The following is a 122,622-nucleotide window of genomic DNA, read 5'->3' as shown; positions in this document are numbered from 1 at the left end:
ATGCTCCCAGGCCCAGGAACCTACTCCTATCTAGAGTGATTGAAACTCCCTTGTTCAACCCGTTATGTGAAAATATCATTAGAGAATGCTATGGCCCACCCTGCTCCCCTTTGCCTTATGGTTTCAGTCCTTTAAATATGCTGTACAAATCCCTTCAGGGTCATGGTTCAGCTCCTGAGTCTGTTCTGCAGCTCTGATTGATCAGTAGTAGCTTGATTACAATAATTTTTTTTTTTTTGTCACCGGTATTGATCTGGTTCTTGAGTTATGTTGGATTCAAGTGGACCCCACAACATCTGTAGTACCCAGGACCAGCAGCCCAGGGATGGTAACACCCACAATGACCTAGGCCCTCTTACTTTAATCACTCATCAAGAAAATGCCCTACAGGCTTGCCTACAGCCTGATTTTAGGGAGGCATTTTCTTGAGGCTCCCTCCTTTCAGATGATGTTAGCTTGCGGTGAGCTGGCATAAAACTTTGCAGCACACCCTGCAAACGATGACCAGGTTTGGAGACCATGTCTCTAAGGAGGTCAGTAGGGCTGGATGGGTGCACCCTCACCCACAGGACTGACTAATGTACCCATAAGAAAAGATGAACACACAAGATGCTTGTATGCAGGAGTGACTGTGAGGATACAGGAACTAGGCAGCCATCTGCACACCAAGAAGAGAAACCACAGGAGACGCCTCCCTGTCATCACCTTGGACGTCCTGGCAGCTGACCTGGGAAGTGTCATGGAAACCCACAGACTACAGGGTCCAGGATAAAAGTTGTGTCCACTTAAAGAATCAGAAGTGGATGCTGCAGCAAAAGGAATCGGCTGGCCCATCTGGCCAAGCAGCGGCTGAACACCCAGGAGCTGACGTACATCCAGTAACAGGCCAGGGTGAGGAAAAACAGGAAGCTTAGAACCCCTGCTGAGGAAAAGCATCCTGCTTGCAGGGACAAGGGCAGGGATTTGAGCAGTGGCAACAATTCTACCTGCAGGAGCACACACAAAGGCTCCACCATGCTTCGTTTCAAACTGTGAATGCCTGTCTTCACCAGTACGACTGTGCCTTCTTGTGACCATCATGAACGTCAACATTCCATCCTAGAAGGAGGGGGCAGAGAAGGTGGAGGGACCTTGCTTGAGATTCCAGCCACTCCTCCCCAGCCATTTGTTTGCAATTCTGCCCCACTGCATGTGGCCTGGGATCTCAGGGTGTATACTGCTAAGGTGTGTAGGTCAGGAGACGCTCCATCTACAAAAACCATTATCCATGGGGAAGACTTTCCAGCTCTGGGGATCACTCATGCTCCAGCCAATAGCCCCCCCCCCATGGCCTTAAGGACACCCAGTAAACTCACTGGTCCCCTCAGATGAACTTTGGTGGAATCATTCTTTGGTTTGTCAATAGGATCTTGTGAGAAGGAGACGCCACTGAGCGTGGTGCTGAGAGGAAGCCGAAGCTTAAAAAAGCCATGGCGCTCTCATCAAGGCTCTGTACCTGAAATGTTTTTGTGCTTAAAAAGCAATAAAACCTTCTCAATCAGATCAGTTTGTCCCCATGTATGTTCAATGCCACATGTGCCCATAAGGGCGTGCATCAACTGCTGTGTTAAATACTAACTGCAATAATAATTACAGGAATAATTACAGGAGACTGAAGATTTCTTCAGGTTTTTCTCTAATTTTTTTTTTTTCAGTTACTAACATCATAAACTTTTCGATTTAAACAAAAATAGTGCTTTGGTAATCACACAAGAACTGGCCTGTGGCTTGGTTTTAGGGAAGCTCAGGTGGGTTCTGTGTCTGGGTCGGGGGGATGAAGCTAAGGGCTAGGCAGGCATACCTCAGGCCTGAGAAGACACAGAGGGACAGATGACCCAGAGGGCAGGCTGCATTCTTCCAGTTGCGGGATGGGCTTCTGTACATCAGCCCTGCCTTCCCTCTCTTGGTCGGTAGCCCTCCTTATTGTATTTAATTAGACTCAGGAGCCACCAAGTGGCTACATACCATGGAAGTTTTCAGCAGCCCTCGGGGACAGCCAGTTAGAAACACTCCCTCAGTACCTCCCTGCACAGAGAAGGGAGCTCACAGCTGCTGGAACCCTTTCTTGCTCCCCCGCAGTGATTCCGTTTTACAACATCCTGCCAGCCACTGCCAAGACAGATCCTCTTACTCATCCTTCTGCCTCTGGGTCTTTGTATCAGATGGCAAGAGAGGGAGGCGACGTAGTCAAAAACCGAAACTAAATCCCATGCATCAAACAGAAGACAGAGCCACGGTCCCAAGATGTGAGCTGTCGGTGTCAAGAGTCACTTGAACGCTCTTTAAGAGTCCTCAGGGCCCCACTTGACACTTGCTGACCTTCACATTCAAGGCAGGAGGAGCCACTGCCCCAGCTGCTGGGCTGAGGGCCAGCTGACCGTGAGCACTCACAGTTCATGCAGATCCAAAGGAGAGGGGCAATGTAAAGGGCGTTTAGACCTCCGCACCAGGACTGCCAGACAGGGCAACGTGGGACGCCCAGGCACAGCTGAACTTCTTCACATAAACTTCACATAAAATTTTAGTGTAAGTGTGCCCTGTGTGATATTATGAACATACTTACATTGCAAAGTCTTTTTCATGAGTTTCTAAAATTCACACATGATTGGGCATCCTGTATCGTATCAGACAGCTGCTGTGGGAATGCCTTTCATGTAAACAAATATCTACTCTTCCTTGTAGGGCACCAACCACGGTCCAAAATACGATTCCACCCAAGTCCAACTTGGGAAACCAATGAGTTTATTGGGCACGGGGGAGGGGCTGCTTACTGAAGCGGGGGTGGCTCCAGAGCAGCTGTTATTACTGGAAAGTCTCACCCAGCATGAATGGTGACTTTCCCATAGCTGCATATACGCGGTCCCAGATCAGTTAACTGCCCAGTCTGTAAGCACTGGCACCTCCCAAGACCAAGAGACCATATGCAATTAGGGCAGAATTACATACAAATGACCAGCTGGTGTAAGAGGGAGTGCCTGGAATCTCAAGTGAGGGTCCAATGACCATCCCCACACCCCTCCTTCCACGATAGCAGTCGACAATCATGGGAGATAGCAGACTCCAATTATGGGAGTCTCTTGTGAATGTCACAGCATCTCCAATAAAGATGACAGCTGTTGTATTGGAGGAAAATGCTCCACAATAGCAAAATAACTGAGCAGCAACAACATTTAGGATAAATGATAAAGCACCTCATTTGGTCCTTGGCCCCAAAGGTGGGTACAAAGAGCCTATACTGTAGCAAAGCCAGGCAGAGACCATGGGCAGAAACAGGGACAGGCATACAGCCCCAGCCCAGGCAGGGCATGGCAAACACTGCTCTGTGCTGAACACTATATCCAGCTTGACAGCTGCAGTCATTTCCGTACCTTGAAGTTAAAACCAGCACACCCAGGGTGTCTCTGAGGTCTAATCCCTGACACACACACAGAGGCCTCCTGTGCATCCCACCGTGACACAGAGGGACCTACTGGGGCCAGAGACTGGCGCTGGCAACAGGATAGAGTCTGTCCTCTGTACTCACTGAGTTGTTGTTTTGATGCTAAAGATTAGAAAATCCCATCTGGAACCAGATGCAAATAGGAGGCTACCTCCAACAGAGTGGACAGTGAGGGGTCTTCTGCGTACACTGTCAACATGGGTATTCGGACCAGAGAAAAGCCCGGCCATTCCCACGGGTCTGAGGCATTGGTGTCCTTAACATGGTCGCGCTCATGTCAACAATATATTCAGGCAGGATTTCTCCCACAGTCCCCCTAGGCTTCGTTTCCTCCCAGGTGCCCAGGATGGTGGCCCAGCCTCCCAGCCAGGGCTAACAGCAGGTGCTGTTTGGGAAGCACTGTGCGCTGGCAACTCTGCTTCTCTTGGCATACATGAGTTTATAATCTCATGTCGTGAAGCACCCCAGGCCTCCTCACCGAAGTCCTGGTTTGCTGTGATTTCCACTGGGTTTTGACTCATCCCCGAGAAGCTGAGGCCATTCTAATTGCTGCTGCTGCAGAAGAATACAGGACTTCCTGCTGCTTTAGCCTGTCCTCAAGTTACCCCATTGGAGCCAAGTGGCTGAGGGAGGCAGGCTCTGTGAAGCACCCGGAAGACACAGTCACAAGAGGGCTAGAGAGATGGCTCAACCAACCAGTGAAGTGCCTGCCTTGCAGTTGTGAGGACCTGAGTTTGATTCCCCAGAGCCCACATGGAGACCCAACCCCCACAAGTTGTGTCCCAACTTCTACACGCATACCATGGCATGTGCGCTTATACACACTAAAATGATTTAAAATCCAGATGTGGTGCTGTGCATTTAGAATTGCAGCACTAACAGAGACAGGGGCATCACGGGGCTTCCTGGCCAGCAGGCCTAGACTATTTGGTGAATTCCAGGCCTGAAAGAGATTCTCCCTTGGAGATGGAATTTAGGGGTGGCCTCAGCTGTGGTGCAAGGGAGAGGGGTGACGGTCTGGGGTGGGGCACCCAACTACTTCCAGCCCACCAGGTCCCCAGCGTGGCATATAAAGATGACAGGTAGGGTTTCCCTCTGGCCTCCCTGTGCACACATGTCCACACACATATGTATGAGGTATACATATACACTGGAGGACACCTGTGTCTCCATGCACACGTGTGCACCTGCACACGCAAAGAATCATCAAGATGTCAGAGCTACCTTGGCAACCTCAGTCTAGTGTCTGGCTCAGCCCTGCCATGCTGGGCTCTGACTTGGTCTGGTGCTCCAAAACCTGGCCAATGAAACCTGAGCCTCTTCTGTGGCCATGAGCATTCGGTGGAACAAAAGTCCAGCGGCTAAGAGCTCTGTCCGGGGGGGCTGGAGAGTGGCCTCTGCAGGGACATTCCCACCTGCTGGAGAGACTAACCCTGTGGAGGTGGAGGTGATGGTAGAGCCAGGCAAGGAAGAAATGTTAGCCATTGGTCCTTCTAAGGCTTGTGCCCCATTCCTGGTCCATGTCTACCAGCTGTGTGATGTTAGTCAGCTTGTTAAGTATCTCTAAGGTTTTGGTGAGATGGCAATTGAGAGGGCCACAAAAAAAAAAAGGGGGTGGCTGTTGGGAACTGATACATCCCAGGGCTCAGTACTGGTCCCTTTCAACAGCAGCCACCTGCCAAAACACTAAGTAGAACCTGGATGCATTTCTTAGCTTGCCAAAAACCACCTGCAGAGAGAGGAGCCTTGGGACCTGTCCTGCCAGCTGGAGCCTGTTAGGATGAGACAGAACTGGGTGAGGAGCCGAGGGAAGTGAAAGTGTCTACAAAAACACCGTCGTCGTTTAAATCCCAACCCGCTTGCTTCTCAAGCAGCATTTTCCTCCCAGCTGAAATATTCTCTCCTAGAGCAAATGGGAGTCCATGAGAGTGCAGAGGTAAAGCCAATGCCACACATCTGGGAAAGCTGAGACTTGACAAGATCCTCCCTTGAGGACCCTCCCTGCTGTTCATATTCCTGAGGAACAAAATCAAACAAAACAGAACTACACAAACAAAAGCAACTTGGGAAGGTTCATTTCATCTTCCCGCTTGTCCATCACCCAGAAAGGTTGGGGCAGGAACCTGGAGGCAAGACTGAAGCAGAGACCATGGAGGAACACTGCTTACTGGCTTGCTCCCCATCGCTTGTCCAGCTTGCCTTCTCTTACCACCCAGGACCACCTACCCAAGGGTGGCACCTGCCAGTGGCACCGCCCACAGTGGGCTGGGTCCTCATACATCCATACATCAACCGTCAATCAAGAAAATGTCCCCAGCCTTGCTCACAGCTGATCTGGTGGAGGCATTTTCTGAACTGAAGTTCCCTCTTCCCAAGTAACTCTGGCTTGTGTCAAGTCGACAAGGAGCCAGCCAGCATGTGGCATCTGAAGAAGGCAGCATCTGGGGGCGGAGACTCCAAGAAGCCCAGCGGCTTGGAGGAGGCAGAGTTGCCCACAGAATTCTCAGACCTGGCCAGCGGCCTGCAAGTTGTGCAGAGCTCCAGGCTTGCAGCTTTCATGTGCCATCAGGTGAGCTGTGATGGGCTTTTCGGAGACACGGCTGCTCTTGAGTCATCCCTGTTTCTGTAACCCCTATAATCTGTGTTAGCAACCCCATTTAAAAAAATAAAAACTCATTTGTTCATTGAGGTCAGCCATGCCTCCGCAGTTAAAAACACTGGCTGCTCTTGCAGAGTGCCCAGGTTCAATCCCAGGGCTGGCACGGCAGCACACAATCACCCGTGTCTCCCGTTCCAAGTGATCTGGTGTCTTCTTCTGGCTCCCCAGCCTCTGCATTCACGTGGTGCATACATACATGCAAACAAAACAGCTGTACTCACGTAACAACAAATTTAAATACGCAAAACAAAAGCTCATTAGTTCACCAGGTCAGGCTGTGGTGTGATCGACATCTGCCTCTGTGGGATGAGTAAAAGTGTGTGCCGCATCTCGTCCCGGGAACAGACCAGCACTGCTACACAGAGCAATCGCTTCCGGTGCCCGACACAGACAGCAGAGGAGCCCTGACAGCAACAGCCAGAGGCCCTGTGTCTCCTTCTCTAGGAAACCCTGACAGCCAGTTCCAAGCTCCCAACACCCACAAGAGACTGACCTTCTGACCCGCTCTCTATCATCTTGAAGGGCCTACTCTCTTCTGCATGAACTTTGCTGGTAACCTTCTTGCCATCACCACCCGGCCCTGAAGTCCAGGACCAGGGATTGAAGGTGCTGGTCTCACCATGAAAGGACATTCACCTTTACTTTCTACTTTGCTCCAGAGGGCATGAGGTCGTGTGTGGTATTGGTACAGGAGGGCCCAACCTCCCGTGGGCCACGTCATTCCCTGGGCTGTATAAGAAAGCTATGAATGAGCCTGAGTGAGCCAGCATTGTTCCTCCATGGTTCCTGCCCTGATTTCCACCAATGATGGGTTGTAAATTGGAAGTGTAAGCCAAGTAAACACCCTCCTCCCCAACTTGCTTTTGGCCCAAGTGTTTTATCACAGCAACAGGAGGAAGCCAACAGGACCCCACTGGGGGGGGGGGCGGCTGATGCAGCTCCCCTCTCCTGCCCCAGGCCTGGGATGTTCCTGCTGGCACCCTGGTTCTCAGGTCCCTGGACACGGACCGAATGGCAACTCAGCAGAGCTTCTCAGCCACACCAAGCTTGCAGACCCCAACGCTGCCTTTTGCATATGTGGAAATCTGCTCCTGCTGGAGAACCCTGACATCACTTCTGCTCATTAAAGAGTGCTCAGGTGAAAAGACAGAACTGTGGACTCTCACTCTCCTGGCCTCACGTAGTATTTGGGCATCAGTGAAGATCTTCTCAGAACACAGCACAAAATGTGGATTTGTATACTTCTGCAAGTCTACTGCATCCAAAGCGAATGAGATCTCCATAAGCAAAATTTCTCAGAATATCTTAGAGGGGCTGGAGAGGTGGCTCAGGAGCTAAGAGCATGAGCTGCTCTTGCACAGGACCCAAGTTCAATTCCTAGCACCCACCTGTCGGCTAGTTCCAGAGACTCTATTTCTCTGTCTCTCCACCCCTCCAACACATACACACACAGAGGAGGAAGAGGAGTGACCCGAGATCACAAGAGGTTGTCCAGTGTTAGCTGACCATGCTAACGCACTGTCTGGCAAAATCATGTGCTACATGAAGGTAGCAAAGGGACGCCCCACCGCTGGTCTTCCTGAAGCCTCTGATTTCTCTTGTTCCTAAATCAGAGCCTACTCCCCCTTTTCTCCAGCCCAGAATCCAAAACATGGAAGACAGCCTGAAAATGGAAAATTAGCGTGCCCACACTCGTGTTTCACACTCGCTCCGCACTTTTATTGTTCGCTTTTTTTTCACATGGCAGATACAGAGCCGTCTTCAGCATGACCTTAGAACCATGCTGGAAGACCTCCACTGACCAGGAAACACCAATCTTGACACAAGTTTCTCTTCGCTTTCCTGACAATTTGGAAAGTGTTGAAGGGTGACCCAGCACAATTTGCACATGCAGAGAGAGGAGAGAGAGAGAGAGAGAGAGAGAGAGAGAGAGAGAGAGAGAGAATCCCCCAAGAGCCCAGCAACATTTTTCAGAGTTTGCCAAACTTCGGCTGAAAGCAGCTTGCCAAGGCTTCGGGTTCGTGAGCTTTCCTGGCTGCTGGGAGGGCCTGGGGTACAGTGACCAGCTGTGGGGTGCACTGTGTCAGTGGGGTTAGCAAGAGCCGCAAGTCCATGCTGCTTGGAAGAATTAACTGCAGGGTGTACAGAAGGAAAAATTCCAGTTGAAGAAATAAAAAATAAAAATAAAAAATAAAGGACACCAGAGTTTAGCTGGGCAGATGAAGAAGAAAACTGTGACACTGGACAATGCTGGGTGCTTTTCTGCCCATGTGAGGGTTTACAGGGACATTTTCTCCTGGATCCGTTAGTCCCCTTACTGCAGCCAGTCGACTGATCAATTAAATAACACACGTTATAAAACTTTAAAAACGGGGCATTTACAGTTGGGGCCATAAATACGTGCTTTTAAAAGTGTCTACATACATATTTACAGAGTCGCAAGATCAACCATAGTAGCCCTGAAAAAGAAAGCCCCTCTCTTGTATGACCACTCTCCCAAGTCCTGTCCCCCTGCTCTGACATGTTGGGTCCAAAACGAAGCTGAGGAAACAGCACCAAAATCCTCTCAGGCACCCTCTGCCCCAAAGGCACAAACCCCAAGAACCTCAGTGATCCAGGTCCAAACTCTAAGCTCAGCCCTATGTTTCTCCCAGACTCCAACTGTCCGCCCCAGAGCAGGGGGCCTGCCAGCCCTGCCCTTCCCAGAAGGTGAACTTTACAGCTTCTGGAAACCATGCATTCAAAAACTCCTGGAATTTTGTTGTTGTTTGTTTGTTTTAACCCATCCCTATACTTACTATTCTTTTCCTTTGCTTCCCTCTGCAGCTAACTTTCAAAGTTCAGATGCTAACAGTGTAGGAGGTCCCACCAAAGGAGACAAAGAAGGGCACAGGAGAGGCACACCTAACCAAGGCTCCTTCTAAATGAGAGAGACCAGAGTCTGTATCCTGGGCACGCGGTCTCTAGGGTTCCCGGCAAGAGACTTCAGAGCACTGGATTCTAGAACCTCAAAGGAGGAAATGACTCAAAAGCTGGCAGCTCTGCTTACTTAGGGAGAAAAGGGGTTTCTTAGTGCTTGGGCCAAGGCTCAGGCTCAGCCCTGATGGAGCTATATGTTATGTGCTACTGATTCCCAGAGACAGTGTGAGGAAAAGGTCAGTGAGGGTGGGGGTGGCATGAAGGGGAGCTTGGCCGCTGAAAGGTCATCCTTAGACAGGACCTCTCTCCAACACTCAGGGCCAGATCAAAGTCCCAGCGATGGCAAACGGCAGCTCAAGAAGCACAAAGCAGGGTCAAGGAACTCTTTTAAAAAATTGCATAGAAGGAGATGCCCCTCCCGGGCAGGATGGCTGCACCACAGAGCACGGTTCTGGGCCACGTCCAAGGATCATCCAGAGGAGGCCGTGAAGGCTTCTGCCTTCCTGCTCCAGAGGCTGGGACCTTGGCTTGAAGATCACATGCATGCACCAGCACACACACACATGCACACATGCTCATTCTCTCACTCCCCCTCTCTCTCACTCTCCCTCTCTCTCGATCTTTCGCTCTCACTCTCTTGCTCTCATGACTGGGAGAGGTCAGTACTCTCTGCAGGGCAGAATGCTGGTCCCTTTGGCTTCACTGAGTCCAGGTCACTTCAGGTGCTGAGGAGAAACAAAAAGAAAATGACAATGGTAGCCACGTAGTCACTGCCTCTGTGGCAGTTTACGTTTCCCTGTTTAGTTGTTACATTAAGCAGTTTACTAAAGTGTAACAGACATACAGAGAAAAGTCCCAGTTGATAAACTTTTCACAGCATACATCCAGCATGAGATAAAAACATGACCCCACTGCACCCCGAGCCATCCCCTTAAGGACACCTCTCTGCGAACAGCCATTACCCAGGGTTTTTAGATGCCCTTGCATATCTTCCAGGTGTCGTTCCTGGCTTCCTTCCCTCTTTCCTTCTTCCCATGGTGCTGAGAATTGAACTCAGGACCTCCCACATTCTAGGCTCTATAACTTTTATCACTGAACTACATCCTCAATCCCCTCTTTATTTTGAGACAGTTTCACAATGTGGCCCAAGGAGGCTTTAAACTCAAAAATCCTCCTGCAACGGCTTCCCAAGTGTCTGGTATTAATTATAGGCTTGCACTACCAAGCCTAGCTCAGTTTGGTTGGTTGGTTTTTTGTTTTGTTTTGTTTTTGTTTTTAAACTTAAACACACTGAACTGACGAGCATCTATGCTACCGAGCTTCAGTTTAGCATATCTGTGAAGTTCTAGGTGTGCAGTTATAGCTCTGTCTGTCTGAGCATGCTCTATTTCTGTCCGTCTCACCATGTGGCTGTCGCTCTGTCCATCTGCTGCTTTACAATATGTGTGACATCTGTCCCTCTGGACCACTGCTGATGCACAAGTCAGGGGTTTACAAAGGGGACAGGGGTGCACCTGGAGTAACACCACTGGGAAGTCCTCATGTGTCTGAGAAGCCAGGATGAAGCACTTGGGAACACGTTTCTGCCAAGGTGACCCTGACAGAGGAGTTGCTGGTCCCAGAGGACCACGAGGTCAGTTCTGGTGAACACTAATGGTTGGTCCTCCCATGGTCCAGTGTTGCCCCTTCTTCTCTCAAAGGCTCGAACAGCCCAGGAGGCAGAGAGCAGACTTTCACGTGACACGAAGGAAACAGGCTGAGAGAACTGACTTTCCATGAGGGAGCGTGGGACCTCTTCTCTTTCTTGTGGGCAGTAATCCCTCATTGGGCGCGTCTCCTATGGTTCACCTCCATCTGAGGACCAGTGTTCCAATACACCTTCTACCCCTCAGTCTCCCTCTTGCAGCAGGAGGGAGCTGACCCACAGGCATCCTCCTGAGCTGAGATTCTGTGTGATGCACGGACTTGACAAGCCTTTCTGTACCTGTGTCTGGCCGTGCTCTACAGTGAACGCTGTCTCCCGAGCCCCTCAGGGTGATGGATCAGGACCTTTTGGAGATAATTAGGGCCCCAGCACGTGAGGACATGGTAAGAAAATACTGTCTCCGATCTAGAAGGAAGATCCTCACTAGAACCGACCCCAGCAACCCTCAAGGTTGCTCTCTGGCCTCCGTACCCACACACATGTCCAATGCTGGCTGGCCTGGTGTGGGCAATCATATTTGCCCTGATCTATGGCTGGAGCAGCCACGTTACACAATTTTGAAATGAGTATCTTAATGCCCGAGTCTGTTCGGGATGGCGCCGCAAACTAGCACCGGTGGGCAGCTTCAACACAGAATGGTTTGCCCCTCACCATTCTGGAGGTTGCCAGTCCCCATTCACACATGTGGAGACTCGGAGAAAGTCACGTGTGGTCCTACAGCCAGTAGGACCCTGGTGGTCCAGAACCTACACGCTAAGCCACAAAACACTTCCCTGCAGAGGGCCCCATGTTAGGAGCCATGCTAGGTCATTGATACATCATCCCTCCCACTCACTCACCCAAGACACACCTCAGACCCCACCCCTCAGAATAACGAGCCACTGAGACGGTGGCAGGGTGCCTCTGCCTCCTACCTGTTATGAAGCAGACAAAGCGCCTACTCTTTGAAGAAGGGTCCCTGGAACTGATTTGCTGCTGCGGCCTTGACCTTTCTGCACTGTCTGGTGATGTAAGGGGCTGTCGATGAGGCGCATCGGGATGCCAGGCGGAGACTGTAGCTGCATGGAAAGGAACAGCACAGGTCATCATTGGAACGAGTTTGGGCCTCTGGCATCACTGAAGGGGCAGGAATGTCTTTGATGCCCATATCTCCCAGGCCCAAGCAAGATGGCACTTCCCGTACTTTTAGGCCAGGTACCTGGAGGGGTGGTGGGACTTCCTCATGGAAATGTAAGCCTTTGGACCCTTTGTGTTTCATGGTAGCCTAAATGGGATTCTTTTTTTTTTTTTTTTTCAAGAAAGCTTTATAAAAAGTGTTTGAAAGAGAGATGATCTCCAATCATCAAGCAACTTCTTCTTACACCTTGTACAGCTGGCTTGTACTCAGCTGGGTTCCCACCTCCTCTGGAAAACCTGCTCTCTCTGCCTCTGTGTGTCCACCCTATGCCTCATCCTCGCTTTTCCTCCCCACTGCAGCACCCACCACACTGACCTGCTATTGTGGAACATGGGAGCTGCCTTCCTCCTGGGCACTAACAGCTCTGGGTCACATCTGTTGGCTCAGCACAACAAAAGGAAGAGTGGCTATATGTGCCTGTGGGTCCAGCAGCCCAGGAGGCTGAGGCAGGAGGATAGTGAGATTGGAGCTGGCCTGAATTATACTTTATAGTGAGGCTCTGTCTCAAAGTGAGTAAATGGCTATCAGGTGCCTACACCATGCCCGGACGGTGCTGGGTATTTCATACAGAGCAGCTCCCCTCCTCTTCATATGAGCTACTCAGCTGGGCCCTTGTTACCCTGAATTGGCAGAAGGGGAAAAAAAAAAAACAGAAGCTGAGAGAGCCTGTGGACCAACTGTCTCTCTGGGCACAGAACAAGGGGTAAGCAGGGCTTGGGTGACAGTAGGCTAGTGAGGTGCACAAGGCAGAAGTGGACAGGGCAAGCATTTTCCTGGTTCACCTGCTCGAAGTTAGCAGTATGTAGGGGAGCAGGAGATGGAAACAGGGTCCTCCCTGGAGCTGGCCAACAGAAAGGTGGGAGGCAGTCCTGTTTAACCAAGGCATGTGTTTGGCAATGTCTGGAGGTATTTGGGTTGTCACAAATGTGTGTGTGTGTGTGTGTGTGTGTATGCTGCATATGGTATGCTCAGGAGGTTCTGAAATAGCCCACGGGCAGCAAAGAGCCATGCAGCCAAAGTGTAATACAATAGCGCCCCTTAGCCACAGAGGATCTGCTGCAGGAGTCCCATCCCCAGTGGGAGCCGGGAACTATAGACTATACTGAACCCAATATACGCTGTGTTTACTCCTACATACACGAGTAAAGTCTGACTTAGAAATCAAATGAATCTAACGTGGTGAATCACGCTTGTAACCCCAGCACATGAGAGCTGAGGCAGGGGGATCACATGAGTTTGGGGTCAGCCCGGGCTGGAATAAGAACTCTGAATGTTCCCTTTCCCTTCATATCTCCCTGCACGTTCAGCTTCCCTCTGAGGAGCCTCAACAGCTACCCTCTGACATATCTGTTACCTCCCTTCCTGTGAATCTCTCAAACATTCCAAATCTGCCTCAAGTCTTAAGGAGGGGCGGGGGTGGGGTGGGGCATCCCTCTCTCTGTATCCCTTCCTCCCAAAATGGCAGCAAGCACAGACACTTCCACAAGAGGGCGCACTTTCTCCCCAGCCCAGGTCACTCTCAGAGAGCAGACCAGAAAAGACTGTCATCACCTTTGGCTCAAAGGGAAGACAACTTCAGCCACGCTCACACACATTCCTTCCTGTGTATCCCACATTCCTTCTCTCTAAATCCTCCATTCCAGGAGTCAGGAAAAGCAAATGAATCTGTTTTCACAGATGAGAAATGGAGACATGACTCAAGGACAGGGTCCTGTTCATGGAGTGGCCCAGGCCTTGCATGCCCTGACTGTGGTGAACACTGGGTCACTACCTCCGTGTCTCCCATGAGGGCTGGAGTAAGGCTCCTCTGCAGGGCAGACTCCACCCTGGCCCTGGGAGGCTGAGTGCCTGTGGCACTCTGGAATGAGTCAGTCCTCTAGCTATGGATCATATGAGTTTCTGAGCCCAGCTGCAGGAAATTACGGACCTCATGATACCAGGAATAAGCTGGGAAGCTGAGGTCAGAAACTCTCTCTGACCCCAAGCCTGTGAGCTGATCAGGCTCCATTTCCATGTAGAGGGGACATCACCTGGGCTTTGGAGAACCCCTTCAATTCAGATCCTCATCTCCACCTCTGGCACACACCTTGTCTCTTTTTCTTGGTCACTGACGCTCTTGACATCCTGAAAGCCAGACCAGTGGGAGTCTTGCTGCCCCCTCCTCTGCTGCTGTCGGGGGGTGGGGGGGTGGGGGCAGCTAACTGCTGTACCTTCCTCCCTCAGTTCCTCCCATGAAGCACATCTCCCCAGGTATCCTGCAAGGCTCCGTCCTCACAGGGTTTTCATGGCCACATTGTCTCCCCTCCAGTTGGTTCTGCGGAACTGGGATCTTTTTTCCACGGGGCACACTAGATCAGGGCACCCCTGCACTGAGCTAGCCCCTCCCATCATGCTCAGGGCAAGCCCACCTTTTCCATACGCAGGACACGCAGGGTCCAGCCCCACTGACCTCCCAGTCCACCAGAAACAGAGCCATGTTCCTAAGACTTCCATTCAAGTGGCTGACTTTCCTGAAAAGAAAGCTTTTTTTGGGGGGGAGGAGGGAGGGTTACTGTGCTTCACACTCACTGGCTCTGCTCAGAGGGGTGTATCACCTGTGGCATGCACAAGGTGCCTTCCAGAAGCTGTACTTCAGGAAACAAAGTCCAGGGGACCTTATACACCATGCAGCCTACTCCAGTCTCAACGGACAGACAGATGGTGCAGACACCACTAACAAGGTGTCTCCTTCCCCACACCTGGCACTTGGACAAGGTCTGGAAAAGTCAACCCACTCGGGGCAAGCAGGACGCATGCATCCTCTTGGGCTGCACCCTCTGCCAGGGCAATCTTCCCCCACCCAAGATAGTCACATGACTCCTCTTTCTTTCTCTAGGGCTTTGCTTGGGTGTTAATAACTTCCGACCCCTCCTGGAAGATATATGTGGGTAGCAGTTACACAGACATTTTACTCAGTGGTGTGGCCACTGGTGACTATGGTCCTTAGCAATACTCTAAGCAATACTCAATACAAAACCCTTAGCAACACTCCTGTAAGCAACTCTAATGACACCCATGAATAAATCTCAGAGAGACAGACAGACAGAACAGAGACTAGTTGGGAAGAGAAAGGAGACCAACAGGAGTCAAAGGGGAAGAAGATAACGGGGAGGTGTGAATATGATCAAATTATACTATATCCATGTATTAAAATGTTATAATGAACTTCATTATTATACAATTATGTATAACTAATACATGCAAATAACCTCCCCACATCCAGGCTTCTGCCCTGTGGCCTGTAGAGGAACCTCTACAAAGGAGCTGGGTGCTAGAGCTCAGGCCTCAGACTCCCAAAGGACCATGTTCCTTTTCAGCCCCCAGGAATCTGTGTGAAAGAAATCCAGATAGATTAAGATGCTATGTACAACAGAAATGGGAGTGGGGTCAGAGGTGAGGAAATGATGGGGGAGGTGACCCAAGGGCACAGAGGAGCAGGCCAGGAGCTAAGGCCAAGTCTCAGGCTGTCAGCAACACGTGGGCCCCGGGGGAATGCTTGTTTGTCCTGGTTGCCTCCTGGGAGGCGACAGAGCCCTCGGCGTTGCCCTACCGATCAAGCATCACCAAGCCCCGGGGAACTAGGAAGGAGGTAAGGTCACAGCACCTGAGCTTCTCCTCTCCGGTTCTTTCTTGAGGACAGGGAAAAGCTGAGACCACAGCAAAACAGCAAAGCCACAACAAAAACTACAGGGGGGGGGGAAAAACAAAAAACCTCAAAAGGGGTTGGGGTGTGGCCCAGTTGGTAGAGTGCTGTCGCACCAGCCCTCTGCGGGGGAGGCAAGACGATCAGAAGGCCAAGGTCATCCTGAGCTACAGCAGGAGTTCGAGGCCATGAGACCCTCTCCCAAAATAAGTCGAAGACAGGTCATTCTACCAATAAATCATTTTTAAAAGAAGTAACTTAAAGTGGGAAAAAGACATCAAATCACTGAACAAATTTAAAATATAAACACTGCTAGGTAGTGTAGCAAGACAGCAGCACATGTCACCACCTTCACTAGCTAGACTGAGGTGGCCTTGCAGGTGAGGAGACATGGCAAGGCCCAGAACAATCCCTAGCTAACACCACAAGGTTCCTCCCACAACTCCTGCAACCTGCCCATTGTGCCCCTCTTGAAGCCATATTCGCAGACCTGATGCACACACAGACCACTGCCAAGCACAGCAGGAGGACCAGAAGCACAGCAGCGGGCCTAGGGTGTCAAAGCCTGGCTCCCTGGGCTCACAGGAAGTATACAGTCACAAGGCAAACAAGCATGAAAGACTCCTCAGACCACAGTGGTCAAGTGATCACTATAGACAGCAATGAAGGCAAGGCAGGAGCCCCAGAGTGTGCAAAGAGCAGGTGAGGGCTGCAGAGTCTTCAAGGGAAGGCTTCAGGTGTGAGCTGCCAAATGCAGTTCTCCATAGCACTTGGTTCTTACAGGTGGGAGCAGCATGTGCGGAAGCCCTGAGGTGAGGCATATCTAAAATCACCAGAGAGGTAAAGATGAGCAGAAGGATCTTGTAGGCCCTGAGGGAACTGAGAACTTGCTTGTCCCTGAGGTAACAACTGTGGGTTTCCAGGGCCAGAACTGAGAAGACCAGCTTGGAGGCACCGGATGCCATCCAGGAAGAAGTGATGGGGACCTGATCTTTGCAGACTGCTGGAGGCTGAGCTATGAAGAGCTGCAGATTTGGCCACATTGGGGTCACGGCAGATGGAGGGCAGGCAATGACAGAGTAGGACATAGGGGTGTAAAGAGGGCATGTAGTTTAGCTTAGCTCCTGCTGCTGTGGGGACCGGGCTCCAGGGAGAGCCAGCCAGAGGGAGGGGATTCAGCTTGAAATACTGACTAGGCACCCAAGGGGAATGCCAGGTACATGGCTGGCCCAAGAACCAGATGAGAATATGCCATCTGGGACTTGTCAGCATCCAGAGATGAAGGTAAATGGAAGGGGTTCAGCAGCCAAGAGCAACGGAATGTGGGAAGAGTGGAAATAATCTGGGTCAAGGTATAAAGTATCTTGGGGAGAAGACAGGTTAACAGTGACCACCATTACAGTGACACAACACCAGGCCCCAGACCCATCACATGCTCAGTTTCCCAGAGGCCAGTGCTAACCTTGGGTGGAGTGGTTTCACAGCTGGCAGCGATAAATGCTGGGCACTGATGTCAAGAGAGGGCTGAGGGGAAGCACACGGAGGTCCATGGGAGCAGGGAGAGGACCTGGGCGGGAGCAGCTGACTTCAGGGGACAGGTGCTCTCCAAGGCATGAGGGAGCCTGAGGACCTCGGCCTGGCCTTCTCCTGGCGCACCGCTCTCTCAAGCAGTCTACGTTGTGCCTCACATCAGATGGCTTACCGACTCCATACATCAGCGGCACAGTTTCCTGGGAAGCAGTACTGGGTATTCTGTGTTATGCCAGTGGTGGAGGGGAAGGGCAAAGGGTTGGAAGCTGGAGTGAAGGGGTAGAAAGCCTGAGGCTATGCTTCTGCCTTGCTGGGGGGCCTCCAAAATGCCGCCAGAGACTCACCTGCAAAATGAGTATCTCAAGAAGGGGTGGTGGTGTCGCACAGCTAAACACCGGGGGTGGGGAAGGTGGTGTTTTGGGTCCCTTGCAGGAGTTCCTTCCATGCCCTGCTCTGCAAGTCAGGGCTGCCAAGACCTTGTTTTATTGTGAGAAAGAAGTTCACAGGCGTGAAGGCACCAGCAGTCAAAGTTTACAAGGAAGCAGTCAAGATCTGAATCCAGCCCTGACATAGGCCCACCCCCACAGTGGTGGTGATGAAGGGCTCTTCAGTGTGGGGTTCTTGTGCCCTAGAACAGCTAGACAGAGCCTCAAGGAGCAAGCTGGTTCTGCTCTGAGGCTGGCCTTGTCCAGGCTCAGAGGAAGTTGGGAACAAAGGTTCTCTAACTCAGATGCTCAAAGGGACCCCCGGGATGCCTAAAATACTCAAGATAGGGTCTCCCAGAGCTCAGCGCCAGGATGTTGAGAACACGCTCTGAGAGCTGGTGAGCTCCATACTTCTGCTCAAAGTGAAGTCCACAGACTGACAGCGCAGTAACCATGAGGTGGGTGGAACCCACAGATGCTCAATAGCAACAGTCTGGGACTAGAGGCTTAAAAGGAGACCCCATGGGGAACACGCTGAAGCCACGGGAACCTGCAGCTAAGGACAGGCAGGTGGAGCCTGACGGGTGGGGCTTCCTGTTCTGGATTGGGGCTGGTGCCAAGGAACTGTCTGTGAATAAAGCCCCCTCTGCGCAGGAGTGTGTGGAGGAATGTGCACACGTTGACAGCGACATAAGGGAGTGCACACCCGCTCAGCAGGGCTAAATGGCTCAGCAGGTAAAAATGCTCATGGTGGAAGGTTGAGTAGCTGAGTCTGGTTCCTGAAAACTACATAAAAAAAGCCAGAGGCAGGGGTGAGGGTCTGTCGCCCTGGCACTCCTCCAGGGAGATGAGAGAGACAGGGACAAGAGACTTACCTGGTGTACAAGTCAACCTCACAGCATGGCGGAAACAAGGGAGATGGTCTCAAGAGGAGGGGGGAGGGGAACCAGCTCTCCAAAGTTACCTTCTCTGACCCACACACGCACCATAGAATGAGGACATCTGTACACACACACACACACACACACATTTTTTAAAAAAAGAAGAAAGAAATTGCTCGGCTTGGAGGGTTGGGATTCTTTCTGGTTGAGACATCCAAAGTCTCTATGGTCCTATGACACTGGGACAAGCTGCAACTGACATGGGAAGTTGACATGGGGAGTTGGCAAGCACAAGGCTCCTACCTTATGGGTCTCCTCAATACCATAAGATGGTCATTCCTTTTCTATGGCTGAGGAGACAGTGGTAAAGGGGTTGTGACCACCTCTCCACTGACAATCTCCTCTTGTTTCCAACAGGCCCGTTAAAGCCCTGGCCTCTTATTCATCCAAAAGGTCCATCTATTGAGCTCGACCTGGTTGGGGCTTCTAGGTCAAATCTGTTTTGTCTGAACTTGAAATCGGCAGTATGTGGCAAGCTCCTAATACTTGACCCAGATAACAGGAAGGCTGGCAGGCCAGCCAAGTCTGAGGATCTCAGCCAAGGAGGCTGCCAGTGGGGAAACCCCTATGTGGATGCCTCCCTCCACCCACAACAGGAAGAGACCAGCCTAGTTCATGGTCAGACGAGGAAGCTGAGCCAGAGGGTGCAAGGGACTTGCTAAATGCAGCGCTGTGGGATACTCTTGGTAAGGGGGCTAGCACTGGCTTCTGACTCACAGGGCAAGAGCAGCCCTAGAACACAGAAGAAACCCTGGGAGTCAGGTAATGGCCCTGACTGGACAGACTATCCTTTCCCTTCCAGCTCAGCCCAAACACCAGTTGCAAAGAAGTCAAAGGGCAGCTTGTATCTGCTCATTTCCAACCCACGGAGCAATCACTGCCCTGGGCATAAAGGGGCACTCAGAAAGTGCACCCCGAAACGGTAAGGAACAAATCTACATCCAGGCTCTCTAAGCAGCTACACCTCCAACCTGCAGAAGGACAGTCGCCTAAGAGTCAAATTCTCCAAGCACCAGCTTTCCAGGTTTCATTCACTGCTACAGTCCTGCCCAGAACATGGGACAAGGTGCCTACTTTTACAACTCTGTGAACACATCTGCAGCTTCAGACCTCCTCCCTCCCCACCTCCCACCCCCCACCCCCCATCCCCAGTGCTGCCCTTTAGTTTCAGGGGCAGCAACTCTGCAGGAACCCAGCCACTACCTGTGGCATGTCCATTCAGGTAAGGAAGCCTGAGCCAGCATATAAGAATGATCCCGCCCTCCCCCACTACAAACTTCCTCCTCTCTACATCTCTCTCCTGCAAATTTCCAGTCTCTCCTTTCCCTCCAGTTGAGTCAAAATACACCATTTGCAGGAAGCTGAGAAGAAAATGAACACATATGCCAGGAATGCTGAGTGCCAGAAAATTAGACTCCCAGTATGGGACACCTAGAGAAGGACAGTCTCCAGGACATCATATGGAAATGCTCCTTCTAGTGACAAAATCCTTTGGAAATGCTGAGACATCATTATGACCTGTCCAGTGGCACATATCTGTAATCCAGAACTCAGGAAGGCAGAGGCAGGTAGATCTGTGAGTTTGAGGCCAGCCTGGTCCAAAAGCAAATCCAGGACAGAGAAATGCTGCCTTAAAACAACAAATAATAAATAAATAAATAAATAAATAAATAAAAATAAATGAATGAATAGAGATGAACCTAACCAAAGATGTTAAAAGATGAAGTGAGCACCAGGGCAAAGCAAGGTTTGACCTTAATGGAGTTTGCTGTTGTTGGCACAGAGGTTCTCACAAGCTTTGTGTGTTTATCAGCTCTGCCTACAGGACTCCAGATCTTGGCATAAGATGCCAGTGGTGAACATGGTTTATCACAAGAACAAGACCAAGGCTGATCTTACAGGGGTGAGCGGCTCACACAGGCCTTTCTGGCCTCACCTCCGTGGAGAAGCCTGGCGTTCCTGGCTGGCAGTGTCTCAGACACAGGGCTGGCACTGTCACTGGAAAGGCACGCTTAGCATGTGATTGCATGGACATTAGTCAATGGGAATGGAGCTGCCAAAAGAGCAGACATCACGGGATGGGGCCAGGTCCCGCCTTTGGCTTGTGTGCTTTCCCCCAAAGCCCTCACCCTGTCTGGCGCCAACCTCAACAGTTTAACCTGCTCCGCACACTGGAGATGGTGCAGCCTCAGGTCATCTGTCCCACCCTGTGCTGCTCCTCCAGCTCACTGGGTGGAGGCCTTCCAGAAAGGCTCCTCCTGGCTGGGGACAGGCCTGTCCCAGCTAGATGCTACTACTTGGGAAACCCACAGGCTTGAGCTAGGTGCAGACAGGTATAGAATGAAACCCTCCCCTCATACTTCCTCCCCCTTACCTGCCCTTGCTCATGGCATGCTGGGGGACTTGTTCCCTGAAACTTACTCACCAAGAACGAAGATAGGTATGCCGGCATTTCAGAGAGGGTAACCAGCTTGCCTATGCAGACACCTGGCCTAAAGAACCCGGACTGAAATTCCAGCAGTACAGACCGCAAGGGTAGGAGGCAGCTCAGTACTGACTCAACTTGTTTCCCCAATTTATCTGCTAACTCACTGGCACTACGGGAGGTGGCCATGAGCCACGCTCAAACACTGCACACTTATGATGTTCCCCAAGGGGAGGGATCTGCTCAGGGCCTATGCTAAACCTTAAGAGGAAGAACAAATACAGTTTAATTTCATGTGCTCACGTGCATGTGAAAGATGGAGAAAGACCTGGTGTTGATCCCTTGGTGCTGCACTGCCCAGCTTATTTTTTTTAAGACAGGATCTCTTGTTGGCCTGGAAGTCACCAAGGAGTCTGAGCTATCTGGCCAGGGAGCTCTCAGGATTCCATTTCTGCCTCCCCAGGGCTGGGACACACTGGGCGGTCACACTGGGCTTGCTCTCACGAACAATGCTACTTTCGTTACTGACACCTGGGAAGCAAGCAGTGGGGCTCAAGATTTAGAGGCGTCGGGCTGTAACCGTTTGGGCTGTAACCATTGCCTACAGTATGCTGGGGCAGATGAGCTCAACCGTTGTCATTCGGTCCACAGCTGGTGTCATGGCAGAGGGTTAGTGTTTCTGGGACCTCCCCACCCTCCCACCTCCTGTGCTTCAATTCCTTGAGCAACAGTGAACACTACTACTCAGCAACTGGGAAGACCTGTTTTCTTCATCTGCAGCATCACCCTTTGATGCCGTCAGCCGCTTTACTACGGCAGCTCTCACAGGTGTGATGGAGAAACCACCAAGGTGAGTGATACGAGGCTGTGGAACGAGGTTTTGAAAACATGTTCAAACATAGCCCAGCCGAGCGGGTACAGCACTGTGCAATCAGGCAACAAAGAAATCAACAAGAAGGGGCTTCCGTATTCTGGGTGAAAATGACAACACACAAGAGGAGGTGTCCGCAATGTATCCTGGGTGGCTGCGCTGGAACGGGAGACCCATAGATGCCAAGTGTCAGGACTGAAGTAGATGTTCCTATTTTCAGGCCCCAAATTTGGAAGAGCATAATTCTGCAAGCCCATATTGAAAGCTCAACTCCCTACACTCAGGAGGCTTACAGGCCAAACTCACCTGTTAGTTCTGTCTGTGCTGTGCTCCGGTGTGCAATGTGAAGGAAGAAGCCAGCTTTCCCACAGCCTCTGAATGTAAAGACTGCTGCTACCCTGTTTTGCCGTTTGATCGGCTGTCATGTTTATGTATGTACATGTGAGTACACATGTGGGTGCAGGTGAAGGCCAGAAGACAAACTTGAGTGCCACTCTCGGAAATGCTGCCCATGTCCTTTGAAACAGGTTAATGCTCAATGGCTTGGAGCTTGCCAGTTAGGACAGGCTGAGTGGTCACAGAGCCCTAGGGAATCCACCTGTCTCTGTCTCCAAGTGGGTTCTGGGGACTGAACTCGGCATTGTGCTTACAAGGCAAGTTCTTCCCCAACTGCGCGGTCTCCCCAGCTCACACCATGCACCCTGCCCCTTGAGGACTGCATCCCAAGGCACTGATCTTCCGCCGGGCTTCTCACCGTCTGGCTCTACAAGGTAGCCCCTTGCCTCTCACTAGATTTTAATTGATCATTTCAACAGCTCCAAGAGTCACATTCTCTCCCAAAACTTGAGTTTCATCGGGAGGTCATTGAAGTGGAATAGCTCATGCTATGTAACCGGCCCTAAAATTTTCATTTCTTTTCACTATCCCACAAGCACTGTGTGTAGGGGCTGGGGCTGGGGCAGGTGCTGGGGCACCACAGGGTGGGAAGCTGCTGCATCAAGCTGGCCCAGGTAATGATTCAAGTTCCTATTTCCTCCTTAGGAAAATACAAAGGACAGACAAGCCACAGAATCTTCACTTCTACCTCAGCTGACGTCAGGAGTCCTAGGCTTTGAAGCTATCCCTGATTTACCTGTCACTAAAGGATTATAAAGATGAAACACAAAACAAAACAATTGAAAGAGCCTGACAACTGAACAATACTGTATACCAAGGAGAGATGGTAAAAGCAGGAGGAATGTGGAATGAAAACCGGAAGGAAACTACATGAAGAACAATATGTATCTTTTAAGAGGGATACTCTGGTGAGGACTCACTTATAGGAAACTAATTTCATTGTCTCAGGGGTAATGGTTGTATATCTGAAACTTTCCATAAACTTCCCAGGGCTTTGGCACAGTCACAAAACGGCAGTTTAAGGTGAAATTAGCACGACCGTTCATACTCGGCAAAATACTCCCCTCCCCTAAGCAGGTCACACAAAGCTTGGAATATCACCACAGTGCAACAGTGGCTGGCAGTGCCTCTAACGGGCTCCATCTCTAAAAGCTTTAAAGGATGTAAGTGCTCCACTGACCACAGCAACAGCAGTTCTGCACAGAAGTTACTTTAATCCCCATGCCACCATGGGCTCAGTTCTTCCACCAGAGACAAGCAGCATGAGGGGCTTCTTCAGCAGGCCCCTCCCTCCAAAAGCCCCTCAGTGATCATCACCTTGAGACTGCTCAAGCATGTGCTGCCCACTTGACATGGGGCCAGTTCCTGAACGTCACCTGGCAGTTCCTCAATGACACTTTCCCAGGTTATGTTACTTTGGTACCTGACACTGAGTGGGTGTTAACAGTACGACCAGGCCTTCCCAGGAGCCTGTGTCAACTGCATGAACACTCAGAGCCACCAGGCGTGGAGGCCTCGCTCTGTAAAGCGGGAAGCCCAGGCTTGGCCAGCAGCGCTGACAGAACCAGAGGAGTCCTAGTAGTTCAGCTGGTTCTTCCAACTCCAATCCACTACAACAAAACCGAGTTCTGGACAGCCACACAGGTGTAAAGCTGCATCAGGGACAGTTAGATAAACGAGGTGACTTTAAAACAACTAGGTGGCTCCAAGCTGTAGCTCAGCACAGCAGCTTGTAGTTCAGACTGCTGGGAGTGGGGTCCCCTTTACACTGGTGTGGGACAGGACTCAAGTACTGTCATCTCTCCCTCTGGATTACCTGTCATGAGCATTCTACCTCTCCAGGTCCCAGGAAAGCTCAGCGCGAGGTCCCACTATGTACCCAGAAGAGATGTGATGTAAGGGAATGGTGGCTCTTTTGCTCCTCACAGGTCTGGTATTATCCTAGGTGTCACCTCTAAGCCCAGGGACTCAGGAAGGCTCTCTGGCTCCAGAGCAAGACGCAGTATACAACCCAACACCTGATTGTCCACACTGATGTCTCGGACTAGTGGGAGCTAGGGGCAGGACTCAACACATCCAGCCATCAAATGGAAATAGAAGCCATCTAAAAATGTTCCTGCATCCTAGCTGAGTTGGCAATGGCTGGACCTGATTATAAAACCAAGTGAGAAGAGGATGCTACCAAAACAAAACTAAATCCCAGTAAGGAATACTGAAATGCATCTCAGCAAAATACTTGCCTGCTTTAAATGGAAACTGTTCTTAAAACAATGCTGTGACTACATCCAAAGGCTGACACACATTCTTGTTGCTAACTTACGCGCGCCAGAAATTCTAAGTCTCTATGAAGTGAGTCCTGTTTAAAATTTATGTTTAGATGAACTCTACAGATTATTAAAGTAGAACTCCAGTATATACCGTAAATGTCTGTCTAAATACTGATAGATTTCCTGCTCAGAACATAAGCCTGCACTTTGCAGTCCCAGCCTCCAGGGCTCCCTAAATAACATTACAGTATCCCTCTGGCCAACGCCACAGGACCCCCAAAGAAGCAGCTTCTTTCAAGACCGCTTTCTGTCCTGGCTTGTTGGCTGGACACTAATGTCTTCCCTAAGATGTTTACATTTCTTGTGATATCTGCCTGGATTTCCTATCACTTTCTATCAGGGGCTTGAAAGGGACATCAAGCCAGCAAAAGCCAGCAGGAAGAAATCACAAGTATTTCCAAGACTCTCATGGCTCAAAACTGGATCTGATTTTTGAATTGCATTAAGTAACTTAATGCAGTCATGTGAGATTAATGCCATCCCCATCTCTAGCTCCCACACTTAGTCGGAGAGTAAACGAAGCTTACAGACACTCTTACACGACAGCTCATGGCCATTCGAAGCACTCTACACTTCTTACACTCTACACGACAGCTCATGGCCATTCGAAGCACACCAGGCAGGCATGAACTGCACATACAAAAATACAGGCAAAACTCTTCCACACAAGACAAACTTTAAGTAATCAAACTTCAAGTAAACAAAAGCAGGTCTGAGTCTGTATGTAAGGCAGTTTGCTGAGGTTGGAGGAGCTTAGACCGGCCTTCCTTTGGGGTTAACACACAGTCAAACGGCAGTGGTCAAATGGCAGTCCCTAGCTGACGTAAGAACCACTGTCAAAAGCAAAGGGTGTGATGCTAACCAACTTGATTTTATACGAGTGAACTCGGTTTCTACTGCAGCCCACTGTTGCTGAAGCGACGGTTTCCTCTGAGAAAGACTGTGATGATAGACCGTCTACTCCAAATAAGGACAGAAGGATGAGGGAGATGGGGGCAGAACTGCCTCCCAGGGCAGTCCCTTAGCCACAGAATACTGTTTACTAAAGTCCAAGTCTTTAATAGAGAAAGTATCAGGACCTATACTCTGCCTTTAAAAGAAATGAAACTGAGATCTATAAAGATGATCCAATGTGATGGCTCTCAAGATCAACTCTATTACTACCTGGAGAGGAAAAGAGCACTGGGAAGGGAGCTAAAACAAAACAGGTAATAACAGGCAGCAGCTGTGAGGCAGTGTCCCAAAGGCACCAAAGGCTGCAAACAGTTTACAGCAGTTCATGCCTTCCCTAATCACACCCACTCACAAACACCAAGCTTTAACCATTTTTGTTTTTTTTTTTTTTCCATGTAACACTGGATGCTTTTTATCTGGGATCTATTACACAGATGTCGTCTTCACACTCAGTCTGGATCTATTATTTGGTATTCCACAGCACTGTTCACTTAAGGTCCTAGTGTGAAACAGAGGTCTGTGGCAGGAAAGCTCAAGGTATATAAAGCAAGTGGATTCAAAGGGCCCTGCCTACATCTAGGGTCTGCACAATCACCCAGCCCATGCCACCGGTGCACACACCTCTTAAGTCCAGGGTTCGGAGCTCAAGAGCTCTGGCTCTCCAGTCCTGTCCTGCAAGATGCTCTTGAGGATTACATGTGGTACCAAGAGGTTCAAGAACCCACAGATCACCAATGATGGAGCGACACACCCAACTCTCAAGTGTGGGCTGAAATTAGCCAGAATGTTTAAAGCAAGAGATGGGCTACCCAGCACTCCTGGATCCCACAGTCCAAACTGATGAAAGGCTGGCTATAGGGAAGGCTCTTCAAATGAACTGCAGAAGCCCTAGTCCGAAAGGCCAGAGGGGATCCGTCTCTCTCATAATGGCCTGCCCACACTTCCAAATACACCACAGCACTCCAGCAGAAATTTCACTGGGAGCAGATGGGCAAGTAATAGTCTCAGGCTAGCACCAGGGAAGAAGGGCTACGGGCTGCCAGATCTGGAAAGCCAAAAGATAGGACTATTCTCCCTAGTCATCAGCCAAGTCCTAAGGGCACCTAAAATGTGGCCTGTACATTCCCAGAATCCTCTACCTGTATTCCAATCCATTTTCTTTTCTTTTATAATTTATTAAATTTTAATTCTTTGTGCATTGGTATGAAGGTGTCAGAATCCATGGAATTGGAGACAATTGCGAGTTGTCATGTGGTTGCTGGGAATTTAACTCAGGTCCTTTGGAAGAGCAGACAGTGCTCTTAACCACTGAGCCATCTCTCCAGCCTCCTCCAATCCATTTTCAAAGTAAACTGCCCTCAATAAAGTTTCTTATAGACATCAATCAAATCAAAGCAAACCTCAATATCTAATCAAACGCTGCATGTCTAAAATGAGCTTGGATATCAGTAAGCATTTTGATTTAATTATGAACATCTATGTTCCTGGGACATCAACATTCAAACATCAAGTTGGTTACATCTTTCTCATCGCTTTTTTGGGGGACTATGACATGAGGACAACACTCCAAATATTAAGTATGACACCAGACGAAAGACCACTAGGAAAATATAGGCTCACACAGGTCAGGAGTTCCACTTTTCTTTTTTTTTTTTGGGGGGGGGGAGGGAGGACCTGGACAGGGTCTCACTATGTACTCTAGTCTCAAACTCAGAGGGCTGCCTGCCTCTGCCTCCTGAATGCTGTTATTAATATTGTGCAGCACTGCACTTTTTCCTGGGGTCATGTTGAAGATTCAAAAACTCTAGAAACTATTCTTGCCAGGAAATATTTGTCACAACCAAGCTTCTAACAGACAGCATAGGACTCATCACTCATGATGTGCCTTCCAACAGTGAAAGGGACAGGAGACTCTAGTAACTTACTTTTTAATGTTTAAAAAAACATTTCACTCTGCATAAAGGGTAAGAGCAACCAGAATGGAGCAGCTCCTACTTTACCAGATGGACATGGAAGGAATGGCTTCTTCGGAACTCTTCCCTTTGGCAAATGTGTCTGAGATTCCAGTGCCTGTCAGAGCCAGGGATGCCATGAAGAATGGGAGAAGCACCCCTTGTCCTTTACCAGTGTGGGTGGGACAGCATGCAGAGCCAGCAACAGTCCACTCCTTGTTTTCTGCAGACTGTAAGCTAAGATGTAGCAACAGCCCTCACTCATGGCTAACCCACCAAAAACTAGGAAAGCACAAGGGTCTCATGAATAAATGCTAAGCAGACAGGGTGGGATGGAAGCTGCTTCTCTTTCTCAGAGCATCTCCAAAATCTGGCTTCCTGGCATGGCTCTGTAGTACACCTGCATGCATTTGTAAACAACATTTTCAAGAACTACTGCTGAAGAAACTGCCAACTTCCATCACCCTCCCCTCCTTTTCACAGCGTTTCCTGGAACCTGGTAGGTAGACTTGTGAATTCCTGGACAAGTTGTCAGGCCTGCAGTCCCTGCAGGGAGGTCACACAGTGGGCTCTAGGCCAGACTATAGGAACTGCCTCCTATCCACACTTTAAAACAGCCCCTGGAAGAAACTTAACACATGCTTCTTTGATTCTTGCTTGGGAGAACAATAGTCACTCTGCAAACTAAACAGCAGGCCGCTCAGAAGCAGCTTAGATCTCAGGTAAAAACTCCGTCCTTTACACTCTTCTCATAATCCACAAGTCACTTCTTGACCCAGCTAAGTGTCTGCCCTCAAGGGGAGTCAATTGCAATTAGCAAAGTTCAGTTGATGTCACACAGACACGGTGGAGAGTGGTCCCAGGCCAATGATTGACTACACAGACTATAAACCAAACAAGGTCCAAGTGGCCTGCTTCCCCCTTATGGACAAAATGCAGTCCTTTCACAAGTGTTTACAAAGTGTTTATTAGTTACAATGATATAGAATGCATCATCCAATTCTTCCCTAGTTATCAGGTGTTTTAAATAACATGAAAAAAATCTTAAGACATCTGACAAGCAGAGGATGTATCCATGCTAACAGGACAAGTAGCAAACATCGCTCTTGTATGTCTGTAATGAACTGTCAAGGCTACATTTGTTAAAAATCAATGAACAATCCCTTTTGCGTATCAAATTGTAAATTTTAATGTTTTCATTAGAATAATCTTTATAGCACTCTGCAACAAGAAGCAATAAAGTAACTAACAGCAAACTTCAGTACAGCAGACACTGTCCAGATTAACAATGCAAACAAAAATGTAAGCTATAAATCACAAAATACAATTGAGGCACCCAAAAACAATTTAAATAATTTTAAATATTTTATTTTTTAACCGCTACAAATGCTTTATACAGTATTTCAACATAAAGTCTCCTTAACAGAGATGTAACAAAATGGGAATGGTAGTGAAAGGTTAATGTGGCACAAATTCAGCAAACAAGTATTAACCTACAAATCTGAAGAGGTAGATTACTTTTAAGGTTGAGTACAAAACACAGTATGAATAAGATGTAGCCATTTTCCACCAACTCAGTCATTAATACGGGGGGGAAGCATCAGCACTCATGGAGAAGAGGTGCTGACCTGCTTTGGAAGGAGAGGCCAATCTGTTGCATTGAATCTACTGAGACTGAAGAGTGAGACCTGGTATGTGGACACAAACAGCCATACAGGCCTGGATGCTTTCCGTGCACTGATACACGGCTACATAGCATCTCATAATATAATAGCTATAAACTAGTGCCAGACAATAAGAGGAAAATGTACAGCTGGATAAACATTATGCTAACAGAGGCATGAAAAGGAGTCCATATCCAATCTGGTTTTCTCTGCATTCTGCTGGCAATCTGCTTGTGATTAAATTTTTTTAAGGGGAGAGGGCTAGGAAACAGCTAAATGCCTCTCTGTGTAATTCACATGGAAGAAAGGCATCAAGGGCTGGTGTGTAAGCAAGTGTTCTGAGGTAAGCACACCCAATCTGTCATCCCTGAAACTATGAGGACCACTGATACAAAAACAAGAGCTACTTGCTTTGCAAGGTGCAGTTCAATTGCTCCCTTTGCTGCTCTCTGCCACTCAAGAACCACTCAGAGTGGCCATTTCCATGATGAGGAAGCAGCCAGTCCATTCTAGCCCATCTTACAGCTCCTTTCTCTTTGGATCTCAGTCACCTGAGAGCCCAGCACACATCTGGCTCCACCAAGGAGACAGATGCTTGACTCTAAGCAAAGCAAGAAGCCTGTGGTACAACTGTATGGTACAGCTTTTGAGTCGGCTTCCACTGGTCTCGCAAGCTGGGTAGATGTCATATCCTTTGCCGTAGTGCTTATCCTAAGCTGAGCATGCAATACCTTTTAGTCAGGAAAAGTTTAAAGTTTGTTTGTTTGGTTGGTTGGTTTTGGGGGGGAGTGTTTCTACAAGAAGTGCCTAAGAAATAAAAAAAACTGAAGATAAATGATAACACAACACAACCTTGTATGAACTGACCATGTTAAAGAAAAAGGTGAAAAGACTGTAAGACAAACGTCACCAGACAGAAACATGAATGTCTCTAATCGTTTTAACAACTTGATTCCTGCCCTAACGAAACAGGGCTGTTTCCAACCCACAGTTTGCAGTGGGTATGGGCCCTGGGATGGGGAGAGGGGGCTGTGTGTGTCAGAGATCACTTTGTTCACTCAGCACCAGGAAGTGGTGGGAACCTGTGCTAGAGCTGCTGCTTCTCTAGCTTTCTGACTTCTGGACAAGGAGCTGGGGCGTCATGAAAAATGGAAATATTGCTTGGACAGAACAGCTCTTTGGATTACAGGAAAGAACATGGTAAGAGTCTGCTTCTCCTCTCTGGAAAGGAGTCTTCAGCAACAGATCCAAAAGCAGCGGCAAGAAGGCCCAGGCAGACTGTGCCTCACACTCAGGGAGAGGCTCACCTGCTTTTTTTTTTTTTTTTTTTCTTTTTCTTTTCTTCTTCTTCTTCTTTTTTTTTTTTTTTTTTTTTTGTGGTTTTGTTTTGAATAAAACATTTGGAGCATATGGCTTTTTAACCTCAGAATGATATTCTTGCTGGTGATCTAGGAAGTGGCCAACTGATCATCTGTGGAGTCCTGTGCTCAATGCTGTGTTCTGACTACATCCATGTGGCTGGTGGCACATGGCCTTAAAAGCTGCAGAACCCTATCCTACACTGGCTTTCAAGTGCAAGTGTCTGATGCTGGACATGGCTTACAATCCTGGTTTGCTGCAATCCACAAGTTCTGCAGAGCTGAGAACAGCAAATCATGGCACATGGGAGCTGCTTGCATCACGAAGTCTCCTCTAAGCCAACTGAGAAACACTGGAGCAGAGGACCACTGTCAGTAAACATTCCTCCCTTGTCAGCATACAACACATAAGCACTGAAAAAGAGCTCAGCCTGGCCTGTACCAGCCCTGAGTTAGAGGACACCTGCAGCCAGGAATCCTACTGTTGTCTATGTTTGCATTCTGCAGAAATGCCCACTCTTATGTCTAGACAGCCAAACATGATGTCCTATTGGACGTTTGGTTTTTAATTGTCCAAAACAACTTACAAGGTAACAGTCTCTTGGTTTAAGTGCCTTGGACGATGCCCCTCCTCCTGTAGATCTGTCTACAACACAAGGGCAGGGACTCACAAAGGAAAAGGATTAGCCACCAGGGACATTGCACTGTACTCTCTGCTACTGAGTGCACTACTCATATTTTCATTATCTATAGCTTTAAGCGATGCTTTTTAGGTCAACTTTAACTCCAGCAACGTAACTCCGTTAACTATTAAAATAGTTTACAATCTACTAGAGCAAAGAAGAGACACACATTTGGAGGCACTTTAGCCTTACAGTCTTTAAAACACCAGGTAAGAGTGAAGCAAGTCAATTTTATACATGCACACTCAGCTCTTATATTTTCATACACTCACCCCTGAAAAGTCTACAGGATTCAGTACAAAACAGTAATTCTTTCAGAAAACACCTGAACAGAGCACATTCAAAGCATCAATCACCTGCATGGTAACCCATGAAAATGATGGCTCAATAATGTTAAGATTGTGCGGGATTCTCGAGAACAGAGGCCAGTAACAAGCAGAGAGCACTGATGGCTGAAAATAGTGCTTTCTGTCACCAGAGCCAACTCAACAATGCTGCCTATGTACCCACATGGCCAAACATGACCAGATCAATAGCAAATAACACTCGGCATATTTTGAAGTACCTTAAAAAAGATTCCAATCCTTCAGCCCTACAGTAAACCACTGAAAACAGCCTTTGCTGTTGCCCAATATCTAGTGCTTTCTTTTACTATGCTTTAAGGCACACAGTGCCAAGAACTCTACCTGAGTGACAATGGAATGCTTAGGTCTTCTCCAAAACAAGTCACTCCACCGCTGTTCCTAACTCTGTTTGCTTCTAACACCCAGAATTACAGCCATGACAGCCCAGAACCAGGCAGGCTTCATAGAAGGCATCAAAGTATTTGCAGAGATGCCTTCTAATGGTCACTGACCTGTGGACATTAATTATTTGGGAATAAGCACGAATTCCAAGTGTGCATCAACTCAGCCTGAAAAGTCAATGTAACAGACTGAAGTAGGGCCATATCACTCTGTCCCTGAGAACCCTTTGTAATATGGAGAGAACATGGAATAAGGCAGTAAGGTCAGTTCAGATCTAAAATGAAATGTTACTGGAGAAGGCACTGAGCCTCAGGGCCACGAGCCCCTGCCTCCCTGCAATCTCAGTGCCTAAACCGCTCATTCTGTCCCATTAGAACCTCAACTGCTGACTGCACTATGGCTGTAGGCAGGGGGCTGGAGGGAGAATATAAGGCATTTTTAAAGATATATGGTGTTTTACACAATGTGGCAACTTTTTTAAAATTCAAATACTAGCAAATGGAAGCATTAATAATAAACAGTTTTAGACACTGGTAATTATGCTTAAGTCACAAACTATGAAAGAAGAGTGCAATGTGGTTGCCAACGGTCTTGGAACCCACTTCACCCTCAGGAGCAACAAAGGGCCAGGAACCAACATAAGCGGCACTGAAACACTGCCCAAGATGTGAATTAAGAAACCCTTATCTTCTCATTCAGGAAATTGACTTTACGTTCCACTCAGAAATTAAAGAAATGGTACCACTTTGTGAGTACTAAGTCTGAAATAAAATGTATTTATTCATCTGTACAGCAGCCAAAGCAGCAAGGGTATGCTACAAATTATGCAATTGCCACTTTGCTAAAATGCTCGTGTCAACATTTTATAGGACGAGGAAACAAAAACATCCTTCAGGCCGGCTACAGCTCTCCCGGCGGTCCTCACCTCCCCGAGGTCTGGGCTTACCTGAAGTCCTTCAGCTCATGCCTGGCACTGCTGTCCTCTCTCCTGCTCTCACTCAGGTCCGCAGCAGCTGCCAGCTGAAGGCTTCTGGTGATTGGGCCCCCACTCCGCTCTCTAGATTTTACTATGAACCGGTCTGTTCTTTTCTTACTGGCCAGAGCAGTCTTGCTTTGTAGAACAGCCTTGCTCTTCTGCACTCTCACTTGCAGACTTCGGGATGATTTGCTTGAGAGCTGAGCAGCATGACTCTTGGCAACAGCTTTGGATTTTTTGCCCTCTACATGAGTAATTTTGGCCATTCTTATAGGACTGGAATTCCTCAAAGATGAAGAGCTTGCTTTTTTGGATTTGACCGAAGCTGCAAATTTGACATTCTGTCTGGATCTGAAGGATGATGAAGGCAGTGAGGGTTGGGCAGGGCCTGAGCTCCGAGCTCTGGTCTTACCCAAGGGTGCCTGTGTGCTCTGCATCTTAATCTCTGCATCTGCAGTCCGCCTCCGGGGATTACTGCTATTGTTCCTGTCACTGCTAGCAGGTGAAGCATGGCTACCTTTCTTAGATGAATGGGACACTTTTCTTTTGGAAGGAGAAAGGGGTTTTTTAGGACAGCTGAAAGCGGCATGCTTATTCAGGCTGCCGATGTATGTGAACTCCCTGTCACAGTAAGGACAGATGTGAGAAGATGCCTCGGAAGTGTCCTTCAGGTCTGCCCTCTGCTTTGCAGATCTGTTCTTCTGAAGGATCGCTTTCTGCACCAGCTGGTTTTTTTTCTTTAATGCGCTTAGCTTGAGCTTATTTGGAGACATTTTGCTGAGCTCAACATTGAAGCTCAGTCTCTTGGGCTGCCCCATCCGTCTGAAGGCATTTTTCCCAGAGTTGTCTAAAACTACCACTCCGTTTTTGGGTTGCACAGTTTGTTTCAGGGGCACTGGGTTTTTCTTAGGGGTGTACCTCTTCTTGTCACTTGCAGATGCACACGCCAAGATATGTTTATGCAGCTCGGGCATATTATCAACACCCTTTCCACACTTTGTACAGCGAATGGCAGTAGTGAAAGTCTGTGGAATATTGTGCGTGGTGAAGTTTGTGGCTGTCACCCCAATCCCCATGGGGTTTCGATGGTGGTACTGAAATGGGGGTGGTTTAAAGCTCGGGTAGTGCTGATTGAGACCGAGACGAACATCTGGATCTTTTGTCTTTATTCCAGATGCCATTATTTTGATGGTTGTGTAAAGCTCTTCAGAGGAATCATTTAACTCCTCATCTCTAGAAGTTTCTGAAGGCTCTTCTGGCAGACTCTGCATAAGCTCCACATGGGCCTTGCTGGGGTCTGTGAAGTTTTGGGGCCTCAAGGTTCCACTTTCAAACTCGTGGTGTGTGCACACCTCATCTGGGTGGAGATCACGCTGGTGCTGCTGTAAATTGCACAAGAAGGCAAATTCTTTTTTACATACAGAACACACAAAAATATTTCCGACTCCATGAAGCAGAAATCGATGCTCTGACAGATCAGTCTTACCCTTAAAAAGCTGCACACAAAACTCACACTTGAAGGGCCATTCTTCAGCATGAACAGATAAATGTTTGGTTAGATCTTTAATGGAAAGAAAAGGTGATTCACAGACATTGCAAACAAAGTTTTTGCTGAATGTTTCCTGGACCACACTCTGTTCACCTGCAGGAAGGGCCTCGTCCTTGGGTTTCAGACCTTCATTCTCTGACTCCTCCTGCTTGAAAGTTATTGCGGGGAGAGATGCTTCCAGGTTGTCCCCAGAGGAAACCACAGATGACACTGCTGAGAGAGGGGGTGGTGACGGGGATGTGGAGGAGCATGAAGAGGAAGAGAAGGAAGAAGAGGAAGAGGAGGAAGAGGAAGAAAGTGTTGGAGGACCAGGGGAAGCAGCAGACATGAGTGGCTCTACAGGAGGAATGGGAGAGGGTGAGGGGGACACTGTTGGGGAGAGAATTGGAAGGGGAGACTGGGCAGTGGCATTTGAGAACGGAGAGGGGCACTGCTGAGGAGAGGCATCAGAAGAGGGGGTGGGGAGAGGGACATTTGGAAGGAGGGGAGGTGGTGGAGTGGCAACAGTTAACACAGGAGGGCAAGGGGGAGGAGAACAAGGCTCTGTAGGGACCAAGAGAGGAGGCAGCTGACCCGAAGACAGGGAGGCTGTCTGGAGAGGGGGTGATGAAGGGTTAACAACTTCAGGTGGGGACTCAACAGCAGGGGCTGAGCAACTCAAGTCAGGACCAAATTCAGGATCTGGCTGCGTATCTAAGGATTTACAGGGACTTGGGCTCCTGGTCACCTCTGCTGTGGTTTCTGTAGGTAAGCTAACACCATTGTACTCATTGAGAAGAACCTTTTGCAACATGCAGGTGGTTGGTTTTTTCTTCTTTGCAGTACCACAGGATGGCTGTGTCAAATGGTTCTCTTTGAATTCCTTGCTTTCAGAATCACAAGGCTTTTTATGCACACTGAGATCCAGTACAGATTCCCAAGGGACTGGAGTCTTGCCTGTGCCCTCTGACTTCTGTTTGACCCCACTGGATAAATCCAATGGCTGTTGGTTGCACACATTGCCGAAAGTGGAACTGGCTGCCCATTCTTTTGTTATTTTGTATTCTTCAAAGCAAGGAGGGCTTCCACTCTCTCTCTCATCTCTCCCAGACAAACTCCAGGCTGGTGAGTCACTACGACTTTCTAACTTGGGTTTCTTGGAAGTCAGAACTGTGTCTGTCCATGCTGCTTTCCCATCACTTGGTTTCCCAAAATCTCGCAGGGCAGGGCTGTGCTGTGGAGAGCTGGGCGGAGAGCTGGTGCGCCTCTTAAACCTACTAGAGGTCACAGGTAACATGGATGCGGGAGCAGAAACACACACAGGGCCTAACTTAGGAATTTCGGCTGCTGAGATCCCTGCAGGAGTCAGCTTGTCCTGGGTCTGAAGAAGCTGCTTGAGTTTTGAAGACAAATAGACACCTTTCTCTTTATGGAAAGATACCACCTCTGTTGTTGATATGCTCAGAGGTAGACTTAAAGAACATGAGGGTGCCGTGGGGTCAGACTCTGCCTCAGCTTTAATTTTGGGGAGCACAGGCGGACTGGCAGTCCTCCGTTTCTTGGATTCACAATTTGTGCTGCTGGGAGACTCCTTAGGAAGATCGTCTGTTATAGAGATCTGGGTGTTCTTTATATTTTGAGTAATCTCCACAGTTACCGGAGTAAGCAGGCAATCTATGCCATACAAGTGTGCAGAATTAGACTCCATCTCAATCACATCACAATTACTAGTGCTGTTGTTGGTCTGAATCTTACCGTCAATATAGTAATTTAGGTTTTCAGAGATGTTGCTCGAAATGTCCATGATATACACATCATCCGTTTCCCCTTCCTCCTCTGGCTCTGTGCTTGGTACATAGACATTCTGGGAGGGTGGGGGCTGCTCTGCTGGTGGCTGCGGCTCTTCTAAGAGTCCTCCTTTTCGCCGGACGCCTTTGGGAATCAGGTGGCGTTCGTGAACTCTGCGCTGATGTCGTCTCATATTGGTGTGCGTTCCAAATACCTTTTTGCAGTACTTGCATGGATGAAGTTCTTTAACTTCACCATTCTCTTCCATGAAAGATGAATTTACTATGTCCTGTGAGGATTTCTCTGAGTTCAATATCAAAGAGTCTTGCGCAAGCTGAGGTGGACTCAAGTCATCTTTAGAAATGATGTTTTCTCCCTTGCCATCATCTGGATCCTCTGAGGGCTGTAGTGTCACGCTGGGCTTCCTCTTTAACCCTGCTTCGTGGCGACGCTCATGCCGCCTCCTGTTAATCTGTGTGCCAAACGCTTTCCCACAGTACTTGCACTTGAAAGCATGATTGATTGTAGACATGTGGATATGCATGTGACGTTCAAGCCCCTGCTTGGTTGCAAATTTTCTTTCACAATGTTGACATGGAAACATAAATGTTTCAAACACATCACCATTGGCCTCCTCTCTAGTTCTGGGGATGTGGAGAAGAGGGATCACGTCTGGAGAGTCTTCAGAAGTTTCATTTGAAATACTCTGTGGTTCTTCTAATAAATCCTCCGGCTTTTCTTCACACCGTATTTCTGGCTCTTTCACAGAGCTTTCGTTAGATATGTCAGCTTCTTCCTCTCCATCTTCTTCCAACTCCTCTTCCTCTTCCTCTTCCAACTCCTCATCCTCATCCTCCTCTTCCTCTTCCTCCAAATCATTGATCTCACAGTCTGTAACTTCTTGCTTCCCATCTGGCTCTGGCTGTGGCTCGCAGGCTGGAAGAGGGATGGCCACCTGTGGAACTGCATCCTGGCTGACCACCTCTGGCAGAAGGGCTGGCTGCTCAGGTGCAGAAGCCAAAGGCCTCTCGTCCTCTTCTTTAGGACCTAGGTAGCATAAAGGAGCAGAAGCACAAGAGATAAGGGCACACTGGCAGCTGTGTGATCAACTTATATGACTCTACTGCTGGAAGCTGCTCGGAGCAAGAATAGCTCCTTTAGACATTGATCTGGGTGCAAATTCCTTCCACTCACTTAACAAAAGGAATTGCGTAGGCCTGGGTAACACCAGACACATCAGGAAAGTATGCCCACAGGGTATTAAGCATTTCTGTTTACAAAAACTGTAGTCCCTACAACTTGCTGGAATAGCCATATAAACTGTAAGGAGACTCATTATAAATTCCAATTTCTCATGATTCAAAGAAATTGCTAAACCTCTCATCCTTGACTGAAGAATGGAACTTGTTCAAGAATGATGTAATCAGCTGTTCAAGTAAAGAAACTTTCTATCTCTGAGAAGCCTAATTAATTGTTATGGATCATGAGCATGTCACTGAAGAAAACAGCAATCCCCAATCACTTGTAAGTCTATACGCTCATTCCCGTCAGAAACAGATAGGCCAGAGAAGGGCTTGCTAATGAGGCCAGTTGAGCAGAGAGACATAAAGGAAATAAATCGTGCAATCATCTGGTAGACAGAATGCCTTGGGCAGAGGAAACAGCAAATACATGAGCTCTAAGTCAAGATGGCACTAAGCAGGCTCAAAGTCAGGGAGGCTGTAGAAGTGAGTTGGAAAAAGCTCAGGAAATGAGATTGGAGGTAACCCAGGACCACAGGTAAGACAGCCTGAGAAGCTAGCTGTTACCCTGAGTTAAAGGGAGCTTGTCCCAAGTTCAAGGGAGCTTGTAGGTGTTCTAACAGAGAAGTCAATCATATGGCTCCATTTTTAAGAAACATGTTGCTTATGGGGAGGAAAATGGAAAAGCTATGTGGACAAGGAAAGGAGGTGAGCAAGAAAAGCCCATTGCTCCAGGAAACGTACGGGATGACATGCAGGTCGTAGGAAGGGGAAGGTGATGGGAAGTAATTGGACCCTGGGTACAGGTACTTTGGAAATGAAGTTGACTGGATGTGGTGAGAAGCCAAAGAGGACTGCAGGAAACTGCAACAGTTCTGTTATCAAAAGAGACTATGTACAGGAGAAGCAGGAGTGCCTATGTATGCATGTGGCAGAGAGAAATCACGAGTTTACTTAGGACGGGCTCAAGTTTCAGGTATGGTAATATAGGTGTCTCAGTGATAACATTAAGTAGAATCTCATACGAATCTAGAGGTTGGGCTGGGAAGAATGCTCAATGGTTAAAAGCACTGGCTACTGTTCCAGAGGACCTGGGTTCAATTCCTAGCACCTACATGGCAGATTACAACTGTCTGTAACTCCAGTTCCAAGGGATCTGACACACTTACACAGGCATACATGCAGGCAAAACACCAATACATATTTTAAAAAAAATTAAAAACAAAAGTTAAAAAAGAAAAAAAAGAATCTTGAGGTCAGCAGAGAGGCTGCAGTGCCTGACTATATAGCCAAGTCCTCAGGGGGAGAGACATTTTTAAGCAATAAACTGCAGATTACACGGAAAGTAGACAGACAGGGAAGGACTATATCCCAAAGATTGAAAGCCTAATCATCTTTGTCAGCTTGACCTATCTGGGAGAGGAAAGCTCAACTGGGGAAGTACCTGCCTGACTATAGGCATGTCTGTGTGTACTTTCTTGAATGACAGTTGCTGTAGGAGGGTCCAGCCCACTGTGGGCAATGTAATCCTTGGGCAAGTGGTCCCAGGCTATATAAGAAAAGTTGCTGAGTTTCAGCCCTGAAATAATAAGCAGTGTTTCTCCCTGGTCACGGCTTCCGCTCCTGCCTCAGCTTCCCTCAATAATGGGCCATAACCCACAAACCAAATAAACCATTTCTTCCCCCAGGTTGCTTTTGGTCATTACTGTATCACAGCAACAGAACACAAACTAGGCCCAAGAGTGAGAAATGGCCTTTAGGCCAAGAAACAAGTCCCAAGGAAGAAGTGGTTCACTCAGTCCAGGGTTGTAGGATACTGGGTAAATAAAGAACTAAAACTGGGGTGTGTTCCATTTGCCAACAGGGAGGTCTATTGACCAAGACAACAGCCACAGCAGAATAGTGAGGACAAATTCTCAAATGGAAGGAAGAAAACAGAAGAAATAGTAGCAGCCCTTTCAAGGCTCTCTATAAAGGAAGAGAATGCGCTTGTGGATAGAAAACACTCTTCCAGATCAGATGCAAGGCAAAGACAAATGCTGGTGAGGTGAACCACATGGTCACCTGCTCAGTAAGAAGGGCCACCTGCTATGCTACTGAATTCAGTCCCTTCTCCCACAGTCACCCTAGTCACCCTAAGAGTTCAGAAACTTGGGGGTGAGGGGATCAGCAGAGCTACAATTTCTCTAGGCCAAGTGAACTGGCCAACTCCTCCAAGTCCTCTGACAGACTCCCATGGAGCACGCATAGCAGACCGCACAGGTCACATCAGACTGTCAGGACCCTTATCCCTACCTCCCTGACACCATGTCCTCCATTTACAGCAGGATAAAATGACTGTTCAAGTTTTACTCTGGCAGAAGCTACACAAAGCAAGCAAACAACTGTCCTATAATAAACGCATGGCCATATTTGTGACAATACAAATAATATGAAGTGTGCTCTGCAGGCTGACAGCCATCAAGGATAAAGGGAAAGGTGACAAAGGTTAATAGAAATCAGGATAAAAAGCATACAATACTGCATCTGAATGCCAGGAGAGTAAAAAACTGAGCTATGGGATGGATTAAGAGACTGAGAAAAAGACATTCCAGAATGCTGAGACCAAGGCGGGCATCGTACTATTGGACAACAGGCTAGGAGACAGAGGCAAAAAAGAGTGGCCCAAGTGTCTGGATACAACATGCTATCTACAGACAAGGACCACTGGAGGGAGGAGATGATAAAGAGCAGCCAAACACTACAAGCTCTACAAATACAAAAGCTCCCCTTAAACACCTGGGCCTCAAACCTCTTGCTATTTCTGAGAAATAGGGGCCCAACTTCTACCATCTGCTGCTACTTCATTAGCAGTAAGCTCCTATTTCTAAATAGAAATCAGCCTTCTCTCCCTTGGAAACATTTCATACTTTCTATGTGCCAGGAGAGTAGTCAATGGTGGTAAGAACACATTTCAAATGTGCTCTCAGATATATTTTCTTTCTTTCTTTCTTTTTGTTTTTTTGAGACATGGTTTCTCTGTGTAACAAGAGCCCTGGCTGTCCTGGAACTTGCTTTGTAAACCAGGTGAGTTACTGGGATTAAAGGCATGTGCCATCACAACCAGCTCTCAGGCACATTTTCAACAAGCACCCAAAACACTGGACAAAAATAAAGATAGATAGATAGATAGATAGATAGATAGATAGATAGATAGATAGATAGACAGACAGACAGACAGACAAACATAGGACAACAGAAATATATTTCTATGGCTCAAAAATATCTTTCTAGAAATTGTTTTCTGTGATAATCTGTGGTTTCCTTAGTTTTAAATGCTTCTCCCTACAATTGATAATCAATTTGGTTTGAAACTATTTCAGTGGTTCTCAACCTTCTTAATGCTGCAACTCTAATACAGTTCCTCATGTTGTAGTGACCCCCAGCCATAAAATTATTTTGTTGCTACTCCATAACTGTAATTCTGTTACTATTATGAACTATTACTAATATAAATATCTGACAAGCAGGTATCTGATATGTAAGCCCAAAGGGTCATTACCCACAAGTTGAGAACCACTGGTCTAAAATAACAGGAGTTTAATGTGCACAAGTCAGGTCCCAGAAAGGTGCCCACCTCCTTAGGCTTTCAAACATCAGGGCTGGGAGACCTTGCATCATCAGCTGCACTAGACAGAGCAACCCTCATGCTGACCCAGTGCCAAACACTGGGCCTGAGCATCAAGTGTCTTTTTTGTGGTTTCATGGTAGAGCAGGAAAAAGTAACTCTTCAGTTACTAACGGGACCTCTTAAGCTTTCAAATTCTACTTTTCTTTGTTTGTTTGTTTTTGAGACAAGGTCTCTCTATGCAGCCCTGGCTGTCCTGGAACTTGCTTTGTAGACCAGACCAGACCAAACTGTCCTTGAACTCTGCCTCTGCCTCTGCCTCTGCCTCTGCCTCCCAAATGCTGGAATTAAAGGCGTCTACCACCACTCCCAGCTTCAAACTCAAATTTTTTAAACATAAAAATTGTTGAGCATTTTTTATGTTGCTCAAACAATTGTCCAAGCAAATCTGCTGCTCTCAGGAGACAAAAGTTAAGTTTAAGACTGCGAAATGAACTTTCCTCACTTCCTTCACTCTATAAAGAATAATCTGAGGTTTGGGGAGAGAGGGGAGCTCCTTCCTTCCAGTTAATCCCTCCTGTTTTTAAAGTCACACCAACCTTCCATCTGACTCCCTCAGGGCCCTGTACTCATCATTCCCAATGAAAACATTCATTCTTGATTCACAAAAGGGCTTTAAAACCTGTGATTCTCTTGTGTGTCATCATCACAAACAGGACAAATTAAATGGCCGTAAAAGGTGTTTAAAATATTGACACCCCCCCACACACACAATTTCTTGCAAGAGTCACAGTCTGTATTCTGAAATCTGCCTGTGTGTGTCACAATGAACAACTCTTGAGCAAGCTCCTGTCTGTGTAAGTTCTCCTGTAACAAACTGAGGCACACAAGAGTCCCAAATATGGAGCCTCCACTGAACTGAGCACAGTAAAGTTGATTAACCCTCAAACTGCTTCCCTGTAAACTCTTACATCATGAAAGATCTTAGAATATCAATGTTCAGCGGCATTAGCAGGAAAAAAACAAAAAACAAAAAACAACCCAGAACTCTGTGGAAAGAAACATAAAAAAAAGAGTACAATTTTTAAATTCTGACCCAAACTAAAAACACTTTTCACTCCGCTATACAAAAACCAAAGGTACCTGATATTTGTAAGTAAATGTTTAATCAAAGATACACACACACAATAACGCATATAAATCATAAGGTACATGACAAGACAAAATTTTTCCTAATATGTCCCAGTAATCACTGAGCGGATCAGAATGTCACATTACTAATAACTCCGAGCATTTTCATGGCCTGCCAGTCTAGCTTCTGTTACTACAGATTGTTTGTATGGCATTCAATGTATAGAAATATATGTGTGTGCATACATGTTTTCGCTTGTTGGTTGGTTGGTTGGTTGGTTGGTTGGTTGGTTGGTCAGTCTCACTATAAAGACCAGGCTGGCCTTGAACTCAGACCTGTCCTGCCTCTGTCTGGCTAGTGCTAGAATTAAAGGCTTGCGCTACTATGTCTTTCTTTATGAATACAGCCATGTAGCATGTTTAATTTCATTTTAAGGGGAGAATAATTTCCTTCTGAGGAGAAGGTGAGGTATGAAAAGTTAAGCTTACTACAGTGAACTCAAGACAGCTTTTTTGCTGTTTGAGCACTCTAGTTCACCTCAGGTACACTAAGCAGGAGACAGAAAATGGAATGAAGGGCTGACACATGGAGGCCAGCAAGCATGGGCAACGCTTACCTTCTGCAGAGCCTCTCATGTTGGCAAAGGGAGAGTCTGGTTCACTTGCTTTCAGCTGTGTGGCCTGGGTTCTGATGCTTTTGTTTTTATTCTCTTGTGATTTCTTCTTCCCTGAAACATAACATATATTTATTTACTCATTCATTCAGGATCACTCTGGTCCTTGAGACAATTATTAACCCAAGCAAAGTAAACTGTATTTGTAGCAATTATCACTTTGGATTTCTAAAGAAAGGAATGGATGGTAAGTAACTACAAACACCAACAAATCTGTCAGAGAAAAAAAAGAGAAACTCATAAGTCCTGAATTTTTAGGTGCTTGGTCCTTAGTTTCACAGCTGTAGTAGCTTTCAAATTAATGAACAATGTATTCTCAAAGAGTCAATAATACTGATAAAAAAAAGACACTCTCGAATCAACAAAACCTGAAATCATATAAATACTGTGGACAAAGGCCTATCAGAGAGAAGCAGTATGTTGTAACTTAGAACCTTTTACTGGTTAAGATAGGATAACCCACAACTGCAACTTCTGTTTTAGAAGTAGATGTTACACTGCATTATAAGGGATAAATATAGCTCCAACATCAAAGGCAGAGTAATCACAAATAATTCCCATCAGCCAGCATGGCCTTTATTTCATTAATAACATGGGGAGAGGCACACAAAGTTCAGGAAATACTAACTTAAGTCCAAGTGACCCCAAACTATAGAAAGTTAGATTAAAATACGACAGCTCCTAAGAAGCTACAACAACGAAGCGGAACACCCAATCACAGCACTGAGTACACTGCAGTTCAGTCCTAATACTGACCCAAAATTGGTAACCCAAGTTCTCAGAGCCAGGTGAGTCTCAAGTTGCTTCCCAAGCCCGGCCTTCTCTTCTAGCATTATTCTCGCACACACCCCAACATCACCACCCTGAGAAATTCCCAGGCTTCCCTGCTTTTCCTCAACAAGCCTTCTGCCACCTTCATATCCACCTTAACAGAAGGCAGACAAGAAACTACTCATCACTCTGAACCATAGAGAAATCAAATTCTCGACAGTCTCAATAGCAGACAATCACGAGAGGAACAGGATTAGCTAAAATGATTAATACAGAAGAAATGGCATAACTGAAAGATCATTAGTTTAAAAGTACAGAAATCAACTATAATATAAAATACTAATTTAAAAGATTTTGATAAAAAATTAATATATAAGAAAAGAAACTACACAAAACAAGTGTTTGTTTATCTTTAAAAGGAAAAATCCTAAAACATCATTTTAAGTGTCCAATTCTTTGGCCAGTAAGAAAACAAGCTTGGTTTGTTTCTTTTTATGGGAAGGAGAAAGGGGTACTGTTTTTCAAATATATGGTTACAAGTTCCTGAGAGTATGGCCACACCCTCCTTCCCACATTCAGCTAAAGTGGCCTGGAACACAAGCACACATATGAGCAGAAGCCCCTCTACCCTGACATGAACAGAGTCGAGGGCAGAGGGTCACGGCAATGGTCATCCCCTCTCCAGGTGAAGAAGCACACTAGCCAGCACGCCCATGGCAGACACAGTGGCATCTTCCACAGCAGCTCTTCAGAGCCCCTGGGTCAACCTTGCAGTGTTTACTCTAACCTGGTAACTGCTGACAAAAGCTCCTGAATCATCTTTGTTAAACAGAATCTGGATTCCCTCCCCCTTCAACAGCTCCTTGTCCCTCCTGTGTGTGATGCTCAGTCTGAATCATATTAGTAACTCCAACAAAATGTGTGCCAACTACAAAGAAAAACACAGATGACAATCTGATGATATAGTGCAGTTGAAATGCTCCACTGTCACAAGGCTAGCAGCAGAACCTTCAGATATTCCACTCAAAAGTTAGATATAGAGATGTTTTTCCCCAAACCAAAACCACATCTTTTTCTACATACTGTCAGTACTTAGTATAATCAGTACCACCCCCAGGTCCTCAAGCAGGCCACAAATTACTATAACTATCTACAGGTTTTTACATAGAGAATTGTAATCTAAACATGGCCTCTGCAACAAGCTTCAGCTACATTAGGAATAAAGGCACATTGTAAAATTTAATAGAAAAACATGTGTCCGTTTGTTGACCATAATACCTTGCCAAGGCAATTCAAAGATTTTCTACAAGCTAAATGCTGTACCACACCCAAGTAGCACAAGTAGAAACATGAAGCATACCAGGCCTATGGAAACACAGCATTAAATACACTTCCATTATAATAAAACAATCAGCGTGATGTACTTAAAATGTAACTGCTTAAGTATGTGAAAAGCAAATGTTATCTTACACTGAATTCCCTGCCTTAAAACAAAACACCTCTAAAACAGCTATTCATTCGACATGTTACTTTCCAGACTCCTAATCAACAAGTTTGTTTTTCCCTCCCCAGGTATTCATTACAAAGCCACAGCCAAGGAAATGCAATCCATAGTGAGGACAAACCACATCAGGATGAGCACCTCTGCACCTTCTTCAAAGGACTAACAAAAACACACCACAGTCACTAACGGGCAGGTAACCCGCCTAGTTTCTCAGCACAGACGACACTCTCAGTCACAGAATTTTCTGTTGTGCCGGTTGATTCACTAGAGTATGTGGCATAGCATATTGCAGGGGGGAGGGGCACTCTACCCACAAGATCTAACAATAATGCCTCCATCCCCAGTGCGACAACCTCAAACTGAAAAACATAGCCAAATCTACCCTCTTCTCTGTGAGCAGATCTCTCAAATGTCAGAGCACTGGACTAGAGCAATGTACTACAATTGGGGTCACTACAGACATGGGACTCTGTGGTCTATATAATAATTTAAAATTATACTAAATACTAAAATAACAATACTAATTCTAAAGATGAAGAAATGATACCGCCAAAGTAACAGTGAATAACAATGGATTTACATGGCAACAGGAATCTAGCAAGACTATTATCATTTGTTCATGGAGCTAAGACTAGCATCTAAATTTCCTTAATCAGAACCATTTTATCAAGCTACTTCTCCTGAGGCCCTTTGATTAGAGCTGAAGGGGCTACAAAAAGAGAGAGAGAAACCCACCTCTCTGTCCCGTAAGAGTGCTACTTTGTGGGAGAAACTGAAGGCTAGGAACAAACACATCTATGGCAAGAAACAAATGAAATCCTGCTCTAACTTCTGTGAGTGCCTGGCCCTGCATCACCAGCATTGCTGGACAGATAGGGTCTGTCACATTTCCTTAATCAGAAAAGTTCTTTCCAGGCACTTGGTTTCTGTCTGCTACACTGCAAGAGAAAACAAAATGACCTATCAGGACTGGTCTGAAGGAGACAGACAAGTCTCCTTCTCTCTTCTATCTCTGAGGCAAGAGGTGCCACTGAGTGGATGGCAAGTACACAAGTGCACTTACCAGGGGTCCTGCAGGGTCCTACATGGCGCTACTGCCAGCTGGCTGCTCCACTTGGTCTAGACAAGAAAGATACAGGAATGAAACATGAGGAGAGTGAAATGGAAATGACAAAGAATAACATGAGAGACAACACCTGATGTGTAGAGGAAGAAATGTGTACATAAAGATGAAGAAAACAAGGCAAAGAGCCATTATCCATTGCGTCAGTCAAGTCTCTCACATCACTCTCTCTCTCTCTCTCTCTCTCTCTCTCTCTCTCTCTCTCTCTCTCAGTGTATTAGGCTCACTGTCAGACTTGTACCATGCCTAGGTTATATGGCATGACACCTACACCATCTATGGATCACTCTTCTAGAAGACCTCAAAGTAGCAATCCATGCCTATAATTTCATAGACATCCACAGATCAGAGATGGGAAGTGTCTACCCAGGTCTCGCAGCTATAAGCGTTCAAACCATAATTAGTGAAAATAACACTGATCAAAGTGTTCTCTGCAAACATCTCCTAACGCCTCAGTCAGCTCATGCCATTCTTGGCACCCATTACTACCCTGGTAAATGAAGCAGACACATGAAGTGTCTACACACTCAGCATAAGGACAGTAGTCAAGTTGGAAGGAAACACTCTTCCATCTTCATTTTACCTTACGTTACAAAGTATCAGCCAACAGCATAGTACCCTGCTCCGAACATGATTCACCAAGGAAACAGGTGTTTCTAGTCAAACAGCTGCCATATAAAGACACTCAACAGCTGTAATGACTGCTTTCCTAGACAATGGAAAGCCTTATACTGCTAGTGCCCAAGGTGGGAGTTACAAAATCAAAACTGCTTAAGGCAGCACATTAATAATTTAACCCGGATCTGGACTATGTTCTACTATTCAAACAAACTAGACAAACAAGAGGAAATTCTAGAGAAAAGTGGTTCACTTAAAAATGTTTAGGCAGCAAAGAAAATGCAAAACTCCAGGTCTGTTAAGCTACATTAAAAATTCAGCACAATAGTGAAGCTCCTGCATATTGTGATTTAAGTGAACTATATTTAGAACTACATGGAATTCTCCCTGAATGCTGCCCCCTCCCTGGGAGCTAGCCATCTCTTCAGTATCAACAAAGTTAAGACAGCACAGAGGCCAGGCCCACTGATCTTTGTTTGGGGGTTTAATACCATCCTTGGATACGCAGTGACTCTAACTGAAGACAGTTGGGATTGCCATGAAAGGTCACTGAAGGTCTGGACAGCCTTGCAGAGAATCCACAGAGACCAGCGGACTAGGCTGCCCACTGCCTCTAGTCCTCACCATTTAGCCAGACCTACCTCCCAGCAACTGGACTTCTGGCCCCATTACTCCCCACATTATCACTAACACCATAATTTCAAGTTCAATGTTTCTTCGGTTTCTTCCGTCTTGTGTTCCCCTTCCCTAGCCAGCCGGGTAAAGTATCTTCCATCCCTGGGATTTCTCTCCCTAATCTCACAGCATTACTCTCCATAATCTCCCCCTTCTGCACAGTCTTTCTTCCTGTCCCTCGGGGGAAATCTGAGGACTGAAAGTATGCTTTCACAGTAGGGAACAGAAAGATTTCAGCAAACACTGAGAGGTAGGATGCGACGCCCAGAGACTCAATGAGCACTCCATGGGTAATGGGTATGGGAGAAGGCAAGTTGAATACAGTAAAAGGCGAGAGCCACCAGAATACCATGAAGCAGAGCTCTGAAGACTTCTCCAGCTCCCTTAACCTCAAATACAGTTCTAACCTTCACATTATTATACGAACTGCATCAAGTCACAACACATCACATGTCACAACACATCAAGTTAGCACCCAATCTGGAATTCAATTCCCATCCAATTCTCCCCTTTATCCTTTGTGTTCCAAGAGGCCTGTTAATCAATTTCTGGGTTCTAATTTCACTCTTAAACATGAGACATAATAAATCCTTCTATATCTCAGGCAAAGTGTGAGCAAGTCATTAAAGCACTAAAACTCATTATACTTCCCCCCCCCCCACATTTCTGTAAGGCAAAGCTAGCTATAGCTACGGGCTGATGAGCACTTAGGACACATGGCTGAGATACAAGTTTGGGTTTCAAAAACCACATGAAAAAGTTCAACTGGGAGAAAGCACAAAGTATATGCTCGGGTAAGATTTTTTTTTTTTTAAAGTAAAACTCTCTTTTGATCATGTTAATAAGGTAGAAGACTAAATAGGTAATGGCAACGCTGGTTCCTCGAATAGCCAGAGTTATGTGAGAGGGTGGTGGGCAGGCAGGGGGGAAAATGTCAGCACTGTGTTCCACTGGAGGTGATTTAATGGTCTACAGTGGATATGATATGGAGACAGGAAAAAAATGGGGAACACATATGAAACTAAGTTCTCCACAAAGAATTCCAGCCTGTTTCTGTATCTGTGTACCTGTAAGCCACCAGAAGCCACTGAAGGGAGAATCAGGAAACTGAGGTGACAGGACTGATGGGGACCAGTATCTGAGACTCTGGTCTCAAGCATCACACTCTGGCCCCGGGAACAAGTAGGCACCAGAGATGAGGGCCTGTCAGTCTATGAGCTTGACACTGGTAAGAGGCTGGACTGCTTTTCATTTCATAGGAAAGAAAGTAACATGCTACACAGTTCTCAGATTTTTTTTTTCCCTTAAAATAACTCCAAATTTACCTGAGAGTAAAAACTTGGTAAGTGCCTTTGGCACAATCACACCTCTTTTTCTACAGCTATGTCTTTTCTAACTTCACACCCATAAAGAATACAAAGAAATCTGAAATGTTTCCACAGTTAAACTTTCATGACTCCCTAATGATTTGAGAAAATATATCAAAACTTCATTCAAAATGTCAAACACATTAAATCTGGCTAAAAGGCCCATCAGTCAGGAATGGTATGAACTACACAAGGTAGGACAAAGAACGAAGACAAGCCTTCATTCCAAAAAGCCAATGGTGACCAGATGTGTAGCACATCAAATGCCACAGGGTCATCTGACCACACCCCATCAGCACAGGTGAGAGAGTTTAGGTAACAAGTGCAGAGGGCAGCTCTGGAGGCAGGGAGACTCCTCCAGACCACAACACAATCAGGCCACAACACAACTAGTAACTCTTACCTAATTAAATCTATTTAAAGTCCATATCTCCAGAGCAAAACATGTAGGTTTCTAAAGTACATGTTAAAAAGTGTTGAAACTTGACCTTTTAGGTGTGTGCTGGTAAGCCCAAGGACTAACAGTCACCACAGAATTAAGCTGGTACCCCATGACTAGGGGAAAGACCAGTAGATGCACAGCAACCAGCAAGGAAAGGCTCCTCCTCATCTTTAGCTGTTGCTATTCTGAGACAAAGGCTCTCACTTCGTAGCCCAGTCTGGCTCAGGTGGCATGAGCTACCACAGCCTGCTCATCTTACCCAATTTTACTGAGAGGTAAACTAAAAGGCAAAAACATGTAAAGCAACATTAGTAAAGCAAGGAGTCAATCTGGCTGCCTCATTTTTTATTTTCTGGTTTTTCAATCTGGCCTTAATATTCCACACAGTTATGCCAACTGCTGTTGCTCACGCACAGTCCATTCTTCATACATTTAACACCTGAAGTATAGAGAAGTCTACAATCCAGCTCCTCCACCTAACACAGACACAAACACACACACACATACTTCAGACTTGGTTTGAAGAAGTTATCCATTTGCAAAGTATTAATTGACTTGTACTCAACAAGAAAGCAACCAACAATAAAGGCTGTGGATCCATGAAATGTGCATTTCTACTTGGCTTAAGATAAAAGCAAAAAAACACCTAGGTCATTTTTTTTAACCCAGAAATTGAAACAGGGACAATTTCATGTACTTTTGACAATTACCCAAGAACTGCCTAGGATACCGTCTCCCCAAAGCTTAACCAGAAACAGAGTAGACCACACACGATTTAATATTGTCTACACTCTATTGCAACTATGAATTCACTGTCTTAGCATACAGTATAGCTTATTTTTATCTTCAATTACTGAATGTACAGTTTTGATGCAATAGTAACTGCAAATGACATTCAGACTCTATCTTATCATCAAACTTTCCTGTAGCCAACTAACAAGGAAAAGACAGTTCCAGGAATAATTCATGTAGCTGCTAGAAAAATTCCTAATGAGTACATATGGAACTTTGGGTCCTTACAAAAAGGTAAACCAAAAAAAAAAAAAAAAGAAAAAAGAAAAGGTAAACCAACTGCAGCTAATGACAGGCTGATCCTCCTAGATCTAGAAGTGTGTGGATGCCATTGTGAACTGCACAGTCTAGCCTGCACAGACCATGAGTGTCCCATATTGGAGAAATCATGAGAGACTGACCACCAGGGCTACTCACAGTACAAACCTATCCACTCATGGACAGTCTCCACAATGCCTGCTGCCCCTGTGAACATTAACATCCTCACAGCAAAGGACCCAAAAGGGAGGTGCAGAGTGAAGCTCTCATTCTTCTCCTAGACTTTGGACTTTAAGCTTACGGCCAGCAGTCACTCTATCACACAGAGAAAGAGGCTCTCTCTGGTAATCCCAGATTAAAAATACAAACGGCCAGCAGGCCCAGGAAGGAATATTCTGTATCTCACACTGGCAGGAAAATAAGAACCAAATCTGAGAAGCAAAACAGTAAAAACAACAAAGGCCCAGATACTGAATTACTGTCCACTCTCAACTGTACTACAACTTCAAACAATGCCCATAATATTGTTCTTAGATCTAAATGCAAGCAAACAAACCAGTTTATCTTCATTTTTTGTGGCATGTGATGTCAAGAAACCTACAAAAGACTGCACCCCAGGAGGTGGAATTATAAACACAGACGGAAAGATTATCACTATAGCGCGAATAAATAAAAGAGCCAGAGGTATTAACTTAAGCATATTTATTCACTGTTTTTCCTTTTAACCAAAGCAGAGACAAACCTCTCCTTAACATAGAGCTCATTCATTAAATGTGAAACTGGTCTTGATGAAGCCAACACCATTAGACTAGTAACATAAGCATTTGAACTAGTAACATAACATTTGAAAATGTCCAAAGTATCATGTAAGCAAAGACTCCATCTTGTTTCAGAAACCAGAGAATCTTTATATGCCATGCTCACACAAATGTCATTATTTTGCCCTAAAATTTCTTGGCTCTGAATTCCTGTACATTCAAAACAAATGTTATGATACACTTTGAGTATATAACATGTAAGATAACTATCCATTCAGCAAGTGATGATTAAAATTTCCATCAAGAAGTACTTTGCAGACAGAGTGGGAGTATACACCTTCAACCTCAGCACTCGGGGGAATGGATACTAGAGGAGGATTTCAGGTTCAAGGACAGTCTGGGATACATAGTGAGCCAAAAGAGCTTTTGAAATTTTCAGATCAAAACCAGAACTGGAAGTAATAAACAGCTTCAATCACTGCTTCAGAGTCCCTAGAGTTCTCCGGTCTCCCACTCATGTTCTACTGGGCCTTAACATATGCACTGCTTCTTAACATAAGTAAAATCACTTCCTCAGAACTTCTGGAGAAATTGAAAGGAAATGATTAAGATGTCTGAAAACTGAATGCAAAGATTACTAAGCTAGCTCTGTCCTGCATCGAGCAAGTCTACCATGATTTCAGGTGTTAGCTACCTGACTCCATGGGGACAACTCAATATTCTCAGCCAAAGTTCCTAGACTCATATTTAGCACATCATATTCCAAGTTTAAGCTGGAAAAAAAAAAAAAAAAAAACCTAAAGATTTACTGTGGAACAGGCCATGATGCAATAATGCAGTAGTTGAGTGGAATGGTAAAGTGTTTCAGCGTGTCTAGGCCTGGATCTGAGTCCACGCTCCAGCGCTCCAAAATCAAAACACTATGCACTCACACATTCACACACACACACAGTCTTTTTTTTTTTTTTTTTTTAATTACTGGACAGTGATGCACACTGTGATCACAGCAATTGGGAGACAGAGGCAGAAGGCCAGCATGGACCACATAGGGAGATCATCTTCAAAAACAAACTAAAGCTACTATGGAATAAGCACAATGAAGAAATGAACTCTAGAACCCCTTAAGAAATCAGTGACTCCTGCAGTTCAGCCAGGCCTAACAGCATACGCCCATAATCCCAGCACTTATGAGGTGGAGGCAGATCGGAAGTTTAAAATTCAGTCTGAACTACATGAGAGGTCCAAGAGAAGGAAGGTAAAGGAGAGAGAAAAGAGAGAAGGAAAGGAAGGGGGATCATGCCCAGGACAGGTTGGGGCAACTCTTCCTACTAAGTCCCTTTTTCTACAGAATGAGTCAAGCAGCGAGGACAGGAACAGCGAGCTGCCTCAGCAAACCAGGCCTCTGGAGGTGCTACTTGTTAAATAGCTCACACTTGTTCCAAAAGGCCAAAGTGAGACAGAGGAAGCCAGCCTTCACAAACAAACATTTTGACAAAACAAACAGAAAAACCAGAACACTTTCCTATATCCTAAGACAGGGAAGGAAACTAGCAAGCCTGATTTCCTTCTACCGCAGCCATAAAGTAAATCAGAACTGCATTAAAAGTCAGTTTCTAGATTTAATTTGTAGACTATGCATTATAGCACATTCATGATCCTTAATCTTTGGCCTAAGAAAACTTCAAAGTACACATTACTAGTGGAACAGTGACAAGACCTCAAGAGCACTACAAAAGAAGAGACTAAACACCATTCTTCCTTGAACCGATCAGTAACGGTCAGAGCCTGGGCCTTTCTGCCAACCTTATTCTAAGATAAGTAAGTGGCAAGTAAGTGGGGAGGACAGCAAGGTCTTACTCTGCTCTCATGCCTTCGTGACTGCTGCCAAGATAAGACAAAATATTCAAAAATCTCACACTGACAAACATGTCGATCCAAGTAGCCTGGAAGTAGTCTTTAAAGAGTTTAATTTAGGACACTCAAAAGAACGAATCTAGTTTGAATCATAACCTCTCAGAAATGAAATAACTGCCATCAGCTCTCATTTTAACTTTACTTTCTACACCACAGATGTTAAGTCAAGCACTGTCTACACATCTGGAATTGTCCAGAGAGTAGCCCAACTCATCCAGGCTAATCAACAAGGCCAACAGCACACCACTGTTCACACTGTGAGGCTGTCCTTTTCAGACATGCTGTCAATAGAGACTGGGCTTAGGCAAGACAGAGCCATAACAGCAAGCACTTGGTTAACGCGCACACAGGAGCATGAGGTTCCTCTGTAAGAAAATTCTTTCTTTTCAGGGGTGCTGGTAATAGCCACATACAACACCAAGCACAGAGCTAGAAAACAACAGTAGTGCTGTCATTTTTAGTACTAGCACAAGTGATGCATCGTATGGCATGATATGAAAATAAGTGTCAAATCCTGACTTAGGCCTGATTAAAACTCACCTAATAAATTAATTCAGCAGAGAATTTTGCAAAGCAACAAACTGGTTTGGTCAAAAAAGCAAAACAAAACAAAACAAAAACAAAAACCAGTTGCTTTTGCTGGGCAGTGGTGGTGCATGCCTTTAATCCCAGCACTCAGGAGGCAGTGGTGGATCTGTAAATTGAAGGCCAACCTGGACTACAGAGTGAGTTCCAAGAAAGCCAACGCTACACAGAGAAACCCTGTCTCAAAAACAAAACAAAAAACCCGGCTGCTTTCAGTATATGTCTTTTATATTTAGAGAAAGCACAAATATTTTCAAATGGCTCTCGCTTCTATTCTATAAGCTCCCCTAAATTATTAAGGTTAAGACCAAACTCTGGATCAATTTACAGAAAACACATAGGGAATGCAAATTACACAGCACCAGCCAGTTAACCTGGACAAAGTGCCTACTGGTGACTAACCCCCCAAGTGTTCTCTCTTCCCAGTCAGCCAATTCCCTGCTTTATTTTTATTTGTTTGTTTGTTTGTGGAGACAGGGTCTCTCTGTGTACTCCTGGCTGTCCTGGAGCTCTCTCAAACTGGAACTGTCCTTACTTCAAAGGGCCAAGCTCAGCCTCGGCCTCCCAAGCGCCGGGACTAAAGGCGCGCACCACTACCTTTCTTTAGAGGCAGCTTCAAAGACAAAACTACCCCAACTCTCTTAGGCTCCACGCTTGGGAACATGGAGTTCCCGTATCTAAACACCATCTGTGATTTGGAATAAGAAACTGCCTAGGAAAGAGAAACACAGCTAGTTTTAAAACCAATTTAAAAATCAGTTATTTAAGCAAAGAACCTAGTGTTCATATTTAAGGAAACAACAAAATTGGGGGTCATAACATTCAAGTTATAATTAGATTAAAAAATAATTTGAACTAATTATAAGGGCCTTAGTTTACCTTCTAGAAAATGCAATTACAATCAAACCTTTTTTTCTGATTTAAACAAGTTGGACCTCATGATTTACCTATAGACAGAATACACAGCACATGGCCCAGGTCCTAATACAATCCACAGATGTCTCAAATAGGTCTTCATATACTAGGATTCTGGGCTGGCAAGTGAGATGGCTCAGCAGATAAAGGCAGTTGCTCCCAACCCTGACAACCAGAGTTCAATTCCCAGAGCCCACAAGGAAGGAAAGAGCTGGCTCCTCAACACAATGTTCTGACCTCCACCCCTACTCCACCTACTGGCATGTGCACATGCACAGACACTCACACACACACAAACATAAAGAAAATACTCTTGTGAAGAACATTTTACAAATTTCTGGTTAATCCAAACAATTTTCCTATTAACAAGGTCACATATAATTAAAAAACAAAGGCACAGAAACAAACATTTCCCAATGTTTAGCCTAAATCTGGGGCACCTCAGTCATGGCCAAAGTAGAATTAGAAAAAGTCACAGAAGTTTTCTCCCTCCTGATGAACGCCTAACTGAAACCATACTGAGCAGTAAAGACACAGCCCACAGCAATAAAGGTGGGCAGGACACGCAAGTGCTCAGCACAGGCATCTCTCAGATGGATGGCAGCCAGGACTTCAGGACACACACCTGTTAAGACCCGACACACACAAGACAGCCCACTGGGCCCAACACAACAAGACTGAAGCCCATAGCGCAGGAACACAATGCCTCTGGCTCCCAGAAGTCCTGTTCCATACCTGTCAACAGGTGAGGGCCCACTTAAAGGCTATGCACAAAAAAACTGCCATCATCCTCAAGCAACACAGCAAGGCCTCTGTCACTTGGCTCCAGCTGCTAGAAGAGACCAAGAAATCACTTTACGGAAGCCCATCTGTTCTCTGCTTTTATAAAATGTATTTTTGAATAGCTTACTGCTGCCCATTGCATTTAAAAAAGTATGGACATCTCCCCACCCCACATACTTCAACAGAGTAATCCTTGACTCTTGACTGAGAAGCGCCCATTCTTCATCTGGACTAGGACAAAGCACTGCACAAACGCAGGGTTAGAGGGGGCACTGGTGGGACGCAGGTCTGTCTGTTCAGGAGGCTGGGCACCACCATCACAGCCTTCCTTCGGTATATTTTCAACATGCCTAACGGCTTCCTCTGACCCCATATCCCTGGGGCAAAACTCCTGGACTGCTCTTCCTCAAGATCCCTCCCATATTACTATGGAATCCTCAGAGGGCCCGTGCTGACCCACAGCAACAAGAACAGACACCTTAGTATGGTTTGCACTTGGTTGCAATCATGTAGACTAGAAACTTAACCAGGTTGGCATATGGTACCTGATTTAGCCACCTCCTCAATATCCCCAACCAACCCAGACATGGTACCTGGCAAAAAAGAAGCCAATATAGCCATATACAGAGCTGAGTTTCTCAATTCAAGAAATTCTCCCAAGGGACTCTATTGAGGCAAAAGCTTGCCTAGATCATATGCTCTTCTCCTACTTGGAGGCCTCAGCCCCCAGAGCTTCATGTTACTTATGACACAGGCGCAGGAAGGCCTTGACAACACCCAGATACTTCTCATCCACATTGACGTTACTAGGCTCTAGCAGATGGCCTCTCACTCTAAAAGTCACTGAGATCAAGAACAGAATCTGTTCACACCCTACCTGGACTGAGCTCTCTGCATGTGGAACTTTTCAGCTTTCCTAACCTGACGTAAACTGTTTAGCACCTTTGGGGAAGAATGTTAAGTATGCTCAATTTCAAAACACTTGAGTGTTCTTCATTACACCAGTTTTCATTTCAACAATTCTATGTGTTCTGAAGGCTGACCATAATTTAAATGTTGTGTAGTAGTTCAAAGTCACCTAGAAAACTAGTTGATAAAGGCTCAAACCTCTGACTTTAAGGAACATAATCCTGTGTAGCCTATTACGGGCTATAAACTTAAGTCCTCTTCATCATCCAGAACTCAGTCCCATCCAAGGGACTTCTTGTTACTTCTTCTGCGATAAGTAACGCTTCTCTCCTAACTTGCTGCAACAGGAAGGTCAGTGGGTTAGACAGGCTGCTAATACGAGTGAACGGGAGTGAGGCTGGGCCTAATGAGGATTACGGGGAAGAATCCAGTGATTCCCTAGAGCTTCTCACCAGCGTGGTCAGATACATCCACTGGCTGAAGAACCCACAGCCACACAAGAATATAGTTTCTACATGTCTTCTAGCTTCAGAAATACGCCCTCCCCGCCGCCTTAAATTATCCTACTTGTTCCTCTCAGTAACCAAGAGATTAGGTACCTACAGCTCAAGCAGCTTCACAATCACACTTTTAAAGCTGGAAAAGTGTGTCAAGACTGGCCCACACCTGGTAAAGACCTAGGAGTCTCATGTTTCCCATTCCTTCCACCAAGCCCATCTGTGTAATGCAACTGTTGCTCCATCAGGTAGGACTGTCTCTACACACACCGCTACTGCAGTCAAGTTTCAAAACAAGCGTTCACCAGAACTGTATTATAGTGCAGGGGCATAGTACATGCTTATTAGCCCAACACCCCGAGTTTCATCTCCAGTGCCACTAAATAAGCAGAGAAAGATTCATCAACAGTCATTACTTATGATTAGCAAACTAAATTCACTTCTCAGTCATCAATAGGGGACAGAAATCAAAAAGGAGATAAAAATTCTCAATGTGATCCTAGCCAGGCCCAGGCCTATAATCCCAGCACTCTCGGAGGCAAAGGCAGGCAGACTGCTGTGAGGCCAGCCTGGTCTACAAAGCTAGTTCAGGACAGCCAGGCTACACAGAGAAACAGCATCTCAAAAAACAAGCTAAATATGGCCTTTTTCCTGCTACATTATACAGTTTATATTAAAACAGCTGGAGAAACACTAAAACCTCCCACTTTTCTACCTGAAAACTTTAATCTATCCAATCCAAGGCACTTCTGACATTCAACCTTATAAAGTCTGCGCAGACATGTAAACAACTCAGCAGAAACACAAAGCTGAGAACTCAAAATATTCCTGCGAAAATTGCCTAGTGTCTGTGCACCTGTGACCATGGGAAAATTGCATGTCCTTTGTCCACCTGCCCCACAGGTCCGGGACAATATGAACTGTCTTCTCAAAGCACTACGTACTGTTCTTTCTTTATACATTGTGTGAGTGCTGACTAAGGGCCAACTACCTGCCAGCCAGCCAAACACTGACCACTTACAGATGCACCCATTTCCCCCAAGTCTAGGTCAGAGGCACCTGGAGAATGACCGCTGTCTTTCTGTTAACCAAGGAACTACACAACTGGCCCAAAAGTCCAGCACAGGAGAGGGCTTAACAAACATTAATGTCAGAAAAGAAGACAAAGAGAGAAGGGAGCCAGTTTGTGACAGACATAGGAACCAGGGCTTTTCATTACCCAACACACCCAACAGTCCCTATGATCCACCAATGATCTGATGAGTTCTGAAAAGTCCCTCATGCAAACACAAGGGCATAGCAGTTGCCATGCAAAGGAGCTGAGGCTCAGAACTGTGAAGAACCTAGTCCCCTGTTTCAACAGTATGATGTTATTCCCAATGTCAATGTACTAGTCAGCTGCATTCCCCCAACATCTGGCTTTCAGAAATAGTCCACACTGCCTCTGAATCAATTTACTCTGATTTTCTCTGATACTATTATTTAAAATGCCTAAAATCATACCGACTTAATATAAAAAGTTCTGCCTTCATATCGATTTTACAGCATTTAAGAAATGTTTCCTGGGCAATCCCAGCACTCGGAGAGGCAGAGGCAGACAGATCTCTGCGAGTTCAAGGCCAGCTTGTTCTACAATGTGAATCCAGGACAGCCAAGGCTACACAGAGAAACCCTGTCTCAAAAAACAAAAACAAAAAAAGAGAACAAGAAAGAAAGAAAAAAGGGAAACGTTTGATTTACTAAACTCTCCAAACTCAAGGTCACAGAGAGCAAATAAGCCTCTTCTGAACTAAGCTGTCCAAAGCAGAGTGGGCTGTATGTTCTAAGCATGAACTCCACAAAAGGCTTTTAATTAAAGCTCAAAAAAGGACTCAGTGAGCTGTCTGCTACACAGATTCTTTACCAAAATAATAATGGAGCAGTAAGAAATATGGATTACTGCCAGGCAGCGGTGGACCTTAAATCCCAGCACTCAGGAGGCAGAGACAAGCGGATCTTTGAATTCAAGGCTAGCCTGATCTACAGAAATGTTTGCAGGGTGTGGTGGTGCAAACCTATAAACCCAGCACTTGGGGAGGCAGAGGCAGATGGATCTCTCTAAGTTCCAGGCCAAGAGTCCAGAACAGAGAGTCCAGGGCTACACAAAACAAAACCAAAAACAACAAACAAAATTAGCAAACATTATAAAACTCAGCAATCTAGCTATGAAATGTGTAAGTTTGTAGATCACTAATAATCACAGAAAGATTAGTTTAAGGTTCTCCCTCTATATTGGACTAACTGAATAGAGCAGTAAGGAATAACGAAACAGGCTCTGAATAGACACGCCAAAGTTTACCACAAAGCAAAGTGAGACTGCCATCAAGTTACAGATCTGATCAAATGTCAGAATTAAGTTTAGAGGCACAGTAAAGAAGTCCCTATGTCCCCCAATTTTCAGCCTCCACAAGTCATAGCTTATCTAAGAAGGCTACTAGCATGATTCTTGCTTACAAACAAAACATACAGTAAGCACAGAAACAAGTAAAATAAAATAACGAAGCAGAAAAATACTAAGCCTTGGCCCATACAGAGTTAAAACACTCAGGGGAGGGCTGGAATTTTCTGGACTCTTATCATCTGACCCAGAATCAAAGTATTTAGTGACCTAAAGCAGCAACTAAATCACCGTCAATAAAGAGGAAAATGTAGTCAGCAAGCGACACATCAGCCATCCCTTGGGTGAGCCTATTTCATTTTGCTGTGAAATACAAAGAATATGGAATTCAAAAGTCACAATGAGCTCATCAAATATGGCTTGAGAGTTTTCCAAAACCATGTTTATGATTTTATTTATAGCCTCACTCCCACAAAATACTTGCAATGTCTGGGAAAAGAACAGGCTTGTTCGGATTACAAAAACTTAATAAGATCTAAGGGGAGAGCAAAAAACAAAACAAAAACCCAATGTTCTTGTTGTAATATAAACGACAGTATAGTGCCTTGGCCTGTTTTCAAACTATATTCAAATGAGAGACCTCAAATTCACATTAAAGTTTTTCGTAAAAATATTCCAGCGACGTATCGGCATGCCAGCTGGAAATATGATATAGTCAACCAAACTATTTTCCTACCCACAAATTATCCCCTCCTTTTTGTAAGTGTGACTACGTTCTACCGTCTGCTCAAAACATCGTTTATCACAAAACTGTAAGAACTGAAGGCAAAGCAAGCCTCCTTAACTTCCACAAAGCCCAACGCCCTCGGCCCCCGGTGCACCCCATCTTTGTCTCTTCCAAGTGCGGCTCTCCCTTCCCGTCTACCTCCTCGGCCGCGTCCTGCGCTGTCAGCGGGGCCGGAAGGCGCAGGCGGCCCTCCCTCGCGGCGCCGCCGGCCGATTCCGGGAGCAGGGCCGGGCCCGCACTCCGCGGCCGCACGCGCACTTCCCGCCGAGCGGGCGCTCTGAAACAAGTTCGCAAACAGCCCGAACGCGCAGGGACCGCCGTGATTCAGCAGCGGGCCGGGCGGGGACGGTGGGCCGAGCCCGGAAAAGGTCACCGCGACGCCACGGGCGACGGCCGGCCCACGACTCTTACACCGGCGCGGGTGCGGCCCAGGCCCGGCGGCGGCGGCGATTCCTACCTCTGCGGCTCTTCGGAGAGCTCCGCTTGCTCCGGGCGCTGGCTCGCTCTTCCTCAATCGCAGCTGCTATCTCGGGGTTGTCTTCCCCATTGTACCAGACCAGGAGCTCCTCGCCAGGCGCGATTGGCTACCGGGGAGAAGAGACAAGAAGCGGACCAATCAGAGACGCGGTTGTTGGCGGGGGCGGCCCGACCGCGGGCAGGAGCGCCGCGCCGACCGCAAACAGCTGTCGGGAGGGCGCCGCCGCCACGGGCGCGCGCGGAGGGGAGGCGGGGCCAGGGCGCGCGCAGGAAGGCGGAGGAACCTAGAGCGCAGGCCGGGGCAGGAGGCAGCTCCGCGGCCAGGGCTAGTAGGGCCAAGGCACAGCGCTCAGGTCAAGCAGGACGACCAGGCAGCTTGTCATGGAGGTTCACAGGACTGCGTGCACCGGCTGCTTGGAACTACTGCTCAGCTTCCGTCACCAGATTCTTAGAGCTAGCTTTAAGCCTCATGCCACCACCCACGCAAGAGAGAAAATAAAACATGGGACCATTTTGCCCATGAAATTCCAGTGGATGAGAAATTTAAAAGACCATTAGGAAGCAAATGGCACGGGAAGGAGTTAGCAGCATACGTTTCTGATTCCAAGCACAAGTTAAGCAGGAACACTCTGCACTTTTATCCATGCACACAACTGCTATTTCTAAGTACAGAAGCGCTGAGCTCAGGCACAGCCCAACCTATAACAGTCATTAACCAGCACAAACCTGTGAAAACACATCAAAAGTGTACGTCACAATTTCTAGTTACAGAAATGCCAAACAATACCTCCTATGAATTATGCTCCTAAAACATTAAACTCTTCACAGTCACACCTAACACCATCATACCACTATACCTGCAACATCCTGAAGAAATATTTTGAGTAGAAGAGTGAGTCCTCAACAGAATTGGAAAAATCCTTTTCTTTCACCCTCAGGGACCCTGCTGTTCAGAAAGTTTAAGAAAAAGCCCATCTAAACCCACATGCTGACTCAGATGATCAAAAGAAGACACAAATAAAAGGGAATGTTCTTACTTAATTAAAATAATCCATATTGCAATCATCAACACAGATTGATCCAGACAAAGCTCCCCAGTGTACCTAAGGGTAGTAGGTGAAAAGACTGAGAAGTAGCAGAACATTTGCTTCCTGACAAAATCCTCTCCCCACAAACAGCAATCAGTCACAAAGGGAGGAAGAGTCTTTATAATGAGTCAGATGGACAGCACCTGCCTCCTGAGACCATGCACTGTGAACGTACTGCTTCTGGGATGCCCAGAAGGCAGAGGTAGGATCTATCAAAAAGAAATCCTCAGCACTGACAGGTTATCAAAGTAACTGCCCAGGCCTAGGAGCCAAATGAGAGCCAGAATTCTTTTCCTATAAGGATATGGCTGCAACGACAGACAGGTCAGTTGTACAGACACAATCTTGGCTGAGTAGGCAGGTCAGCTAATACAATACCGCCTAAGGGCTGGCTCCCTGATGTGCCAGTGCAATGTGACTATGTAACAGTTTGGTCCAGGGATTTTTGTTTGTTCTTCCTTTGCCTTTTTTTGAGACAGGATCTCACTGTGTAGCCTCGGCTGGCCTGGAACTCTCTAGGTACAACAGTCTGGTTTTGAATTCAGAGATCCACATGCTTCTACCTCCCGAGCACTCATATTAAAGGTGTGTGCAGCGTACTCGTCCCTTGTTTTTGTTTTAAAGAGCAAAGGTCCCTTACTTCTACAAAGCTTCCAGTTTAGACAGTAAGCATGACTTTGCTTCATGGTCTACAGAATTCCCCTACTTCAAAATATTCAAGTTGAGTGTGGAGTGGTGATGCATACCTGTAATCCCGTCACTCTGGGAGGCAGAGGCAGAGGCAGGGGCAGGTGGATCTCTGAGTTCAAGGACAGCCTGGTCTACAAAGTGAATCCAGGACAGCCAAGGCTACACAAAGAAACCCTGTCTTGGGAAAAAAAAAAATCAAGTTGTTTAAAATAAAAGAATCAGCCACTCTTTACTTTCTTTTTCCAAAAATAGCTAAAATCTGCCACTTTATTGTTTTTGAATTAATGTCTCACATCCTTTGTAGAGTCAGCTAAACTTAACCCATAACCCAATTTAACAATCTATTAATGAGCTAAAACAGCCATCACAAATGCCTTTAAGGATACTGAAAAGCTCATCTGTTTTGTTTGCATTTCAAAATTAAACTGTTTTAGATCATGTAAATTTTAGTTCATTTCTCTTTCTATGGCATACACTTATGAAATAGTATTAAAAACTATTTGAAATGATTAGGATTCTAGAAAATATAAAATAAAAGCGAAGTTTAAAAGTAAAGGGGAGTGAGGGCAAATGTATACTTATGGTCTTCAGTCAACAGCATAAGAACCTGGGCTAGAAGCAACCATGAGACCCACAGGCCTCCAACAACAAGAACACCTGTTTCCCTTTTCACTGCTCTTCAGGCATCAACAGGGCTAGCTGTCCTTCACTATGAGATGAGTTCAATATCTGCACAGGGATGGGATGAAGCTCAGTGTCCTGGGTTTGAGCCCAAAAACCAATAGATGGAGAGGGCACGAATAACCACAAACTCTTCATAGAGAAGAGCACTCATGTCCATTCAAGTTATTCTTTATTACAAAATACAACCCAGAATCTGTGTACTGCAAATCAAATAAAAAATAACTTAAATGTTGATAGCCTGGCGATGTACTGAAGGGGAGCCTACTTTGTTCAGTACTGAGCTGCTTTCAACACAACACTGTTATGTAACTGTGTTGTTGCTATACCATCAGGCCATATACTAAACACTCTCTTACAAAAGACAAAAAAAAAAAAAAAAAAAACAGTATTCTTTTATTCAGTTTTTTTTTCCCTGTACTTCTTAACACTTTCAAGATTTCTTGCAACAAACTGAAGAGTCTAGAGTTATCCCACATAATTCTTTTACAAAGCCTGCTCAAAGAATGCTGAATCTTTGAATGCTGAATCAGGAATCAGGAAATCACAGCTGAGGGACCCAAAGGCCTCAAGCATCCCTCAACAACTACCAGAGGTCAGGACTTCAGGTGTACAAAGATCAGAATTACGCTCTGCCAGTATAGCTCATTAGTTAACACTTGGAGTAGTTATTAATACTCTATACTGATCCACTGCATACTATCTACTTTTCACAGCAACTATGTGAATTAGTTTATTATTAGTTTATTAGTTTATTAAACATTTTCTCCCAATAAAAATTCTGAAACCAGAAATGCTCCAAAATTTCAAACTTTTGAGTGGTGACATGACCCACAATCCAAAGCAAGACCAACAGAGCCCCTATATGAAGTTCTTGTAGGTCCACTTGTCTCAGATGTATCTGAGACCTAGGTAAATTCTGTATTTAGATATGGGTCCCATCCCCAATAACTAAGTGTATGCAAATGTTGAAAATCCAAAACACTGACACTAAACGCTCCAAATAAGGAACACTCAACCTACTTAGCTACCTCCATTCTTTACCCTATATAGCTGTCTCCATCTCTAGTTTACACTGCCTGTCTCACAGCTACTTTGTCTCTACTAGGATTCTACCTTGCCAACAGAACCAGATGTATCTCCTGCTTGCAATGTATTTGAGAAACAGAATGAATCCTTAGTGGCATTTGGAACTAGGCTGCAGGGCTACTAGAAAAGCCTGTGACTACAATTCAGCAGAAAGAAATAAAAAACAAGGTTCTGAGCAGCCTAAGTATGAAAATGGAAAAAAAAAAATCCAAATGCTTCAGGGCCTAGAAGCCAGGGCTAGGTCTAAAAGTGTCACAGTTATATGTCAATGCTAGAAAAATACAACTGAAGAAAATTTAACAGCCACATGCTAACACAACTTGCAAAAGGCCTTATGCCACCACACCTATGATCTCAGGACACTGCCTGAAATGCTCAAGAAGTTTCCAACACTGTGAAGATTTAAAAACAGAAAAAAAATTTCTATACACTTGTCCCCAAGTCTCTGACATATAAAATGGACCTAAGTGAATGAAGAGCTATTATTGTTTGTTACAGCAATTTGGACAGAGGTATCTATTCCAAAAGAGGCAACCATCACCTATCTTTCCAGCCCCAACATTCCACTCTAGAACATTCCAGGCATGGAATATAGATCTGTCTGCTACAGAAACGTGACCTGTGGAAACAAAACAGGGATTCACCACAGAAACATGCTACTTTGAAAAGCGTCCTAGTAGTTAAGGTTCTAAATGTGCTGGGTGCCATCATCACAAGCTCTGAGCATGGCTGTCCTCTTCATCTCTGCAACTAATATACCCAGGAAATATTTGACAGGAGGAAGAATATATCCCAAATTCTAACCTAAATATAATCAAAGAAACAAAAAGCGAACCCAAGGCTTCACGCACACTCAACACTATGAGTGTGCTCTTTGTTAACATGCACCTTCACAGTACTGATAGTTACTCACAGTGGGATAAATCTTCCAGATAGTCCCCAGTGCATCTGTGTCAGTGGAGGAGGAGGGGAGCAGCTGCCACAGATAATCAACAGTATGAAGAAAGATGCAGTCTGTAATTACTCAACACAGTCTTCTTGCTCTAGTTCCCCTACACGCAAGACCTCATCAACCATGTATTTAACACAGAGTCTTGGGTGCATGGATGAACCACTTCAAACACAATCCATTCTAGGTCTGCAAAGTTGTTGTCAGCCACAACTAGACTGCATCTAGAGAATGCATGCAGAGTAGCCAGGAGCAGACTAACACCCACACTATTACCTTTAGGGTTTTATAATAAATGGCTCTGTTGATTTCCAGTGGAAATAAATTTTGCTCTTCTCCTGAGCAAGCCCAGTTCACATAGCGTAGCCAGTTGCCCTTCTCGGGATCGGTGGCATCAATGCACATCCACCCCAAATTTGGGTAGTACACCTAGGGATGGACGAGAACAAGCTTGCGTTAGGACAGGGGTGGTTAGAAACAATTTCATCAACTTTCCAAACAGTTGTTTTCACCATACACAAGCACTCTAAAGCATTTCAGAAAAGGAAGATAAACAATGCAAAAAAATACAAGCAGAAAACAGAAGCTGTAAAATCTTAGTCTTTCTTTAGGTTTGGTCCCCACCCCACCCCACCACCGTGTGAGAAATTGATCATATGCTTGGTCTGCAACTGTTTCCTGTACATGAAAACAGGTTACAACCACATGCTCTCCAATGTGACTTAGCAAATTGCCTTCTAAAATATTCTGTCAGTCCAGTCCGGGTCTGCACAGCTGAGCTACAGATCAGAAGTCTCTTACTAGCATGATTTACAGAGACTTGAGAAAATGAACACACTCTGTGAATGTGCCATGTGGGTGAAAGCTATGACTGCTTTGTGCACTCCACTGCCTGCTAATACTGGTACCATCCGGCATATGTGTCAGAACTAAGGCTCTGAGACACTGCAGAAAAATAGCAGAAAACCCAGGACACAGAATCTACTCAAGCGAGACGCTTCCCTGACCACCCATGTGTGCTCGACTCCTCTGAGATGCCGCCAACAAACTCTTAGCTGGCCATGCCTTCATTTGAAAGAACACCAACCCTGCAAGCAGTCTGCAGTGTGTATGTGCACACATACACGCTTATCCCCCAAACCAGACCGCAAAAGACCTGAGTAAAACACTGAACCAGAACTGCAGATAGTCGTTCTTTTTAGGAAGACACACACCTCCCCTACGCACCTTGACTCCTTCCATTCACTTCTTCTTTCCTCTCTCACCACATCAATCGCCTTTCCTGAAGTGACTTTCCCTCAGAACAAAGGTCCTGCTCTCAGCTCATGGCTGGGATGCTGACTTCCTGGGCAAGCCAGGGCTCTCAATCTGGCTCTCATGTTCCCAGACACTGACACTACTAAAATCTATGTCAGACTTCATTTACTACTTTCCCCTTTCACATGTGGAAATCGGGGCTTGACAGTGGAAGAGTCTTCCTTTCTAAATCACTTAATTGGAAGAGACAGTCTTAAACCCAGGCCTGTGTGACCTCTATTTGTGGCTATTTTCCTGACCACCTGACCACCCTAGGTAAGACTACAGGCTCTTCTCTTCCCACCAGCACCCAAGCCTCCCTCAGCTCTTACAGGAGTAGAATATAGACAGACAAGACAAACAGACACACAGACACACAGACACACACACACACACACACACACACATTTTCCTCTTCAAAACAAAGCACCCCTCACATGGTATGTTATGAAGAGACAGTTGCAAAACTTGAAGTTGAACACAAAAATACACACAAAACAACAAAAGCTGCTTTCCAATGTTTAAGAGCGATGATTGTCCATTTGCAGGAGAGTCAAATATGGAAGTGAACTGATGTACAAACTGCCAATTCCCTGGTTAGTCCACTAACTCACACAGGTATTATTACTATTATTTCCTTTGCCCCTGGCCTCAAAGATAGTCTTTTTCTTTCTTTCTTTTATTTCATATTGGTAGACAACCAGGTCCCACTGGGTCACCACCCACACACTGACAGTGTCTACCAATGGGACTGCAGAGACAGCAGCAGCTGCCAGGAAAACCCACCCAACAGAAGGTGACTGTGGCAACTTGACTACCCATCTGCTTTACTAACAACCCGGGCTCTGCTGGAACTTCCTGGCTCTTGAGTCAATATATACCTTTGCAAACCAACAATGTTCCAGTTGAGTGAATTCTTTCTTTATCCATACTTCATTGTATCTCGATGAGAAATGAGGTATCTTCTAAGATACAATGATATGCAGAAAGAAAAGATGACTATGGAAGAGGGGGTTTGGGAGAGGTATATTTATATTTGGGGGCTTGTTTACTTTTTGTTTTCTGAGAGTCTCACTATGTAGTGTGCCTATACATACATGTGTGAACACATACAAATACATTGCTGACTAAATAAACCCACTTATTGATAAAAATGTACTGTTTATTTTTAGCCTAAATATAAGAATATGCAAGAGAAAATAATCTGTAACTACATAATGGTTTTCTCTGAGAAAATGGGGTAATTCAGTTCTTTTCTTTTGCTTTGAAGTTTCTGCCACTCCTCCACCAGTACAGCATCACACTGAGGTGGGGTGGGGAAACACACAGAGCAATTACTGAAGGTCTACATCTGCAAGAAGTACCCAAAGTCTGCTGTATGTCCAGGGACAACACAACTGTGCTACACTTTAAAACCACAACAAAATAAAACAAGCGAACAAAAACCACACAACAAACAAAACAGAAAACAGCTGGATGTGGTGTGCACCCCTTTAGTCCCAGCACCCAGCATTTGGGAGGTAGAGGCAGGCAGATCCGTGTGAATTGAAGGCCAACCTGGTCTACATAATGATTTCCAGACCAGCCAGGGCTATACAGACCCTATAAAAACAGTGTGTTAGTATTATTGTTTTTATTGAGCTTTAGCTTGTTAATGAGGAACTAAGATGAGAATATGATCCGATACAATTCCCATGTTTGCTGGCCAACCTCAATTTCTAATCACATTAAACTCAGTGACCTGACATAAATATCTCTAAAACTTGATAAAAAGTTTTACTGATGACTAATTGCTAAGCTACCAAAGTACCACAACATCACTGGACAAGGGCAGCGGAAAGACAGTGACAACCAAGTACAATCTCCCAGCAGGCACAAGGCAGGCAACCCTCCCTCACTAGCTCAAACCCAACAAGAGACACTGAAGAGGCCTATTTCTCCATCTCCATGAGAACCAAGAAATACTTGACTCACCGGACTCCAAAGAGGAACAGCACACAGACTCAAGATCTTTACCCTGTTGCAGTCCACAAAGCAGTCTCCCATCCCGAGCCGGGGCTCCAGAGTCCATACTGGTAAGAACAGCTCTGGCAAGCTGACTTCCAGACCCCACCTCTCATCTGGAGATGATCCGGCATGCACCACTGTGGCCACACTGGGGAGACTGGGCGCCTTACAAATTATTTTTGTTCAACATTTCTAAGTGTCTATAAACATTATGGTTTTGATATTTAAAATTGTTTAATATATTCGTACATTTGTGTCTATGCAGAAGGTATGAGTGTGCCCATGAGTGCTGGTGCCCAAGGAAGCTAGAAGGTGTCAGATCCTCTGAAGCTGCAGTTAATGAAACAGAGCCTGGGTCCTTAGCAACTGCAATATGCACTCTTAACCACTGAACCATCTCTCCAGCCCCATGAAATGCTCCTAAGTCCCTTTTACAAATGAGGGAACACAGCAGATGGACAACTTCAGTAGAATAACCTAGCCACTTAAAAAAAAAAAAAATTCACTTGATCTTCTCATTTCCTCCTTGAATCAAAATGAAACAGATAAGCAGACAGGGAACAGGGAAGAACAGACCTTCACCAAGAACACTCCCTCTAAATCCTTCTTCTGATGGCTAGGTTATACCTCATGGTAAAGCACTTGTCCAGAAGGCCACCCGATGTCACTTCCAGAAGCTCTAAATAAAAGAACAAACCATCTTTCGGGTTCCTGACTCTTCCAGGGGTTAAGGAAGCCCTATCCCCCGAAAAAAATAAAAATAAAGGAAGCCCTATCCATCTCCTGTTCTCCTGTTGTCACTGAACAGTGATGCATACTCTAGAGGACTGTGACTTATACATATGTGGTCTGGATGAGAACCAAAGAACCATATGTATAAGTCACAGTCCTCTAGAGGTGCCACTGAGAAATAATGGACCTGGGAGAAGGAAAGGACTCCAGCATGTGCTCCTATCAGTATCCATCACTGTCACCAGAGGCCCAGGCCACAGGACCACCCAATTTTGTATGTTCACTCATAAAACTGTGAGCCAAAACAAACCTTTCTATACTTTAGATAATCTGTCTTTGGCATCTTATCATAGTGATGATAAGCAAGGGTCCACACCCCAAAATACTCTGTCTATGGTCTTAGCTATAGGAAGAGCACTAACGGCAACCCAGAGGCTTAGTTTAATTTTGACTCCAGGTATCTCAAGCAAGCCACTAGGAGTCCAGACTTCTTATCTGCATGAGGCTTTTACTCCAGACCAACAACCTCCATGAGATAAAGCCAGGAGTTTACAGAGCACATGTTTCTATGTCAAGATCAACATTGCATAACACTCAGAAAAAGCTTGACAAAGCGTTAAATGGGTGAATAAATAAACTCCCAAGGGGAAAAAAGCTGCACCACACCAAGATGCTAACCTAAGTAAAAGTTAACCTGTTTGAAAGATTATTTAATCTTCTGTATGCCAACACCCTTGGCTATCATGAAATTCCCGAAACAGCTGATAACTCTGCTGTTATTACAACAACCACTTCTACAGCTGAAGTACCAACTTCTGCAAACTGCTGTACCTGCTCGGTAAACCTGAAACACCAGACACCTCCACATTCACTCCTCTGACTTCCTTCCCACACAGCCAAGACACAGCAAGCTAGCTGTCCACAGAGTAATATGAAAGTGGTTGAGAGCACAGGAAATACTGCCCAGTAGTTAAAGAGCACCTCTTCTGGAGGATCCAGGTTCAATTCCTAGCACCCGCATAGTGGCTCACAACTGTGTGTAACTCCAATTCCAGTTGATCCAACAGCCTCCTCTGGCCTCTTCAGGCACTGCACACACATGATGCTCAGAAACTGATATAAGCAAAACACCCACACATATTTCAAAGGGATTTTTGGCCTTACAGGGCATACAGCCCATTGCCACTGCTCAACCAGACAGCAGACGAATGAAATGTGGCTGTGTGCCAATAAAACTTTCCTCATGAACTAAAATTTGAATTTCATAACATCGTCATGTGCCACATGGTTTAAAAATATGAAGGTCTTGGAGCTTTAAAGTACAGGCTGTAGGCTGGATCTAGAGACAATCTTTCCGACAGCAACATTCCCAGCAACATTCTACAGCTGAGAAGAACAGTGAGCATGGCTAACCCCTTCTGAAAACAGGCTCTGCAGAACTGACTGGCAGTTTCCAATGACATCCAACTACAGGGAAGGGCACAGAGGAATCAGCTGCCACTACTTCCAGGGACACCCAATTACAAAGACACAGCAAGCACTGCCGAGCTCACACACTAACATTTCTTCACAATGCTAACTCATAAAAAAAGGGTTTTGCTCCTTAAAAACTGTATTGAAATCTTCTCTCTATGCAGAGATCAGTTCTGCACCAATTGTAATCAATAAGCAACTGTACCTCTTTCCTCTGTCCTCTAGACAGAGGGAATAATTTATTGGCAAGATGGTCAAAACACTAATATAAACAATAATCACTCACTTAAAAGAATAGATTTTTAAGGCTATTAAAAATACAGACAATGCTAAGCTTCAAAGGCTTAGAAAAAAGCATACTCTTGCTGGTTTTACAAATATTTTTAAGGGCTTTTAAGCAAAACTTGCCAAAAATGTACAGAAGTTCATATTTTTTGTTTACATTACATAACTTTTGACTTAATATTACACTGCTAGGAAAGTATCTTAAAGAAAATATTAAACAAGTCAGCATATTACATGTACAGTGAGTTTATACTTTAAAGAACTGTCCATCCTCAGCAAAAGATTAAGGCTATTTAAATGCTCAACAGAAGGTAACTCATGAATGGTGTAGAAATGAAATTGTGAATAGCCACAAAAAAAAAGGTAGGCACGATATACTTAACACAGATATATCCCCTACCATTGGCAGGAAACAGCACATTACATTCCTGGACATGGTGTGGGACCTGGCACTAGTGTTTAAGAGACAAGGACAGCAAAGGCTCTAGACAAAGATAGACCTGCCTGCACTACATGAGACTCTGACAAAAATAATTCCTTACTAACTTAGTGAATTTTATATGTAGTTAAAAGATTGCTCATAGAGATGCCTGGGTGCTGGGAATTTAAGTGAATTTTACCTTTTGGTGAGTTTTTTCTGTACCATGTCATCCTATTATCGTTTGTGTAAGCACATAGTTTTCTTTTGTTTTTTAAGTCAGAGAACAACTTGGGAGAAGTCAGTTTTCTCCTTCACCATGTGGGTTCGGTGATAGAATTCAGGTCCTCAAGCTTGGTGGCAGCACCTTCACCTAATAAAGCATCTCGCTTGCCTTGTTACAATCTTATTGCAAGAAGAAAAGTAAGGATATCATTAACTTAGTTCTCACATCTAAAATGGCCTTTTATTTTTAAAAAAAATTAAAATAAGATATAGATGCCAAAGGTATGACACGTGTGATACTTTGTCATACACATGCCATACCTATGTCATCTCTATCTTCTTGCAAAGAAAGGTCAATCTTCACAAGAACCTGATTAAAGAGTGAACTTGAGCCTGATTAAGAAGCAGTGACACTTTCATGATGAGCTACAAACTGAAGACTGAAGCACATGTATGCAAAGAATCTTGAATTACTAGCAGTAAGACAGTGCATGTATAGAGGAAAATGAGAACTAGTAGTTCTCAGTTGCAAATCACAACTCTCAGAAAGTGACTCTCAAACCATGCTAGGCCTGACTTTCAGTGTATATAATAGCTCCCAAAAGACCTGAGTGATAGTTTATACAGCATGTCCAATATCAAACTATTACTCAGGATAGAAGGCACCACAGGGTGCTGGAGAGCACAGGGGAAATGAAAGCACTGGCTGCTCTTCACAAGGACCTGGTTCAATTCCCAGCTCCCACATGGCCGCTCACAACTGTCTGTAACTCTAGGATTCAACACCATCACACAGGCATACAAACAAAACATAAATAAAAATAAGATTTTAAAAAAGTTTAAAAAAAAAAGGCACCACTGACTTCACTTTAGCAGTCATGCATTTGTTCTACTGTACACACAGAACATGAGTAAGCATGTCATTTCCTGATATTCCTCACTTTGATTACTGCTAACTAGGTCAAGCATGCCTGTTGGCTTCTTTGGAGAAACTTTTTAAATGAATGAGGTGCCTTATTTGAGAGCAATATTGTACAGGCAACTCATTTTTAATGACACAGGTATTATCTTCTGTAAGGAAGACTTTTTGTGACCAAATTACAAAGCTCTTTCACCTCCCAACAGTTCTGATCCTTGAGGTAAATCCTTGTTTCCCAAGGGCTCACTGTCAGACCCTATCACCAACAGACTCATAAGAAACAAACACAAAGTGATGAAACTGTTTGATCAAGCTATATAACCTTTACAACCTTAAGAACTGGACCCCTCCCCATGCCCTGAGATTCTTGGAGGGATGTGCCCAAACATTTTACTGTCAGGCTTTGGTGTGTCAACAAGTGTGAAACAGATACAATTCCTTCTCATTCAAACTTGTAAAGAAGTCATGCCCTGAGGTGCTTCCTAGTGCACTGACCTGCAGAATCCCATGCAAAACTCAAGAACATTATCAACATATGTAGTCACAGGTATCCTAATGAGGTGTTTTCAGTACCCTGCTTTTTAAATGGAAGGCTTCACAGCCCACAGGTTAAGCCAGGAAGCTGGTGTAGCAGCAAATACTGGCCAGGCAATCTGGAAGAACATGTGTAACTATCCCACTGGTCCCAGGAGACCTGGCTCAGACTGCATCTGCTTGAACCTACACAGCAAGGCAGCTCCTCATTTACTGAAAGCTTCTATAAAAGGCTGAAACTGCCCTGCTTTATCCTCTAGGGCTATTGGAAATACAGGAAGCAGAAAAAAAACCTTTTGCAACAGTGAAAGTTCGATGTAAATGTGTCACGTGCTATACAGGTCACCTCTTGACTGTTGCGGGGACATGGAGACTACTTTCTGACGTGCAGAGGGAAATCTAATTCTGTTCTTTGTGGCCTCTGGGCTGTGTTTTCTGGTGTATTTGTGTCATTTGTAAGTGACACAAAAAGTCAAGGTCTTAGGTATATGGCAAAATGCTTTAGACAAAGAATACAAAAAAATAGATGTGCCATTTTCCATCAAGAACAACCAAGCAGCTTCAAACTATACACACATATACAAACAACAGTCTACCCAGAAAAATTCACTTTCTCTTTAACAAAAAAAAAAAATTAATTTTTAAAGAACACATTAAACTGTCAATTCCTGTGGGAACAGGGAGGGTTCTATTAAAGTGCTTGAGACTCTTACCTCCCACATGTACACATTATTCCTGACCTGCGATCTTTTCTTTTTGTCACCAACAAATGGCCCAAACTTTTTCCCTTTTAAAATTGGTTTAGTAGCCCAGACTCCTAGAAAATAAAACAAATATTTTTATAATGTAATATGGTTATTTAAATATTGAAAGCATTTATGTCATATAGTTTTACAAAACAATTAAAAAGCTAGGTTGCCTAACAGCAAGACAGCTGTGATTAAGTTCAATCAAACCAAATAAAGGCCTCCAAGGGATTCTGAGTTTCCTTCTGTACACCCCTCAGTATTTTCTAAATAGTCAGTAAAGACGCTGCATTGATTATAACTTTTTAAAAGTTTATATTAACTTTTATATGTAAAATAGACCATATATAATACAAACACTTGAAAGTTAACATAAGGAAAAAAAATACAAATGGAACAAAACTTCAAATAATTTAAATTCTTCATTCAGTCTTTCTACAGGATCTCAAACTAAGTGTAAGTCGTTCTCCCCTCCATCCCCCCCCCCCCCGCCATGGGGACAGTCTTTTTTTATCTTGTTTCATTAATTAATTCAATTTACATCTCAGTTATAGACCCCTCCCTCTTCTCCTCCCAGTCCCCCTCCTTCCCATAAATTGTTCTTATAATGCTCTTATAATGGTTACGACTTATTTTATAAATAAATATTTTTGAAGTTGATTTGCCCAATTAGAGTGGAAAAATCTTTCTCTCTTACTAGCTTTGTGAAACACAGTTCATGAGACATCTTGCCTTGCAGAGTCTCAAAGAGTCAACATACATGCTAACCCATGGCATCCTTGGGATTATTTCTATCCTCTAGTCACCTATCATAAAACCTATCATAAAGCACAGAGATATGAAGACACAACAGTAGAATGGCAGGAGCCCAGAAGTCAAGAGAATCTTGCATTCTGGACAGGTTCCCCCTGTACAGAACAGAAGGTGGAGGCTAGTTCCGCTACGTGTAGTTAGGACGCACACACTCCACTCCCACCAAGAGTCACCTAGAAACTTCGTCTGTGAACACTGACCATCAGTTGGTTAAAGTGTGGGACAGCTGCTTTTGTTCAGGCAAAATAATATAAAAAACCCCAACGCTCACTAAGTAAAGTTCCAATGAGAACTGGAAAAAGTGCTGGTCAGAGTCATACATACTCACTAATCATCAGAAGAGCATCTAAAAGCCAAAAAGGAGGGTGTCAGTATGATCTGTTCAATAGTGTGTTTTTACAAGATTTTTACAGCTTACTATCAGCCTTGTATCTACAACTTACAAACACAAAAATAAATAAGCTTATGTGTTCAACAAGAAATTGTAGCCAAAAAATAAAAAAAGAAGGAAAGAAATTGTAGCCAGCTTATGTCATTCATTCAAATACCCACAGAGGGTCCTTAAGTGTCTGCAAAAAATGGTGAGACAATGGGTAAAGCAGACTATCAGTAATAGGAACAAATGTAAAGTCAACTAAAAGTAAGGAAATAAATGTGATACCATAATCACACTCAAGGCACAGTGAAATCAGAGGAAACCACCCACTCTGCGGGACAAGGCTCACAGAGATGCAGAGGAGGGCACACTGAGCCATACAACCAAGAACAGAATATGCAGGTTCAAAGAGATGGGGGTTAGTTTCCTTTTTATAACCCATGGCCACCCTGGATTCTTCTGAGGAAAGTACATATGGAACACATAATCTTCTCAGTGAGGGTCAACCTTTCCTTTTCTGGTATAATGCCCACCTCGCAGGATCCTGCTCCCACAAGAAGCAGCCTATTCTTTGTTGCATGACCCCCATGATGAGAGTACTCACCAATCCGACTCTTGTCAACCGCAGATGGTAAAAGTCTCACTTCCTCTGGAAGTCCTCGCAGTACGTGTTCAGGTACCTCAGCCAGAGTCTCAGTGGCTGCCACAGATTCAGTGTTCTGCAAGGCAAAGAGCAGAAGCATCATAGGAAAAACAAAGAAAACCAGAAATGCTGATTTGTTATTTGTTTTGCATTGCTTTTTAGTTTCTCATCCAATAGTCAAATAATGAGATTAACTGAAACTGGCGTATACAAAGCAGACTAGAGCAGGTCTGGAGTTGCTAAGTCTAGTAATGAAACACTACCAATCTGCAAGCTGGGATCTTCTCTGCTCTCTCTACCCACCTGTATCTAGTTTCAAAATAAGTAAGTCCCTAGCACTGCTCTGCTCTGCTCTTTAATGTCTAACAGAACCAGGCAGCAAAGCACAGCTTATGCCTGTTTCTAAATCAAAGGCTACCAGCAGCACACTACAACCTTAAAAAGAATAATTTTGGCACACTCCATGAAGGCCATTTGAGCAATCAGATGCTGGGCCCCTCCTGTCTCCCTCCAGCAACCTGAGCAGCTTAGACATTCTATAGAGAGTGACAGCTCACTTTTGGCCCTCACTTCAAGTGGGACTTTCCAAGAAGCACTAGCTAACCACTGTGTGCCAGATCACTAGATAGCAGAGACCATGATACCTCACAGTCCACAGGAAATAGAGAATGGAATAAATTATTTCTCAAAGTTTAGGTTGGAATTCATCAGAATCTTAAAAAATAAGATTAGTATTAGATGTTTATGCAAGAAATAAGGAGACTGGTATCAATGAGAAAAACAAGCATGTACCTTTCAGAGTAATTTCCAAATTTAATCAAATCATGAAAAACTAAAAAGATTAATTTTCCTACAGTGAAGCATTCTTAATTCTTGTTTGTTCATTTGTTCTTCAAGACAGGGGTCTCTTGTGTAGCCCAGGCCGTCCTACAAATAACCAGAGATCTACCTGTCTCTCCCTTCAGAGTGCTGGAATTAAAGCCATGGGTCACTACTGGCCAGCCTGAAGCACTTGTAATTCTTAAGAATGTTAAGGGTGGGCCAGGTTTGCTGGGGCATGCCTTTAATCCTAGCACTTGATCACAGAGGCAGGAGTATTTCTATGAGTTCAAAGCCATCCTGGTCTACATATCGACTTCCAAGACAGCCAGAAATGCATAACAGAGACACTCTGCCTCAAAAACAACAAAATACTTGGTGGCAAACAAAACAAAACAAAAACAAAAACCAAAACAGGCCGCTTTAACAAATGTCAATTCTAATCATCATGGCCAGCTCTCTGGCCAGTCAGACTCGGACTTTTCCAAGAGAACGTCTGCCCTGCCTCGGGGCAGCCGAACTACAGTGTGCTTGCTTCAAATGCACACATGCTTTGTTCTGCTCCGACTCACAGCCTTCTCTCAGCAAAACTCCCAACACACTAAAAACGCAAGTTCCAAACTGCCCCCAGAAAATGGCCTCCCATACTTCTAATTAGCTAAAAATATGAATAAACTTAAAAGACATTTCTCACTTCCACAGATGGTATTCGCATTTTAAAAGGTTTTAATCTAGAAGCTGGGTATTTGAAAAAATGAATAAGCCTTCTGCTAAAGGAGGAAAAGTACTGACCTGATAATTCCTATAATGTGATTAGTCTATGGAACCAATAAACTAAATAACACCAATAAATACTAGCCAAAATTACAAATGGGTAGGGCTGGCCACTTAGATAAACCAACGAGAGCTTTATTCCCTTTCCTCAGCTGTGGCCTACTGATCCTCCCCAAGAGGTAGGCGCACGTGTGCACGCGCGCGCACACACACACACACACCTCACATACAACAGACACATACGACATATATACCACAAAGAGAAAAAGACAGACACATACACATACCACATATGAACACCTAGGAAACTGAGGCTTAGGGAAGTGGCCTAAGTTGCTCACAGTTGACTCTGAACACTGGTCTATCATTAAAGCCCAAATCTACAGTCACTGTAAATTCCCATGAAGGCCCATTGGAATCATCTGAAATCCTCTGTCCCATAGTATCCAGACTCATAGGAACAGCAGCAGGGATGATCTTCCATAGGAAATGTGTAGCTTCAATGGAGACACACTAAAACTCCTGAAATACCCGTAAAAATAAAGGACCTCAGCAGGGCTTGGAGGTGGGAGGCGTATGAGCCTGTTTTGGATCAATGCCTTATCTGAGATGTGTCTCATGTTTTGTTTTGTTTTGTTTTTGGTCTTGCTAAAGAGCCCTGACTCAAACTCAAGATCTTCCTGCCTCAGCCCTTGAACGACTGGAATTATAAAGATGAGACTAGGATTATGAAGGTAAGACACCACAACTAAACTCAACCCACCAGTATTAATGTGGGTTCATCTTTCTAGTAGAAGCTTTCTTTTCTGTCCACTATAATTGCCTTCAATAAAAATAAGACCCAACTAAATTCACAGCAGAACATTATGGATACTGTCAGCTATGACCCCCCACAGCCCGCCAACTGCTAGGACAGCTCCACAGTTGCAAACTGCTCAACACAGTCCTAGAAGCAACACCTTGGGGAGTGGAAGGCCTACTTAGCCACCCCCACTTTCCTTGTTTTTCTTTTAAAATTCTTAGGCAATTTTTCATAACTATTTGTGTAGCTATGTGTTGATTGTGCAGTGCTGTGAGACAACAGTAGATACAAACAGTATCTCTCTCATTCCCAGTGCTGGAAACTCAAAATAATTGTTTGAGTTTACATAGTTACATAAGTATATGGTTCTTTGTAAAATGATTCCTGGAACATCTTTAAAAAATATAGTGTGGCTCTTGGTCCTTTCTCTCTTGGCCTCTCTTGGTCCTTCCTCTCTATCGGGGCTCCCCCTCTTTCTTCCCCCTTCTCTCTCTTTTCCTCTCTCCCTCTTTTCCCCATCATGTCCTGTTCTCCCTGCTCTCCCTTCTCCCTCTCTCTCCATATCTACCCAATAAACCTCTTTTATATATAAGAAAAAAATATATATATAATAGTGTGTGTGGTATGCTTGCTCACAAGTATGAACTTGGTAAAGTCTAGAGGTGCAGAAGCCATGAATACTAAGGCTGACTACACAAAAATCCTTTTTATTCGAAAATGCAATTTTAAAAACAAGCAACTTAGAAATAAATCTTTGGAGCAAATATATACATATATATATATATAATTTTTTTTAAGTTCTCCCCTACAGTACTCATAAGCTGGGCTCTTTCCTCCATTTACTTAGTTCCAGCTACATTTTCATACTCTGAACTGACTGGCCTTGGTTCTTATGTGAAACAAATAATAACTGTTTCTCTCTCTAGTCTTAATCTAAAATAAACTACAACACCTATTTACTTGATACTAATGCATTCGTATATTTCTGAGTCCCTACTGCAATCTAGATTATATTGTGGGCACCCCATTTATCCCAACAATGCCTCTCTGTGGTGAGGAATGGCCCAAAACCAAATGAAAACAATGCCCAGTGCTCAAAATAAAAATCAAGCATAAGAAGATGAGCAGTGACTGCAGTGGAGTAGAAGTGCCACTTCAGAGAAAATATACTATGCTTCAAGTATGACAAAAAGCAAAGGACAACAGTGGGAACCAAATCATGATTAGGAAGAAGCCTGGTAAACTCAGAGAACAGTTGGGCAAAAAAGGCCAGTGTGTCCAGAACAGAGGAAATGAGAGGAGCCAGAGCTAAGGCGAGAAGAGCCAGAGGTGAAGCCTAGACAACAGCATCCACCAGCATGGTGCAAAAGGCAAAGGAGGCAAGCAAACACAGAGCAGAAGTTATGTTCAGCAAATGACCTGCTGCTCCCTTAGACTCTCAGGCCCCTCCACAGTACAGCCCTGAAGTGTCTGTCCTTGCTGCTGCTGAATACATGCACGTTCCTGCTTTGGGTTTCTAATGAGACCTCTGTGTTCTATCGTTACAGGGCTTCTCTGCTGTCCTATAATGAGGGCTCACTCCAAACATGCCAGTGAGCAAATCTGGGGCAGCAAACATGAAATTTAATGTGGTAGTTAGTGAGTTACTGAGTCTTAACTAATTCACTAACTTTTGACGATCTAGTGCCCTCAACTTTCTATTCCCTCAAACCAAAGAGAGCAGTCATCCCCAGCTGAGGGCCACAGGCCTCCCTTCTTCCTTCAGTCATTAACAAACACTTCCTAGCCAGGCAAATGCCTTTAATTCCAGCACTGGGGGAGGCAGAGGCAGGCAGATCTCTGTGAGTCCAAGGCCAGCCTAGTCTCCAAAGCAAGTCCAGGACAGCCAGGGCTACTCAAAAAAATCCTATCTCAAAATAAAAAAAATAAATAAAAATAAAAACAAAAACAAAAACCCAAATCCTTCCTGAGTGCCTGCTCCATGCTTGCACTGTGCTGGGTAGCAAGGAAACAATGGTTAACGTGTCAACCTCCCACTCATGAAGCCCACCCATTGGGGAACCTCTGTTTTCAGTGCCTAACACAAGAAACCTTAAAAATGTGATGTTCCAGGTCTGACCTTACAGGAAACTGTGGAGACCTACATGCTTTCCCTGCCATCTGCCTGGGATCCCAGATGACTTTCTCATGTTAGATAGATAGGGAAGACAGATAGGGACTTGCGGGAGAAGATTCACATTTCCCTCAGGCCAAGGTGAGTGCTCAGTGCTTTTTGAATGTTCCTTTATTTAATTATCACATGACCATACGGTGAGCGGAATCAACAGACTGGAAGATATCAGATACTACTCCAGGAAAATCCAAGCACATAATGCCCCTCTCACGAGGGCACTCCCTCCTTCCCTCCCTCCCTCCCTCCCACTCACACACTCACTCATTCACTTACAGGCTCACTCACTCACTGTGTTACAACCTGCAAAAGGTACTTTTATGAACCCTATTTTACAGAGGAAGGTGAAACTTGCCCATAGTCACACCAGTATGTGGTAAAGTTAGGTGATCCATGCTAGGCAGGCAGGCCAGGATCTGGATGTTTAGACACCAAGCTACAGGGCAGTCCTGAAGAATCACTTTCCACACTACACAGTGTAATACTGCAGTCAGATGGAACCCAGATGGTCTCGATTGCCCAAACCTTTCCAGGGTTCACAAAGTCAGACCTACTGTATAACATGGAGAGATCATCTGCTATTTTTACCATATGGAGTGGAGAGTGAATTTTCTGGAGACTGTAACACATGATAACATCATCATTCTGACTGCTGACAAGATATGTAAATACTTAATTTCTTTCTGATTTGTGATTAGACCCTGCAAGTCTAAAGTTATACTAAACCAATCCCTGTTTTGATACCTCCCCAGAGCTAAGTGGATGCTTTCACTGGAAAAGCTGAATGAGGAAAAGGACATGGGATGATGCAGCATTCCAAGGCAATGTTGGTAACCTGAGAAAACAAACTAGAACAATCTGCGATGCACAGTGATGTGCCATCGGGGCTGCTGTCAACCCCAGGAAAGACAAGAAAGTAACAGAGTTGCCGCTCTCCACTGGCAGATCCAGGAGGAAGCCACACCTCACAGCAGGACCAGTACCTAAAGGTGCCAATTTGCATTTGTACTGCTGGCCTGTGCACTTCCCCAAGGTCAGCCAGGCCTCCTCAAGTCTGTCTCCACTTTCCTCCTGGGGCTGGTACCTAGTGAGCCCTTAGCAGCTGGTATATCAATCAAGAGCATTAAACCATACACCCCCTGTCTAGTGCCTGGCACAGGACAGGACAGAAAAGTAAGGGCTATGAACAAATGAGCAAAGGTCCAGCTTCACCTGCTAAGAGGTCTGAGGCACAAGGCAATGAATGAAGGGTACATGGATCCCTGGGAGTGCAGAAAGGTTCATAGGAAAGCAGAGAACTTAAGATGCCATTATCTCAGAGTGAAGCAAACACAGGAAGAAATAGGTCCTTGTACCAGAAGCCGAGACAGAGGCAGAGACAGAAGCAGAACAGAGGCAGAGGAAGAAGCAGAGACAGAGACAGAGACAGAGACAGAGACAGAGACAGAGGCAGAGGCAGAGGCAGAGGCAGAAGCAGAGGCAGAGGCAGAGGCAGAGGCAGAGGCAGAGGGAAAGTAGGAAGGAATTCCAGCAAGGAATGTCGGCGACAAACAGGATGATGGTACTTTTGAAGTCTATGGTATCTGATGCTCTTATCCTTTCCAGAGCCTCCATTGCCCTGAAGCCTGAGATAACAAGGTAATGTCCCCTTGGTCCACACATGCACAGCAAGTGCTCCATGGGCCAATGAAGTAAAGCAGGTCAGATCTGACCTGTCTGCAGCACACAGGCTGATGTGAGGCATGCAAGTATTTCATCAGTAAGAGCAAGAGCTGCAGGTGTGCTTCACTCGTAGAGCTCATATTTAGCATGGAAAAGGCCCTAGGTTTGATCACTAATTACATATTATTCTCTCCCCGCCCTCCCCCCCCTCGACATACACACACCTCACACAAATTCAAGGTCCTGCCCCACTGGGGCAGCAAACAGAGGTTACAGACACATTGTCAGATAGAGTTTGTTTGGTCTTCTGGGTACTTTAAAGACAAAAAAGAAACAAACAAAAATCCCATAATTCTGTTGGGGGAAAAAAAGGGAAAAGGTTCCCATCTTGCCTTGGCCCCTGACAGGCACTAGGCATAGCCTCTGTGTTCTTTCTTCTCTGGATCAGAGGCTCTGTCACAAGCAGGCTTTCATGCCGCTGCTGATTCTAGGCCTCCATTCTTCCAACCCATCAGTTTCTTCTTCATCTCTCCAAGTTTAGTTTGAATCCCAGCTTATTCATGAAGAAAAACGACTCAGTATGACTGCTCCTTTTCTGAGTTCCTATTAGTTTTATATCATATACACACAGGACTCAAGGGCCACAGAAAAGCTGTCAGCAACACAACCCATGAGGTTGCTGTAGCAGAACAAGCAAAGGTCTAAGTTCAAGGGCATAGTAAGAGTGACTAGAAGGCATTAGAGGACCGGCAAGACAATCCAGCAGGGAAAAGCACTTGTCATGCAAGCATGACCTGAGTTCAAACCCCAGAATCCACAGTGGAAAGAGAGAACAGACTCCTCAAAGTTATCCTCTGACTACTGTGGCATGTGTGCCCCCAAGCACATATTATACATATACACATAATAGTAATGATAAATAACAACTTTAAATTAAAAAGAAAAAAAAGGCACTAGATTGCAGAACCACACTCTAGCTGCTGGTGGAAGTAGCAGCAATAACCAACAGTGTTCCCTGGCAGCCTGGAGGCTTCCTTTTACTAATCCATTTACCACCACGAAACCACAGGTCCATCCTTACCCATCAGGAGGCAAGCTAAAACCAAAAGGTCAGCCAGGTCAGAGAGGGATCGGTGCTCAGAATTGAGCATGAATGAATGAAAAGACCACAAAGATGAGGCAAGGTCAAACTGTCCTAAACCTTGCATACCAACACACACACAAAAAAAAAAACAAAGCTTCTTATAGTAGAAGTTTCGGTTTCTTTTTTTTTTTTCATCAATTACACTTTATTCATTCTGCATCCCCCCATAAGCCCCTCCCTCCTCCCCTCCCAATCCCACCCTCCCTCCTCCCCCTGTTTGCATGCCACTCCCCAAGTCCACTGATAGGGGAGGTTCTCCTCTCCTTTCTGATCTTAGTCTGTCAGTTCACATCAAAAGTGGCTGTATTGTCCTCTACTATGGCCTGGTAAGGCTGCTCCCCCCCCAGAGGGAGGTGATCAAAGAGCAGGCCAATCAGATTATGTCAGAGGCAGTCCCTCTTCACATTACTATGTAACCCAATTGGACTCTGAACTGCCATGGGCTACATCTGTGCAGGGGTTCTGGGTTATCTCCATGAATAGTCCTTGGTTGGAGTATGAGTCTCTGGGAAGTTCCCTGTGTTCAAATTTTCTTGTTCTGTTGCTCTCCTTGTGGAGACCCTGTCCTCTCCAGCTCTTACTATTTCCCAGTTCTTACCTAAAATTCCATTCACCTGCCCAACAGTTGCCCATCCGGCTCAGCATCTGCTTTGATAGTCTGAAGGGCAGAGGCTTTCAGAGGCCCTCTGTGGTAGGTTCCTAGGTTGTTTCCTGTTTTCTTCTTCTTCTGATGTCCATCCTCTTTGCCTTTCCGGATGGGGATTGGACATTTTAGTTAGCGTCCTCTCTCTTGCTTAGTGAAGTTTCGGTTTCTTTGTAAACTCAATTATGCTATGTAAATATGCTCGTTTTAATCCCAAGTGTGGGATTTTAGTTGGGCTATAATCTGTTCACTCCTGTTAACTGTCTCCAGCAGGGTGTGGTTTTTGCCAGCTGGTAACCACCTGCCTCTTGCAGCAGGAGATGGGTGTGGCCTAGGGCTCAGAGTAGATATAAATTGAGAGCCCAGAGTGAGAAGTGGGCCTGCAGTGTTGGCCTGTAGTGTGTAAAACTTTGGAGAAATGGATGGTGTGGTGGTTTGGAGCAGAGAGATAGAGAAAAACACTGGGGCCCAGCAGTTTGAAGAAGACCGCTGGCTGCGTCTGCTGTTGACTGAGATTGGTCCAGCCCTAAAAGAACCCTCGACCCTAAACAGCCAGGAGATGTAAAGGGATCTGGGCCCTCTCCCCACTAACCTTCTCTCTTCTACCTAGGTTTGGGAGGTTGGAAGGGAGGTTGAGGCCTAAACACCCCAAATAAAGTAGAGTTTAAAAACAAGTGCTACAGTTTCCCAGTTGTTTAAAGAAACACAGTCCAAGGGGTTTCTTTCCCCAATTTTCATATAGTCTGTTTCACTAAAAAACCACACCCATGTTTATAAAATTGTTAATACATCTAGCAGAATACAGGATTTTAAATGAGATTTAAGTGCCATTATTAGAATATAAATTTCTTATATTATACATGTATTGAAATCTAAATCATAACAACTCGGAATACCTTATGGAAGTCTTTTTAAATCTGAAGATTTAAATTTGTATTTATAATTATAAACATTTCTTTGCTACATAATTAGCATATGCTAAAACGGACTATTTTTAGTGCTACAAAAGAGAGGGAAGAAGATAATGAAAATGAAAGCAAAAAGCCACCACAGTGCTAACCACCAGGTAGAATCAGAGCTATGAACAGACTTAGCTAAATATTCAGATGGTCTTAAAAAAAAACAAAAAAAAAACAAAAAAAAACAAACTCTGCAATATAAATGAAGCCACAATGCAGGCAACAAACTGGACAGATGGCAAAACCATCGGAAGATAAATGCTCCGTGTGACTGCATGTAACACTAGGGGACAGGACAATTCAAACTGTAGAGACAGAGCTGTACTGGCCAGCTACACCCAGTAGCTGCCTGGGTGAAGGACTAATCAGCAAGGGGAAGCCTGAGAAACAGAAATATCCCATCACCAGGAAATGGCCTTAACGCCATGAGTGCAGATGCGTGACAAAGGGGTACACTGTGCTGCACACAAATCACACCTCTGAGGTGAAAATCTGGGGGGGGGGGGCTAGGAGTCTCACTTACTGTTAAACAACTTAAAATTTAAGCCCAGAGATAAATATCTGTGGTAAAACGTTAATGAAATACTCAGAAAACAGTAAAGCAGTTAGAATTACAATGGAAAGCTAAGGCAAACAGCAAGGAAGAGTTTAACTAACATTGTAGAAAAACAGTAATACAGCAAACTTCAGCAGCAAACTACATTTTAACAAGAATGAAAATGATGGAAAAATATTTTAAAACAAAATAGTATCAAATTTTAAAAATACAACTGGAATAAACACAATGTCCATTTTGTGTGTGTGTGTGTGTGTGTATAAAAAACTGAAAAGGAAATTGAAGTATGTTACTTCAACACCTCCTTGAAGGAAAACAATAAGCAGAGGCTGTGGAAATGGCACAACATCAAGAGCACTTGCTGCTCGATCTCAAGGACCGGAATCTGGATCCCAGCACCCAGACTCAGAAATACCTGTCGCTCCAGCTCCAAGGAATGCAAGGCCTCCATAGGTACCTACATTCAGACACATGCACACATACAAAAATAGAATAAATATTCTTTAAATGTATGAAACTTAAGTTTTAAATATTTCATATTTACAGATAGGAAAGCCAACTTACACACAGACATAAAAATCTAGCTGACCTCATAATTTATAATCCTAAATACGTATTAATCTTTGAATCATCATTAAACCAAAATGAACCTTTAAGACATCAGACAGGAATACCAATATAACAGAATAGAAAATGTATTATTTTAATTAATATTTATTTATTAACCCAATTCAAACATTACTCTACTTAAACTCTCCTAAACTCCCCGATCCCTCAAGCAAAATCCTCTCTGATCTTTTATAAGCCCATGAAACTGACCTCATACCTCTTCACCTGGTTCCATGTAGCCTCAGAACCAGCTTCTCCTTCCTCACCGCACTCTGCCAGCTAACAGCTGACACAAACTCTGCTGAAATGGTGGCTGTTACAAAAGGTTCCATCTACTGTTTTACATGAGCAATATGGACTAACAGTGCTTGCTGGCTTTTAAAAATAAGGACTGGGCATGATGGTATAGACCTTCAATCCTACCATTTGAGAGGCAAAAGCAGGGGGATTAAGGTCAGCCTGGTCTATATAGTGAGTTCCAGGACAACCAGGGTTATGTAGAGAGACTTTTTGTCATATATATATGATATATATATCATCATATATATATGAGTAAGCAAATTTTATTGGCCTTTCATGAGACTGAATATGATAAGTAATTCTACTTCTACACTTTACCCATAGTAAGATACAAATGACTTCCACAGCACTGACTCTCTCATACCAGTATCACCCTGTACTAGAGTCTTTGGTGGTACCGATCTTCTTAAGCCAGGCTCATCCCCTCACCTAGTGATTTCATGTATGTCACTGCCCATTATTTTCTTTTCCTATATTGGTGTGCACTTGAATTCTGGCTGTGTCCCATCCTGGTTTTAAGATCAGCCTTCTGCGTAGTGCAGAGAGCTTCCTCTAACTCTCCCTGCCACTCTTCCTTACAGACACTTGCTGCACTGACTGTCTTCACAGTGCTTTCACTATGCACTGCAAAGTGCCTTGCCTGCCTCTGAGCACACAGACTGCACAGCCTCATCTGCTGGGTTTACTAAAGTGTCCTAACATGCAAATAAACACCCGGGAGAGCCAAGAGAAGCGAACTGCAGATAGCTTAAAACAGTGCTCAGAGCTGGATGTGCGACACGGAGAGGTCACAAGCTTCTCTGGTTATTTTACTGTCTTTAAAACTAGCAACAAAAGCAAAACTGCTCTGCTACTGGTTAATGGCAGTTACGTAGGTCACTGTTCAGAAGAGAGAGATGCTGTGACTACAGTTACTATAGTGCCAGAAAGTTGCAATATTAATAATAATTTCAGCTACAAGAAAAAAAACTCCAGGGGGAAAAAACTATATAACTCAGTAAGTTAGTAATGAAGGTAGTCACAGTAAATCCTCACAGCTGTCTTCAAATACTATGGTTTTTCTCTGCTACCAGAAACCTGATGGGATTATATACCCCCACACACCAATTTTAAATGCTATCTGCCAACATGAATATGGCCAATTAATGTCACAAATTAACACCAAGCCGCCAGTCTCTTGTTCCTGTGTAACTACAACAGCATGGCACCACACTAATCCACAAAGGGTATGCAGCAGAGACCAGAAAATAAATTGGTGCTGTTAAGCCACTGAGCTGGGTTGCTGTTTGCTACTTCTGCAAAATCGAGTATATCTGGGCTGCTACAGTAACAGGCTTTACATCTGACAGGCTGCTGGCTCCAAGGCTCCTTTTCTCATCCTGGAATGACCACTCTTGCTTGGGCTGCAGTCTCTTCAGTCACAAAGTGGGAGCTCTAATGCCTGCATTTCACAGGGTGCTTTACAAAGACTATCAACAGGAGAATATGTACACATTCTTAACAGGGCACCTGGCAAGTGTGCTGAGAACTCAGCAGACGCCATGTGGAATTAAACTCTAGCATGTCTAAGCCAGGCTATTTTGAGCCTATTTACATTGTACCACTAAATAACCTAGGAAACAGGAGCACATCGCTGAGATGATCTCCAATTTACAATAGTCTGAGATACAGAAGAATAAAATGTAATTTCTTTGGTTTTACAATGAGGTTAGCAAGATGTAACCACACTGAAAGTCCAGGAACAACTGTATGGGGTTAGTATGGAATGTTAGTGAGGAAACAAAGGACAGCTATGATCCATGAGGGCAAGTGTGACCTAACTGCCAGCCAGGCACGGTGGTGAAGAGAAACAAGGATTCACCTGCACAGCAAGCTATGCTCCCTTTCAAGATGAAAGAGATGGCAAGAAAGTAAGCACTAAATGAGAAACAGAGACGAGGAAGAAAGACAAAGAACTCATGTTCTTGGGGGGAGGCATGGGGCCCCAGAAATGGCTGCAGAGGGAGAACCTAGCGAGCTACCTCTCTAGGAGGGACTTGGAACACAGCAACACAACAGGGTGGTGTGCACAATACGGGCAGGCTCTGAGCTCTATCGCCCGTCTTAAAGGAGTCTCCTCAGCAACATGACCCTCCCTGATCAGGCAGGCCTGTGCCTCAACTGGCTCATTCTTGGGTAAGAAGTGAGTCTGTGCTGGTGCCTCAGAGACTACAGCCATCACCAGACCATCACCAGCTCTGACTGCCAAAAGGCAACAATGATGCTAATCATTTCCTGGAGAGAAAATGCCATCCAACCACAGGATAACTTTAGGATTTTAATTTTAAGTCAGTCTTGCTTAAGTTTAAACTTTTTTCTACCTGTATTTTGTTGTGTAGTTATTTGGAAATTTTTAGTACAATCTGGCTGCCAATGAGAGTGATAAATTCAAGAACAAAAATATTTTTTAATTACAAGAGCAATTGTGAAAACACTGATGAGCTTAACGTTGCAGCATAATAATGAAATTTAACTGAAAATGCCTACAAGTTTAAGTCAAGAAAAGTGGAAAGGTTTTATGATTCAAATAAAACTTTCCTCACTGTCAGCACATTTAAATTACACAAAAATCAGAAACGTGCCAGCCATTGGAACACACATGGATACTTTCCTCCTAATACTCAGCACTTGGCTTCAAAGGAAGTCCTGTACAAGCTAATATTAAAACTTGTCAAAAGTAACATGAGATTGCTGAAAAGCCAAAAAATGAAATGGTTATTACTACAGCACTTCTGGAACTAGAACAGAATAGAATAGAACGAATACTCTTTGTTTGACACAATTGAGATATTAAAGAAAAAGCATAACCGATCAGAAAATAATAATAAGGTCTAAACATACCTGAAATCTTACTAACTCGGTAGGGCATGAGAATGAATGCATGATTAAGCCTAAGCTTAACTGTCAGCTCCTCAGATAAATAAACACAGAACAACACAGTAAGAACAAAGTCCATGCTCAAATCCCAGTTTATGAAGTCACCATCGCTCTAGCCTACCCCAGAGCCGACTCCTCAAACAGACCCCAGACTGCAGAAAAGCCAAAGCCTTTGAGTGGCCAGGTTCACATTAAGCATCAACCTTAAATTGGGAGAATAAATGAAATGCATACATAAATATACCTCTGATGGATGATGACCAAGAATCCATTCTGCTTTTTCCCTACCCCCTTACCATTTCAAATAAAATCTGCCTTCAAAAGCATGTCAGTAAATCTTCAACTATTACTGTATGTAATGGAGACCATGTGCCCATGTGCTCGCCAGACTCGTGTTTATGAGGTATAGTCCTATGTATTAAAATAAACATATTTCTGATCATGAAAGCAATGAAAAGAAAATCAAAACAATCGACTCCAACAATTTCATCTCTCTCAATGCAACATGGGACAGAATTTATTAAACTTCATCACCTCACGAAATTAAACTTGTGGTTTCTAGTTAGAAACACCTGGAAATGATAAAAAAAAAACTATCTAAAAATTCAATTGATAAGATACAAAATGCTTTCACATCTTAAGAGTTTTAAGCTATGAAGTTAAAAAAATTACATACTTCACATTTTTGTGTTTTATCTTTAAAAAATTGTTTATAAAAATTTAGGAGAATGTTGCTAATTTTTTTTTTTTTTTTTTTTTTTTAGACAAGTTATCTCTATTCTATAGCTCTAGTTGCCCTGGAGCTAGCTCTTTGGAACAGGATAGCCTCAAACTCACAAAAATCTACTGGCCTCTACCTTCCAAGTGCAAGGATTAAAGGCATGTTCATGAAAATTTTCTGACATCCAGAAATGTAACTGTGAGAACAAGACAAAAAATACAAGTATTGCTCTAGAATGCATTAAAATCACATAGCTAATACTACTTATCAGAATACCCTTAAGGTTACAGAAATATCCCATAGCAGAATAGTTTAATCTCCCAGTAATCGCATAGCCTCCAGCAAGAGAAAAACATCTTATATTTTGCATTTGCATTCCATATTTTATACAAAGAACTTTTCAAAGACAAGATACTAGAAAGTTTCTGTTTGATCAGTAGTGGTCTCTAAAATGACTTTCAATCTCAGAAAATTACGAAATAGAAAGTTCAGAAAACAAAAACTTTGTATGCACCAAATAAACACAAACAACCCTACCCCTGAGTGTGGCAGGTTAAAAAAGTCTGAGCTAAAGTTCCTAAGAGTTAGTCTCTCTAAGGAGCCACGGAAACACGAACCCACAGCAAGCAGTGCACATGCCACAGCACACACAAACTCACACTACGAAAGCAATGGACGAATAATGGTGTTAAGAAACAAAAGCAAACATCTAAGAGGAAGGAATGAGGGTGTATGTATGTGCTGCTATCTTTAAAAATCAATAGCTTGCCTAACATCTAGGTCATGAATTTATATAAATTATTTTTAAACTCACCTGATGCATTTTCAATTCCTGTTGTATTCTGTAAAGATACACACAACAAAGAAACTTCTTTGATTACATGAACCCTAAAAAGAAAAACAGACAATTGTAATATGCACCTGCCTATAAGTTTACAGTGACTTAAAACCACATATGCGCTACAGGGTGTGCTGCAAGGGCTATTCAGAAAGCAACCTGTGCCAGTCAACCTCAGTCCACACCGACAACTAACTTCTCAGATTCATTGTAACAATAAATACATTTCTCACTAAGCCTTATTACAGTTTCACTGTACTCTATAATTATGGCAGACGCATCAGAAAGACATCATATTTTTGGTTAGAAAAAGAGAAAAAGGAAGGAAGGAAGGAGGGAGGGAGGGAGGGAGGAAGGTAAGGGATGGAGGGAGGGAAGAAGGAAGGAAATCTGAAATACATTTCTCACTAAACCTTATTAGTTTCACTGTACTCTATAATTATGGCAGACGCATCAGAAAGACATATTTTTGGTCAGAAAGAGAGAAAAAGGAAGGAAGGAAGGAGGGAGGGAGGGAGGGAGGGAGGGAAGGAGGAAGGTAAGGGATAGAGGGAGGGAAGAAGAAAGGAAATCTGTCTTGGAAAAACAAAAACAAAAAGTCAGAAACACAAAGCCTGGAGGAGTAAGTGGTGTAGTGGTATACGACACGGTCATCCTTCTTTTGCCATCAATATTAGCTGCACGCAAACACAATTAGACTCCATTACTCTGTTTTTACTAAAAAGGGCCACCTGAAATTCTCTTCAAAGGGAAGAATAAAAAGCAGACAGTACCATGCAAGAGCTTTTAAAAGAGGCCTGCAAAGAGCTACAATTATATCTCTAAAGTGTTATGTATGGCATAGTAAAAGACATGACAACAACAGTTCTTCTTGTAAATACATATGGCATACAGTCACAGACCTTGTAATAGTGCAAGCAACTGACCACATATACAATGAGGATCCTAAGATTGTTGTGTTGTCTCAGGTGTAGCATTGGTCTCAGCAACAGTGTACCACTACATTATGTGACATTTAGAAGTAAAACTGCCCAATGATACATTGTCAGAACACAGCCTTAAGTGTTGTGTGACTATATTCACTTCTAACTAATTATCTACTAGCCAGGTGTGGCATCACATTGTTATTCTAGCGCTTAGTAGAGACAGGAAAATTCAGAGTTCAAGGCAGCCTGAGCTACATATAACACTGATCTGAACTTTAACAAAAAAAAAAAAAAAAAAAATGCAGACAGCCCTTTCTATATAATGTATACCCTTGCAGGCATGAAAGTTCATGCCTGCAATCCTGGCATTTGAAAAGTGAAGGTAGGAAAATCAGGAGTCCAAGGTTATCCTGAGCTACATGACACAGTATCCAAAACAATAGTAATAATTAAGAATTTATAAAATAAATTAAAAATATATAAAGATACAATGTATGCCTCAAGTGAGTTTATATCATTCTTATATGCAAATCATACCACTTTCAGTAGATCCTCTACTGAAGCATTGTAAATGTCTCCAGTAAGCACACATACCATGAAGTATAATTTTTTTTACAAGACAATGCCTACATGTTAACTGTCTGATCTGACTATCAATAACACGAGGCATGTGATGTAATGGCACACACTATAGACTGGAAGAATAAATGCCTGCCCCACCAGAAGGAACAGTGAGTGCTCTGATGAGCTACATTCTTAGCTGGTTCTCTAATGGGAGCTTTCTTTCTGTTCTTTCCTTGAGCTATTGAACCATATCCACCTGACGGATGTCCTTTAACAAGCAAGGTATTATATTTAAATATAGCCTTGCTCATCTGAACTAAGTCTTATGGGTACTAGACCCAAGGAATGTATTCCACAGCATTCCATCTTGTTACACAGGTCAGTTTTGGCTAAGCCAATATAAACTCTTAGTATATTCCATAGATAAAATGTCAAGGTAACTGACCGCAACCCACGGAGTCAGTACCTTTAAAGCAGTGGTTCTCAACCTTCCTAATGCTGCAACCCTTTAATACAGTTCCTGATGCTGTAGTGACCCAACCATAAAATTACTTGTGTTGCCACTTTTTAACTGTAATTTTGCTGCTGTTATGAACTGTAATGCAAATATCTGTGTTTTCCCAAGGTCTTAGGCAACCCCTGTGAAAGGTCATCCAACCCCTCCCCAAGGGGTAGTGGCCCACAGGTTGAAAATCACTGCTTTACAGTTTAACACTGAGCATCTTTCTCACAATTATTCACTATGACCTTCCCCTGTATACATAAAATACAGTGAACACACTGCCCCTACCGCCTGCGACTTCATCTGTTATCCTATTTGAATGTAGCTGTGGGGTATGAAGAGGTACTAAGATCCATGGTCTCTTAGACACTCACAGCTGACCCCATACAATGTTCATTGGCTGCTATCAATTCCTCTAGGCCTGTGTGACACCTAGGCTCCAGCTTTCTCTTATCTTCAAGCTTTTATATGTGAAGTTATAAATTTTGCCATGGGAACTTCTTTGAGGAAATGACAAGACATTACAGTAAAATACAGTATTTTGCTGAGATGTCTGGAAGAATGAAATTCCTACGCCATTTTCCTCAGTGTTGTTTTGCTTGAGACTCATCAGCATCACTGTAACCAACACATATGACGCTTCTTCTAGGAACAGCAGGCCTGTGCTGCCTTCACGCACTTACTTTGGTGATCTGCTATGAGGGACGCACTGGCATCTTCAGCTTCAGGCAGGCTGAGAACACTTGGTTATAGGCTACAAACCTGCTTCCCACTATTACTTAATGGTGTGATGCTGCTGTTTGATTGTTTGGGTTTGTGTAACTGGAATTTAACAGTTTTAGCAGGCTTTGCATATACCATGTAACTGACTCGACTAAAATGTACAGTATAGGAGTATTTACAGTGGTGCACACCTGTAATCCCAGCACTCAGGGAAGCAGAGGCAGGAGAGTCTCTGTGAGCTTGAGGCTAGCCTTGTCTACAAAGTGAGTCTAGTCAGTCTCCAAGTGAGTTCCCTAGTAAGGGGAACAGGGGCTGTCTCTGACATGAACTCAGTGGCTGGCTCTTTGATCACCACCCTGAGGGGGCAGCCTTACCAGGCCACAGAGGAAGACAATGAAGCCAGTCCTGATGAGACCTGATAGGCTAGGGTCAGATGGAAAGGGAGGAGGACCACCCATATCAGTGGACTAGGGAAAGGGGCATGGGAAGAGAAGAGGCACGGAGGGTAGGGGCTGGGATGGGAACAAGAGAGGGGGCCACAGCAGGAATACAAAGCGAATAAATTATAATAAATAAAATAATTAATTAATTTTTTTAAAAGGTGAGTCCAAGACAGCAAGGCTACACAGAGAAACCCTGTCTCAAAAAAGGAAAATAAATAAATAAATTTACTGGACTGGAGCACTTGTTGCTCTTGCAAAGGATTCAGGTTCTATTCCCAATACCCAATAGTGACTCACAACCTTCTGTAAAAAATCTAACACCCTCTTCTGACCTCCGCAGGCACCAGGCATGCACATACATATACACATGTAGGCAAAACTCTCATCCACATAAAATGAAATAAATAAATCTTAAAGAGGACATCTGCTGGGCTCAGAGCTGTACAACCTTAGCAGTGACAACACCTGCCGCAATGAAGCATCAGCAACAACTTAACCCACTTTCTGATTTGCCTATTCTGACCTTGCACTTTGTCAAGAGAAACAATGACAAAAGACTTAATGGGCTTCATTTTACATTCCAGAAAGTAGGCAGCACTTCATTCCAAACATGAGAGTAATGTGTCCCTTCACTTACCTGTTACTCTTCTCACCCTAACCACCTAAGTGTTAGTTACTACTGCTCATAGGCCACGAACAGGGAAGAGCCCTGACCTCTAGAAAGAGGCCCACAATGAGCAAATACAGAAAGGACCTGAAACATGGAGAAAGTGATGTACAGAAAAGCAACGAGAGATTTGGCAAAATGGACCACAATCGATACCTGTCTCCTTACCTGTCAATCCAAAGAGCTGCTCTAGAGACTGGGAAAGGAGCTATGACCTGAGAAAGTATGGGAAGAGAAAGAGCTTTGGGGAAGCCAGGAATATGAGCTGAAAGTCTACAGGAGGTAGATCTGGGTGCTTGGGCACCAAGGTGGACACGGTTTGCAGGTGGCAGTGTCAGAGGCAAAAGACAGTGCTGAGTGCTTCTTTGGCAAGGTGAAAAATGGGGAAGAAGTGACTGAATCCTGGATAAAACTGAAAACTAGAGCCTCTAACTTCAGCTGCCAGATTAGAAATGAATTATGAAAGGGCAGGTCAGGCAAAATCTACATATGGTCTCCATCCTCCCAGACGGGAGGACACGGCTGCTGCTTCCAGGGGTGCTGCCCTCCCCTTCCATCTGCTCTGCAGTTAGTTTTTCCTGTCCGTTTCATATTTTTCTTCTTTCCTTTTCCTCACCCTCTGTAGTTGCTAGCTCACAGGCATAATTCAAACAGCAGAGTTATCTGCTAGCTGACCCTGGACAGATAAAACAGTACAGTACTTAAAACAGTTCATTCTTTCATGCATTAGCTTAATGAATGGCAACTTTTTCTAATTAAAAAAAAAAACTACTATGTAACTTGAATTGTTACATGATGAAGCACAGCCTAAGACTTCCCACACCTCCCTCCTTGTCCAAACAAAAACCCATTCATCATTTCTTGTAGAAATTAAGGATCTTAACAATTTTTTTGCTTTGCTTTGTTTTTTCAAGACAGGATTTTTCTAGCCAGCCAGGTGTAGCCCAGGCTGTCCCAGAACTCTCTCTGTAAACCAGGCTGTCCTTGAACTCACAGATCCTCGTGCCTCTGCTTCCCGAGTACTGGGGCTAAAGGCTTGTGCCACCACTGCTAGCTTAACACCGTCTTTTAAAAGTTTACTATACACTTATGTTCAAGGGACCCTTTTCTCTGTCACTTCTAATCCTAACTGCTTAAAAATACATCCTATTTTTTCCTTCCTCCTTCTTGATTCCCAACATGGTAAATTACACACCTAAAACATCCTAGCCCAGGAAGATGGCTTTGTACGTAAAAGCACTTGCCGCCAAGCCTGATAGCCTAAATTCAATCCCCAGAACACATGTGAATAGAAAGAACCAATTCTCACAGTTGTCTTGACCTACACAGACACACACACACACACACACACACACACACACACATACACTGACATGCATGCACCCACACATATACATAAAAACAATAAATAAATGTACCTTTTAAAAAATATTTCACGGTAACAGAACTGTTAAAAACTCAACAGACTTCTTAGCTGATTTTTTAGCATATATATATGTATAGTGTGTATGAGGGTTTGTATACACGTTCACACGTGAGGAGTGCACTAGTGTGCAAGTTCTATAAAGTTGTGTGTACATGCATGTGGGGGTCAATAGGTTGACCTATGATAGCTTCCTCAATGACTCTCTACTTTTTTTTTTTTTTTTTTTTGAGTCAGGATCTCACTGGGCCTCGAACTTGCTAATTCAGCTAATCTACATAGTTGGCTTACCCTGGGATCCTGCTTCCACCTCCTGAGTACTGAGATTACAGACAGACAAGCCACTGGGAATCTGAACTCTACCCCCTATACTTTTGCAGAGATTGCTATTTATCCACGGAGGCACCTTCCTAGTTGGCTGGCTGGCTGGCTGGCTGGCTGGCTGGCTGGTTTGTTGGTTTGTTGGTTGGTTAAATTCTTTATTAAAGTATGGTAAAGTACAGCCATGTATGGTAACGTGTGCCTGTCACCCTAGCTGCTCAGGAAGCCAGGGAGGAGTCTTGAGTCTAGGAGTTCATGGCAAGCTTGAGCACCCTGGCAAGACCCTATCTGTAGCAACGACAACAACAGAAAAGAAGACTTGGGCAGTGTAGCTACAAGTGCCACTGTGTACTGAACAGAACAGCCCCAAGCCTGAGACTGTGTCTTTCATTATGGGCATTTAGCACTGCCCTGGGCCATCAATGCCAGCAGAGCATTTCCACAACTGGAAAAAAGAAAACAAAACAAAAAAAAACATACCTTCCCAAACACAAGCTCAAGAGCTCAGAATAATGGTCTGTAGTAATCACGTGACTAGTGTAATGGGATTACATGTGCTATCTATAGGAATGACAAACTCCAAGCACTATTCTGAAGTAGCTTTTTTAAAATAAACTTATTTAATTTTTTTAATGTGCATTAGGGTGAAGGTGTCAGATCCCTTGGCATTGGCATTACAGACAGCTGTGAGCTGCCTGTGGGTGCTAGGAATTGAACCTAGGTCCTTTGGAAGAGCAGACAGTGCTCTTAGCCACTGAGCCATCTCTCCAGCCCCCCTGAAGTAGCGTTGTTAAGGGTAAAGCAGCACTGCGCAAAAGCCCCAAAGTCCTGGCAGTGCTCTGCTGGAGTACTGACTGGGTCAGCACCACTTCCACAATCCCACTTAGCTAAATGGCATCTCAAAGCCAAAGTTTATCCACAAAGGATCCTATCAGTACAGAGAAGAATCTTCTCACACATCATCAAAATCATCCGAGCAAATGCTTTTTCATAATTTTTTTTAAGATTTACTTTATGTAAATCTTATATGACAATGCTTCACCTACATGTATGTATGTGCACCACATGCATGCCCAGTGCCCACAGAGATCAGAAGCAGCCTCTGGATTTTCTGCAAGTGGAATTACAGTCAGTTGTTAGCTACCATGTAGGTACTGGGAACCAAACTCTAGTCCTTTGCAAGAAGGAGTGCACTTAACTGCTGAGCCATCTCTCCAGGCCAGTGCTCTGAATTCTAATACTAAAAATTCAGCGCTTCTAATTTTCTACCTGCCAGTAGATACTGAAAATAGAAAAAGCACAGTAAACAGATATGTAAGCTTGAGCCTGTGACTCTCAAGCATCAGCTATTCACAAGTAACACTGATCTCAAGCTTCAGCTCTACCTTAACTTTCCAAAGCTCTAATCACATGCATGTACTTACTTTCTTTTTATATTTAATTATTTTATTTTATTTTATGTGCATGGATGCTCTAAATATATGTATATACATCATACAGGTGTCTGGTGCCCACAGAGATCACAAGAGTGTCAGATCCCTTAAAACTGGAGTTAGGGATGGTTGTAAGCCACTATAGGGGTATTGGGAGCCAAATCTGGGTCCCCTGCAAATGCAAAAAGTGATCTTGATCACTAAACCATCTAGGAACCTTTTTTTTTTTAATAGTGCCTGCCCTAGGTTACAGGAGACACTATTTAAAAAACAACAACAACAACAACAACAACAAAGTCCTGATCCTCCTACCTCTGCCTTCTGAGTATTGGGATTATAGGAGGGTGTTGCTGCCCTGCCTAGTTTACAGAGTGCTAGGGATAAAACTCAGGGCTTCTGGCATGCTAAGCAAAGTCTACAAACTTGGCCACATTTAGCTGTATTTTTCAAAATACTGCTTTTACATTCTGGAACAAATCATCCTTACCAATATTAAGTTGTTAATAATGGTGACTTGATTATTAAAATTCAGTACCAAAAAAAAACAAACAAAAAATTAATGGTTTCTCAGTGTTAAAACAATCTGAACAACTGGTAACATGCTCCAGAGACCTGAAAACTTAAGAGGTAAGTGCTCTCCTGACCCTGAGTATGTATAGCCCTGGAACCACTCACCACCCTGTGAAATAAAGCAGACTAATCTAAGGACAGACACACTAGCACGAAGCAAACAGATGTGACCAGTTATGTTGTCTTTGTGCATATCTGCAGACTTGTGACTTTTACAAAGCTATAGAAAAAGCAATTATCTTTTTAAATGTTGGTGTAAGTCTAGGAGAAAGGAAGAACAATAAAAATACTTAATACATTCACCCATAAATCACTCATCTTAGTTAAAATTTTTAAGACCAGATTATATGTTTTGTTCTTATTTGAAAAATACTGTAATTAACTTCAGAACTGTTATTTTTAAATTACATTCATTTATTGCATATATGTGTATATGTATGCATGCATGTATGTGTTTGCCTGCCACTGTATGTGTACAGAGGTCAGAGGGCAACCTGCAGGAGTCAGTTAATCCTCTTTTTCCAGAAACTTCAGTCACCTGGGATAGTGGCAAATGCCCTTACTTGCTAAGCCAGCTCTCTGGCCTAATAGTCTTTTTCCCCACATTGTAACATCAAGCAGGCAATTACCTGACTTGTAAGATTCCAGAAGCTCATGGCAAAGAATAAAGCAGATGTAAGCACAGGAACCAGCATTCTGTGCTAGAGTTAGACAAAATGCAATAAAGACAGATGAGGCACAAGGAAGCAGTGTGCTGTGTTAGAGCTAGCCCATAAGTGCAATACACACAGACAAGGTCGCACAAGGGAAAGGCACTTTGTGAAAGGAGTCTCATAGCTCTACATAATAAACAGTCTAATCATTTCAAACTAGTTCTCTAGACATATAAGCATCACAGTAGCAAACAATATGGAGATGAAACCTTTAGCTATGCAGATTTACCAACTGTGACTTACTCTGACCAAAAGACTCTGATAAGCCAGAAACTTAAAAATGAAAATATTAGAACCATGCCAGCTCCTGAAGATCAGATTTTATTAATTTACAAACACTATCAAATTGTCTGTCAGGATCCCTGCCAGGAGGGTGGTACTGCCAGGCCACACTCTGGAAACAAACAGTGCTTGCACTACACCTGCCCAGGAATTAGCTCAGAAAAAACACATCTGTTTTCTTTTTCCAAAGTAATGTAATTTCACAAATTACCGAGTTTCATCCTAAAACCAAAGCTCCAACTTTTCCTTAAAGATACAAATTATATGAGTGGATCATTGGTGGTGTGTTTGCATAGCATGTGAAAAGCTGTGCAGCATTTCCAAAACAGAAAAGAAAGTGCAGACAGTATTATAGGTTACATAAAATGCAGCAGGAACTGTACTGAAATGTGCACCACTTTAAGAACAGGGAAAATTTCGTGTCTGTGTGTAGATCATGAAAGCAGGAAGATTGAGCAAAAGCTGACTCACAGGGTGTGGCCTCAGCTGAAACCTCTGTCTCTTCCCCCCTAGAATGACTTCTACTCAATACCAAGGTCAGAGGTGACAAGTAGACCACAGAGGCACCAGCCTACACAGCATATGAAGAGGAACAGTGAACAGTTAACAAAGAACCTTCAAGTGTTCTCCCACTTCAGTAAACTAACCTCCATCCCATAGGCCAGAACACAACACAACTGTCCCAGGGCCTAGGTCCCTGCCATGTGCACAGCACAGAGTATTCTATAACCCTAACCCTAAATTAGAAAATGGGGACCTGGGAGTGGGGGGTTTGGTACAGGTACTGACAACACTGTTCCCAAGCAACAGACTGAAAACCAGGGCCTTCTATCCTGGAGCTACAGACACATGAGGAAATGGGGCTCATTAGAGCTTTGCTTGAAATATGTAAGTTGGAGAGTTCTGAGGTTATCAGCCCTCAGCTCAAGAGGGCCTTAAGCAATTAAACATTATCATATTAAAATGTCAAGTAAGAGGCCAGTTGATATCATAGGAAAGTACTATAAATCTGCACTTAAGACTGTGGGCAGGACTGGAGAGATGGCTTAGTGGTTAAGAGCACTGGCTGCTGTTCCAGAGGACCCAGGTTCAATTCATAGCACCCACATGGCAGCTCACAACTGTCTGTAACTCCGGTTCCAAGGGATCTAATGCCCTCTCACAGGCAGTTAAAATAGCAAGGTACATAAAATAAAATAAAATAAAAAAAAATTAAAAAAAAAAAAAAAAGACTGTGGGCACCCAAGGGTTTTCAAACCAAATGAGATTTTTTTTTAACTTTAAAACAGCAGTTCACAAAAAAACAAAACAAACAAACAAAAACAGCAGTTCACAACCTGTGGGTAGTAACTCCTTGGAGGCTGATCAACCCTTTCACAAGTGTCACCTAAGACCACTAGAAAACAAATATTGACATTACAATTACAGTTACGAAGCAGCAGCAAAAATAATTTTATGGTTGGGGTCAGCACAACGTGAGGAACTATACTAAAGGGTCACAACATTCAGAAAGTTGACAGCTGCTGCTTTAAAACAAAAGATGCTGGGCAAAAACCTCAACTGATAAAGTGCTTGTTGCTTCCTAAGCATGAGGACCTGAGTTCAATCCCAAGCACTCTTGTAAAAAAGCCAGGTGCCACAGCGCACACACAGGATCCAGCGCGGAACAGGAAGATCCTTGGTACTTGCTGGCCAGCTAATCTAGTCAATCAGCTCCTTTTGTGAGAGACCTTCTCTCAAAAGTAAAGTGGGCTAGGGAAATAGCTCAGTAAGTAAAATACTTATTTGTCATGCTAGTGTGAGGCCCTGAGTTTGAATTCCCAGAACCCATATAAAAGCTAGGCACAATAATAGTAATCCCCGGACTTCTACACAGCGATGGGAAGTGAAGAGGGACTGAGTCCCTGGAAGCTCACAAGACAGCTAACCTGGCTTACACAGCAGTGGAGACCCTACCTCAGACAAGGCAGAAGTTGAGCAACATCAAAGCTGTCCTCTCACCTCCGTCTGTGCCCACTTGTCTGCACCAATGAGTGCAAACCATGAACACACACACACACAATAACTAAATAAGTAAAAATTAAAACAATAAGAAATTCATCACAAAATACTGCTCCCAAGTAGTATATATATAGGGGATATAGCTCAGTGGAAGAGTATTTGCCTAGCACGTATGAAATAATGGGTTCAGTCCCTAGCACCGCAAAGGGGGAAACGACGAGTTCCTAGCATCTATCAATAAAGCTAAGCTTAGAAATAAATGGTTGGCTATTGTACATTATCATTTGCCTGACTAATATTAAACACATCTATTTCCCTTATCCCCTTCATCATGTATCTATGGCATATTTCATTGAACATGGAATTCGCTAAATCATGAGTCTCAAGCTTTCTACAATATATATTATCTCTCACTGTAGCAGTAGCTATTCCTTCCACTGTACCAAGAGCAAAAAGGTCACTGTCAATTTACCTGGCTGAGATAATCCTATCCTTGAATTAAAACTTTTCTTTCCTCATTTTAAAGACTAAATGCCAAAAAGAAAAGAAAAGAAACACACATACACACACACACACTCACACACAGCTGTAAGGATTAGCATGAGAGGTGGAGATGGGGCAGGAGCACTCGGGCTTTCTGCTCAAACCGTGTGCTCTGGCTGGGGATCACTGTAGATTCCAGCTTACAGCAACTCCCAACCAAAGTCCTGCAACCACAACCCACTGCTAACTTCACATTCTGCAAAACAGCACTAACATAAAGAAGTTTCAATTAAAAGAACCTTTGTGATATCGTTGGTTGTATAAAAACTTGCCATTATTAGAAAAGGAAGAACCTGCCTCTAGAAGCATTGCAGGTGCGGCTGCTGTGTCTCTTGTGTCAGTAGGTGGTAGAGAGGAGAGAGGCTATGTCTGCCATCAGCTCAGTGTTCTGACCTGCGAACATCTGATTGACTAGTAACCTAGCACTTCCTGAAAAAAGCAAGCTTGAGACAACTCCACACAGGCCCTACGGCTCCCAGTCCTGGGAGCAAGCCTGAGACTAGAAGAACCCCACCTGGGACTACAGCCCTGGGGCAGGAGAGAGCCCGAAGGACAACCCTCAAATGAGGCCACTATTGCAAACCAAGCAAGGACTGAGCCTGAGATGACCACCAGACCCGTGCCATGCGGCCTGGACAGGGAGCTAGCCTGACACGACCACCAGTGGGGTGCCCCACAGGCTTGAGGGGGTGAGGGACAGACCATGGACGAGATGACCCTTGCCTGTCCCATAATGCACAAGTGGGCGTAGGACTCCTGAGACAACCCCAGACACTCGGGAACCCTGGGTGCAACTAAGAGGATCAAGGAAGTGGTGGAGAAATAGAAGAGAAAAAAGAAACAGAAGGATGAACACAATGAAGAGAGGCAGAACTGGAGACTTGAGGGTAGTGAGGAACAGCCTAATGTGGGTAGCCAGTGATGTCACCTGGGAACATGGTGGGGTCCTGGCCTGTTCTGCCATCAGGAGCCACATCTGGGTCGGTGGGCCTGCAGCAGCAGCATGCGTCTGTTACCACCAAAGGCCAGGCAGATTTTTCTGGTCTGCATTCCCACCCAGGGCCACATTAATGTCTGAGGGCTGTGCAGAAGTGACCCCACCCCTCACCTGGGCATCACAGGAGAGCTGGCCCTGCCCCTGGCCAGCCCAGCACATTACCCAGGAAGCACGGTAGAGCTCTGGATGTGGGAGTTGCAGGTTGGTTGGCCCTAGAGAACCTCTTGTCTGCTGCTAGATGGCGCAGACGGGAGAAAACATCCTCCTCCCTTCCCTTGCCCCTCACTATCTATGGCAGGCAGGAGAGCTAGCCCCAGGGTCATGACAGTGGGAGAAGTGGCCATGTCCTTCACCAGCTGCAACACTAGGAGACTAGATCCCACACCTCACTGGGCAGCAGGGTAGAGCTGGTAGCCAGTGTTGCTGGAGAGCTGGTGGGCTGACCAATTCAGATACCTCTCAGACACAGATCCAGAGCTCAGAACTGGCCCACTCCAACATCTACCCCATCGATGAACTGTAAAAAGATTTTCTTCTCCTGAGGTCATTGTTATCTTGCAGGTTTAATTCCTCTGTCTGCTAATCTAGACCTAGTCCTGGAAGCTTCTAGCCTTCATACAATCTAACCTAGGCCTGTTTTCAGCCTTTGAGACTTACTGCTAAATAAGCTCACCCTTTCTTGTTCTTACTGAGCTCCGGACTGGCTGGTTTAACTCAGCTGTTCTGGCTCAAACTTCTCTCCAAGCTGACTTTTTCAATCTGGCTTTTCTCTCGGCCTCTAAATTGTTCTACTTTTCCTCAAACTAACTCCAGCAATCTTTTCTAATCTTCTGGCTCCTTCTCATTCTCTAGCTTGTTCTGTCTCCACCTGTGTCAAGCTTGTTTTCTCATTCATCCTCTCTGTAAAACTCTCCCAGTAAAACTGCCTCCTCTCTCCCTCCACATCACCTCTTAAGTAGTTTCCCTTTCCTCTCTCTTCCCCTGAAAGTTGGGTATATCCTATACTGTCACCTTCTCTGATTTGTCACTTTATTTTTCTGCCACTCAATTAAATATCACTTTCAAACATAGGTGCTTCCTTCTACAAACTAACTTTACCTTCATTGTTTGGGATTAAAGGCTAAAACCACCATGCCCAGACCTAAACTTTTCTTTATCTGATCTTTGCTCTAGACCAGGATGGCCTTGAATTCAGATCTGCTTGCCTGTCTCCTGGAATAAAGGCCTGTTTGTATACCAGACAGATCACACAGACCTAGAAGGTCTTGGGATGTCATCTCTTGCCAGAGCAGGCATGTTCTGAATTAAAATTCCTCTACAATGAACTGCACAAGTGCATGAAGGAGTCGGTCCTATACATCCAAAGCTACAAAATCTAGATGACCCAAAAGCAACAGGATATTGCACGCAGGATATTGTCCCAGTGAGGTTCCAGTATCAACAGAGCAGCAGAGCCAGAGGCCTCTGTAATAAACAGTTGCAAGCAAAGAAGTGTGGACAAAAGGGTATACTGTGGGAAACGCTGTGGCACACTGCAGCTTCCCTATGATGTTCTAGCTGGCCGCTTTGAGTGGCTTTCTCCCTGAGTTCTCAACACAGCAAGACTTTTGTGGTAAAACTTTGAAACCTATTCAAGACTTCTACTAAGAGTTTCCTGAAAGGCAAAGAAAGCTACAGAAACATGAAAACAGTGAGATACCACCCAAGTGCAAATTTTCACCATAAGACCCCTAAAAGTTTCATCTGGTCATGCTGCAGAGGCCTCGTGTAGCTCTCAAGATTTTTTCCTACACATTGCAGAATGCAGGAAAACTCATCGTGTACGTAACTCACATCCACAATGGGCTTCATTACACCACAGGTGAGTACCTGAGAACTATGACGAAACTGACAGTCACCGCTGGCACTGTGCTTGGTCAAGGAGCTGGCCACATGGACATCACAAGATTCACCTACCACTTTAGTGAGAGTTGTTTTGTTTTCTTTTTGAGGTGGGAGTTAACTGGTGTAATCTGAGGTTTGAGGTTTACACTGTAAATGTGTAACAACTCTTCTCAAGACCACTTAAAACAGTAGGAATACCTACTATCTGTAAAGTATATGAACTGCTCCACAGTTTAAGAAGGCCATAAATACATAGTTGATAGTTTGTTATTGTTGTTTTGGTTTAGTTTGGGTTTGGTTTGGTTGTTTTGTTTTGTTGTTGTTGGTTTGGTTGGTTGGTTTTTCAAGACAGGGTTTCTCTGTGTAGCCTTGGCTATCCTGGACTTGCTTTGTAAACCAGGCTGGCCTCGAATTCACAGGGATTAAAGGCATGCCCCACCATATCCAGCAGCTTTTTTTTTTTTTTTAAGAAAAATACAGGAAAGGGGCAGGGAGGAGATGAGGGAGGGAAGGAGGGTTTAGGAGGGAATGAGGCAGCAGGGATACAGCTGGGATACAGAGTTAATAAAATGTAACTAATAATAAAAAAAATAAAAAGAAAAATACGTTTCTTCAGAATAACTTATTTGTAGTTCTCAATTCAACATAAAAGTATATGTCTAGGAATTTATGATGAAAACATGAAAAAAAGCTTGGTGCGGTGGCAAACAGCTGTACTCCCAACACTCAGGAAGGCAGAGGCAGGCGGGTCTCTGAGTTCAGGGTCAGCCTGGTCTATAAAGTGAGTCTAGGCAGTCAAGGCTACACAGAGAAACCTTCCATCACCACCACCACCCCCCAAAAAAAGGAAAAAAAAGTCTCTTGATACTGGTCTGCTATGGTCAGTAAAATGATGCCCTCCATGCAAGGGTATCTAGAACACAAGAACAAACCAGAAGGGGACAGTTCCAGGCAGCTTTGGGTTCCAGTTTAAATCTGAACTTGACCTTTTGATAAGTATCCTAGTTTGCTTTCTGCTGCTGACATAACTAACTTGGGGAGAAAATGATTCATTCTATCTTACAGCTCACAGCCCATCAGGACAGGAACTAAAACAGATCGTGGAGGCGAGCTACTTACTGGCTTGCTCTCACCTTGTCCAGGGCTGAGATGGTCCACAGTGGACTGGGCCCTCCCACATCAATCAGTAATCAAGAAAATGCTCCACACAGATGCCCCCAGGACAATCTGGTAGAGACACTTTCTCGACTGAGGCTCCCTCTTCCCAGATGTCCCTAGCTTGAGTCAAGTTGACAGAAAACTAACCAACATGGTAGGACTCCCAAGCTCTGGACATCGGTCTGGAGTAGAAGTCATAAGTGGGACTACAGATCCATCACCTACTGGAGGACAGACAGTCTCAGGACAGACTGTTGGAAGGTCTTATTCACCTGGGAGGAACAACAAAGCCTGACTGAGGACATACCATAAACAAAATAAAGTCCAATATTTAAGGAAATTTAAACAAGGAAGCCCCAAGATACTAAGCAATTAGAGACTAAACCACACAAGAAAACTGGAACGAAACAAAAAAGCATCCACACTACAGTGGCAGAACAAGCAGAATGTGATGGCCAACTTAACAGGAAACAAGAAGAGATGGGTGCAAACAATCTAGAGGCGGATGGTGAATAACAAGGACGACTATAGAGACATTTAAATACAAGCAGCCAGGAACAGGGACAGGACTGGAGCGGAAAGTGGTGGGCTCCACGTTGGCATCTGATGCTCAGAAGGCAAAGTTCCCAAAGAAAGCTGTGGAAGTCAAAGGGGAAAACTGGCCCCCACACAGACTAGCATGGAGGTCAGAGATGAAGATGCAGACATTTTTCATGTCACTAGGGTGACTCAAGAAAGAGGACTGCCAAGGGGGTAAATGTATCCACAGCAAGAAGATGGAGGATTTGACTCTATGGGAAGCATGAACTGCCTGGGGTGGTCACCACCTGCATCCAGGTCAAAGGCCTTTCAACAACAGTCACAGTCTCTCTCCAGACCTATTGCACTGGAAATATCTAAGAAAAACATAGTTTTTCAGAAACATTAAACTGCTTGCATTTTTAAAACACTTCCTTAAATCACATTGTGTACGTGTGTGAGTGAGTGAGTGTGTGTGTGTATGTGTGTGTGTGTGTGTGCGTGTCCATCACAGGTCAAAGGACTACTCCTGAGTGTTCTCTTTCCTACTGCTAGGTCCTGGAGAGTCTTAGCACGCTGAGCCATCTTGCTGGCCCTGCTTGCCTGTTCTTTACCTAGCTCAAAATACCTCAGTAAAAAGAAAAAGTAATATTTGTCCCCATTTTGCAAACATTAAGTGAGAAGAGATGCTACCTACATCCCCCTCACACACACCAACACACACACACACACACACACAGAGAGAGCTGTGTAGTCCTGTGATCCTGTCATTCTGCACGTTGAGGTAGGGTTCTGCTAAGCAACAACAGGACTATATGCAAACAGTAACTCCATGTGTTCTGACATGGAAACAAAGCTTCACACTCAAGCATCTCAATTTACCTCCAAGAGCCTTCTTTTTCAAACCTTCTACCTGCAAGTGTATCTTAAAGCCAGGACTTGACGAATTATGGCAAAGTCTTTAAGCCTCAGAAAACCAAACTGAAGGCCAATTTTATAGTCTCCAAAATATGCCTAATGTACATTGACTGACTAAACCCTTGGGAAATATACAGGATTCATGCTGAAATATATACAGTATTAGGGGACTCTCACAATTCTTTTCAAATTTTGAAAGTATCATTTAAATTAATTTTCCATGAGAGTTTAATAAAGTCTTAGAAAACTACATGTAAGTACATCTAAAATGTGTAGGTCTTACCAACTTCCAGACGGGCTGTCCACAGTAATCAAGATAACATCTCCACTTAGCTTTACGTATTTCAGACAAGCTGAAATAAGCATGAAGTAACTCAGCTCTTTCAAAACAAAGCCTAACAAGTGATTTATTGCAAGGGCTACAAAATATTCTTCTTGCCAAAATAGCTGAAAAAATATAGATAGATTTAGTCCAACATTTTTTTTTAATACATGTTCTAAGGGGCTAGTAAATGAGAAACACAGGACAGGTATGACATGAACCAAGATTCCATGAATAAACACTATGCAGAATTAAGAAAAGAAATAAGTATTTATTGTGACCGGGTTTACTATAGGCAATGACTCTAACACATGCTTCGAGGAGGTGGGATAGAGAAGGAAAAGTATTCCTTTTATGAAAAAAATTTTAAATGACACATACATTCATTGCACTGAAATTATTCAGAAATTCCTGTCATTAAGAAAACCACTCATGGGGCTGGAGAGACTGCTCAGAGGTTAAGAGTCCTGGTTGCTCTTCCAGAGGACCCAAGTTCAATTCCCAGCACCTACATGGCAGCTCACAACTGTCTGTAATTCCTGTCCCAGGGGATCACACTCCTCCTATATGCAGGCAAAACATCAATTTGCATACAATAAAAATAAATTTTGAAAAAACAAAAAATATTTAAAAAAAAACACTCATAGGAAATAGGGCTCTAATGGCAGATTTTTTTTCACATTTTATTTAATCGTGCATACTGACCAAATATTATTTCATAGCCAAAATAAAGAAAGAACCATGGCTAGTATGATCTTTACTTAAAATGACTACAAATAAAGATTTGGAGACATATTTTCTCCCACAGCAGAAAGTGCATTAATGACACATTTTCCAGGAAGATCAATTAACTATCTTTAAAATGCAATGTATTAAAGTTAGGGAAGCATTTCAAAAGTAAGTCTTCTTTCCTTAAGACAAATTTCTGTGCATAACCCCAGAGTGTTTGTTTGGAGGTTTTTGTCTGTTTGGTTTTGGTTTTTTGTTGTGTTGTTTTGTTTTGTTTGCTTGCTTGCCTGTTTTTTAAAAAGGAGAAAAAAAGTAGTGTTTAGAAAAGCACAGGCATCAATCTTCAAGGAGTTGTTTCAAGTCTCATTTTCTGGAAGAAAATAGTTATTTCTATGCTATCCAGCATAATGGACCAAATGCTTAAATTATTCACCATAGATCAACTATATGTAAATTTATTTAAATTTCATAATAATTTAATCTGCATACTGGGAATGCTGATCACGTCATGAAAACTTCATAATCTCCAGGCTATTTCACACTGCCATACCTCTTGCTACAGAAAGAGTCCAATGTTCAACTGCAGAAAGTTATTTACTCTAGAATCACAAAAGCAAACGCTGGATAGGAAGCTCATTCCCTTCTTCAAGGTTTAAATCATAGCATCTACCCTTAAGAGTTCTTTGAGACACCATAACTGCTTCTGTGATTCAACCACCCAACAAAGGAACTTTCATTTAATGAGGTAGTTTAGAATCATACAATTCTATCCCTCCTAATGGACACTTGGCAATTTTGCTGACTTCACAGCTTCTCATAGCTGATGGAGAAACCACTGGCACCTTGTGGGGCAGGAAGCAGCTAAGCATTCCGCCATGGACAAGAGAAACACCTCCAACAAAGACTAATCCAGTCCAAATGACAACAGCACAGTAGCTGAGAAACAATATTTTACTGGAACTCAATGTTATCCCTAACAACAGACTCTGTAGGTTTCCCTGACTTGCTCTAAAAAAACATTTTCCATAGCTCTAACCAAAATTTCTAAATTCAAAAGGCAAGCACTAGGACATGACACGAGGCCTCACACCAAACACTGTAACTGCTGATGGGCAGCATACACATTATGAAGCCCTAAATACATGTCATGCTCAGCAGGTCATATCCCCTTCACATCCAGAATTCCTTACAGATGCTCTCTGCACAGAAGTGTGTCATAGGCCCTCAATGTTCACATATTCTTTCACTATGGAATTTTCTAGTGAAAGCTTCAGATTTGCTGTTGGGAGTTTTTCCCACTGTACATGTATGAAAACAAATATAAGCTAGTCAGAAGACATGACAATAACAAATGATCCACAGTGCTTTCTACTCTGGAAACCGTGATTTAACAGACCCTGAAAGGTTTCTTAGTCAGATCTATACTTGAAAAGATATCAGCATTCTGGGCGGGGGGGGTGGGGGGGAGTCCCATGAATAAATAAATAGCCAATGTGAAATAATCATCAAAAGAAACTGTGTGCAGATAAATGTGAGTTACACAGATACCTCAGACAAACAGGGAGCTGAAATGGACTGTGTTACCTCTTTAGAAAGGTAGGTAAAAAGAAAACTGTATAGTCAGACCCTAAAAGGCAGATTTTACAGTGTTCACGTCTTAGATAACTACAGAATTTTTAAATTCATCATAGAGATGAAGCTTACAAATTTTAATGAAAATAAATGTCAGACTTTAGAAGCTTTACAGATCAATGTGGAATTGGTTGATGAATGATGGCCCATCCACACATCAGACAGCCATTAAACAACAAATTGAAGAGCAGGCAAAGACATAACATAGACACAACAGCATAATGGAAGACAAGCTACACCAATGCAGACATATCGTATCAATTCTGTATAAAATGGCATACACAAGTGAATGCTTCTATAAATAAATGTGTGCATAAAGAGAGACAAGCAGGCACACCATGAGGGACTGGTGACAATCTGCTACAATGTCAACAATGGCTATCTGTGGAGGCGGAAGGTTATGGCTGCTTTCTATTCCTTCTTTGTGCTTTTCTCTGTTTTCCAACTGTCCTGCAGTGAGACTATTTTTCTGTTTTGTGCTCATAGATCCAATACATTATTACAAAATTATACCTATTATCTGGAGCACTGTATAGAAAATTAAAAAAAAAAAAAAAACAAATGAAGCCAACTCTTCCATGAACAAACATTCATTGAGCATTATCATATCCCTGGTTCTAAGAACTTTCTAAATTCATCAATGGCTTTAAACAGAGAGACACACACACACACACACAGAGAGAGAGAGAGAGAGAGAGAGAGAGAGAGAGAGAGACCTGAAACAGCACCAAATGCAACTGAGTGTTGCCTCCAACAATGGATTTACAGCTCTATTCCTGTGGGTTGAAATAAAGGGGGCTTACAAAATGATCTATAAAGGTCTTCAAAGCTAAGCTAAGATTGCACATAAAAAATAATTTTTACCAAATAAAGTGTAAGAAAGCTTGGAGGGTGACAGCCGCATGAGATGTCAAAAACAGAACTCTACAGAAAATAGGAAAATAACATAATAATGACTCTCAGTTCCTCCTCTTAATATCTGGATGCAAACTTCTTAAACTTCTTTTTTTAATACTACCATGGGCAGGAATAATTGAACTGTTATCTGTGCTACTGTAGGCAAAAGAACCACTGGGAGGTTTTCTTTGCTGTAAATATTACTTTATACAATAATCCTGAAGCAAACAAAAACTTTAAGATACATTTTAGTCATGTTCTGGGAACATTTTGTGCTAGAAGCAAACATTCCAGGATTTGATTAAAGGGTCCTAAGGGCAAGGCACTGGAACTCAGCAAAACGCAGTCCACGTGTCAAATACACCCAAATCTTCAATACATGAAACATGGGGGGTGGCGGGGAACCCCATTTCTCCAGGTGCAAATTCCAGCTGCTTAGTATGAGGCCACGGGGCTCCCCGGTTATCTGTGGGATTGTTTCCCCCAGCTCGAGGCCCGACCTAACGGTACCAGGCCGAGGGCTGGTGCTTCATGCGTGGGTCGTGGAACAACACGGACCTGTTACGTGTATTCCCTGACTCTCTTGTCACCCTTGGAGACACGGTAGACAGATCTTTTGGCTAACCCCAAACCAGTCATATGTATGTTAGTGCACACCTGTGACACACGCACACACGCACCACCCACGGTGGGTCGATGGGAACGTTCGGGGAGACCGATGGCAGGTTTAGACCGCCCAGAAACTGCACGGGAAACACAAAGGCTGGACGGAGACCCAGAAGCAAGCCGGGGATGCAGATGCACTCACTCAGCCTGGACACAAAAGAGCAGAGAGCAGCGCAGCCCCGCGGATGGGGACCACCCGGGGCCCACGTGCGGTCCCCGCCAACCCCGCGGCCGCGAACCCCACTCCGCTGCGACCGCCCCCCAAAACGGGCCCCAGACTTGGCCGCAGGGACCCAGGAGCCGCCGGGCGGGAGGCGTCGGGGAGGGCTCGCCGCGGGTCCCGGCGGGTCGGAGGAAGCTGGAAGGGGGCGCGCCAGCCCGCCCCTCCATCCCCTCCCGGCCCGCCCGCCCCCGCCGCGGCGGCCACGCTCCTCACCGACACCAAGCGTCACCCCCCGGGGCCCACCCGCCCGTCCCGGCTCCGCCGCCCCTCACCAGAGCGCGACGTGCCAGCGCCTCAGCGAGCCCAGAGCCGCCGCCGCCGCCGCCGTCGCTCTGGCGCCCGCGGCCGCGCCGCCGCCATCTTGGCTCCGGCCGGAAGTGACGTCGACACGGCGCCCGCGACCCCGCGCGTGGCTCGCGGCTCGCGACCCCGTGAGCCACGACACGACTTCGCGGCGTGACCCCGACCGACTGTTGTCGTCCTCGCTGTCAGTCACTCGTCCACCACGCTCACCCCAGAGCTTTACCTCGAAGAGAAGCCTGGGTCGCCGCCATCGCTGGGCCGGCCTGACCACTGTAGAGTTATGGCTGAGGAATCCACCATCCTTCAAATGATCGGAGCTGCGGGGCGTGGTGGGGCACGCTTTAGTCCCCCCAAAGACTCATGAGGCAGAAGCAGGCAGATGTCTGTGACTTCGAGGCCAGCCTGGTCTACATAGTGAATTCCTGGATAGGCAAGACCAACTCTGAGACCTTGTTTCAAACAAAACAAGAGAAAGAGTCCATTCTGAAGGCCATTATACCTCTGTCAGGCAAATACACCACTTAGGTTGCGTACAAAGGGCCAGTGCAATCACACGCACTAAAATGAAACTCCGGCAAGGCAGGTGCAGACTGCCAGCCACAGGCCTACCTCAGTGCCATAGATCTGTAGCACAGTTCTCCTTGTTTACAAACAAGTGAGCAGTGGTATGTGATAGAAATGGGCTGGGTTGAACTCTAGACCACTTCTGACATCCCAGAAAGAGGTCTGACGGGAACACAATTACCTATCAATCTGGAGTTGTGGGGAGATTAAAAATTACAGCTGTCACATCTAGATGGTACTCAAATCCATGGGTACTTAAAGATAAAGCTATCTTCTGAGAAGAAATGAAAAAAATCTAAATGTAGTAGGCCATATTCGTCCTCTGTGAAAAGGATCTGGTCCGAAGAATAGGTAATATATTGCGTTCAAATATGTCTCCAGACTTTGGAAAGGACAGGAAAGTTCATCAAATGTACGTGGAGTTTAGAAAACATGTCAATCAACATGGATCGTGGTATGCTCCGTAAAAAGTTGGTGATGTAGCTGATCATCTCATTGATATTATTGACAAGTGAAAATAATGTCAACCGTTGTCAAGGTCTCAAAAATGGTCACCACAGAGCCCATTGAAAATGGAAATAAAACTTCAAATGCTTACTAATTTCTCTTTTTAAAAATTTGTAAACCTAAGAGATATAGGAAACCATGTTTCTAGAATATATACTTGTAAAAAGAATTTTTATTTACCTGTTTCAATTGTTGTCTTGGAGGCTTTACTGACTCTATCTGTTAACCTAGACCTAATCCTGGAAGCTTCTAGCTTTTGTACAGTCTAACCTAGGCCTAGAATGTTTGCAGCCTCTGAGACTTGCTACTGAATAAGCTTACCCTTTCTTCTTTCTGAACGCTGGACTGGCTGGTTCAACTAAGCTGTTCTGGCTCAAACTCCTCTCCCAGCTAATTTATTCAATCTGACTTTTCTCTCAGCCCTTGCATTGCTCTGTCTCACCTCAAACTAACTTCAACAAACTTTTCTAATCTTTTGGCTCCTTGTCATTCTCTGGTTCATTCTGTCATCACCTGTGTTCTTTCTCTGAAACCTGTCTCTCTATTACTGTCCTGGTAAAACAGCCTTCTCCTTTCTCAGTGTGCTTAGCTTCCCTTTCCTCTCTCAGAAGAGTTGGGCAAATTCTGTTCTGTCTAGTCTTTATTTTGCCATATTTTCTGCCACTCAATTAGACATCAATTTCAAACATGGGTGCTTTCCTACAAACTAACTTTACCTTCTATGTTTGGGATTAAAGTCATGTACCACCACACTTGGACCTAAGCTTTTCTTTACCTGAAACTTGCTCTAAACCAGGCTGGCCTTGTACTCAGATCTGTTTGTCTCTGTCTCCTGGATTAAAGGCGTGTTTGTATTCTAGCCAGATCACACAGACCTAGATCTTTGGATATACTTTCTTGCTAGAACTGCCATGTTCTGAATTAAAATTTCTCTACATATTTGATTATGATAAGGCTGCCATTGGATTTTACATTCTGTACTTGTTTTATGCCTTGAAACTAATTTATGCTTTGCAATTAATCCATGCATCAAAATCATCAAGTATCTGTGGGAGAAAAAAGGAGACTACCACCTCATCTGCCATCAAACTGCCACACAAGTCATCATTTTTAGAAGAAAATCTCTATGCCACTGACATCAGATAGAATGCAAAAGGAAAATAGGGGACTGTCAAGTCAAAAGTGACTTGATAAGACCAGAGGGTGCCATTCCAAGAGAAAGCTGACAAAGAAGTCTATCCTTCCTGCCTTTAATCTAAAATTATGATGTGTTTTTCCCCTGGGGCCACTATTTCAGATTTGATGTCTTAAAACAACAGAAATTTAATCTCTTACAAAAGTGGAGGCAGGAGTCCAAAATCAGTATCAGCAGGCCAAAGCTAAGGTGTCAGTAGAACCATACTTCCTTCCTTCGAGGTCTCTAGAGAAGACTGTTTCCTTCTTCCAGCTTCTGGCGACTGCCAACATTCCTTGGCTTGTGCCCATGCCACCCAATTCTTCAAGGACATCATCTTTACACTCTATCTTCACTTCACGTTCTCCTTTGTAGGTAGTAAATTTTCCCTCTGTTCTTTCTGAAAGAATGAATACAGTTGCATTAAGGAGATCCAGATAAACCACAATTAATCTCTTCATTGCTTAGTCACATTTACAGAAATTCCACATAGAGTAAGGCTTGACAATTCAAGGGATTGAGATGAGGTCAGATAGTGAACCTTTGGCATTTCTAAATCCCACCTCTAACCAGCCATTGCATACTTTTGATCTGTGTATTTTGTTTCAATTCTTTAGCCTGTGACACTTTTCAGAATAATACTATACTTTACCTGTTTAATCCAAAACAAAGGCTATCAAGATTACAATGTAATTTCATTGGTGATAAATTAGCTACAATGTATACTAAATACTAATGTTTTTCTCCTTTGCAATGGCAAAATGTGTTGCTAATGAATGAAAGCAGGAATTGAGACACTTTGATCACAATCCATGGTCTGTTTATTAGAAGATGGAAGTATACAATGTAGTCATTATCAAAATCTGCAACATGACTGGAACTCCATGCTGCACAAGTCATCTGGCTCAGCTCTGGTCAGTTTTGTGCATTATGCATTAGTGTTCATGGGAAACAGAAATTTCACTACCTACAAAGTAATATGAAGGTAGAGCACAGCGTGTGAAGATGCCAGCCTTGGAGAACTGGTTGGCATTTCACGAGCTACACGCTTCACTCAAAACCCAGAACAATTTCCTAAATACTGAATATATTTCTTTTTTTTCTTTTTCTTTTTTTCTTTTATTTTTATATATATTTCGAGATACCGTTTCTCTCTGTAGCCTTGGCTCTCCTGGACTCACTTTGTAGACCAGGCTGACCTCAAACTCACAGAGATCTGCCTGCCTCTGCCTCCCAGAGTGCTAGAATTACCGACATGCACCACCACACCCAGAAATAGGTAATTTTTAAGGGGGGAGGGCATCTTCCTGAATCTCAAAATGGATGTATTAAAGCAGTCATCTATAACCCAGACACTGTATATTTTTAAAAGCGTGTGGTTGTAATTAAAACCACAATTTCTACAGAACTGCCCTTTACAAGATTAAAATTGTTATAGTTAAAAATCAAAGAATTTAAACTGGAATATCAGTGACAATGCAAGCGGACTTAAGACTCCCTGAATGACAGTACTTGTTCTGTACTAGGGTCTGTTCTAGACATTGTGCATGGATTATCTCACATTCCTCATCGCCATGTATGGGACTAAGGCCAACAGGGATGAGGAAAGTTCCAAGTCAAGAAACGAGACCAGGTTTTGAACTTGTTCAGGTCCATAGGAAGCAACCACCTCCTCCTTGGTGCACATGCATGTTACAGCTACACTGGAGAGGTAGACCAGTAGTCGCTGTGAACAACCATGCTATACACATATACCCAAGCAAGGAATGACAACTTAAACAATTACATGAGCCACCAAGAGATGGGAAGCTTATATCAGAGATTCTTCTTAGATAAAAATAGATGAAGTTCAAAGCTAGACATTCTGGGGACGAAAGATGCATCTTGCCGTACGACAAACACTGTCTCATAAGAAAACTGCTGCGTCGTCACCACGTAGCTTTTTTACTCAGAGTGGGGAATCTGAACAATAGTCGGGGGAAGTGGATGTCACCTGTTCTGAGCATCCTCCCTGCTCTTGACTCCCTGCTCTCACCTCAGCCTTGCCGTAGCACTGACAGCTGCCGTTTACAGAGACTCTGAGGCTGAAATTGCCTGTTGACACACAGCTGGAGTCAAGGAGCTGTGTGGTGTCAAAGTCTAGGATGTGTCCCCTGTCATGCTGCTTCCAGTCATGAAGGTGCCCCAGGGCACGGGGGACCGAGAGACACTGCCCCAGCTCTGTAAAACTGTGGCATGGAGGCTAGAGGACTGGATCGGCACCCTCCTGCTTTTGCTGTGCTCTTTGAGGGCTAGCTTGGGGAGAGGGAGTCTTTTACATGTATGTGTGTGTAGTGTGTGTATGTGTGTTTGCATGTGTACGTGCACATACGTGCATGTGGAGGCCAGGGGCTGACATTAGGTGAGGTGCCTTTCTTGACTGCTCTCCACTTTAAGGCGGAGTCTCTCTCTGAAGCTTGACTATTCAGCTACAACTATTCAGCGAGTACAGGTAGCAGCAAGCCTTGGGTCCCCTGTCTCAGACTCCAGGGCGCTGGGATTTTTGGTGGGCTGCCACTCACTCCCCATTTACATGTAGACTGGAGATCCAAATTCTAATCCTCGCTCTTGTTCTGCAAGTACTTACCCACTGAGCCATCCTCCTGCCTACTACAGGGGTTTTGTCTTATTTTGGTTTGCTTTGCTCTTGTTTGGTTTGCTTTGGTTTGGTTCGGTTTGAGACAGGCTCCTATTGTTCAGACTGGCTTTAGCTTTACTAAGTGGCTGGAGATGGCCTTGAACTACTACTACTGCCGCCTACTAACAGCTACTGCTGCCGCTGCTTCTACTGTCTCTAGAATTATAGGCCTGTACCACCACACCCAACCCCACGGGCAGCCCTCCCCCGCTTCCCCCCCAAGGAAAAAACAGCACTTTTTAAAAGCAAGAAAAAGAGGGCTAGAGAGATGGCTCAGTGGTTAAGAGCACTGGCTTTCCTTTCAAAGACCGGGATTCAATTCCCACCACCCACATGGCAGCTGACAATAACTCCAGTCCCAGGGGCTCCAATGCCCTCTAATGGCCTCTGCAGGCACCAGGCATTCAGCTGGCGCACAGACATACATACAAGCAAAACACCGATACACATAAATAATAAATACATTTTGAAATAAACTTTTTTTAAAAAAAGAACCAGTCCAAAATGATAAAATAACACCTGCAGCAAAGATAACTTTATTCTATCCCGAATGAAACCCAGATGATGTAGTCTTCATTTTTCCTTTTCAGCCTTGAGCCAAACATGTTAGTGAATGAGGTAAGAGGTCCAGCCTTTCCCAAACAGCTGCCCCTAAGTAGCCGTCTTTCCTTCTTTCTCAGAAGCTGCAGTGTGCAGAGCTCAAAGGCCTTCGTGGTTTGTTCCCAAGAACACAAAGGGAAAGTTCCATCTCTGTCGTCCTCGAAGGCAGAATTAATTCACTAACACACCACCACGATGGCATGAATAAAACATATCCGTTGGCAACAAAGACGAAGTGAAATGTATTTCAGCAGGAAACGGCAGCAGTGTGGGAGGGAACAGAAGATAAATCAGGTGCAGAAATCCACAGGCTACACTGAGGTGGTCACATGGGGAGGTGAGTTTTATCCCTGGGGTTAGAAGCTGTGCTCTCTGTGTTGGGTGGGAAACTGCAAACAGGACAACCTGGCCTCTCCCTACTGGTCATTTCTCAACACATCCTCAGTGTAAACCGTCTCTACACAGGTGCCCCGCTCTGGAAATCATGCTGTCTCTAGATCCCCACGCTCCAGAAAGGAATGGTTGCATTGTTGCTGTTTGGCTGAATGTTTCCCATCACCACTTCTATATTAGAAGCCAGCTTCTGGGTGAAATCTTCCTTAGTTATGTGGTTTTTGTAGACAACACAGTATTACAAAGTATTATCGGTGGGCTTAAACAATACACCGGCATTTTCTCACTAGTCTGCAGGCATGGGTTAGGTCTTTTCGGGGGATCAAGAGATTGCACATCTCTCTCCAAATTCTGGGTTTGCCTCTGTGTTGCTCAGCTTATAGACAACATCATTTCGGCAGCCTCTGCCTTCACAAAGGACCCTTTGAAAGAATTCCAGTCACTGTGTTTGAGGCTCACCCTACATGAGGATGGGCTCAACAAATCCGTACCTGCAAAGATGCTATTCGAAGGTCACATTCTGAGGTCACAGAGTACATGAATGTTGGAAGACATTTTCCAACCCAGAAGGAGAGCCGACATGCATCATTTCTTCTTTCTGTGGGTCTCATTACACCCTGTACCTGCAGCTGCCTGTGTGCTGACTGTCCACTGCAGTGCAACCCCACGTGTGTCTTATACCCCAAAGGTATCCTAAGATAACAATCGTATAACATCTCCATCGTGTTTCAGTGAGAGACACATGTCTTCCTCATAGACACTGTTGACTAATAAACACAATGTTCTGTCTTGCCACTGAAATATGGTCTCTAGGACAGAAGAACTAGCCACAGCCAAGCCTGGCATGTAGCTCAGTAGAATGCTGGTTTAGCTCGAGGCAGATCTTAGATTCACTCCTCCACATTGGGAAAAATATGCCTTAAAATTAAAAAATATTCCTCCTTCACCCTGCCCAAAAGATTGAAATGCAGATTTCCTTATAAGATTCTTGGACTACCAACAGAAATATGAACTCTTAAGCATTTGTGATAAGAATGCATCACATTCCTTTGTCACAAAAAGTCATTTCAAAAATATGAGGCCCATTCTGGGTCCATAGGTAAGGGAGCACCTGTCAGCGCTGAAAGCTCAGAGCTGGGTTTGTGTAAGCCCTGACAGGCGCCTGTGAGCCAATTGTGACTAACTTTGATTGTGAAACTGGGTGAGACTGTTTACCTTCAGGAGACATTTTACAAGGGCCGTAGCAGCGTCACCATTAACTAGAGAGCAGGTCTGGCTTCTAGTCGGTCCCAGCCAGGCAGGCAGTTGAACACTCTACTGGGAACAGGAAAATATCTTCTATATCAGAGGAATAGCTGGCTGCAAAGACCACGGCTGTTCCCAAAACTATGCTGGAGAACTCATCTGATTTTCCAGCCTCACCTTGGGGTGTGTTTCTGTATGACTGGAATATGGAGCCTAGACTCATCCAATAAAAGAGAATTGTCTATTTTTTTTATTATTATTTTTCTCATCCCAAAAGCTCTTTCAGATTTGTTGCTGTTGTTTTGTGTTTTTATGACAGGGTAACTCTGTGTAGCCTTGGCTGTCCTGGATTCCCTCTGTAGACCAGGCTAGCCTTGAACTCACAATGATTGCCTGCCTTTGCCTCCCTGAGTGCTGAGGTTAAAGGAGTGTGCCACCACCCCTGGCTTCTTCTTATTATTATTTTTTTAATCCCTCCCAGTGGCAGTTTGAATAAGAAACATCCTTCATGGTTTTTGTATTTAAAACCTTGGTCCCGCTGGGCATGGTGGTACATGCCTTTAATCTTATCACTCAGGGAGACAGAGGCAGGCCGATCTCTGTGAGTTCAAGGCCAGCCTGGTGTATAAAATGAGTCCAGGACAGCCAAGGCTACACAGAGAAACCCTGTCTTAAAAAAACCAAAACAAACAAACAAACAAACAAACAAACTTTTGAACTTTGATTCCGATTGGTAGCGCTGTGTTTGGGGATGTTTAGGAAGTGCATTCTTCCTGGGGGAAGCATGTCACTGGGAAAAGGTGCTGAGGTTAAAAGCCTTGCGCCACATCTAGCTTTACTCTCTCTGCTTGCTGCTTGGGCTTGAGCGTGTGAGCTCACAGCTTCCCACCCCTGCCATCACGCCCAATGCTTGCTGCTAGCCTCCCTGTCATGACAGGCTCTTACCCTCAGCAATCATATGCCCAAATCAACCTTTTCTTCAATAAGTTGCTTTTTTGTCTCCCTTCATGGAATTTTAATATCACAAATACGTTAGCTTATACACTGTACAAATATTTATGCATTGAATACTCTAGAATAAGCAAATCTTGTAAGACTACAAAGAGCTTTTGGGAAAATAATTGCAGGAACTAAGGGTTTGTCGGCATGGTACTTGATTAGCATGTACCTTGGGTTTAATCTCCAGAAAGGAAAAAATGTGTCAGGAACCTGGCAAGGAAGTGCTTGCCTGTAATCTCAGCTACAAAGGCTGAGAGGATTATTTGAACTCAGGAGTTCAGGGCCATCCTGGGTGACATATAATATATATGGAAAAAGAAATGGGGAGAGAAGTTTAAGTGCGGGGAAAGGGATGGGAAAGTACATAAGAGGAAGCATATAGAAGTCTAGGATTTTATATTTATGTGTACATATATAGATACACATACACATACTCACACACACACATACACATACCTATACAAGAGTTTAATTGGAGTTATCCTACATGGAAGCCCCAGGCTGCTAAATAAAAAGCCCTGGGCCAGGTAGGGGATACCTCTCTTTAAATTGTTAGTTAGAGGAGTCCTGGAGAACCGCCTCCAACAATATAGGTTATTGCTCCTGCTCTAAGTTGCCCACCAGCACTTAGTGGTAAAACTCTATTACTGAAGACATCACATGCTTTTGTCACAGTCATGGAGGAATCTACCCGATACAGACCAAGAAGCGTCCTCACTTCTAGATAGATTTTAGAGTACCAAAGAATGCTATACAGCCTCTGGGTAGGAGAGGAATCAACATTCTTACCCAGCTGAGAATTCTGTATGCTGCAGTAATGACTGGTCTGGCAGTAGATGCCATGGGTACAGCAGTGGTATAAATGTTTGGGGGGTAACTGATTACTCATTAGCTGGCTTTCAGGCCTGATCCATAGGAGGGAATACATGTTTGCTACTATGTGTCTAGCCGAGAACCCATAGCTGTAGAGGTAATAGCACCCAGGGGTAGGATGAAAAAACTGCTCCTACTATTTTGCTAAATGGGCATATTATCAAACTGCCCTCTAACTTCATATCTCTATACCCGTAGATTAGTTCTGCTCTCCGACCTCGTCAGAGAAATTTCTTTGTGCAGTAGACAGCAACTAATGCAGAATCAACCAGTTAAAGCACAGAAAACAAGTGTCACTAGAGTGCTCAAATGGGACCCCTATATCACACCCCTCCCCTCTCCTCCTCCCCCAGAAAGGCTCACAGATCATTGTAGAAAAGGGTATGGAAAAATTGTAAGAGATAAGAGATTGAGAAGGACCAGAGTGAAACAGTGTCTTCAAGACATGACAGAACTACTGCACTCATGAACTCAGCGCAGTTGTGGCTGCCTGTGCAAGATCAACACAAGATGGAGCCAGTCAGCATTCCAGCATGGAGGAAAAAGAGGCTTAGGAGCTCCCACCTTAGCTAAGGAGTTATTGACAGCTGGTGGCTTCTGGGAGGGGGATGGTCAGTTTTCTCCTGGGAGATGGCCCCTAATGGGCCAACCAGGCTCCAGCTGATAACCTCACATGCATGAATCGATGGGAAGCACAAACTGGACTCTATGGGTTATTTTTTTTAAGGGACATGAAGTTTGGAGGGGACAGGGGTGCACTTGGGAAGAGTTGGGGGAAAAAGTACAGAGTAAATATGATCAAGATACGTTGTATATATGTATGAAATTGTCTGAAAATAATAAAGATGTTATGTTTTATCTGGTTATTTTTTAAGATTTATTTATTTATACATACGATCACTCTGTTTGCATATACGCTTTCTGCATGACAGAAGAGAGCATCAGATCCCATTATAGATGGTTGTGACCCAACATATGGTTGCTGGGAATTGAACTCTGGAAGAGCAGACAGTGCTTTTAACCTGTTAGCCATCTCTCCAGCCCTTTATCTGGTTATTTTTAAGGCTGAGCACATTCGAGTGAAATCTAAGATCTGTAAGGATCAGTAAACACAAACAGTCGTGCCAAATGGGCCTCTTATGAGAAAACTGAAGCTTCACAGCCCAGTGCTGTGGTTTCTTGATCTAAGAAGATCATTCACTCATGCTGTATAACTGGAGAGGGATAGCCTGTATCCAAGAGCGTCTCATGCGGGGGGGAAAAAAAAAAGGCATGGCAGGCTCCGCATGGGAAGACTGGGCACACAGAACACCCTCTATGTATTTTTCTCCAGGAGCAGCTGTCAAAACAATTTACAGGCTGGATTGGCAGCTCATTAGCATCCTCTTTACCGACCGGAATTCAGACTACTTTCCAGCAGACAGAGCAAAGAGGAGGAAGCAGCTGCCCTGGGCCATGAGGCTCAGGCTTCTCTTCTGACACGACCAACATTAACAATAGGCATGCCTATGGACTGGCCTTTTAGTCACCATGGGGTTGTCATCACGAGTCACAAATCCTCAACTGCTTCTTATAATTAACTGTGATGAAGTATTACGACTGTCCTCACAGCAGGGCCAACCAACGTTTTAGCAGGAAAGCCATCCTTTGTGTGGGAGATTTATTAGTAGTGCTTAAATGTGAAATGGACCCCCGTGGATCTTTGTAAAATATTTATTTTAGTCTTTGAAAATGTTGGCGCTTTGCTTTTTATTTTTCGGTGTTTTCGGTTTAGGCACTTGTCCGAGCTAGTGATACCCAGCATCCCTGGGTCTATTTTATATTCCATCTGTAAAGTAAAGGGGTCAAGCAAAGCCTGTAAGGCCCCCTCTACTTCTAAAACATTCATGGCTCTGGTTGCATTTATTCACATTTCTCCAGGGCCATTTCACAACTAAAAACCAAAACCAGTCTTAACTGATGAGA

The 122,622-nt window shown here is 44.5% G+C and overlaps 1 protein-coding gene and 1 non-coding gene across 6 annotated transcripts; one reads left to right on the top strand and one right to left on the bottom strand.

Moving 5' to 3' along the window:
• Window positions 1-7,834: 7,834 nt before the first annotated feature.
• On the bottom strand, window positions 7,835-111,701 carry Prdm2 (PR/SET domain 2). 5 transcript variants are annotated; one of them, XM_021650239.2, is made up of 10 exons: window positions 111,595-111,701; window positions 90,243-90,316; window positions 75,315-75,429; window positions 73,489-73,592; window positions 65,163-65,315; window positions 60,370-60,496; window positions 42,781-42,891; window positions 32,839-37,231; window positions 11,676-11,819; window positions 7,835-9,781 (listed from the first exon to the last, which is right to left on the bottom strand). In XM_021650239.2, the coding sequence occupies exons 2-9, from the start codon at window positions 90,249-90,251 to the stop codon at window positions 11,699-11,701; spliced, it is 5,133 nt and encodes a 1,710-aa protein (XP_021505914.1). In that variant the 5' UTR covers window positions 90,252-90,316; window positions 111,595-111,701; the 3' UTR covers window positions 7,835-9,781; window positions 11,676-11,698. The 5 variants fall into 5 exon arrangements, with proteins under 5 accessions (XP_021505914.1, XP_060235110.1, XP_021505915.1 ...); XM_060379127.1 differs by lacking the exon at window positions 90,243-90,316 and having other exon boundaries at window positions 111,595-111,688; XM_060379126.1 differs by lacking the exons at window positions 7,835-9,781; window positions 11,676-11,819 and adding an exon at window positions 28,384-30,816.
• LOC132653360 (small nucleolar RNA SNORA17) lies at window positions 101,670-101,804 on the top strand. The gene has a single exon (XR_009591124.1). It is a non-coding gene; the product is annotated as a small nucleolar RNA SNORA17 (small nucleolar RNA).
• Window positions 111,702-122,622: the final 10,921 nt, after the last annotated feature.

Source organism: Meriones unguiculatus, chromosome 3, assembly GCF_030254825.1.
Source record: "Meriones unguiculatus strain TT.TT164.6M chromosome 3, Bangor_MerUng_6.1, whole genome shotgun sequence".
NCBI classification, from domain to species: Eukaryota; Metazoa; Chordata; class Mammalia; order Rodentia; family Muridae; genus Meriones; species Meriones unguiculatus.
Note: the sequence above shows the minus strand (reverse complement) of the source record. Positions and strands in the feature narration are given on the sequence as shown.

Excerpts from the sequence above, each read along its gene's own strand:
- Prdm2 (XM_021650239.2), bottom strand. Across the intron at positions 42,892-60,369 it reads CTCTCCGAAGAGCCGCAGAG|GGAAGAAGAAATCACAAGAG; the intron begins GTAGGAATCGCC and ends GTTATGTTTCAG. Across the intron at positions 11,820-32,838 it reads CATGAGCTGAAGGACTTCAG|CTACAGTCTCCGCCTGGCAT; the intron begins GTAAGCCCAGAC and ends CTTTCCATGCAG.